Source organism: Hippocampus guttulatus, chromosome 12 (assembly GCF_054856545.1).
Source record: "Hippocampus guttulatus isolate MCC_2025c chromosome 12, RoL_Hgut_1.0, whole genome shotgun sequence".
In the NCBI taxonomy this organism is placed as follows: domain Eukaryota; kingdom Metazoa; phylum Chordata; class Actinopteri; order Syngnathiformes; family Syngnathidae; genus Hippocampus; species Hippocampus guttulatus.
In genome coordinates, this window is record NC_141272.1 from 19,188,833 (window position 1) to 19,311,642 (window position 122,810).

A 122,810-nucleotide genomic window follows, 5' to 3' on the forward strand; every position below is an offset into this window, starting at 1 on the left:
CTCCCGACTTTTGTTGTAGATTACAACATCATCGAGATACGCAGCTGCAAAACTGGAACAGTCCTGGAGAATAATATCCAGGACATGAAGTGGGAAGTCAACACCATCTCCATCCTGAAAAGGGCGCGGCAGAGGATGTACTTCCTGAGGCTGCTGAGGAAGCATGGCCTGCCACAGGAGGTGCTACGACAGTTCTACACGGCAGTCATCGAATCAATCCTGTGTTCTTCCATCACGGTTTGGTTTGGGGCCGCCACAAAAAAGGACAAAATCCGACTTCAACGGACAGTTAGGACGGCGGAAAAAATCGTTGGCACCGCCCTACCCACTCTTGAGGACTTGCACACTGCAAGAATCAAGACAAGGGCACGGAAAATCCTCCTGGATCCCCCGCACCCTGCCCACCACCTTTTCCAGCTACTCCCCTCAGGCAGACGCTACAGATCCATGCGCACCAAATCCAGTAGACACTTAAACAGCTTCTTCCCTCTAGCCATTAACTCCTTAAACAGTCACTGACGTAGTCACTCTTCTTGTACTACAAATACTGCTACTGGTTACTCTAAAATGGTTCAATGATTTGTTGTTTACGATGATACTAATGCAGCGTGTTATACCGGAGACAAATTCCTTGTGTGTTCTACATACTTGGCCAATAAAGATGATTCTGATTCTGATTCTGATTCTGATTAATCTTTGAAAGGTTGCAGGTGCTCCATGCAGACCAAATGGCAGAACTGTAACGTGGAAGAGCCCTAAACCTGGAATCTGATGTCTGATACCATTGACCAATGGGTGGCCTCCTTGGAAGCTGTCTGCAGGTCACGGCTTGCACTGTAAGATGTGACTCCCAAAATATGTGGAAAAAAAAACTTGGGGGCACTTTTAACTGTGACAGGTGCATGCCTTCCGTTTTTTTCATTGAGTTTGAGTTGGACAGGTATTAGATCACATTAAAGCTTTTAAATGATGTACTATATCTTCATCTCATTTTTTTACATCGCAAAACCTGGCAGTTGAATAGCGCAAGGCAGCTTTATTGACAAAATAGTTCATACACAAGATAACTCAATGTGCTTCACAAAATTAAAAGGACAACATTTATAAACAAGAGTGTCAGACATTTCAAACAAGAAATAAAATGTATCTTACTAAATTTATACACGAAAAAAGTTGACTTCACTTCCAATGGTAACTTATTCCATTTGTGTGCAGCATAACAGCTCAATGCTGCTTCACCATGTTGCTTTGAACTCTGGGCCCCACTAATTGGCCGTGTTTGTTAACCCCTGAGCCTAACTGGGTTTACATTCAATTAGTATTTTGAATGTATTCAGGTCCTAAATCATTCATTGATTTTTTTTAGACCATTGGTGTGTAGATTTTTTTTTAAATCCATTTTGCAGTATGGCCTGTCTTCATCTCGTCATGTTAGCTTTGCCATGCTTTTTCTGAGTTGGCGAATCATATCATTTGCTACACTTGTGTACTCCACCACATAATTTCCGAGATTAGTCTGAAGGTTTTGTTGCCCAGTTTTCTGTTCAGTCAATCTGGATCCTTTTAAGTCTTGTCTTGGGTGTGGGTTTTGCATGTGCATCATTGCTGCTTCCTTTCTTTTAAGACATTGCCTTTTGTGCGTGCATATGGTTCCGCTGGGTCCTCCACATGTCTCATTCTGTGTAAACAGCAACTCCTACTCTCTGTCGTGCGAGGTAAAGGTTTTTCCTGGTTTTCCTTTCGGGAACAAAAAGTAAAAAAACTGATCAAGGTTCCAGGAACGTAACACAAGTCAGATATATTCACGCCCGAGTTTTGAGATCACTTTTTGCAAACCGAGTCTAAATCATGCAAATATATGCAAAATAAGGTGACCACCTTTGTACCGTGTGTTTAGATGGACAGGTGCTTCGTTTGTTTTTTTCCTCCAATGTGCAGTTGCAACTGCTGCTCTTTGGATTTCAGAGATATCTTAAGAGCATCAGCAAGTAAAACATCTCCTTTCACATTTTGCTCGGACACCAAAATCATTGTTTTTGTTCCATATCTTGCATATTTCAAACCCCTTAACAGATTTGCATGTGACCTTTCATCATACATTGTTGAATCAAGATGTCGTCAAATGTGCCTGCATGAACAACACACACTTCTGTGGGCCAAAAAATTCACAAAAACTGAAAGTATATGCTCTAACTTGTGTTAGACAAACAAAAAGTATGGGGTTTCTTTTGTCAGACAAGTGAATCATTGTCAAAACAATCAAAAATTCGACTTGGATGGCGAGAGGCATTTTTGACAACATCTTGGGATTTGATTTCATCCCACGCTGATTCATGCGAGTCACTCATAGTACCTGCTGACTCATTGTTACTGGAAAGAAGGGCTTCTCAGAGTGGGCCCGCAGTAGTCTTAGTCTCAGCGCCTCGAGGGATAGAAGCAGTTTCATTTTACAAATAAACTCAAACTCATTTTGATAGCTCAGTGAGTCATGATAGAGTCTCAGCGTGAGTCACAGAAGTGCTTTGCAGGAGTATCAGATCATGTTTACACGACTTTTATATGCTGTATTTTAAACCAAAAAAAAATCATGAAAAGTAAATATTTTTGAATGAATCGATATCTAAGTTATTTCTTTTGAAGGCACATTTCATATGTACGTTGTGAGCCTTAACATCTGACATGCAGCGGGGACTCACATATCACAACAATATGGACAAGGCAGCTAAATCTATCGGGCCTGCAAATTACTCTGCGCTAACACAAGGAGCTTGAGGCAGGGTGATTTGTTGTTGATGCTGTGCTGTGACTGAATAAAATGTCAATAGAATGATGATCGGCAACAAGAATTGTTGTGAAGCACTTTGTATGGTAAATTTGTGGTACAGCGCAATCACATTCAGGCGGAGCTTAGTTATGGTTCATATTCGATCTAAGGCTGGATTTATACTGCAGGTCCAAGTGTGCGATTCCAATGTATTTTTTTCCTATGTCCAACTTCTTACATTTATTGAACATTTGAAGTGAATTTGGCTGTCATGTTGACATGAAACAACCCGTACGAGCAGATGCCCCAATATGCATGAAAGTAGCAGCACAAGCCTCAACACCAGGCAATGTAACACAGACTGTATAATGTCTAAATAATGCAAATATGAAACATTACATACCGTTTAGTTTGACCGGGCTGAATCTTTCCCCCCATTGATTGAAAGAAGGGTAACCTCCACAAAGCTCCACTCCATTGACTGCCTTCTGCAATTTATATCTTCTAATTCCCCATTTTGAAACCATATTATGTTTTTCGCTGTAGCTTACAATTGCAGTGGGTTTTATTTTAATGCCTTTTTTTTCGTTTGTGCAGACCCAGACGTTTATAATCACTGTGTATTTTGTTTCCCGTTAGACTCACATGCTTTGAGCATTTATTTCACTGCACTTGCTTTGCCTAATATCTGACATGTATTGGATTTTTAACCGCATTTGGAAGAAGTGGGATTCTGATAAGAAGATAGCCAAATCCATCTGTTACTTGTGTATTTAGGCTGCCAAGATGCATATCTGAATTGCACGACCTGAGAGTAAACAAAACAAAAAAAACATCTGAATTGTGTAACTTCAACCATACAGAGTAAATCCACCCTCAAGTAAAAAGCATGCTCTATGGGGTTGAGATCACAGGGCCCGTTTAACCATTGAAGAATATAATTTGTTTTCAAAAAGTCTTGAGTTGCTTTTCACAGTAACTTGCTACAGACAGCTACAGCTACAGTGAATGATGGCAAACTGTTTTCCATTTCCGGAGTGGATGTCATTGCAGGGACACATATTGCCGCTCAATACATTTTTCACAATATTGGCAGAGGTGGGCGCTGAGCTTTTTGGACTGTACTGTTCCACCGTTTTTTAATGACGCCATTCCGAGTAAGAGTGTGACCGTTCCTTTGTAAAACTTCAATGACTTTATGGAACAGTATGACACATTGTACTGTATTTCAAGCATGAGACCCGTATATAGAAAAAAAAAAAGAACCCCTGATGCCTGATGAAGCAAATATTTCACGACCTTTGAACTCCTCTGGTTCGTTGCTGTCTGTATCTCAGCCCCCCAGAACCCCCTCCCTGAGGGAGAAAGCGAGAAGTGGGACAATACACTGTATTCCAGTAAATCAGCTTGTCAGGCTCCTTCTTCATCCCAAAGCTCTCTTACTGTTTTCGACATACTCATTTTACTACACACAAACACACCCGCGCATACACATGCATCCCTTCCCCCGCACAAACACACACACTAAGGCTATCTGGTGTGTGGAATGTTTGCTCTGTTGGGGTCCAGTTACAAGGAGGGCGGGTCACTGGCCATCTATCTCATTTTGACATCAAACGTCACTAAAATGGAAAAGAACAGGTCATGAAACAGAAACATGAGGTCCTGTACGTTTAAGCAAAACATAGACATCACATAACCCACCGCGATGCACTCTAAGTGATTTACATTCGTTGCACTGAGAGCTTTTCTCGCTCGACTCCACATGCGCTGTTTATCTGAACAAAACGCTGTCAGGGTGAGTGGATGGAGTGATAATGATGGCAGAATGGCAGACAGAAAACAGACATACAAGCAGCAGGGGCAAGCAGTTTATGCTGACCATTTGACTCAAATAAACTGACAGGGACTGTGGTTTAAATTCGCATAGGAAATTAATGTGGACTCTTTCCTTAACAGTCATACGGACGTCATTTGAAATTGAATTCTTGAAAAATTACAGTACAAAATAGAATGAAAAGTATTTCATTAAGGTTTTTTTTTTCAATAACTCCTTAATAATTACAGTATGAAGTTGAATCTCAAACATGGGTATTCAAAACCACAACACTAATTATAGTATTAAAAATCAAACAAAGGTGATAAACGTACCCGTCAGGCAGACATTTTGTTCATTCTGCATTGATTCTCATTCCTCTCAGCTGCCTAAGGCCCCTTAGCTCTTCTTCTGTATGCTAATGTTATACCATACCATTAAAAAAAATAGAAAAACAGTATATCTACATATGTATTCCAAAACGCTTTGTAGTTCTGAAGCCCAAGCTAACAGGTTAGCACCAGGGTACGGGGATGTGAGCGTGACCGGCACGGAAAATCATTGACGCGTCGTTTGGTTTTGTTCATTTATTTTACAATATGTGTAGTGTTAAGCACTGTACCAACATATTGACATGTATATTTTTAATCCTACAGTGTGGGTTTTTTTTCTACAGGTGTAGCATCAGTAAAGAGCCCAAGACAAGTTTACTTCTTGTGGAACCATTAATCCACAAGAAGTTGTTGCTGTTGTTTTCGTTTTTAAAGTCCAACAAAACCACAACAGGTGTATTTCTTCATGAGAATCAAAAAAAAAAAAATATGACAATTAGAAGAAAACAGAGGCGCTGAGAGGAGGAAAGTCTTTCCAATAGGTTACATAGAACCTATAAAAGAGCACGCCCCCCCACCCGCCAACCGCTCTCCCCTCCCCTAAATTTATGACCCTCCATGCTTCCTCACTCCTCCGCCATCCTCCTCCTCCTCCCTTTTCCCACCCCCTTCTGCTCCCTCCTCCAGACAAAAGCAGAGCTCAGCCCGAGCGTTTAAACAAACCAGAACCAGCAGCGCACACACACCCACACACACAGACACACACACAATGCCATACAGCTGTGATGTGTAACAAAATGAGGCTGAGGTAAGTTCACTGCAGCTGTTAGTGAGGATTACCTCATCGCTGTGTTTTATGGGAGTTATGAAACTTAAAGAGACTTTATGTGACTCCTTAAGAAACACATGTTGTGTTCTCTTTGGTGTTGTTTGGGAATTGCGTTGTAAAAAGTGACGTGAACCTCTGATTGGAAGACCCTAATGCAAACCGCATGTACAGGAACCGTTTGCAACAAAGGTCAAGTTCTCTTCTTGTTTCTGTCTTGTATTCTTACAGAGGACAGATCCGGACCTGAAAAGCAGAGTTCTTTGGAGAAGAGCCGGCTCATGACAGCGCGGAGGGAGACGTTAACCAGATCTGACTTTGGGCCCTCTCCCTCACCTTGCACCTTCTGCCCGTCAGTCCCCTCCCCTGTAGCCATTTCCTCAGAAAAACCAAGCTAGACAGTAAGACTGAAAGTTCCTCTCCAGAAGCGACAGCTGACACATTGGAAACGACAACCTTGGCTGAGATGGGAGACTTGTGTCATCCTCGCGCCTCCAGCCCAGATGGGGAGACGGTGTGTGAGGCTCTGGCTCGTCATGAGTCCACTCTGAGGGAGGCCATCCGGGAGATCCACGTGGATGTCAGTGCCTTTAAGTTAGGCATGGAGCATCGCCTGGAAGACGCGGTCAGCATGAGCGGGACCCTTGGGCGAGCCATGACTCAGCTCCAGCAGGAGAACCGAGAGCTCCGTACTCAGCTGCAAGCTCTAAGCCGACAGGTGGAACTCCTCGGTGGAATGAGCGGTCAATACGGCAAGCACCACTGCAGTGACAGCCAGGAGGGGACCTACGGGAAGGCTGAGTCCCCCTCTCAGAGTGTCATCCAGCCCTGCACTGCGGGGCGTCAGACACAGACCTGCAACGGCCATGGCGGTCACATCGACGCCGCAACCACCAATGCAACGCTCTCCTCGTCCCCCAGCTCCAGCAGTCCCCCGGTCGCTTCACGGGTTTCCGCCATTGTGACAGGTCCTCTTTCGAGTAGCAGCCCGTCCACCGGCCGCTTCTCCAGTCGAGCCACGTTTGCAGTCTCCAGCAAAACCAATGTAAGTGACCGACCATTCATATGATCACCATTTTTATCTGGCAAACACTCCACACATTTTTGTCAAAACCACCAAGTGAGTTGCAATGAGCACACCAATAATTTGAGTGGTGTTATGGCAATTTTGGGGCATATTTATAATCTGCAGTTAATCAGTACATTTCAAAATCGAGTCCAATTTTCATGTCTTTTGTCCATATCTAACTTCAGAGGCTGCTAGTATGTCTAATTTAATTGGAAAACCTTTTCTTTTTTTTCTTTTGTAACTTGCATCTTTATTATTTTAACACCATATAGGACCATAAAAGTCTGAACATTTAATAATAATAATAATACATTACATTTGCAAGCGCCTTTAACAACACTCAAGGACGCTGTACAACCAAGAGCAATAATAAAACCACAGATAAAATAATAAACAAAGAAAGAAAGATTTAAGGTGGATAGGCAAGTCTGAATAGGTGGGTTTTGAATATGGAAAGAGAGTCAATATTACGAATGTTGGGAGGAAGTGAGTTCCAGAGTTTGGGGGCAGAGCGACTGAAGGCTCTGCACCCCATTGTACTGAGACGGGCAGAGGGTAGAAAAAGGTGGAGGGAGGATGAGGACCTGGGTGAGCGAGAGGGAATGGAAATTTGAAGATCTGACAGATAGGGGGGCGCAAGGTTATGGATGGCTTTGAATGTATAGAGAGGTCATTTGAAGTTGATTCTAAATTTGACAGGAAGCCAGTGGAGCTGTCGGAGGATGGGGGTGATATGATGGAAGGAGGGGGTTCTCGTGATGATCCGGGCTGCTGAATTCTGAACAAGTTGAAGTTAATGGAGGAATTTTTGATGGACACCGAAGAGAAGTGAGTTATAGTAGTCGATACGGGAAGTGACGAGACTGTGAACAAGGATAGCAGTGGTGTGAGGAGTGAGTGAGGGACGGAGGCGGTTTATATTGCGAAGGTGGAAATGAGCGGACCGGGTAATGTTATTGATGTGGGAGTGAAAGGATAGTGAACTGTCAAGGATGACACCCAGACTCTTCACCTGGGGGGAAGGAGATATAGTGGCATTATCAATTTTGAGGGAAAAACTGTCGGCTTTGTTTAGAGTAGATTTGGTACCGACGAGTAGGAGTTCTGTTTTATTGCTGTTTAGCTTGAGGAAATTATGGGTGAACCAAGATTTGATTTCTGAGAGACAGTGAGAGAGGGATGAGGGTGGGAGAGAAGAGTCGGGTTTGCTGGAGAGGTAGAGCCGGGTGTCATCCGCAAAGCAGTGAAAGTGTAAGCCAAATTTGCGAAAAATGTTTCCGAGCGGAAGGAGGTAGATAATGAAAAGGAGCGGACCTAGGACAGAACCCTGGGGAACACCAGAAGAGACGGGGAGGGATTGTGAAATAAAAGAATTAAGTTGAATGAACTGAGAGCGGCCAGTGAGAAATGAGTGGAACCAACGTAGAGGGGTGTTGGTGATGCCTATGGTAGAAAGTCTGTTGAGGAGGATGGGGTGAGAGATTGTGTCGAAGGCTGCACTAAGGTCAAGGAGGATGAGGATGGAGATTAGACCAGAGTCTGCTGCCATGAGAAGATCGTTTGTGATTTTTATGAGGGCTGTTTCAGTACTGTGACGGGGACGGAAGCCGGACTGGAATTGTTCATAAAGACATTTGAATACAAAGGGTTTCGTATATTTCCACCCGTAGTTAGTTTCCACAACAACGTCCATGTATGGCTGCGAAGATCCTTTAACATAAGGAAACAACAAAATAACGTGCAAACATATGTGACAGAAAAAAGGGGAAAAAAAACAAATAAAAAATAAAATAATATATTGTGATCAACAGGGACAAGTGTCCCTTATTTTGGATTTATATCCGTAATCAACATTGACTTCCCCTGATTTGTGGTGTCATTCTCTCATTCATTTGTTTGTTTGGTTTTTATATTCCTCCCATTTTTCCCATCTCGTTTTAAACTTCCCTACTTGGACCCTCAATATGTTTTTTCTTTATTTTTGAAGTAACAGCTACTCCACATTGTTCCATATCCATCTCCAGAGAGTATACAGTGTTAGTGCCTGTGTGTGGGAACAAGTGCTTCATTGCTCTTTGCCATATTTGGACTGACGAACAACAATCGGCTGAATGAGTCTGTGTAATACGGATGACAATTTATCAAACAATAGCCCTTTTCTACTTTCATCCAGTAATTCTAATGCAATTTTTCCAAACTGGGAAAGGGCTGCTTGTGGTGAAGGGGCAGATTGTGAGCGGAGCTGGTGCTGTTTGTGTCGTGGTTGCTTGGATGTGCCAGTGGTGCTACTGCTACTATGTCATCAGACAATGCATACTCCTGGGAGGTATGGTTAGGATGGACGTGCGCTGTTTCAGGCTCGAGGCAAATATGTGATTCTAATGTTTATTTAGATTATCTTTGGATTTGTTCTTGGTTTTTCTGTTTGGTGCTTTCTACCGCCTTTATTACCGATTTGTCTTACTGTTTATTGTGCATGTTAAATTGCTCCATGTACAGCACTTTGTATGCAGCGATGGCTGTTTGAAAGTGCTCTATAAATACAGTTGACTTGACTTGACTTGACTTAATGTAAAGGATCCTTGCTATGATCCATGAGGTTAGTCGTAAACGTGACTCCTGTTTTTTTCATTCTTAAATACACGAGATGTCAGATTTCAGTTCAGGAGCACTAAATTGTGGAGTGTCTTTCGTTTTTTTCTGTTTCCTTGTCTGCCTTTTTCCAAGCGGTTTTATCTTCACCTGATAAACAGCTTCCGTCTAAATCTCATGTCATCACGTTGCGCACGCACTCATTCACTAACAGGAAGCCGCATGTGTTTGCAGGTTTGCTTCTCCCCCCCTCTGCTCAGTGACATACAAATGTCAAATTTTTAAAACAGGGTTTCTTTTCTTTGTTTTTTACGTTTGCGAATATGAACTTTTTCTCATTTGCCCCACTTTAATTACAATCTAAAAAAAGTCAGTGAAAGTTTGACTACGTTTTCTTCCGACAAAAGTAACTGCACACTCTTCTATTGCAGGTGTGCTTCATTTGTAGTGAAAGCAAATTAATCTTCCTCCTCGTTATTTTAATTAACATTTGGTAACTTCAGGTTGTTGTTTTTTTTTTACCCCAGGTACAATATTTGTTTTGTATTTGTGTGGAGACTAAACACCTTGCATAGCTTGGCAAATGAACTAGGAAACTTTCAGAGAGAAGAGTATTGAGTTTCAGTTGGAATTTTGCACCGAAAGCGCCCCCAATCCATCCGGAAATCTTGGGTTGTAAAATTGGGATGAGTTCAGTCCAAAGGACAAAAGATTTGCGGATAAGACATATAGAGGTAGTAGGCATTTTCAAAAAAAGGAGAATGATGCTGTTAAATTAACTTGTTTGTAGAAGTCATGTGGTGGCCCGTTGGGCCAGTGGTTAGCGCGTCAACCTCACAGTACAGAGGTTCAATTCCAGCTCCAGCCTTCCTGTGTGGAGTTTGCATGTTCTCCCCTGCATGGGTTTTCTCCGGGTAGTCCGGTTTCCTCCCATATTGCATGGCAGGCTGATTGAACACTCAAAAATTGTCCCGAGGTGTGAGTTTGAGCGCAGATGGTTGTTCGTCTCTGTGTGCCCTGCAATTGACTGGCAACCGGTTCAGGGTGTACTCCGCCGACTGCCCGAAGATGGCTGGGATAGGCTCCAGCACCCCTCGTGACCCTAGTGAGGATTAAGCGGTTCGGAAAATGGATGGATGGATGGAAAATGGATGGATGAATGAATGTAGAAACACCCTGCGAAAGGTGAAAACCATGAGGTAGGAATTGCCCCAGCAGGAATTTTCGTGTATGTGTATGTGGGTGTCTTGTCCAGGGAAACCAAGACAACAAGTATTAGAAAAAATGATGAGATTTATTTCAGAAAGAAAAAAAAAAACATGGAGAGACACCGTTCACAGATCTGTCAAGGGAGCCCCCCCCCCCCCCCCCCCCCGCATTGTGCGCTCTCTTTTTATCTTGTTTTCTTCTCTTTGGGAGTGATTAAGGTCATCACAATCAGCATTTTGAGCAGCTACACACAATTAGTGCATGAGCAGGCAACTTTGCTTATCTGTTAAATAACTGGTCAGCATTCAATTGTACGAACAATTACTTACATTTTCGCACAGTTATATGTCAAATTCCCATTCCATGGGTACCAGCATGTTAAAATATGTAAACAGTATTTATAATTTACATATTTGACACAAAGTCAAGTCAAGTCAAGTCAACAGTATTTATAGAGCACTTTCAAACAGCCATCGCTGCATACAAAGTGCTGTACATGGAGCAATTTAACATGCACAATAAACAGTAAGACAAATCGGTAATAAAGGCGGTAGAAAGCACCAAACAGTAAAACCAAGAACAAATCTAAGTCATGCTGAGTCGAATGCCAAAGAATACAAGTGAGTTTTGAGGAGGGTTTTGAAGATGGGCAGCGAGGAGGCTTGCCGAATGTTTAGTGGGAGGTCATTCCAGAGAGAGGGACCAGCAACAGAAAAGGCTCGATCCCCTCTGAGCCTCAGTTTAGTTCTTGGTACTTCTAATAAAGTCTGGTCCACAGACCTGAGGCGCCGGGCAGGTGTGTAGGGGCGGATGAGCTCAGAGAGGTAAGGTGGCGCGAGATTATTCAGAGATTTGAAAACAAATAAGAGGATCTTGAAAATAACTCTAAAATGAATGGGGAGCCAGTGAAGGGATGCCAGAGTAGGAGTTATGTGCTCCCTCTTACGAGTACCAGTCAAGATTACAACAGTCCACGTATTTACTTAAATTTTTAATTATAAAACCTTGTTTCGGTGGCGTAGAAGGCGGCACTCACTTGACTCAGACAGGCGATAGGTTCACTCAGTGACTCTTCTGCTGGAGGTGCTGACGGTGTAGCTGAGGTTTTGAAATTGGAGAAAAACATGGTGATGGCTATGACATTCATCTTGTCATCTTATCAGTTGAGATAAGTTTAAAGGTTTTTATCAATTTCAAGTCAACTTTATTGTCAAATGTGCTACATGTGCAACATACAGCACAGATGAAATTTCTTTCCTCAGGAGAGAGGAGCCGCTGCGGGTACCCGTGCCGCCATCAAAAGAACAGTTAACATAAAATGACAATTTTTTTTCTTTTTTTGTGAAGACTGTCACTTTAGCCTTGGTCTGAGCTGTCACTGCTTCTTTGTGACGTGTCTCAAACACAGCTGACCGGGTTGGGAAACATTCAAAATAAGGCTCCCCGACCGGGTCAAGGCTTCGAACCAACCTGCCTCCGCCACCATTGAAGCAATATGTCCTTGTTGGACACAACAAAAGGAACGTTTGTAATAAAATGTTGAATTTAGGATCGATAGATTCACTGCCAACGTAGGGTTGGCAAATGAGGTGGCAAGGGATTTGGTAAAAGGTGGTCGCTGCCACCCCTTACCACCCTTAAAATCTGCCAATGCAATTCGCATACTGGATTATTGCCTGGGATAAACTAAGGATGTTTATGAAGACAGGAGTTATAATTAGGGGCCAATATTTGGATTAATGGCTTTGATTCACGATTCCCCTTGCCCTTAATAATCGTCTCTTTGTATGGATTACAACTGTTTTGCCATTGCATTCCTAGTACGTCTAGTGAAGTGTGACAGTTTCAGGTATACCTTCCAAGATGATGCAACAAGACTAAAACAATAACAACTGACAATCTGGATACTTGAGGCACAACACTTCATTGTTGTCACGTGTCATGTTAACAAGGTGCACAAGCAAATGTCATTCATTTCGCCTCTTAAGGTGACTGTTGCCTCACTGTAGCCTTTTGGTGGCCACATCAGAGGAATGTTATCGGCTGTGAAATCACATGGCCGAAGCGAAACAAAACAAGGGCACCTTTGTTTCCGTGACTCTGCAGGAGATCCCCTGCTGTCGGTCAAAAGTTGCACCGGGAGTCTGCTGCCATACTGTCGTTGGAATGGTTCGTTTCATTGGGGGGTTTTCTTAACAAGATTACCACTCTTGCGCTTCCTGTCCGGAAGACACCGACGTGGATGACGTACGTGCAGTGCACTTGGCTGTTCAGACAGGTCTGTTGGCTTAAAAACACTGACAGTTTTACGCACTGACTGCAGCATTCTTTATCATCAATCCAAGGTGAATGTCTTTGTGCCAAAGTGATGTGCACAGGCTTGTTTGTCTCCAGATAACACACAAAAAAAGGTGTAAAAATGAGAAATTCACCAAAAAATAACAAATAATGTATGCCAAAACAAATATGTTGTGGATATTTTGAACAAATCTTAAACTATCCAACAGCTAACCAAATAAAGAATGTTGTTTCTTTGGCATGAGTGTACAGTGACATAAAAATGGAATATATCCCTTTTGTGTGTTATTGAAATCTCTTTGGGGGTTTATTTCATTGAGACACAATCATTTTTATTTTTATCTTATTCTTACTTGACTGTACTAAAAAGCTTAATTGACTGCTTATGTCGACTTTGACACTGTAACAGTTTAATTAAGTGCAAAATTTAAATAAACGTATGAAACTGCTGTCAGGCTATTGAATAGACGGATCTGAAAACCTGGACTCACCCCCACTCACCCATTTTTAATATGCTTATATTTATATTTTATAGTTTATATTTATATTTATTTATATACTTTTTGTTCTTCTACTTTCTCATTTTCATAATTTTGCTTAACTCTTAGATCGTTAGTTAAACTGTATGTGAAATGCTTTTTTTCTCGAAAATGCTATGAATCCATTTCAATGTTTTTTTTTCCCCAAACGATCTCAATTGATTTCAAGTTTACTATTCTTAAGATTATCCTGTGAATACAACTGATTGCCTCAATCCAAGTTTGAAAGTGTTCAGCAGATGTTAATAGCATCTGTAGTCTCAACTCAACTCAACTGTATTTATAGAGCACTTTAAAACAACCATCGCTCTATACAAAGTGTTGTACATGGAGCAAATATCATATATACAACAATAAAACAACAACTTAATAAAAAAGACAGTAGAAAGCACCAAACAGTAAGACTATGATCAAGTCTGAGTCATGCCGTGTCAAATGCCAGAGAATACAAATGAGTTTTGAGATGAGTTTTAAAGATGGGCAGCGAGGGGGCTTGCCAAATGTTCAGTGGGAGGTCTCATTCCAAAGAGAGGGACCAGCAACGGAAAAGGCTCGATCCCCTCTGAGCCTCCGCTTAGTTTTTGGTACTTCTAATAATGTCTGGTCCGCAGACCTGAGACGCCAGGCAGGTGTGTAGGGGCGGATGAGCTCAGAGAGGCAAGGTGGCGGGCGCGAGGCCATTTAAAGATTTGAAAACAAATCATAGGATCTTAACAAGAACTCTAAAATGTATCGCAGTGTACACAGTTGTCACGGTATGATGACTTCTTTTTAAATTTTGCCATCTCCCTTTGAAAAACCTCTCGTTATTCTTTACGACTGTGATTAGATTATGTTGATTACCGTATTTTCCGCACTATAAGGTGCACCTAAAAGCATTCAATGTTCGCAAAAGCCGAGAGTGTGCCCTATAATCCGATGTGCCTTATATAAAGCGGCTGTAAAGCTTAGAGTCCCCATAGAGTTGCTTCCCTGTTAGTGTTCCTATGCCATCTCGTGGTGATTACGAGCAGGAACCAATTGTTACCTAAAAGGGTTCTGCCCGACACGAATTGACATGTGCAGTCGCCAACACACACTCAAACAGAGAACTACTTCGTGAGCTCTGCGCAGCCATTATGAACCAAAAAATTATCTCAAAAGCATAGCTAACTACTGACTAAACGAAGGAAGAAGGAAACAAGCAAGACTTCTAAAGATATTTAGCGCCTTGTGGATGTGAGCCCACGAGGTTGATGTGCCTTTTTGTTAAATCAATTGTCTTCATAACTTTTGTCTTTCATTTATTGATTTGTTATGCCATTTGTATTTATATGCTTCATGTCCGTGTTTGTGACCAGTTCTCAATGTTACACCTGCAGTGGTTGTGAAGGCTCTTTATAAATAAAGCTGTATTGTATTGTATTCCCTTTAGTGCATCATCATCTCGTGGATGCATAGCGTAACCGCAGCCACTATTGTAGCTTCTATTCTACGCGCCATTTATAATGCAGTGCGCCCTATATATGAAGACAGTTTTAAAATAGGCCATTCATTGAAGGTGCGCCTTAAAATCCGAAGATCTTCATAGTGCAGAAAATACGGTATATTGTAAATCCATTGGTTTTATTTGGTACGGTGGTCCAGCACTAAGGTAGTGTCAGTTACTCTGGCTAATTTCCAAAAACATGCTCTACCCCCCTCCCTCCTCACATGAGTTAAGTCAGCTGGGATAGACTGCAGCCCAGCAGTGACCCTGAAAATGAGCAGCTTTACCTAATGGATGGATGTGCGGACTTTCATTTGCAGAACGTCAACCAACCGATCGAAACTCAAGATTAGCTTTCCCAGGTCAGAGGGGAATCTACTGGTCTCAATCAGAATGGAGTTTCGATGCTCTTGATTTATGGTTCAGTACAAGACTTGTATCACATGTTAGATAAGAGCTAATGATTCTGAGAAGGGAAAGTCGAGCTTGGGGGCAGTTATTATCCATCGTTTAACCATTCAGTCCATCTCTCACTAATATTACACAACTCTCAGCCCTGATGCTTATCGACATACACATGCAACATACAACTCGCTTGTCACTAGCTAGTTCAGAAGATGGATTGGTTAAGTTCATGGGGCTTTAATGTGCTGATCTCAGTAGAAAGACAATTATTTACCTGGTCTGGAGAAGATTTGCAGACAGAGTCGCCAGTATGCGGTCTTTGGACTTAATAACAGGGATTTTAAATGTATCTGTAGACTACGCCAACCGCTCACAATATTTTTGCCAATTCAGTTTACTGATTCAGATCAGTAAACATCTGGTCAAACCAAGACCTGGAATATTTTCTATGCTTAAAACAAAACAAACAAGGAAAGCAATTTGGATGTGTGTAACAGTGCTGTATATCTTTTTGAGATAATTAGTTTGCCATGCATTTGATTTATAAATGTAAACTTATTTATATACACAGTAGATATATATAAGAAAAATTCCTCGTCTCACCCCTCGGGTGGTGTCCGTCCCTCATTCAGCTCGGGTCCTCTACCAGAGGCCAGGAAGCTTGAGGGTTCTGCACAGTATCCTTGCTGTTCCCAGCACTGCACATTTCTGGACTGAGATGTCCGATGTTGTTCCCGGGATCTGTTGCAACCACTTATCTAGTTTGGGGGTCACTGCCCCGAGTGCTCCGACCACCACAGGCATGACTGTCACCTTTACCTTCCAGGCTCTCTCCAGCTCCTCTCTGAGCCCTTGGTATTTCTCGAGTTTCTCGTGTTCCTTCTTTCTGATGTTTCCATCACTTGGGACCGCTACATCCACTACAACGGCTTTCCTCTGCCCTTTATCTATGATCACGATATCTGGTTGGTTTGCCATTACCATCTTGTCAGTCTGGATCTGGAAGTCCCACAGGATCTTTGCTCTGTCATTCTCCACCACCTTCGGAAGTGTTTCCCATTTTGACCTTGGGGTTTCCAGTCCATACTCCGCACAGATGTTTCGGTAGACTATGCCAGCCACCTGGTTATGGCGTTCCATGTAGGCTTTCCCTGCCGGCATCTTACACCCTGCAGTTATGTGTTGGATCGTCTCAGGTGCCTCTTTGCACAACCTACACCTTGGGTCTTGTCTGGTGTGGTATATCTGGGCCTCAGGGCCTGCTCTTGAGCAGCCAGGATGAGTGCCTCTGTGCTGTCCTTCAGGCCAGCCCTCTCTAGCCACTGATAGGACTTCTTGAGATCAGCTACTTCAGTTATGGTCCGGTGGTACATCCCGTGTAGGGGCTTGTCCTCCCATGATGGTCCCTCTTCCAGCGCCTCATCCTCTGTTCCCCATATATATATATATATATATATATATATATATATATATATATATATATATATATATATATATATATATATATATATATATATATATATATATATATATATATATATATATATATATATATATATATATATATATATATATATATATATATCAAAACATTCACACGCACGCGCGCGCACACACACACACATACAAAACGTTCACGCTGCCAACACGTGATTGATTTCTATTCAGTGACTCTCAGTAGGAATGTGAATGGTTGTTTCCAGAATATGTGTGTAGTCTGCCTTTTACCCAAAGTTAGCTCCAACTCACCCACGACCCTTAAGAGGATACTGTAAGTGAAAAAGAAAATAAAATGAATGGATGGGTTTTATAGCTTGGCTTAGTTTCGGCAGTTAAAAGAAATACCTTTGCTATTTTCTATAGCGCTTGTCCTCATTTGGGTTAAGAGTGAGCTGCGCTCCGTCCCATTGGATTTTTGGCAACGGGTGATATATGGCGATATATAAACGGGTGCTTTCTCTCAAAATGTCGAGCTGAGTGTCCTGATTTGGGGAAAGACAACTGTAACACTTCAATGGTGTGTGTCATCGACCCAAACTAAATGATAGACAACAACACGTTATGAAGCCTCCAATTAGCAGTTGACACTTTCAAGGGTGACAAAATGAATTTGGATAGGCTCCAGCTCACCTGTGTCCATAATGAAGACGAGACGGGATAAAAAAAATTTAAAAAATGGAGGCATGAATTCTGCGATTCACTGCTTCATGGTTTGTGGATAGTTATTATTTTGTAGGCTTTTTACAACCACAACAAATGTCTCTGGGAGATTCTCATGAGATTGTACTCTAAAGATCTTTTATTTATTTATTTTTTTTTAATGAAAGCACATTGGCTATGTTTTAGTCATGGACAGTTCCACTGCTGAGCAGGGAATAAGCAGTCAAGATATTTATCTCCATAAAAAGCTGAAATCGGACATTTACAAACTGTCTGTAGAGACTCGCCATGTAACTGACAGCTGACCTGGGCCAAAACTCATCACTCCCATGACTGAGGCCTCCCCTACCCCCTTCTCTCTGAGATTGTCCCCTTCCAAACTTTACCCCCTTATGGGACTATGTAGTATACACAAATGTGTAAGACGGAACAGGAAAAAGACACACCTACAGCTAATTTTGAGTGTCGATGGAAAAAAAGAGTTAGATATTGTGAAAAGTTTGCATCAAATTGAAAGAAGTGCACAGCTGAGAGTAGTGTGGATGTGTGCATGTGCATGTGTATACAAAGGGGTGATGGGGGGGGGGGGCAACAGAGGTATGTGGCTACTCCCTGGCTACCCTTGGCTCTCTTAATGACTTCCAGACAATAGGCTGTGTTCCCGTCATTATGGCTGTGGAAAGTTAATAACTGACCTGCCGGTGGGACACCTTGAATGCCCTCTAGCACCACTCATGCGAGACAAAATCAATATATCCAATATCGTGGCGGTGAGCTGCATCAGGAAGTAATATTTCCATTTTATTCACTCACCGGACACAGCATTAGTTTTTAAATATTCTGCATTTACAAAAAGGTATTCATTTAACAACATAGGATATCCCATTTCGGCTGAAGAATGGAAAATTGTGAAAAGCATCTGTGGTAAAGTTAGATGAACCCTTTCATGCACCCTGTAACCTGATAACACGATAAGCTGTCCACTGTAGTAACGGCTGTCCCTGAAAGGGTTAAAGTTAATAACTCAAGCATGACATGAGAGGTTGTTTTTAGTTTGCTTCGTAGTGAGCACAATAATGCCCTCAAAAAAACTGCATGTCATTTCCATAATACATCACAAAGATGTGTCACATGGGCCAAGGAAGGCTACATAAAATTTCCGTGCAAATTAATATAACAGCAATGCTGCATAAAGTACAAAGTAGTTTGCGGGTGCAAGTATGAGCGGAATGAAACAGTGTCTCCTTCTGCACCTTGTGGTTTTCGATCAAGCAAGTCAGACAGGCCTGTTCAGGATTGTTTGATGGAGGTCTGCGCTCTTCTCACTGTGAAGGTAAAGGCAGGATTTTCTTCAGTCTTTTTTTTTTCCGTTGCCCGGGCCGACCTAAGATTGTAGCTGGTGAGTGCCTTTAACACTGTTTCTGTTGAGTGGTGCACTGGTCAATTTGAGATGAGAGCAGTGGCGGTAGGGATGAGGTAAGAGTTGGGATATGACCCCATCAGTAAACGTAGCTGGCAAAGATTGTGAGAAAACTGACCAAACAATGTGTTTATTGACACTATTTAAATACAATAAATGGAACAAGAAAAAAAAAACATCCATCCTTAGGAAGCTTGTCCTAATTGGGTCTCGGGTGATTTGAAGCCCATCCCAGCTGACTTTGGGAAAGAGGCGGGGCAAACCCTGAACTGTTGCACTCAAAAAACATTCTGGATTGTTTTGTACAAAACCAATCCAGAAAATTGCGTAATATTGAGCCATGTGGTGAGTCCGTCCATTTAGACCCGATTTTTTTTTTTTTGACCTAACTGGTTTCAGAGATTGGACACTTTGTCTTGTGTGTTAGTAAAATTGCTAACTTCTGTGCAGATCATAATCATTACATTTGTCTTACAGATCTAAAAAGACATCACTCATTGATTCCAGATGGTAGCCTGCTATAGAATGAACTATAATTCTGATTAGACTTGTGACTGTGCATCTTGTCCGATTTTAATGTGTTTGGCCGAAGGGCTGACGTAATACCGGGTGATGTGATGTCAGCACACACCGTGGCCCTGACAACAATGTCCTCTCCAGCTGAGTGCATGAAAAATAGCTTAATCCGGTCACGTGGCTCCACATCAGGCCCCAGGTTGTGAAGTGGGGGGTACACTTAAAGCGAGCATGAAAACAACTTTGAGAGGCGTTGACAAGTGAGCTCACCTGCTGTGGGTTTTGGCAAGCATGAAGATTTCATAAACGTGTGGTGAGAAAGAGCATCAACTCTGCTGGAAATTAATGAGTGCCTCAGCGAGGTTGTACTCGGGTTGTGTTCGTGACTTTTGGGGCTGGGTGGACTGAATATAACCTGGATTCATTTTGCTGCGGCAAGCTGGAACCTCTTCCATCTGAAAGGCAGACTGCACGATGGACTGGTCACCGGGCAATCACACGGTCAATCATAGAGACAGACAGCCTCCAGCTGAACCCACACTGTGAATTGCCACACCATGACTGATTCACCACATGATTCAAATAACCATATTCAAATTATTTTTCCTCCCATACGTCTCATGGCAAACCCAAAACACAAGAAATTGGATATCCTCATTAGTGCGAGAAATAGTCTGCTTCACAATTGTGAGGTTCTGGTTTTGGCCTGAGCCAAGATGTGTGAATATGCATGTGTATGGTTGTTGGTTTATATACTGTATGCAATATATATGGCATGTCAACCAGCCCAGGGTGTTCCCTGCTTCTCACCAAACCCATCTGTTGCGGCTCATGCCCATCCATCCATTTTAAACACTGCTTGTCCTCATTCAAGTTGCAGGGGAGCCTATCGCTGCCTACTCTAGACTGGTTGCAAGATCATTGCAGTGCGGTCAAGCTAACTCATGACTTATAAGGTAAAGTGGTATAGAAAATGGCGAGATGGCTAGATGGATATGTCGGATGCCAACCAGCCAGGCCAAATGCACAAACGTGGATTCAAATCTCAGTGCAAGTGGGCACATGGATTTGGGGGTGCTGTGGGAGGAAAAACAAAGTCCCTTTAGAGACCCTCTGTGTCAGTGTCGCAAATTGAAAATGCTAGTTTCAAGTTCTACTGTCATTCAAGGGTCCGCATACAGTATTTTCTGCACTTAAGGCGCTTCGGAGTAAAAGGCACACCTTCAATGCTTGGCCTACTTTAAAACTGTATTCATATATAGGGCGCACTGCATTATAAGGCGCATAGAAGAGAAGCTACAATAGTGGCTGCGGTCGTGTTATGCATCCACTAGATGGAGCTACTTTAAAGGGAATATAATACAATACAATACGGCTTTTTGCTTTCTGCAACAAGGCACTTTACAAAACATTTAAGATACTACGTCCAAGAAATTGATCTATATATAAGGCGCATCGGATTATAAGGAGCACCACTGTCGGTTTTTGAGTGGTCGACTGGTTAGCGCGTTGGCCTCACAGTGCAGAGGGGCAGGGATCGATTCTGGCTCCGGCCTTTCTGTGCGGAGTTTGCATGTTTTCCCCATGCCTACTGCCCGAAGACAGCTGGGGCTCCAGCACGCCCCGTGACTCCTATGAGGATAAGCGGATCACTAAATGGATGAATGGATGGATAATCTAAATTAACCGTGTTTTACTATACTTGAAGTCAAGATGGCGCCCGAGTAGGCAGCCGTCAGCAAGTGCTCTCATGAGCCTTGCTTTTTTTTGTTGTTTTTGTGTTTTTTGTTACGTCGTGTGGAAATGATGTGGACTTTTTTCAGCATTTTATGGCCACAACATTCATCAAGGAGGAGACTCTGTGCTTGGTGGTTGCGCCTTCTCGGCAGCATGGGTATACCAGCACTGTTTTTGACTGGGAGGAATGTCGGCGCCATTTGACTGTCGTTGCTGGACAGTCCCGGGGCGCTTGTGTCTTGCGCCTGGAATGGGCAGCATTTTTCACAGGCCCGCTTTGTTCAGCGGAGAGATCGGTGCTGTTGAACGGTCTGCGTCTGGATGGATGTAAGTCTTGAGGAGCCGACGATGAGAAGAAAGGAGCGTTAGCGCGGAGCGCCGATGCGGATTTGGAACTGGGAGTCGCGGCTTGGAGTTTGAAGCGGATTACGTGGGACAGGAGAAGTGAACTCATCTCTTTTCGTCAATGGACGCTACAGCTTCGTGTTTGCTTTCAAAACTTAGCTTGTAGCAGACGTGTGCACATTTTCAGCATGACGTCTCTGATCCACTGGTGAAAGGACACTTTGATCCTCTCCTCTTTCATCTATAACTGCTTCAGACAACAAAATGTATGCAGAAAAGTGGTGAAGATTGCACGACTGTCTGTGTCCTATGTGTTGTGTTATTTTTGTTATTTTGACTTCAAAATGGCGCCGCGAGAGTGGCTGCCTTTCCAGCAGCTCCTATATTTTGTTGTTCTACTTCTTCCTTTCATAACTTTGCTGCTGTGAATTGGGAATTTCTCCATTGCGAGACTAATAAAGGTTTTCTTATCTTATCTTACATTTTAACTTCTCCACAAAATCCACTCAAGTGTGAATAAAAAATTCAAGGGGTATAAAAAAAAATGTTCACCAAGTTTATGCACACTGCTATAGGACTATTGTTCAAAGGTGTGTTTTGAGTGTGTTTTGATTGGATTGAACTAAATCAGGTCCAAGGTTAAATCAGGGTTCAACTTAATGTGTTTGGTAATGCTTCTACAGGTCTTTTCCCGTATTCAGGAGGGTCCACATTTGTCATAGTTTCCTGACCTCTCATCGAGCATGTCAAACTCCCCCTCAGCTTACTGCATCACTGCCAGGAACTGAGAATCACAGAGTGAAGGCTGGAAGGAGGAAGGTGGGCTGCCAAGATAGCCTAGATAGGGGAGTTACGCTCTATTGTTGCCATATGTTGTAGATAATGTGTACTTGTAGGGAGAACTGGAGTGGAAAAATCAACAGAGAACCATTTGTTTTGTACACAACTTGAACTGACTGACAGTACAACATTTGTGAATGAATAGTCAACTATTTCTAGCAATTTCACCACAGAGAAGAGCTGTTTGGAGAACTTCAGTTTTCAGAGTGTTAAATTACACTAAACTGTATTTTTGAAGCCCCAATTTACAAAAGAAAGACTCCTAAAGGATAGAGCTACAACAGATGCAAGCACTTTTGCTGACGGAGGCTTGGACAAACTCGAATGAATAAACCCGGAACAAAACCATTTAGTGTGAAACAGTCTTCTATCAGAAAGAAGAACGGGGCAAGGAAAAAAAAGGCACAGAAAGCAACATTTTAAAAGTTTCAGGATATAATAGTGACACGGTCATTTAATTTACATATCTGTAATGTAATCATAACGATAAAAATAGCAGCGTGATTAGCGATTAGGTAGCAGAGCTAAAAAAAAAAAAAGTCGATATTTCGGAACAGCATATCACCTTCAACTTATAGTTACATTAGCGGGTGAGAAGAATTTGGTACATTATGGGGAATCCCTCATCAGTCTCAGCCTATGCCAACATAGTTTGGAGATGATTCACAACAAGCCTGAGCTGGCCCTAACGATGAGCTCTATCAAAAGAGCAGCTTCAAGTCTCTCATGAAATATGATGGGACATTTTTGAAGCTCTGCAGAGGATCCTCCACAGTTTAAATATACATTCTGTACGAGAGCACATATGAAACACGAGGAATAATAATTTTTGCTACAAGACTGCACAGCAAGAAGGCTTCTCCTTTACCAACATATACATCTAAAGGCAGGAAGCTCTGTGCGCTAAAGTCCAAGTTTATATATCTCGCACATATTTTCCATCTCAATGCAAAGTGTTGCTTCAGTCATTTTCCTACAAGAAGTTCTAGGGAGTGTGAACGTACTTTTAAAAAAATGGTTAAAGAGTGTTGGATTCCTTTTTACATTCTCGGAAGGAGATTAAGAGACCACGTCCTCATTTCCCTTACGTGATAGTTTTACAGGAGTGTGTATATGTGAGTGTGTGGGGGGGGGGGGGGGGGGGGGTAGTGGGTTGCTTGCGTGCGTGCGTACTTTTCTTTTTTTGGGGGCAAAATTCAGCTTTTCTTTAGCTTGTTTTCTTTAAAAAAACAATTATTGATGATGTAGAAAACGATCCCAACTGTGAGTTTTTTGATCCGTTGCACCACTGAGTGGTAGGCACCACAAAACTCAAGCAAGTTCCATGTTAATTTAAATAAGCACAGAGTACATCTGGTTTAATATTGTAAAAGTCATCAACAAGTCGAGTGTGTGGCAGAAAAAGGTTGTAAACAGGTGATGATGACACGTTATTCTTGCAAATGAAGAGCAGCCAGCAAATAGTAATGTTAGAGCTTCTGATTCACTTGCTGCTCGCGACGTCAACGACAGTTGCATGGAACAATAATGGCCGTCCAAACATTTTCTAATCCACTTATCCTCGCGAACAAAAATTCCTACTCAAAATCACATCTAGAGACAAGTTAGAGTGTTCCATTGACCTGAATAATGGCCATGTATTAATTAATTAACTTAATGATCCGCCCTTACAATAAAATCAGAAATACATGAACAGATGCATACAAATACATGTCCTGTCACCTTATTTTTAGCCTGTCCAGGATCATCGTTGCAAACTTCGCAATATGTTTGCAGCCTCCTTGGCCATGTATTTCTAAACACAAATACACACACATACTGTATATTAGAAATGGCTTAAATGTCTCTGTAAAACCGCAATTGGCTGGGTGTACGGCTGGGATAGGTTTCAGCTCACCCAGAACCATAATGAGGAGGATAGGCACTATATATTGATGGATGACACATGTTGGCTGACATGTTGATTACCACTTAAGTAGATGTAGTTGTGATTTCCATCAGCAAGTAGCCTTGATCATTAAATCCCACACCAGCCGCTCCCAGCCCCCATGTTTCCATGGAGATACCTGTGACAGCTAAACAATATCCTCTGACTAAACAGGATGTGGCACTCACCAATGCACACTCATACCGCCTGTTTAAACAGAAGGGCTTCCCAGTGCAAGTGATCCTGTAGCGACAACCACTATTGTGAGTTTTGCAAACAGTCTTCTAACTGTTTGGTCCAAACTGGAGATACACTGAAAGGGATGGCTGACTGATGAATATAGTTGAATGAACACTAACGCTAGGTCTGATGTTTCATACTGGTAATTACTGTTTAGTATGCCCATTGTACTTTCACCGTAGTAGAAAATAGTCAAACCGACAGAGTCTTAATATTTTGGGGGGGAGAGAGAAGTGCTTGGGGTTATTTGCATCCATCTATCCATCCATCCATTTTCTACCGCTTATTAGAGGTGGGGTCGCGCAGGCAATCGCTTCAGCAGGGAAGGCCTCTCAGCCACTTCTTCCAGCTCGTCCCAGGATCCCAAGGTGTTCTCAGGCCAGCAGAAGACATAGTCTCTCCAGCATGTCCTGGGTCATCCCCGGGGCCTCCTGTCAGTGGGACATGCCCGGGAGGCATCCAGAAGACATCCTAATCAGATGCCCAAGCCACCTCACCTGACCCCTCTCGACGTGGAGGAGAAGTGGGTCGACTCTGACAAACCCTATTCAGCACCCTGAATAGATCTTACCAGGGAGGGCACTCCCCCTTCTTAAAAAGAGGCACCACGACACCAGTCTGCCAATCCAGAGGCACTCTACCCGACGCCCACGCAATGTTGCAGAAGCGTGTCAACCAGGACAGCCCCACAATATCCAAAGCCTTGATGAACACCGGGCAGATCTTTGCCACAGAGAAGCTTTTTAAAGACCTTGGTGACTTCAACCCCAGAGATGGGAGAGCCCACCTCAGAGTCCCCAGACTCTGCTTCCTCTAAGGAAGGCGTATTGGCGGAATTCAAGAGGTCTTTGAAATATTCTGCCCACCGACTTACAACGTCCCGAGTCGAGGTCAGTAGAGTGACCACTGAAGCTGCGTTTCACTTACAGGTGATAGTTGAAACTTCTTCTGAAAGTGGATTCTGCCAGACGCTCCCAACAAACCCTCAAAATATGCTTGAGTCTGCCAGGTCGGACCGGCATCTTCTCCCACCATCGGAGCCAACTCACCACCAGGTGGAGACCAATTGACAGCTCCACCCCACTCTTCATCTGAGTTTCCAAAAGACAAGGCCGCAAAACTATGATAAGACCTCAAAGTCAATCATAGAATTAGTGTCCTGGTGCCAAGTCCACTTATGGACATCCTTATGTTTGAACATGTACAATTAACAGAAGTCCAATAACAAAGCACAACTCCAGTTCTGATCAGAGGGCCGTTCATCCCAATCACCCCCTTCCAGGTGTCACTGTGATTGCCCACGTGAGCATTTGGGTACTCTGAACTGCTGCAGAGGCACAAACAACAGTCATGACCCGTCCCCCCATCCGAAGGCCAAGGGAGGCTACCCTCTCGTCCACCGGTGTGTACAAGCACTGAGGTGGGGGGCAATCGGTCTGTCTGCCCACACCTGCTCTGCGCCTCTCACCGTTGGCAACTCCAGAGTGGAAGAGTCCAACACCTCTCAAGAGAACTGGTTCCAGAGCCCAGGTCGTGTGTGGAGGCAAGTCCAACTATGTCAAGTTGGAACTTCTCTGCCTCACACAGCAGCTGCTCCTTCCTTGCAAGAGAGGTGACATTCCATGTCTCGAGAGTTAGCTTCTGCATCTGGGGAATCGGACCGACAAAGGTCCCCGCCTTTGATCAGCGCCTAATTCACTTAGCACCCGACTCCTTTGGCCCCTCGCATCGGTGGTGAGCCCATGGGGAGGAGCACCCACATTGCCTCTTCGGGCAAGCTTCCGAATACTGTATAGAATACCTTCATGGACACACTTCAGTCTAGTTACCGACTACCACAATCATTTCAAATGTTGGGTGAATGGGGTTATTGCTTGTAATGGAGAACGAGGCCAGTCTATTTTGGTGCCATCTTGATGTGACAAGTGCTACTTTTAGCTACTTATCAACAGAAGGCAGACACTCCAAGAGTCTTGCATGTGTCAGTAAAGAGTAACATGACTGGTTCCTAAACAGAAGATTCCAGTGCAAACCAGTTGTTGATTGTTAACAAAACTCAAGAAAGTTCCGCGTTCATTTAAATAAGCACAGAGTACAGCTCAATGCCACCATAATAGGAATGCTGGATTGACCTCAGAGTCATTGTAATTCTTCAAGCTAAACCAATGACAAAACACAAATTCCAGCCAAACATTTGTTTGGGGAAGAGAAAAAAAAGACCTTTTCACATTTGGCATTTAATTACATTTTCGTTCGAATATAACTACTAACCAAATGAACGTTGGATACATCATTTGAATTGAAAGAGATCGCATCATGTCATAATTTAGGAACGTTGTCTGTAGTAGCAATAACAAAAGGTGGGAGGGGTGACGTTGATTTTAAAGTATGATGTCCCTTCAGACAGGTTAAAAAATTATCTTAATGCAAAACAGAAAAGAAATCAAAAGTGATAAAAATTTGCTTTCAGGTTTGGAGGAATCTTTTAAGTACTTACTGACATATTTTTTTGACATGACATGAAATATACAGAGAACAAAGAGTAGGACGAAAGACGGGGTTTTTTTCAACTTCCTACTCCCTTTTGAACATGTAAACTGTGCTTAACGATGACTATAGATGTGATTTCTCTTCTCTTTAATGTTTGTTTTAAATTTCCATTCTAATCTTTTCTCTTACTTGCTTATAAGTTCAATAAACAAACAAACAAAAAAAGATCAAAGATAGATGAATAGTGTTTCCACAGGGGTAGGGAAATTCACAAGCATTGCAAAACATTTCCCTAGCTGAAGACATCCACTCTCTATTATCTTTTCAAAAATAGATTGCTTATACCCACTCTACTGACATCATCATGACAATTCCCACACTCATGAGAGCAGAGTGTTGCTGCGTGATGGGCGTGGCCTGACCTCAGGTAGCCTGTCAGTCGTGTGTGCCGTGTGAAGTATTGCAGAGTGTTCTGCAGGCAAATCACAAGTGCAGATAATGGAGAGAGTTGACAGGAACTGAAGCAGCCTAGCAATTGTGTTTCCCTTCTCTGATTTTAGGCAAGCTCCCCTTCCCACAGAACAGACATTCAACAATTTGTCTCCTTCCTCCTTCTTGATAGTCAGCTGTTTCCACTTTACAACCACGTGCCTCTGTCTCATTTAGAGATATTCATTTGTGTTTCCCATGTCGATGTCGATGATAGCATGTTCAGTAGTTATGCGGCTCTGCATTTCCCCTTCTTACTACTCGCAGACAACCTAAATAGCATGAGCCTGCTTCAATGCTCAGGCTCCGTGACGCTGATGGTTTGATTCTACGCATGGTGACACCGCAAACCAAGTGGTGAAATGGCCCAGTGATTTCCGCCAAACACATTCAGCTCCACTCTGACAATTTGAAACGGCAGCAGCTGTTCACTGACTTGCATCACGGCTACTTGTGATTTTACCCCCTGAAAAGCCTTTTTAGAAGGTCTCTTGTCATTTTTGACATGGTGTAACCTTGCAAAACTGTACACAGCTATCAGTTTCTCCCATTGATCCCTGTCATGCCAAAGCGGTATATAATCATTTGAGTGTTTGACGAAGAGGTCCACGTGACCCACAGCTCCTGCCAGTTGCATATGGCAGTTATTTGAAAGAGAATCACGTTTGACGCATCTGTCTTCTTTAATTAGATACATCTCGGCGGTTTGCATGTTGCATGTTTATGGGAAAGAGTCACAGCGGGAATAAAATATACAGCAGGACCTCTTACACTGAGGAAGGAAGCTGGCCCACGCGCTGAATGATAAATTCATGTTTCGTTACTAACAGCACGTGAATGAAGTAACACACTTTGTATGATCCAAGTATGACGCACAAAAAAAATTCTTTCCGGATTTCATCCATTGATTGGATCGCTGGAAGACTCGAGGACTACACAAATTCTCGTGTCTGCTGATAGTCCAAATTGTAATCAGTCCCCGGTTCTGCAATGAAAGTAATAAATGACGTCACACTCTCTTCAAAACAACATTCTAATTGCGTTATACTGTATGTGTGTTCCAGAGTATTGAGCGAGAGGAGCCAATAGAGGTTGACCAGGCCCCAACACATGCATGCCTGGAGAATGGACACACTGCGTCAACAGGTACCCGCAAGTGTTTCTCATCATGCCAGTACAACATGTTCTCAAACTCAAAGCTCGAGCACAAAACTGACGTCAAGCCAATTGACTGAAAGGCTTTTAAAAGAAAAGGAAAAAAAAGACATTTTACTCCTAAGGCTCACTTTAATGGGGGATGTTGAGTGCTAGCCTGTTAAAATTGTTGAGTAATGTTTTCTGTGGTTCTGGGAGAGATTTGTCAAGTCTGGCAGATTAATTCCAGACTATTTCACAGTGATGCCATCACTGTCAGTGCTCTGCTAGTTCTCTCCTGTGTTTGGTTAGAGAGGTTCAAACAAAAACTGTTACTGGACACTATGAGGGGAAATGTCAGTTCTAAGTGAAGATGCTGTTTACACAAAATCCGAGAGACTATATTAAGTGTTGAGTTTGAGAAATGATTTCATAATGATGATCAGAATTAAAAAGGAAAAAAAATGAAAGAAAGGGCACTTTATTATACAGTAAAGCGTAACGTACTTCCTTAAATGATGAGTGATTTTGTAGGACTTTGGACAGAAGATTTTCAAACCGTATGCCCATCAATCATGGGCAGATGACCTCTTGTATCATTTTATGCAGGAGAGGTGGGGCTGCTGTGGATGCCCTGGGCCCCCACCCTGTCAGCCCCACTCTTTGGACCCCCTTGTCCTTGACACATTTGCGATGAACTAAACGTGACAGTTCCTTTGGATTACATAAGAGTTCCTAAAAGGGCCGTGCAATCAGATCCATATAGTCGGTGTATCTGAGGTCAAAGCATTGGCAACTTGATCAATAGTTGGTCATTCGTCTGAGCTGTGTTTTTTTTTTTTTTTTAATTAAACATTGAGCCATGTTGTCATAATCTCTCGACATGGGTTTTTTTCTTTCTTTTTATGTGATCTCTTTATTTTCCTCCAATAAGAACATCCCTTGCTGGTACATGGAAAGATGTCTCCACCCAGAGATTTCCCACATGAACACACAGCTCCAGTCGCCATGCGGATGGCCCACTTCCCCATCATGGCCACCACTAAGACAGCAGAACTCAAGACTTGTTCAGAGTCTCCCAGTAGCCCCACTTCCTCTAGTTTCCCTCCAGTCTCAGGAGCTTTCCCTCCCTGCCAATCAACTGCCAACACCATCCAGCCTCAATCAAGTGCAGAATCCCCAGTTCAACCAGGTGACTCAGTGACAAACATGACCAAGTACATATCGCCTTTGTAAAACTCCAGACTAAACATTGATTTCTCTTTTAGTGTCTTGTGTGAAGACGTGGAACGCCACACCCATCAGAGCTGTGGGAACTTCGCGCCTCCAAGGTGAGGTTCCCAGGCAAACAGACCCTCACACTGAGACTGAGACCGCAGTTATGATTGACGGTTGTGATTGTCTTTGCAGAAAAGACGGTTTCGCCCTCTGCTAAAACTGTGACTTATGCAGGCGTACCCCAACATGACAGGTTAGACACAATGGGAGTTATATTTGAATTTAAAGGGGAAGTCAACCCCAATTTTTTTTTTACAATAAAATGTTGTATGCAGCCCCACTTGTCTAAACACGGCATTCTGATTAAGATTGCGTTAGTGGAATGAGTTAAGCAGTAACATCGACCAGTTTTTGTCCATCTCAGGCGAGGGCCCAGGTGAGCCATGATTGGTTTCTTACCTGAGCCCCGACCAACAGAGATGTCATATGCAGTCCAGAACAAGTGGCAAAATGGCCACCCCCTGAGATGGATGTTGCTGCTCAACTCAAATTCCACAAACACAATATGAATAAAAATGCCATGTTTAGACTAATGGAGGCGCATAGAACATGTTATTGTAAAGAAAATTTGGGGGTTGACCTTCCCTTTAAGGCCTAAGTTTGTAAGACTGTGCTTCACCTGCAGAGATGACAATGAAGAAAGCAAAGAGCAATCTTTTGGGCATGGAGGAGAAAGGAGGCGAGAGTTGGTGAGGTCACAAACTTTACCAAGAAACATTGGAGCTCAGGCTCGGCGGTCAGTCTTTGAGAGGTTGGACACAGACCTCAGTAACAGGTAAAGATGCTGTTTTTGTATTAGGTTGGATGAAAACGATTGGATGGTACTCAAAAAGGTTGGCTTGTTATCTGTACAGTCGCCCCAAACTAATGGAGTCCAAACCCAAACTGAAGCGCTCCCAAAGTTTTGGAGTTTCCAGCGCCAGCAGCATCAAACAGATCCTACTTGAGTGGTGTCGCTCCAAGACCGTAGGCTACCAGGTAAAAGTCAATAAGTGTCATCATTTTGGACGCGATGAGGGGTCCACCCTGGACTGGTCGCCACCTAATCATAGGGCATATACAGACAAACAACAATTCACACTCACATTCAAACCGAAGAACAACTTATTTCATCCGCAAGTTTATGTTCATGTCTGGACTTAAAGACTGTGTAAAGTGATTTCATTTGTTCCTAAATACATTAAATATGTTTAAGGTCAGCGCTGAAAATGCGCAAACACCGAGAACAATTTAGTACTCAATTGTTGATATAGATCATTTAACGTTTTTCACCATTTCAGTGGTTGGGATTTTTTGGGCTGTGGCTGAAATTAAGTCCAAATACACACTTGGACTCTCTGGCATTAGTCGCCCCATCCCATCAATAAAGGTCATGAGCATCATTGCGGGCAACCCGCGCACCATGGGTTTTGTTAAAAGAGGTTGGACTCAGTCTTATTTAGCTTTAAGCAGATGTAGAAGCCATTCAAACTTACGATACTTCCCACTGCATGGTAATCACAAGACCAGGATGCTTAATGTAAACAAGCTTCACGTCGCTTGATGTCATCACACTGCCATCAGTCTTCAACGGTTATGCGAACATCTTCCGTCTATCCATTTTCTACTCCGCTCATCCTCACAAGGGTCACCAGCGTGCTGGAGCCTTACTTTGGTCAGTAAGCGGGGGACACCCTGAACCGGTTGCCAGCCAATCGCAGGGCACACAGAGACGAACAACCATCCGCGCTGACACTCACACCTAGGGACAATTTAGAGTGTTCCATTAACCTGTCATGCATGTTTTTGGAATGTGGGAGGAAACCGGAGTACCCGGAGAAAACCCACGCAGGCACGGGGAGAACATGCAAACTCCACACAGGAAGGCCCGAACCGAAATCGAACCCTGCATCTCTGCACTGTGAGACGGACGTGCTAACCAGTCGACCACCGTGCCGCTCTGCGAACATATTGACTTATATCAACCTCAACCGCTTCAAATATTAGAATGATCCGTCCCAATAGTATGAAGTTTTATGAGCATGACATCTGTTACTGTACGTAAATTCCAAAACATCGCGGCTAGCCTTCTTATAATTTTAGAGGTCGGCTAATACGAAAGTGCTGTGTCTGTCACACACATGAAAATCATACAGTACCTCTTCTTCTTGTGGGACTTGGCGAACCATCTCCACAATGCAAGCACATTACCACTAATTTCAATGTTCGTGTTGCAGCACCGGGCTCTTTGTCGACAAAATGAGCATACGTTGGTTTCAAACGAAGACTGTCAGACATTTTTGCTGTGATACTCATCTCCGGGAAGGCGCTGGAAACTAGCGTTTATCACAACAACTTTCTCTCCTCCTCGTCGAGGGTGCCAGTTCAAAACGTTGCTCTTGTAGTCACAGATTCAACTTGTTTGACAGTTTTAAAAGAAAACTAAAAGCCTACTTTTTCAGTCTGGTTTTTACTTCAATTTTATTTGATGATCTTTATTACCTTTTATTCTGGCTTTTAGCTGAATTTTATTAAGTCTTACTTTTTTTTTTTTTAGTCTGGCTTTTACTGGAATGCTGTTATTTTATAATTTACTGGAGTCCTCAGCTGTCTTTGGATAATTTTGTTTGAACATCGAAAACCCAATTTTTGGCACTGGAGATGAGGGGCAAATTTGAAGTGTGATCTCTGTCCATCTTTCCGTTGTTTTAAATGTTTAGCAACCCAATAAACTTAGTGTTAATGTGTTAATTTAATCGGCACTGTATGGAAGCGAATGTGGTTGGTGTGTTTTTATAAACGAGTGTTTCTGGGGCAACAGAGTTTGAAGCATTTTAGGTCACGGCTAAGTGTTTTGACACATTGCTGCACTATTACCAGCAGCCTGTGCCAGCAGCTCCATGTGGCTTGAGTTATAGTTAAATTCGACGTAACCCCGACTCTTACTGGCTAAGAGGAAACACTCTATCGTTCATCTGATGACCTGACATGTTCTATTTCACTCAAGCAAAGACATCATGTGCACTTGAGACACGTCTGCAACCAGTTAACATTCACTGTGAAGAATCATGCACACTGAAGTTGAACTTTTACACATGAAAGGGGTTTTCCTTTGCCACTACTGAAATTGTACCCTTTCTTAAAGAACTGGGCCCAATAATTATAATTTATTCATTCATTCATGCATGACCTGAGCCGCTTATTTTTTACGAGGGTCCCAAGTATAGCCCGATCTGAACTGTTTGTCAGCCAATTGAAGGGCACACAACCATCTGCACTCACACTCACACGTAGGGACAATTTATACAATACAATACGATACAGTACATGCTGATTTATATAACGCTTTCACAACAGCGGCAGCTGGAACAAAGATTTAGAGTCTTCCATTCACCTGCCCTGCATGTTTTTGGAACGTGGGAGGAAACCGGTGTCCCGGAATACCTGGACAAAACCCACACAGGCACGGGGAGAACATGCAAACTCCACACAGGAAGGCGGTAAATGTTCAGACACAACAGCCAGTGTCAAGCGTCTTTTCCACACTTTTTCCTCTCTGTCATCACTCGTAAGGTTTTGTGAAGACATGGATCGAAAAGAAAAAAAAATTTTGTACAGCGCAACTGTTACATCCATCATATTTATGTGAAAGTAGGGATAGTTTTATAGCCACACTGTTGTCTTCTTTTATCTTCCACTGACCATTTTTAAGATGTCAGTTCTTAGATTTTTTATTTTTATTTTTAATTTATTTTTATTGTGCACATGCTTGCAACAACCTTATCAAGCTTTCTTTATCTCCCCTTTTCTGCAGAACATAGAAATACAGAACTTCTCATCCAGTTGGAGTGATGGCATGGCTTTCTGCGCTCTGGTCCACTCCTTCTTTCCCACCGAGTTCGACTACGAATCATTATCACCGGCCAACCGCAAGCATAACTTTGAACTGGCTTTTGGGACTGCAGAGTGAGTGGCAGCAAATAAGTGGAGTGTCCTTGAGAAGTACACCACGAAACAAAATGACAATGATTTATTTGATTAATTGTTTTTAATATTATCTTCTTTTTTTGTGTACTTAATCACTGACAACATCAATATAAAGCTACATTGTTTCCAGCTGTGCAGCAAATGCAAACTTAACCGATAACTGAATTAACCCGTAACTTTACCAGGATGCTTGTCTGCTTGCAACAGTCGTTCATGCAGGTTTGTCTATTCTGACATGAGGAAAAATCAACAGTACTGTATTACATTACTGATAAGACCCAAGACTAAAAGCACACTAAAAATAGTGAGTACTATTGTGAGCCGGTTTCACATTGATTTATCCCTGTATCACAGAAGTAACAATTCTCCATTGGACTAACGTGTGTCGAACTTTGTCCTTACATCAACATTTACACAAAAAGGTCACCTCTCAAACGGCCACCTTTGTGAAAATATCCAATTTTACTGAAGCTGACCGAGTCACTTTGTGAAACTCTTCTTCCTACTTTTCTGTATTTGAGCACTCCTAGTGGCCAAGGTGCACACGCCAGAAGCACCATAATACAATACAATACCTGCTGATTCATACAGCGCTTTCACAACAGCGGCAGCCGTAACAAAGCGCTTAACAAAACAGTTAACATAAAGTAAAATAATAAACACAACACACAACATAAAACACGGACAGTCGTGCAGTCCTAACCAATGCCTAGAATGGATTTTTGGCATTCATTTCAATGGGGAAAGATGATTGCAGATAGTATTGTTTCGAGCTACAGATGTAACAGTACAGTGTTGTATTATGTTTCGCCTATTTCAAGGTTTTTGTTGTTGTTTAAAACTAATGGACAGGCTTAACAAAAAGATGTGCCAAATTTCTAGACCACGTGAGATGCATGCATGTGTAAGTTGAGTGGTTTGTAATACATGTGTAAGTTGAGTGGTTTGTACGTTTTGAGTGGATAGCTCTACTTTAAGAATGGGCAAAAGGAGAGATGGAATCCTTTGAACGCACCTTTCATTTTTCAACGTCTCCTCCGCAACTCCAACACGAACACACCCTTTTCCGGTAACGAATACACTTCCTGCTTCTCTTCAGCCAATCAGACGCAAGCAACATAAGAACGTTTCAACAATTATTAAACGGAGTATAATTTAGGTAACTATAAAATAAAGCAATATAATGCTCAAATATAAAATGAAAATAATTAATAATTTAACATACGCTTAGACATGTATCCACTGAACACCATTTCAGTTATATTTAAGGTATTCATAGAAATGTTCATTTACTTTTTACATTGTTCCTTTTCATACATACAACTGATTGTTACTGTAAATCTGAAGAAAACAACCATGACGCTGAATATATTTGATCATTGATCTCTTAAACAAGGTCAGGCTGGTGTATGACGTAAGCTCCAATTCATGCTCTGTCTCTCTGCCTTTGTCTCCAGACTGAAGGCTGGCTGCGACCGGCTCATCGAAGTGGATGACATGATGATCATGGGTCGGAAACCGGATCCAATGTGTGTGTTCACCTACGTTCAGTCGCTCTACAACCACCTGCGCAAATTTGAGTGACAATCCACAACCACCGAAAATAGTGGCGTGACCTTTTCCAAGCCGTCTTTTCCACTGCCACATTGTCAAGGAGCCACGTAAAAGGCAATTTCTCTGTGCCCAGGAGAGAAGTCAAAGACCTCAAGACTGGGCTGCCCTCGTGTGGTTAATTGAAGAACATTCGTTCCAATTTTAGAGGGCTCAACCCAGAATAGAGAATGCGTGTACGTGTGTGTTCGTGTATTGTACAAATCAATGAAGACAACACGTAATTGAGTTGTTCAAATATATTTAGTTTGTATGTTTTTTGTTGCTTCTTACGGAAGAGGATTAGGGCCAATGAAGAAAAAAATAAGGTTGGCAAGATTCTCACTTTAATCTCAGAATTCTGACTTTAAAGTATTTTTTTTTCCCATTGGCCCTAATCCTCTTCCGTAGCTTCTAACCCTTTATTATTCCCACATGTTGAGTATTTTAACCTTTGACACTGCACCAGAAGGGACACAATTTGCAGCATAAGCAAAGAACTGAAATGTCGGCAATCATTTTGTAAAATATTTTTGATTATGAAATGGATTCGTGTTTTGGAGAATAATAAATTGAGTGTTTCTAAAATGAGACCACGGTATGATGGGATGTTGAGTTGAGAACATTTAATAAAATCATCAATTGTCAGCTGACAGAAAAATGCGTTACTTTTGTTTCAGATGCTACTTCTTGAATCCACCCGTCGTTGCAGATTCCATATAAGCTTATACTTGCTGGAGACCTCGCTAGAAAATTATTACAGCAGCATGACAGCAAAAGTAGTGACATGACATGTCTGTTCCACTCCAAGTAGCGGTAAATGAATAAATAAATATTATTTGACATCCGGTCATTGGGGGAACACTGGCCAATAGCAGTGGTGTCTGAACACCAGCCATTTGACTGACGTTTTTTAAATAAATTTATTTTTGCTCAGCACACATTCTAATCGGTAAATTAAACCTGACCTCTATCAAATGGTGACCAAAAGGTTAAAATGTTGAAAGATAACAGTATTTTTTCAACATTAAAATGAAAATTAAATAGTCTAGAACAGTGGTTCTTAACCTGGGTTCGATCGAACCCTAGGGGTTCGGTGAATCGGTCTCAGGGGTTCGACGGAGTCTCTGCCATGGAGGTTAAGACACACGCGACTCAACATGTCAATTAGTTACGACACGCCCGCTTGGCCATCACTGGCTGCAGATGAGCACATGACATTGCTTGTCTAATCAGTGCTGTGGGAAATTTAGTTCGTATAGTAGTCAACGTGTGACTGTCGTGATAGTAGGTCGTACAATTAAAAAAAACAAAAAAGGTATACTTATCTGTTGGAATTTAATTATCTTTTTTCTTTTTAAAAACAATGCGTTTTTTTAAATATCTTGAATTTGTAAAAAAAAAAAAAAAGTTTTTACTTTTCACTAATGAAGGGTTCGGTGAATGTGCATTTTAACTGGTTGGGTTCGGTACCTCTAAGAAGGTTAAGAACCACTGCTCTTGAACATTCATGGAAGAATGAACATTTTAACATTTTATTGAATTTGAACATTAAAAAGTAATATCTTCATGAGGATTTCCCCAACCTTTGTGATGAAAAGGGTTCACCCGCTTTTGCACGATTCACGTGAACTCCTGATTTAAAAAACCCCTGTGGATGGGTAACTTGGATGTATTGGTGAGGAAAGACGACAATATGATAATAATATCTCCAACTAGTCATGGCTTTATGGGCAGTATAATGTTGAAATTATTATTATTTCATAAAATAATCTGTTTCAGTTTGACATCTATCTTCTTAACGGACAAGAACTTTAGGTGTAAACAATAATGCCAGATATCATGTTGTATGGTGGATGATGATAAATTTGATTGAAGTCATTGCTAGAGTATTGTCCATTATGGGACTTGCAAAAACAGCATGATTTGATTCTCAGTAATTTGAGATTAAAGGAAGTGGTGTTTTAATATCTGGATTGCCCGTGTGTGTGTGTGTGTGTGTGTTGAGGGGTGTGTGTGGGTATAAGAGGTGGTCCCCCTGCCGTCCCTGTCAAATCATGCATCAACTGTCAAGGGATCAGAGGGTGACTGCGTTTGTGTGGCGATAATGGCTTTGTTCTTGGATGCAGACTTCTCATTAGTAAAGCAGAATCAACAGGCAGATGCGCTGGCTTTGACGGGGTTATTTGGGGAACAGGAACACAGTAAAGGTAAGCCAAAACAACATCTGGAAATGAATTGTTTGATATGTACAGTCATCTGTGTTTGAGACCATCAGGAAAATATATCATAAAAAATATTCTTCTCAACAAAGTAAATCATACATAACTAAGACAACTATCCTAAATAACTACTAATAATGAACCAGTTGATGATCTTCTTTTCCCTCTTGCCAAAGGTGTGCACAATGAGAGTGCCCCATCTTCCACAGAGCCGGACCGAGGTGCCTGTCTGAGCGAGGGTCCGAGAAAAAGGAAGCGGACCATCTTTAGCCGGGCTCAGCTGTCTGAGCTGGAGCAAGCCTTTGCTGTCACTCCCTACCCGGACATCACCCTCAGGGAGAGACTGGCCGTGCACACGCACTTGCCCGAGAGTAAGATTCAGGTGGGTGGGCGAAACGAGGGTCTTTCTACAGACTGGAGTGATTTAGCCCTTTCATGCACAAATAATGATAATCTGTAACCTGATAACCTGATAAACTGTCCACTGTATTAACCGCTGTCCCTGAAAAGGTTAAACTGACTGGCCACAACACTAGGTACACCTGAGCTGTATGAGAAGAGCACACTATATTCCAAATAACTTTCCGTAAGAACAACACATTGCCACCTTAAAACCTACAATCATGTCATCAAAACCGGGAAGCATCTTCAGAAAATTCTATTGATGAAGGTCTTGAAGTGATGTAACTTGCACATTACACATTTTGTGTAAATTGTGTGAATATATTGCCTTGGTGGAGGTCTGCGCTCTGCTCACTAGTATTACCTGCTTCACTCTCACGACAGAGTGGTTAAAAAAAAAAAACGACGAATCTATTTGTGACCGAGCATAAAGCAGGTTTGTCCAATGTTGGTCTGATCATTTTTCTTGATGGAAGCCCACACGCTTTGTTCGAAAATCAAATTGAAGTCTAATGCCATTGAGACAGAAAATCAAAATCTTGCACAGGTGTGGTTTCAAAACCGAAGAGCCCGAAGTATCAAGACTGGGAGACTGCCCAAGTCCACCAAACACTTTGTGGCAAGTCGGAGGCTCACAGAACCCACCTCTGGACTGGTGACCTCGGCTTTCCCTTCTCCGACCATGGCAGACATACTCAGACCGGAGCAAAATCAAACCTGTGACGACATCCCACAATTCTACTCTGACTGGATTCAACTTTACAACAACCAGTCTACGCCATCCACTTCATCGCAACACACGCAGCCCGCCCTCGGCTCCCCGAGGCGTTCGGAGCCTCGTCTCCGGGAGGAGGAGCGACATCAGCGGCCACAACTGGGATCGACCCTCCCGACTTTCCTACCTGGTGCGTTTTCACATCCCATCACCAGGCAGCAACACCATTCTGCGTCTAACCACTCCTACCAGGCCCTCAGGAACTTCAAAGCCCAGAGCCTGGTTCAGTCTGGGGGTCCTCAGGCTCTATACGGGGGCGGAGCCAGAGGCCACGTTTCTGTCGACCAAGTCGTTCCTTCTCACTCTCAGCCAGCGTACTGGGAGGTAACTCAGGGCCAAGGACATCACCACCACCATCATCATCATCACACACAAATGGGACCGCAGACCTCGATGGGTTACATCTCAGACCTGATCTACAATGCTGCTATTGTCACCAACTTCCTGGAGTTCTGATGACGTGAACAACAAAATATATTTCCCTTTCATGTGTCCAAATACACAAACTCCACTCGTTTCATCAAACTGAAATAATCTCTCACTTGGTGTCTGGTGTTCTTGCTCTGCCCTTGTGTGAATGCTCTAATTGTCTTTTTAGATGTACAGTAGTTTGGTTTGATTTTTACAAGAATAAAATAGGCTAGCAAATGTCAAGTAATGAGTTAACACTGCACTAATGCTCAACTTGATGGACTTTAAAGTGGGCAATAAATGATGGCAAATTCAACTGTAAATACTTCATCAGATTATCGTGCAACCTGCAAAATTCATCATAATTCATTAAGTGTCTTTGGGTGACTTTCAAGTTGTTCCAACACATTTTCCCAAGAAACAGAAGTGAATTAAATCCCATGTAGTGACGTTTGGAGGAGCAGTTTGTCATTGTAAATGATAAGAGTCATATACAGAGGAGTTAAGCACTGCAAATAAAAAGACGAAATACAACAAAAATAAAGGAAAACTACTCTTTTTCTTGAAACTCGCGTCTGTTTGTGCTGTGCATATGTGTGATGTCGTATGTTCTCAACGCCGATTGGCTGTTGCTGCTGCCAACGGATGGACTGGGTCGGTCTGAAATAACGATGACTGACAGACCCTCGAGCCCACCTCTGAGTGTTTGGTACTGCTGGAATTAATTTGTTGTGTGGTATTTAACATGAATATTTAAATCTTGCCTCTGACTCAGAAAATCAATTTGATATCAATATAATTGTGTACAGTATCTCATAGTGTACTAAACAATAATAATAATTAAAAAATGACTACAGTATGCTGCAGTATGTCCCAGTTTGAGTTCGATGGTTGTCATGCATTGCCTGATCGCTCTGGTGGCATCACCAAAAAAATAAATAATAAAAATAAAAATAAAAAGCCAAAGGAAAGGTAAAACATTTAACGTTGCGCAGTTAATCATTCAGATGCCTCCAAAGCAGAAATCTCATGATGACACGTTGACTTCTCATGTGTTGGTTCAAACTCCAAAGGCTCTATTTTAGAGTCGGCAAACATTCAGCATGGCAGGCAGTGTAGATTTGCATGGATGCGAGTTAGACCAGGCATTCTTTTAATTTCACAGACCAGTGTAAGCCGGCGTATTTAAAAGAGTGAAGTCTGCACCGCTATGAGAGTAAACACAGCCAACTTCAGTCATGTCCAACCCCTGACATTCCTTTTAAATGTGGCACACTTGTAGTGCACTGACAGTTTCGACATGGCGGAGCACGGACAGCAACATTTTTCGAAACAAGAAACTGATTTGCTCGTCCAGGAAGTTTGAGCGCACAAAATACATTTAAACGGAACTGCAAGCAGACCTCCACTGGTGGATGAGGTAAAGTTAGCTTTGGAGGAGATTGCAAAGATCCGCTGTGAAGTGCCAGTTGCAGATCACCATCCAAACCCGACTGTTTGTGTGCCCCCATCGCTATGAAGCTGTGCCAGCCAGTGGGATGATTTGAAAACAAAAAACAAAACAAACAAAAAAAAACCCCAGCACAAATACCTACAGAGCTCTGAATCCGTCTGCCTGTGCCCTGATCAATGTCATCTTTCCCTCAACCCTGACTCATCTTCCAGTTCCTGCTGCTGAAAAACATCCCCGCAGCATGATCCCAACACCATGCTTTACTTTTTCTTACAGGCTGTGTTTAGTAAATTAATTAATTATGAATGTTATACTTGGCCAGGTGATGAGCAGTGCTTGGTTGCCTTCAAATATTACATCCGGCATTCACACCAACTAGGCGAATCTTTATCTAATCAGACAGAGAATTTTGTCTGTCATGGTCAGAGTCCTTGCATTTGGACAAACTTCTGGTCGGCTGCCATGTGTCTTTTATTAAGAAATGCCTTCTACTTTAAAATACATACAGTACCTGTTGGTGGACAGCTGCAATGGTGGCTGTCCTGAAAGGTTCTCGTCCTTTCATGAAGGAAACATAAATGATCTGATCCATCACGGATTGGCATCAGTGCCCATCTAACGTGACATGCATGTTTTTGGAATGTGTGCAACTTTTAGAATCTGCAAACTCCACAAAGCAAGGATGCAGTCTGGATTCAAACCCACAACCTTTGCACTGTGAAGCGAATGCACGAACCAGTCTTTCACCATGCTGCCTCATCATGAACAGATCATCTTTAAAATCCATGCTAAAAAGCCCCCCCCCCCCTTTTTTAAAAAAAAAGTGTTTCATCAGTCAGATACAAAAGTGGTCACATCTATCAGATAAACAAGCTTGTTTACCTGCCGGCTGAGTAGAAGCACCAGTGGCCAAAGTCAAACTGCACAAGATTTTTACTTTCTGGACTTGAATTTCCCATCTATGTTGTTATGTGGGAACCCACATACAACCACCATCACAGATGTCAAATCCAGGTCCGGAAAAAAAAAAGCGCCACAGTTTGGCTTTAGTCGCAGATGCTTCTACTCTCGTGGGTAGTTCATTCACTTAACTGTACTTCTATTAATGCCAAACTGGCAAGGTTTTTACTTTCTGGACTGAGAATTGACACTGAACCCAGGTGTTAACATTTCAGACAACCCTGCCGCAGATGAATAAGCTCATTAGCTTGCTAGCTTACATGCTATAGATTCAAGCTCATCCGTGATCTTAATGAGAACAAGTGGTAGAGAAAATGGAAGTACTGCACTGTGATGTTCACTGGAAGATGCCCAAGTTTTGCACATTGTTTGATTTTCATGCCCTTTAATCAAATGGAGGATGAATTGAGAAGGTAGCCCATGAACATAACACAACAGGTTCACAGTAAGCCTGCTTTTCTCCACTCCACTCAAAGGAATCAAGGCCATACATATATTGTCCTCACAGCGGCCAAGTGTTATTATCATGGTCTAAGATGAACTGTGGCGGGTTACTATATACGGTGGCTCTCTGAGAATTATTTTGAAAAACATCCTGATTAAAATCATTCCTTGTGCAGGGATCCCATGAAAGGAATAGTTGTTTTCAAAATCTCTCTACTCTGTAAGTATCATGAGGGTTACATACAGTAGGCTGGCGGAATAAACTAATGAAAATTAAAGCCAAAGCTTTGGGGTCTATCAGCTTACAGGTCCTGTAATTATGCTTGGATTTAAGTTTTGAAATATTACATGAGAAGTTTAATACATACACGAACATGACGGATGGACAAGACAGTTGTGCATTGGACAGTGATCTCTGCATATCACAATCATCTTTAATACCAAATAATCTTTCAATAAACCTTTAATCCGGGTGTCAAATCTCAGAATTCAGGAAAATACTTTTTCCCCTCCAGATGTAGTTGCATCTTTTAATCCTCCCATTTATGCGATAGGACCAAACAAGAGGACACAGGCAAAAAAAATAAGGCAACAAAAATAATAATTTATATCTCAAGAAGGGATCAGAAAAGACTGATCAGCTCAGTCTTGTTTGAATTGTTTTTAAATTGGTGATCATGGACGGTAATCTTTTTGTATGTGTTTTGGTGACATCTGACATGAGACATGCATCGACAGCTTGATGACTAGTTTACATATTTGAGAAGGGTGAAAATAAACATGCAGATTTATGTGAAGAGCGTTCTAGAAGAGCAACTTGGTTACACTGGTAAATATAAATAAACAGCATTTGTTCACAACACACTGCCAATGGCCAGTTTGAAGATTAAAAAAAGGCATTGATCTCTTAAGAGAGATTCCTTGATTGAAATTATTTTCTGGCAGATGTAAGGGCATTGCCAGTCAATGCTACAATCGTTCTCCTTGGTGTTAGACAATGCAAAACGTTTAACGTGATAAATACAAGAGTCCTTAGTGCTCATTCTTTCTTTGACCTATGCACAGACCTAAATGACACGAGCAATTCAATTACTTTTTTATTATCACAGTATTTTCCGGATTATAAATTGCTCCGGAGTAGAAGTCAACCAGCCATAAAATACATAATAAAGAAGAAAAAAAAAACATAAATCGCACTGGAGTATAAATCACATTTTTGGGGGATATTTATTTGCTCAAATCCAACACCAAGAACAGACATGTCATCTTGAAAGGCATTTTAAAATAAAAATAAAATAGACAACACGCTGAATAAGTGTACGATATGCTAACGTTACATAACATATTATGAGTTATTCAGAAAGCTATAGCATAAAGAGCATGCTATGAAGTTTATCAAATCATCAGTGTCACTCCGTCCAATGAAAAATAAATAATGCCACTGAAATTTTCATCCTCGGTGTCATTTTTAAACAACTCCGCAAACTCCGGACGTAGAAGATGTGGCGTTTTCTCTTCTACGGCGCATACGTCCGACTCGTCGATTTATCAACACAGGCCTAGAGCGCCCTCGTGCGGTTTAATGTGAAAATAACGTGAAATTATATAATAATGTGTTTATAATTTCACACATAAATCGCTCCAGAGTATAAATCGCACCCCCAGCCAACCCATGAAAAAAATGCACTCATAGTCTGGAAAATACGGTATTATAATTGGTGGGTCATGAACAGATGTAGCTTGAAAAGTGCTCTCTAAAAGTATTCCCCTGTATCACTTAATACGGCTCTTACCTAATTAAATAATGTTAAAAACAATAAACAAACAAACATGATGTGGAAAACGGTTCTGCATGGGCGGAAGATACATGTACCAAATGAAATGTACAGCAATTGCTCCTTAAATACTTACAAATAAAAATAATTGAATTGATCGAATCTAATTTAACGGCATCTGACCTCATGAGATAGGCTGTTTTGTTTTGCTGATGCAACTCAATCAACTGATATCATCATCATTCAACCTGAGTCAACACATGACCTGTAAATATTAACACTTTCAAGGTAAGCTTTTGAAATAAGGACCCTGTTGAAAACTACAAAAACAGTATAAGTATGTATGGTTTTTTTTTTGTTTTGTTTTTTTACTAAAGATCAAAATCAAAAGGATATCACAGGTAGTCATTTTATTCGGATTTATTCATGAGAATTCATGAGAACTATTTCATTTATAAACATTCTTTTGGGAGAGGCGCTTGATAACTTTTTTTTTTTTTTTTTGCTCTTCGCAGCAGACCTTGATCCCTATACATTGCAAATAGAGGGGGTTTACTGTATTTTAAGATCTGTAAAACACTCGCCCAAAAAGCTATAACCATAAGTACTATTTCTGCACTTTTTAAACCATTCACAATGCCCTCCCCTCAAGAATCCCATCCCAAAAACTTTCCAAGAAAGCGAAATGCTCAGGTGTGAAGGCTCTGTTAGTACAATAATGCGAACACATTATATTGAGTTTTTCTTTCTCGATTTTGGTGTAGTTCCCTTGTTCGTTGCGCTAGGGTTCCCCGAGTTCCCCCTCCATGGTCCGGACCAGGACATACAGCTCAGCGAGCCCCACTACAGATGTTGCAATCACAGCAGATATCACTCGCTAGGAAAAAAAAATTGATCACAATTAACATGTTTTGGGATACTCTAGTCTGAACACAACATCTGAAATTTGAGGTACGGTACACAGGTTATGCAAGTAAGCTATAAAGTTTATCTTATGGCGGAACAAATCATTTCAGTCGTAGCTCAATAGAGAACAAAGACAAATTCTTACCGCTGTTGTTTCTGTGAATAGGTATTGACTGCCCATGTAGGAGCAGGCAAACGTAGCAACTATTGTCACCAGGAAGTTGAAAACAGTCACGGCCACAGCTTTGGCTGATCGGACTTCAGAAAAAGAAAAGATGTACAGTGTAAATAATGTCCTGTGTTATTTATTATATGATACTGATCTAGAAATATTATCTAAAGGGACCATATTCCAATTTTATTTTCACTATTTAAAACAGTTTGCAGGTGCTATAGCATGTTCTGTGACATGCTTTCAATAAAAATAAAAATAAAAAATTCTAATCCATAAATATAAAAGATTCAAATGAAAAACATGAAAAGGACGATTACCCTCAGGGCTCAGGACTACTTTTTTTTTGACTTGGAAAACAGTGGCTCCTAACCTGAAATTTTAGGGTGGCGAGTAGAACATTTAGGGGCACACACTGAATCAACTTACAAAGTTAGGATTCAACTTTCCACTCATTTTCACAATATTACTGATAAATGGCAATTCAATTTTCTCAAAAGCCGACAGTGCGCCTGATAATCCGATGCTCCTTCTATATGAATCAATATTCTGATTTCTTGGACAGAGTATTCTAAATGTAAATGTAAAGCGCTTTGTTCCAGCTGTAGCGGTTGTGAAGGCTTTATAGTAAACAAAGCTGTATTATATTGTATTCCTTTAGCGCGATGGCTATAGAAGTGCAAAGGTCCCTTGTTTTTACCTTGGTGGGCAGTGAATGAGTTAACTCAGGATCCCCCACAGTGGAAGCAATTATGACACAATGAATTGTTACATAATGTGTCCCCTTGGAGGGACATGGAAACCATACAACACACGAACCTTGCTGTCCAAAATCTGCCAGTGTTCCAGTCCGGTTCACTTCCTGCACAGGAGTAGAAATATAATCAATAGGCAAGAGTTTGCAGTGATGAAAAAAACATCATGTAACAGATGAAGGGAGGAGGGTGGGTGCCTCTAGGTGCAAAATAATGGGGGGAAAGAAATCGAAGGGGAAAAAACTATGGACTCAAGACTATACCAGAGTGTCTTACAAACCATATTCTGACTATTTTCATGCTCGTAAAAAAATGCACAATATTATAGTAATGTTGAAAATAGCAAACAGTCTCTATTTTCTTTAATATGTAATTTAACCACATTACTATGGGACTAACCATTATTGCAAAATCTCAACTCATTCAAATGATTCTTTTTAATACTTTAATGTAGCTTTACTGCAGTAATTGCCCTGTCTAGTGGGATTGATACAGTTGTCTGAATCTGAATCTAACCTTGCCCAATCTAAGAATTACAAATATTAAACCTGCGTGGATAAATTATTTTAAATGCTAGTAAGGATAAGCGATTTGGAAACTAAATGGATGGATAATATAAATTATGTTCCTAGAAGCAACGACAAAATTATTTACCTGATTGTTAACATTTCGGGTCATCTTGTTGTATTCCTCGTTTGCTAGTCTGGCTTTAATGATTTCCAAACGTGCGACCAGCTCAGGGTTCTGTCATTAGAGAAAATCATCACATTTGTGTTCCATGCGCATCCAGCTCACTTTGCATATATATCGAGACAGTGTTCACTAAACCAGTGGTGCGGATGCTGAAACAGTTCATTACATTAACTTCTTGGAACAACAAAAATGTTAACACTTAAATGTCTTCAAGAACATTGTCCAACTGTAAAAATTCAAACAGGAAATATGAATTTTTCTAAATATCAACATCCATCCATCCATCCATTTTCCGAACCGCTTGATCCTCACAAGGGTCGCGGGGGGTGCTGGAGCCTATCCCAGCTGTCTTCGGGCAGTAGGCGGGGGACACCCTGAATCGGTTGCCAGCCAATCGCAGGGCACACAGAGACGAACAACCATCCACGCTTACATTCACACCTAGGGACAATTTAGAGTGTTCAATCAGCCTGCCGTGCATGTTTTTGGAATGTGGGAGGAAACCGGAGTACCCAGAGAAAACTCACGCAGGCCCAGGGAGAACATGCAAACTCCACACAGGGAGGCCGGAGCTGGAATCGAACCCGGTACCTCTGCACTGTGAAGTCGACGTCTCTGCACTGTGAAGTCGACGTGCTAACCACTGGACTACCGGGCCGCCCTAAATATCAACATTTCAAATTAAATCAACTGTAATCGACTTACTCTAGGGGGCTTCACAAACTCTGGCAGGTGCAGTGAACTATCCTCCAACAAATCATGCAAATAGAATGGATGGCCTAGAAAAAAAAAGAGCCATTAAAAAGTACGGTCTAAATCCACAATATATTTCATGAATATAAGTACCGGTACCGTAAATCTAGGTGTCACTTCTAAAATTGCATTTGGTTTCATTTATTGAAAACTACGCAAATATTATTTTTCCAAGTACGGCAAATAAATATAGTCAAATAGGTAACTTTGTGTGCATATGTGTGTGTGTGAGATGTGGGGGAGGTGGGGGTCAGAAAATATGCTTGCGGTGACAACACATTACCTTCATCCTGAAGGTACTTCTTCAGTTGTCTCGCTGTATGAAAGGCTAGCGTTATTTGTCCTTTCTTTTCAACAAGAGCCTCCAGTTGCGTTTTCAGCTCTTCAGGAAGAGATGAGTCCGTCCGTTCCAATAGTTCTGTCACCCTGTTTCTGAACTGATCCCCGACCACGAACGCCGAAGCCATAATTACATCTAACGAGGCCAATATAGAGTATATTCGCAGAGAATGTGCAACAAAGGGATATGTATATGACCGCTATGTTAGAAAGCGGTTCATGAGATCAATCCGATTACATGCAGTCGGCCATGTTTTTACCCCGTGACCACATGACGTAAGAATCACATGATCACTTGTGTAAACTGATTTTTAAATTACACATACAAAAAATGAAAAAACGTCAGTTTATAATGTTTTGTTAGATGATATGGGAGGAAATCAACGTTCATATATTGTTTCAAATTAATATGTGCTCCATGTGTAATTCCACGTGATTGTTTTTGGGGCCTTCAAGTTTCCCTGTATTTTTAACATACCACCCGACAACACTTCGTCAAATCATACCTGTCAACTTGTACGTTTTCTCCGTATTTTATACGCTTTTTTATCATTTCAAATCATGTACGGCGTATTACAACTTTTATACGGGAACCCCCCCCCCAATGAAAAAACAAAACAAAAAAAAAACAATTGTGAACCGATCTCACAAAGACCATTTTGGCTCAAATCCAGATCGTCTCACCTGCTGGTCACAGCAAACCAGCAAAAGTAATCCTCAATCGTATATTTTTTTAATCGCTGCGTACAGTCGGATTGATAAAGCATGATGTGCGCATGCGCGGTAAACTGTCGTACGGGTTTTTGTTGCTTTGTAAGGGAAATCGTAATCATTTATCAGGGCAGCTACAGTATTAGCCAAGGTTGACAGGCATGTCAAATGAGGTAAAATACAAAGAATGCAGTTGCTGTTTTTATCATTACTATGACTAGATTTTGATCATTTTAATTGTCAGAAATTATATTACTCGAATAATAATTTTTAAAAACTTTTGAAGTATTCTTCACAAACCTAATGAATGACAAAAAAGTCATCTGAAAAAGCAAGTTAACCACAGACGTCAAGTCGTATACAGTAGGCTGACAAAACAGTCAATGTGAAGAACGTTCGTAATAAACATCGCTCCAGTTCGTACTATTTTCTTTGTCCCTGAAGGCAGCATCGCTACCCTGTATGTACGTACGTAAGTGTGTGCATGCGTAGAAGCGTGCCACCACCAACAAAGATGGCGGCTTGTGCGTTACGTAGAGGTCTGCTGAGTACTTTCAGTAAATACAACAATAAACACACGCATAGATTATTAAGCGTGGCTGACAGTAGGTTCGAATTAAATAGATCACAGTTGGAATGCCGAGCGTGCGGAATGTACGGTGTCGTTCAACAGAAGAGGTTCATGTCGTCACGGTAAGACACATCGCCAGTGTCCTCCTGTCACAGCTAACAAGCTAAAGACCAAGCTATGCGCGTGTTCCTTCCTGAAGATGGTATCCTTTGAGGAAAAAAAGGTCGTGTGTCAACATTTACATGTGGTGCACTGAGTGCACTGCACTCGTTTTAAACTCATTTATAAATATCAACCCGTGTCTCCCAAGGGCTTTAAATCTGTGGCGTAGCTGACTTGTGGCGTTCATTGGCATTTGTCTAGCGTAGATTTGGTAATGCCTGGTCGTTCGTGACTGGAAGCACTTTGACAATGTGTTTTCCGCAAAATCTTGTATCTAGTTGTTCTTCTAATCATACTTTTACAAATCGTGTCCGTCGGTAATGACAGTGAGCAACAATTGCAGTGACGGATCAAAACCCACTTGTCAGTTTTTTGTAAGTTTCCCATCATTTGTCAGCAAGACTGCATTCATCAGTGACGGATAGATGGATCTTGCTGACGGAATGCCCACCTCTGGTTTGATTTACATTGACCACAACATCCTAACTTCATTGGAGTTGGGGGTTGCATATTTAAATATAGCATAGTACTACTTTCTTAATGGTTTAATTTAGTACAAAGAAGCTAATGTAGGGAACAGGGAAGCTCTGTGAGCTAACGCAATGTCATTGTTCCAGTTTGTATTCAATAATAGGTTTTGTGTCTCAGTAACCACAGGCCTTTCACGTGCTATGCTCCTCTCTTTCATTTGGCTTTTTGTCCTGCAAAAGCCAGTTTGATTTTTTTCTCTTTATACGATTAGTGATGTTAAAATAATTTGTGGATGGCCATTTGGCTGAATTGGACTAATTGTATAAGACAGAGCTCCCTCTGTGGTTGGATTGACAGCAGTGATTCGTCACCCCCTCCCCTTTCTTTTTTGACCATATGTGACCATATCCGATTTCTACATGCAGTGTGAAGGGTACAATTCAATGTTTTGTTTTGTATTTTTTCCAAATCTCACTTGGGCTTCTTTCGTATGTGGATCTAAATCAGTTATGTATGCACTGCCTCTGCTGTCGGAATGCTCATCCGCACACATCCAACCTGTACGCGTAATATTGGCTCTGCACGAGCGTGGGAGAACACTTGGGACGGTGACTACTGACAATTGTGAATCTGCAGCCTCTTGAGTAAAAATGTAGTCTTTATATTTGACTTGAATTTACCAGTCATCGCACTTGAAACATGAAGCATAAAGCAGACATTTGTGGTGATAGTAATAATTTAGCCGCGCAGACGTTTCGTGCACACGGCAATGACGTGACATCATCTTTAGTAGACATCTCCATTAAATGAGGACCTCGATGAATGTTGCCTCATTTCCTAAAAATGTTCCTACCTCCTCCCGCCATGCTACTCTGGCGATAGGAGGTGATAAAATGAAGCCCCTACACGTGGGACCACATTTACTTCCGGAAGCACTGCGCTATTTTTTTTACTGCACGTCCCTCAATGTCGCGCTCTAGAAGTTGCATTTATTTTTGTAATGTGAATGATTTACGACGTAAAAAGATCACATTTAACAAAAAAAATCTGAATTGGGCATCACCACTTGCAGTTTGAACATAGCCTGACTTAATCTTATGTAACATGTTTAGCATTTCATTTTCTGTCTTGCCAGTCTTTGTGGGTCAGTTTTTTTGCGAGTAACTCGCTGAGCTTGTCCATATTTATCACTGGCAATATTACAAAGTGGGAAGAGAGAGCTATGGTGTGTGCTTCTTCAAGCTGTTGCATAATATGCTGGATTACAGCACAGCTACAGTGAATCACTACAAAGCAAAGCAACATAAATGAAATCAATAGTGAATGTGAGAGAGGATGTTAAATGTATTAAATCAGCCATTTTTTGCCACTTTGTTTTGAATATAATGAGTTGAGGACGAACATTTACATCCCGATATAGGTAACTGTAATGATAATTATCCTGTTATTTTCCCTTTAAATTACATTAAATTAATGGCCGTTTTTTAAAATGATTTTGTTTTCCTTCATAACATATAACTTATGAACTGTAGACCACGGAATAACAGGGAAAAAAAGAGGAATAAAATTCAATACAAATATCTAGTGGCCAAGCAAATGCCACTGAAAATATCTGGTTGTGCAACCCACTTTTCAAGGAATGCAATGAAGTGTAAATAAATACAACACAGTGCTTCAAGTAAGATTCAAGTATGCCTCTCGATTATTCAGTTGGAAGTGATTATAAATTAACTGTTTTAGAGGTTGAATTTTCATAACACAAGATTATCAGCTTTTTCTGAAGGGATGTGATGATTTTTCGGTCACTGTGTAAAAGGAGTATTGATAAGAGACAAAGAAGAAGGTAGTTGAGTGCGTGGGTGCAGTTATCGACTATTTTGGTATTTGGATATATTGTAAAAAAAAATAAATATTCTATCTATCTGTCTATCTATCCATCTATCCATCTATCCATCCATCCATCCGTGTGTGTATATATATATATATATATATATATATATATATATATACAGGGCGGCCCGGTAGTCCAGTGGTTAGCACGTCGGCTTCACAGTGCAGAGGTACCGGGTTCGATTCCAGCTCCGGCCTCCCTGTGTGGAGTTTGCATGTTCTCCCCGGGCCTGCGTGGGTTTTCTCCGGGTGCTCCGGTTTCCTCCCACATTCCAAAAACATGCGTGGCAGGCTGATTGGATGCTCTAAATTGTCCCTAGGTGTGAGTGTGGGCGTGGATGGTTGTTCGTCTCTGTGTGCCCTGTGATTGGCTGGCAACTGATTCAGGGTGTCCCCCGCCTACTGCCCGGAGACGGCTGGGATAGGCTCCAGCACCCCCCGCGACCCTAGTGAGGATCAAGCGGTTCGGAAAATGGATGGATGGATATATATATACACACACACACACACAGTCATACCTCGGTTTTCGACCATAATCCGTTCCAGAAGGCTGTTCGAAAACCGATTTGTTTGAAACCCGAAACCAAGCTCTTAAAAAAAAAAATCTTTATTGGACACGCTAAATGAGGAAGCGTCACTTCCTCGTCTACCCGAGGAAGCGTCACTACCTCGTGTAAGGAAGACGAGAGGAGTCAAGTGACTCATTCAAGTGCGCTCAGTTTGTTCGAGAACCGAAATTCGGTCGTCAATCGAGGCATAAAAAACTCGACATTTTGATGAGCGCCTAGCAGCACAAATGAACCAGCTGCTGAGGGATGGGACTCACCCAGGATGGCTAACCAAAGGGCGAACGATCCTGATCATGAAGGATCCCTCAAAGGGTGCAGTCCCATGCAACTATCGGCCAATAACCTGTCTCTCCACAACATGGAAGCTCATGTCAGGCATCATTGCGGCTAAGATAAGTGGACACATGGATCAATACATGAGCAATACATGAAGGGCATTGGTAGAGATACCAGAGGAGCCAAACATCAGCTCCTGGTTGACAGAACAGTCGCACAAGACTGCAGGTTCCGACGTACCAACCTGTGCACAGCCTGGATTGATTACAAGAAAGCCTATGACTGGATGCCACATACATGGATCACTGAATGCTTGGAGTTGTATAAGGTGAACAGGACCCTAAGAGCCTTCGTTGCGAACTCGATGAGGATGTGGAAAACCACACTTGAAGCCAATAGCAAGCCACTTACCCAAGTGTCCATCAAATGTGGCATATACCAAGGTGATGCACTCTCCCCACTGCTGTTCTGCATAGGACTGAACAGGAACTAATGGTCACCGAAAAGGGTTCTTGCTTGACACTAATTGACACTCCCAACAGACAAGTAGTTTGTGAGCTCTGCTCAGCCATTATGAAATGAAGATAATACCAAAAGCATAGTTAACTACTGACTAAACGAAGGAAGAAGGAGACAAGCAAGACCTCTAAGGATATTTAGCCCTTTGTGGATTTGCGCCCAGGAGGTTTGTTTGCCTTTTTGTTGAATCAATTGTCTTCGTAACTTTTGTCTTTCATTTTATTGTTTTGTAATGCCATTTGTATTTATGTTTCATGTCCGTTTTTGTGACCAGTTCTCATGGCTTTGTTCCAGCTGCAGCTGTGGTGAAGGCTCTATATAAAGCTATATTGTATTCCCTTTAGCGTAGCACCATCTAGTGGATGCATAGCGCAACCGCAGCCACTATTGTAGCTTCTATTCTCTGCGCCTTATAATGCAGGGACGCATACATATAAAAACAGTTTTGAAATAGGCCATTCATTGAAGGTGCACCTTATCGTCCGAAGTGCCCTATAGTGCAGAAAATACGGTACTCTTGTTATGTGACACAGACACACTGACTGTCGCACAGTTCAAAGTTGGTATTGGTGTTCACTCTTCATTAAAATGCATTACATTATGGCCATGGTTGATAGGTAGGTGTTGGGATGGTTGACTTTTTTTTTAACATCAGTTCGACTTTTTGCATCCATATTTTCCTGAAAATAATACTTTTGTATTATCCGATGGTATATCTGAAACTAACGTGAAACCAACAGACCGTGCGACAACAAATTAATCCCCACTCGATCTCTGTTGTAAAGACGAGCTTTGTAGGGAGCAGAGAAGTATACATGTTTGTGACCAGCTGTTGTCTCTGCACGGCCATACGCTTAAGTATATATCTCTGTGTTTGTGAAGGTGCAGATATTGGACATCTAATGGAATTTCTGACATCTGACAAGTCAAGGTGTTCTACGCAATCTTGTCAAAGTTACAATTGAGATTACGGCTGGAGCAAGCGAAGGCTCAATGAAGAAGTGGGATTTACTCTCCTGTAGGGATCATGTAGATTATTTCTATAAGAGGGAATCTTTTCTATCATAAACAAAGCTGAATCGCACATAAAATCAACATCTCAGTGGAATGTGATGAACACACAATAACCCATTGACACAAAACAGATTGTTTACATGACAACACTGTTTTGGAGTGCAAGTATGGCCATGGGCTTGTGTGTTCAGTTTAGGCATGTGGCAACTATGTCACAACCAAAAAAAATCAACGGTGGACAACAGCACTATTATTGTTGATTTTTTTTCTCTTTTCTCTAGAACTTTATTGAGCAAAGTGTTCATCTACTGCCTCTGGACTGCGTTCAGTTATTTATAGATGTCTGTCAGACATGGACAAGACTCAGGTGAACAGTGAGTGCGCTTGCACTCAGGTTGTATTGACAAAGCAACACCGCCATCTACTGAAGAAACCTTTTTTTGTACAGTATACACAAGGCCTGTGACCATCATATTGAGACGCTAATTAAAAAAATAATCAACTGAGATAATGTGGTTGCACAAGTGTACACACCCTCTCGTTACTTGGGATGTGGTTTTGCACAATTAGTCAATCCCATTCAAACTTGAGTTAAATGGGAGTCAGCACACACTTGCCAGCCACCTTTTACACTTCAAATTAAAGTTCAGAAGTTCTTGTAGAGATTCAATGAGTTGTACAGGTTATAATAGGGGCAGCCCATTGGCCCAGTGGTTATCTCGTGGACCTCGCGGTGCAGAGGTCATGGGTGCAATCCCGGCTCCGGCCTCCCTGTGTGGAGTTTGCATGTTCTCCCGGGGCCCGCGTGGGTTTTCTCCGGGTACTCCGGTTTCCTCCCACATTCCAAAAACATGCATGGCAGACCAATTGAACACTCAAAATTGTCCCTAGGTGTAAGTGTGAGCGCAGATGGTTGTTCGTCTCTGTGTGCCCTGCGATTGGCTGGGCAACCGCTTCAGGGTGTCCCCTGCCTACTGCCTGAAGACAGCTGGGATAGACTCCAGCACCTCCCGAGACTCCAGTGAGGATAAAGCGGATCGCAAATGGATGGATGGATGGTTATAATAGGTCCATTTAATTATCTTGGTCAAAAGCTTGGCATTTGAACAGGGCCGAATTCTGAAAACTTATCATGCAGGCCAAGTTTTATTACACTCAGAGTGCTGGACTACACCTCATTTGCCTACCAGTCAAGCCATTTTGATAACGGATGAAACATCTAGATGACACCCATCACACTGAGTATCTCTGCTCTTTACTTGGCATCTTAAGGTTAAGGGTTAGGCTCACCATTTGCAAGTCATGGCCAACAACACGGAAAGACTATGCTGTTAAAAGTGACAAGCCTCGCAAGCAGAACTACAGTTTTTGAATCACAGATTAGTGGGGGCGAACAGCATTCGCTTGTGACAAGTGACGTATAACTCAATTGTTTGAAATTGTCATCTGTGTAACGCGTAACCCCTCTCTCTACAATTGAGGATTGGTGCCATTCACATTTGAACTTGTTTGTACTGGTGCTAAACGGTACCAATTTTTGGTGGTTGTGGTAGGGCCAGTTATCGATTCAAATTTCTCTCCCGGCTTCAACACACCTCTGATGCAAATGATCAGCTCACCAGCCGGCTGTGAAGCAGCATTACAAGGAACTGATTATTTGAATTCGGGAGAAATGGAAAACGGGGAGGGCAGCGGCCCTCAAGGACCGAGTGTGGACGCCCCTGATCTATTGGCGTTCACTCATGTTGTTTTGACCATGTGGTCTGAAAGTGAACATTTTCTAAAATACTGCACTTACTCTGCGTCGTTCTGTAATGAAGGCTTACATTCCAGAAAGAAAGACCATAGCTTCTTATGTAATGCACAGGCATGCTGTGCATGACGTCCTTCAGATAGAAACATATCATACAGAGAGTACGGTGGTGGGTCTCACCACAAAATTCTCCTTGTGAATGCTAAAAATGTGTTTACCGTTAACCCAAGCCAGTTTTTATTGACGTTGCCTCTATTTGGCAGGAACAGGCCTGAGGGGAAGATTTTGGAGACGGTGGGGGTGTTTGAGGCTCTGAAGCAGCACGGCAAATACGAGACGGGGCAGGTAAAAAATTGCATGCTCATTCGTGTTGAACCGCCATACTTTGGAGGGGTCACAGGTTGGATGCCGGCGAACACATTCTCGGTCCATCCTGACCTATTTTGAGTTTTCCCAATTTCATTTAACCTTGTGTTGTTCCTAGCTTTCAAGCAAATACATTTTTAACATCTGAGTATGATGCCTTGCGTAAGACGTTTGATCTAATTTCATTTTCGCCGGAGTGAACCTGATCTCATATTCAATGCGGCATTGTGAGCGCGCGTCTCTTGTGTTGTTCTCAGCTCTTTCTCCACAGCGTCTTTGGCTATCGAGGTATCGTCTTGTTTCCGTGGCATGCCAGACTGTACGATCGAGACATCACACCGCCCATGCCTGAGAGGTAAAGCCCCTTCCTCATTCAAGATGACACATCTTGAGTCAGTCAAGGCTTTCCAGAGTTTGTGCATTTTTGGACTATGTTGCTCCTGTGCAGGCCCAACCTTCATATCTTTTGATTTGATTTGTTGATTTACTCCCCAGCAAGCCGGAGCCCCCCGGTGCCCATGGCTCAAAGGAAGTGAAGGGGAAGACTCACACTTACTACCAAGTTCTGATTGATACTAGAGATTGCCCTCACATTGTAAGTTTCTGTATTTAGCAATGTTATATTTTCATTCGGAGCCGTAGGGGGATTCTTGTTTTTTCCATTTTTTTCTTGAAAGGCAATTGACTATGTGTGTTTAATGTAATACCTCACACCAATGCTCAGTTTTGAATAGTTAATTTGGAAAGAATCCTAACGTTCTTTATTTATGGGGGTGCATTGTTCATTATTTTGAGCTTTTTGTTCACAAACGCACGATCAAACTCTATTTGAGAGTGGCGCACTACTTGTTTTATGGACTTTGTTTACTTGTCTCTTGCATTACATTTAGTATTGTGTGGGATTTATTGTCGGCGAGCGGTTGCACATCAAGCAAGCAACTCAATGCTATAGTTGTAAGCTTCTGTGTTCTTGCCTGATCATTTCTGTCTGCTTTTGTATCCCGTCACCTCCTTAAAATAAGTGCCAGTCATTTTTTCTAAAAAAAAGAAAACACATTCTGATTATTTTTTTATGTAGTAATAATTGCAAATTTCCCCAGTGTGGGACAAATAAAGGTTATCTTATCTAATTTCATTTCAGGCCTAGAATTGAATGATCTTGTTTTAACGAAGGATGTAGCCGATTTTAGCAGGGGAAGTGTAAAAAAGGCAACAAAAAAAGTCTAATTTTGACTTAGGTTATCATTTTAAGAGGCTGACGAGATGATAGCTACTGTGAATCTCAGGTGCACTTTGCCTTTTGAAAAGGTGAACTTGACCACGTGCAGGCCCCCGATTTACACCTCTTATTGATAAATGTTGGTTCGTGTTGCATTTGACAGTCTCAGAGGTCTCAGACGGAGGCGGTGACGTTTCTGGCGAACCATGATGACAGCAGAGCGCTTTACGCCATCCCAGGTATGCGCCTGTGCCATCTGTCATCGATCTCGCTTCTGAGTAACACCGCCATTATATGAAGAAAATCGTCCGAAAGCTGTCAAAGATGCAGTCATCCACCGCGGCGTCTTGTACCCGCACAATATTTTGAATTTGTCTCTCTCTCCATCAGGCCTAGACTACGTGAGCCACGAAGACATCCTGCCGTACAACTCCGCAGAGCAGATCCCCATTCAACATGAGCTGTTTGAACGCTTCCTCATGCACAACCCTGCCAAATGTAAGCACCCCCCCCAGTCTATTGTCTCCCTAGAGTTGCCAAGAACGTTGCTTTCTTGTGTACTTCCTCCTCCTCACTCTTGTCATTTCTCTTGTCACCTTTGGTGTAAGCTTTGTTCCTCACTGAACTTGTCCTTCTCTGGTCCATCGTAGCTCCTCCGTTCATTGCCAGGGACACCCTCAAAGCATGGCAGGAAAAGAATCACCCCTGGTTGGAGCTCTCGGACGTCCACAGGGAGACCACTGAGAACATCCGGGTCACCGTAATCCCTTTCTACATGGGCATGCGGGTAAATAATGGACATGCGCTACAGCTAAGAAGCCGTCACTAGAGCCTCATGTTGTTGTTAGCGTGGTCATGGTGGTGCTTTGGGTTTCCAATGAGACTCTCAACCTTGAGTATTTAGCAGTTTTGGCAAAGGAAGTCACATAGTTATAAATATTAACTGTGATATTCTCTCTCTCTCTCTCTATTTAGGAAGGCCAGAATTCTCATGTATACTGGGTGAGTAGTGGAACAATGATGCATACTCAGGCCCATAAAATAGATGAATAACCGTAACTACCTTCGAGACAGTTTTATTAATGCACCTACTTGGTCATAAACCCTCCCCCCCCCCTTGTGTTGTCCAAGCCCCCCCCCCCCAAAAAACAACAACAACGTATACCGGTAATTCAATTTAAAAACAAAAAGCAACTAACACACACATTTTTTATATCCTCCATTGTTGATGTTATGCCGGATTTTTATTTTTTTCTAACTTGATTCTGTGTGTTAACTGTGTGTCATCCTGTCAAGTGGCGATACTGCATCCGTTTGGAGAACATGGGCAATGAGGTGGTTCAGCTGAGAGAGAGACACTGGAGGATTTTCAGCCTGTCTGGAACCCTGGAGACTGTCCGAGGTCGTGGCGTGGTTGGCAGGGTCAGTGCGGCTCACTCACACTCTGACTGACACACAATGCTGATTCCTCGCGCTTCGTCATGACTCAGAACAGAACATCAATTCATGCCATGAGAGTGGTGGCGGGGCCAAAGTGATTTCTTTTTCAAAACGGCCCCAAATTACTGCTGGCACAGCTGCAGAAGCTTGTCACTACAGAAGCTACCTGAATTCTGAGCAAGTTAGGTTCCACAAGGCTCTTGGTGTCTTCAATTCATAAGTTGTCTGGATGCACCCAAGTTTTATTAGGGCTGAACACGTTCTGGATGTCGGATAGAAATTGTGATCTTAGACTATGCGATTTTGTGATTGTCAAAGCTGCGCTTTTAAAAAATGTGTTTGTCTCTTTTAAAGCACTCTTATTGCCCCCATACCCCACCTGATCACCCGTCAACAGTGGCATGCTACTCGTGGACAGGTCACACTAACAAATCATCTCCGAGAATTTATGTCACATAGTTACCCATCCTCCCCAAGTCCCTGCTTTCCTGTCTGCTTGCAAACACTAGCTCTGCACCGTGTCTATGGGAAGCAGTTCCAAGTTGCGTGGGGTGGATGCACTCCTCTAGGTCGACGTAACTAAAGTCATTTTAAACTAACATTTTAAAGTAAACCGATTCATGGATTACCAAAGTAATTTTTGATGCGTTTGATAATTGATTTGTTTTCAGTGAATCGATGCATTGTTGCATTTCTACACTGAACCTTGATTTGAAGAAAAATTGAAGTTGCAATATCTGTCAAAAAAAAGAAGTCGCATCTCACTTTTTTTCCTAAAAATCATTCAGCCCGTAATTTTATCACAGAAAACCACAAAAGACGAAGAAAAGTTCTAAACCGCTCGAATACAAATGAATGGGTTTTATTTATAATAATAATAATAATAATGCATTTTATTTAAAAGCGCCTTTCATGCCACCCAAGGACACTGTACAGACAATAAGAAAATACAATGTAAAAATTAGTAAACGAGATATTATATAAAAACAGGACATAAAATCATAAAAACATAGGAAATGGAAGAGCTATGTGTTGTAGGCAATCCTGAACAGGTGTGTTTTTAGACGGGACTTGAAAGTGGAAAGAGGTGTGCAGTTTTGGAGGTCCGGAGGTAGGTTGTTCCAGAGCTTTGGAGCCTTATATGCCTCTGTTTATTCCCCGGCAACAGCTCGAGCTTCCAATCGTTGTTGTTCTCTTGTCACATCACAATCACAGAGCCTGTGGCTTGGCCCAACTCGGCGCTGGCCATAAACTTATGAAGATTTGCTACAGAAAGATTGCACAGGTTTAACGTTTGCAGTTGTTGGCCCAAACGTTTTCAGACCAGTTTGGGGAGAAAAAATCAAAAGCCACATCACAGGATAAGTGGTCAGGATAATCTTTGAAGGCCGTAGCTGACTTTCTGTGAAGGGTGAAAAAAAAATGCTCAATTGAAGCCCCGATTGAATATGCCCCGCTTTAGTCACTCACAAAGAGCCAAGAAAAAGAAATGCTGTGTAATATATTTGCATCACAACCTTTTTTCCTGTCATTCTGGGCTTCTTATTGTGTGATTAAAGGAGCCAGTGTTGTCCAAAGAGCAGCCAGCATTTCAGTACAGCAGCCATGTCTCTCTACAGGCCCCGAGCGGTCACATGTGGTGAGTTTTTCTTCTGTACGTGATGTAAACACCAACCTTGTGTTTCTGCTATTTTTATTCCACACTTCTCTGTGCGATTAACATCATCGCTTTCCTATTTTTTATGTTCAGGGGAACATTTCGCATTGAGAGGACTGATGGCTCCCATTTTGATGTTCGCATTCCTCCTTTCTCCCTGGAGAGCAACAAAGATGATAAAGCCCCCCCGGCAGGCTACACATTCTAACTGCAAGTCGTCAGCGCCCCATATAACTTCTGCCTTCAGTATCGGAAAAATGAGCGAGTTAAGGAAGGAGACTTTATAACATTTTCTAGATCTTCCAATTGCACACCCACGTATCCCATTTTGCTGTTTGAGTGAATACAAATATGCATGGCAAGGTTAACTTGATTTAAAGCAGACGCTGCCTGGATGGATGTGGGGGATGTTGCACTGCAGTGGAGCTCGTGTTTGGCATCAAATGGCTGAAATATTGACCAGGTTGTGAGCTCTTACTGCTGCTGTTGTGTTCCCAAAGAAAGCATCTGCAGTGGAGCATCATCCAATGACTTTCACTCTGGTGTTATTGGAAACATCATGTTCCAATGTGTCGATTCCTCTTTTCATGTTAACATTTCTTCACATGGCTTTTCTGTTTAGCTGTGCAGTTTTTCTTTAATAAGGGGGATATCCAAACAGTTTACAGAATAAAAGCATTCACACTTTACACCCTCATTTAACAGTTAGCACCAACCCCCCCCCCCCCCCCATCATTTTGCAGGTTGTTCTTAATCGAGCAACGCACAAATGTGGAAGACCCCCTTAAAAAGTCGCAATGAAATGAGCTCTGTGTTGTGTGAAGTGGCAACGGTCAACTGATCCAGAGAGTACAAAGCAGGACTTTAATTAAATGTGGACAGATTTGAGATGAGCCACACTTGTATATCCTGTATTTTTTTTTTATTGGAGTCTAAATACCATCCACTAGGAGTCACTCAAGTATAAGAAGATGGAATGTGTCAAAATCTCAACAAAATTTCTACCTGTGGCAGAAAGATGCAATGTCCATGTTTTGCACCACAGATGAAGCCATCAGGGGGCAGTATTACTCCTGCAATGTGTGAGTGAAGAAAGTGGCTGTTTTTAATCCCTGCAAAAAACAGTGATTTCTGCTTATTGTAGACACAGAGGATGCCTCGCATTCATAGGCGAACTGTTTGACACTGAAAGAAGAATTTGAATGATTAGCCAAAATTACCCCTCGTGCACAAGAACGGACTCTTAGGTAATTGTGTTTTGATAAATGATTTGAAACTCTTATGGTTGGAATACTGTAAATAATAATGTAATTAAAGCCAAATAAATATGTTTTGGAAAATACCTAATGAATGCGTTTCTTTATACACGGGTTTACGAATAATTTTGTTACCTTTTAACGCAACACACAAGTTGTGATCTGACCCAGGCTTTTGTGCTCTTGCTATAACTTCAATCCTTTGATCGGACTAAAAAACAATTTTTTGTTTTGTTTTTTTTCCAGTTCAGAATTTTTTTTTAAAACTAGAAGCTGGCCAGAAGAAGAACCTCTTACATTTTAATACTGATCCAATGTGCGGTTTGAGGATTTTATTTTCACTTTTTACTGTTTTTATTTGCGTTGAGCCACTACCGCACTTGCCTCCATCGCTTCCATTTGATGATGTTGCAGTGACATAAACTTACTGTAAAGTGAGCATCGACACCACATTTAACAGGCGGACATGTTTAGGTCTATTTTCGATATGCCATTTCTCCCAATCACTTTCGGGATGAGCGCTCCCATGTGACTTTGGACAAAAAAAAAAGCAGCGTACACCCTCGACCAGTGGTTCTTAACCTGTGTTCGATCGAACCCTCGGGGTTCGGTGAATCCGTTTCAGGGGTTCAGCAGAGCCTCGGCCATGGAGGTTAAGACACACGCGACTCAACATGTCAATAAGTTATGACGTGCCCGCTTGGCCATCACTGGCTGGTTCATTTTGTGCACAATTAAAAAACGTATACTTTATATTTATACTAATTGTGTTTACATTTTTCAGTTTTTAATAAATGCGTTTTTTTTAATGTTTAGAATTTGAAAAAAACATTTTTTTGTCACTATAATGAAGGGTTCGGTGAATTTGCATATATGGTCAAGAACCACTGCCCTAGACTGAAGATGGGCTACGCTTTGACCGCCACAGAACTCACAGAGAGGACTGCGAATTTCGATTTAATTTATACACGAAAATTATCACCAGTACGCACACGGTAATCCTTATGAAAATCACATGATAGATTGTTTTTTTTTAAAGCAGACAGTGCCCTCTGGTGGAGCAACACCTCGTGGTCGTGAAGAAACGCCACGGTTTTGTGTACGATGCTTCTGAAAGGTAATATAGGTTATAATCAGCCTACACCTGGCAGTCTGTGTTCCATGATTTTAATACTGCGTGTACAATACTCAGTAAATATTTTTGGAGTCCTTATATAGCCCCCCTATTGTAAAGAGTAATGGGGTAATAAGACGCTGGAAACTCGTCGGTGCTCTCTGCCTGGAGGCGGTTGGGGGCGTGCTTCGTGCACTCCAAGCGAGAGGTTGTCATCCATAATTCAGTCCCAACCCAAGCAAGGCGAGCAGGCAGGTACTCTTCCGCTCTTCCTTGGACAGACGCTCAGCCTGGTTGTCACACGTATATAGCGCTCTGTGGCAGGCGACTGGTGAATTCCGCGGGTGGAACACTGGTGACAAAGAGACAGTCGTCTTTGAACCGCGGACGTAAACATTGCCATGCCCTGAATGCTTCCTGCACCACCGCCTCGCTCCGTGCTCCGCTCCAGGACGGGGGGGGGGGGGGGGGGGGGGGGGGGGGGGGGGGGGGGGGGGCTCTTATTGGGGTGGCTGAGATGAGAACACGGCAGCAACAACAACACATCGTTCCCGGAGGTAAATCAAGGCGAAGACGCGGTGAAGTTGTGTTTGGGACAGGAGACTGCGGCGGTCTTCAGTTCTTCTGTGTGACTGGTGCGTTTTGAGCGGCCATGCTGCAGGCAGCATCCTCCGACCTCTTCCCCACTTGAGCTGCATGAACTGCTTCCCCCTGCTTCTGCTTTATTGTTATTTTCTACTCCATGTACGGCAGTGCCTTTCTCATGCAGATTAAATCCGAGTTCATTACTGGCAGTGCTTCATAAGCCCCCTCAAGTGTTCAGACTGTAAAGATGTGATCAGCTGCAGGCACTCCGACGGAAACAACCGCCAAGGCTGCCGCTGCATGACCGACTGCCCGGTGGGATCAGGCAGGTTTTTATCACAGCACACAGCACCATGGGGGGCAAACAGACGAAGGGACACGATGCTGGAGGAACCAGCCCTCAGCACAGCTGGAGGCGCACCCCCACCAAGGAGCGAGGGGACCTGTTTGCATCCCTCATGCTGAGGTCAGGGGACAGGCTGAGCCGCGGTGTCACCCCGCCGCCTTACCAGCGGCGAATCGGAATGATCCAGGAGATGATGTTGATGGCCAAGCAGGGCAAACACGACGAGGCTACAGAGATGCTGAGGACACTACGGCAGGTAATGCCACTCCGCTCTTCGCTCAGGTTTTGTCTTTCTAATCCTTACATCAGGGTCGGGTCAAAATTGACCTGCTGACAATGTGAATGGGAAAAATACTCTGTCAATGTCATTCTTCACCCTGAAATATGAGGATTTTTTTCCTAAGGAGACCCAAAAGACACAAAAATTACTTTAGAAACGTCATCCCAAGTTTCTATACACTAAGGTTGTACTGTAAATCGATGCGCAGCCGGTTTTGACCCAATGGTAGTCATTTCGCAAATTTAGCGTAGGCCAGCAGAACTGCGAGAGGGTTTGCACTGCTGTCGAAGTAGTCACAGCCAACTTCAATCGTGGGCAATCAGAGCGCCTCCTTTCATTCCCTTGAAACGCAGCATACAAGTCATGCACAGGGTTTTTTGGGAGGTGGTGGGGGTGGGGGGGTTACTTTTAAAATGTATTCCGGTACAGTTATGAGTAGCCTGTTTATAAACGTAGTTTGTAATATAATCCAAGTACCCTAATATTCAAGTAATTTAACTTGAATACTTTTAATTAATTTTGTATTTCTCTAATATCAAATATGCTCATGAAGACAAAATAAAAATAAATATTTCTGCAATATATATTTGTACGCAGTGGCCGTACAAATATATTGGCCGGCCTGCAAATAGCGCAAATCTATCGATCGGATATTGACAACTAGTATGCCACTGCTGAGGCACAGTAGTACAAGAGCTCATGTTGACCGCTGGAATCGATCAAATTTCAATTAATTGGCCCAAAATTTATTTATTCATCACATATAACATATCTTTGTTTATCCATCTATGCCAGTGACTTATAGAGGCAGACAGAACTATTTAATGATCTTTTATTAGATGGTGGAAAGTATAGAATTGACATGTACTTTGTTATGCCCATGATGTTTTGTGGCTGTTAATTTGTTTGTTAATATGTGTACGAGAGCTCTTCCCCTGCTCCTTCCTGATTGGTGGCCTTTGTCCCCAACTCATTTAACCCAGTGGTCCCCAACCGCCGGTCCGCGGACCGGTACTGGAAATTTCTTCCAGAACCAATTGCGAGAATGTTGTGTTTAAGATTGTTGACCGAGCTATATTGAGCGGTGTATCCTGGATGGGGATGTTTGTACCAATGACCTCATGACTTATTTGCATGAGAAAGCACTGGATCATGCCGTAAGAAAAAAAAAAAAAATCAAGGGCCTTTCCCAGACTGTTCCCACAAAGCAGAAGCATAGGTTTGTCCAAAATGTCTCGGTCGGGTGAAGAGTTCAAATTCACACGAGACCAAGGGATATACTGCTCAAACAACCGATTGACTTAATTGATTCTGACTATGACGTGGTGATGACAATCCCTGTAGATTGATTAAAAAGTGTCTCAATACTTTGGTCCACGAAGTATCCGACCTTCCCGACTCGACACTGACTAAAAGAGTGTGTGGGATGTTGCACTGCCTGATTTTGACGAAGCAGCAGTGTCCCTGCTCAGTTGGTCAGTTGTTTTCAGGCTGACTGCAGTGGAGCTGATTCCCAGGCTCTCCTTATTTTCAGAGCTTCTCATTGCACGGCTGTTCGCTGCTGCTGTTTGTGAAAGAGAAGAGGGAAAGCCCCTGTACAGACTACATGCCATGTCACAAATGTTGGAAAATAAAAGGGCATAATCCGAAGGTGTCAAGTTGCAGAGAAGAAAACCTCAATATCTACGGAAAGTATAAAAATGAGTTTCGTTCACCTGCATGGAGCAAAATTAATTTTTTGTTTGGCTTTTGATTATCAACCTTTTCTTTTATGACCCCCCCCCACCTGAATAATTCAGAATTATTGAAAGGAATGAAGGTTAAACACGAATAATGAAATGTTTACCAATGGATAGTTCTTTAACTTTTTCAGTGACAGCGGTGACTACAGTGGGACAGTTTATCGTGTTTTTAGGTTACAGGGTGCATCGAAGGGTTAAACACTTCTCAGCATGATACACCACAGCAAACTCAAACCACAATATTGTCAATGAATAGTTTACTTTAAACTGAACTATCGTGTCAACGAAGGCAGAATTGTTGGATACGCATTTTCTGGTGTGTGTACCTCATGTTGTGGCCAGTGAGTGTAGGTGTTCAATTTTCAAAACATCAGTCATTACAGGTCCAGTTACGCAAGCAGAGATGAAAGTCCTCCGGATTTTCCCGGAATTCTGGGTTTTTCAAATTTTATGAAAATCTCTCCGGATAATTGAGGAAAATTTGCCCAAAATTAATCCGTATATGAGTTGACAACATTGAACGAAAATGCGTTTGAGTTCGTTGTTTTGCTTTCACGAGCGTAGCCATGTTGAGACACTAACACTAGTAACAGTGAAGAGATTTTTGTCTCTTCATAAACACAGTTGCTGAACCCCAGTGGAACGAATAAAAGACACTGTGGACAAGACAGTTGTCATAAAAAATATATTTGGACGAAAAGGGAAACACACAGATTGGCAGAAAAACATGTCCGTCCGACTTCGAGTGTCGTCTCGGCTAGTTTAGCTTAGCTGTTGTCGTGTGTGACGTCGGGTGTGTGTCGTAGTTGCGTCGGCGCCGATTGGTTGAAATCAACAGACGCGCTTGCGTACATGTTCGCGCTGAAGCACGCACAGCAGGGAGCAGCGGACTATCTACTGCCAGTAGATAATTGCTCGCGTCTTTCCTTATTCTTGGTAGAAAGAAGCACAAGAACATTCGGAAAATGTAGAAATTTAATGAACATATCTTTTACAAAACATTTGACAAAATAACTTGACTCTCTGTTTCAATTGGCTGTCTAAATCTGCTGATAGGTCCGAAATCCTCTCTGGTATAGTATTCCTCGTCAGGCTAATATTGGCAAAAGCTTGTCGCTTCTCGGGACAGACAAGTTCACCCCCCTTCATCATGCATGGTTTAACAAAGTCACCGTCGGAATACGGCTTTGATGCTAATGCTATTTTGCTAGCATTAGGTAGCTGGCTTTTATTGCTGTGTTGGGTCTGTCTCAGTGACAGACTGAGACTGCTGTTGTCTTCCCCCTAGCGGAGGATCCATGGATTGCAGCTTATGAAAAATATTCATTCTGTGTCTTATGTATTTTTTCACTTTTAAATTATCCTGCGGGCCTGATCGAACCTCAGTGGGGGCCGGCTCCGGCCCGCGGGCCGTATGTTTGACACCACCGGTGTAGTTGAAGGGGATGGTGGGGTTGCCCCATTTTCTAAATTAGTTTGCGCTTTCTCTTACACACTTTAACATAGCAGCCATTTAAACAATTCAATTCCTTGTGAATAAGTCATACAATCAAGCTGTCCTTGACATCCTCATCCATCCATCCATTTTCAACACCGCTTATCCTGAAGAGAGTCGTTGGGAGTTGCTGGGGCCTATCCCAGCTGACTTCGGGCGGAAGGCAAACTACACCCTGAACTGGTCGCCAGTCAGTCACATGGCACATATAGAGAGACAAACAACCATTGATACCCACATTCACACCATCACCGAGTGAGACAAGTCAAGTCAGACAAGTGTACAAGCAGATCAGACGGACTGATGTACAGTATGCTGAAAAGAAATGTTGCACAAAAAAAAAGCCTGCACGGTGTAAAAACCTTTTTTTTCCAAACAAGTAATGTAAGTGGAGTTAAAATTGCGATCGATTGATAATGTAGCCAAGTGATTGAAAAATTAATCGGTAACGTGTTAACGTAAGGTCACCTAAACCTCTTTTATCAACATTATGAGCATTTTAGTGCACAATGTGTCAAAAAGTAGAAGGTGTCATTGTCATTTGTCAGTCCTCTACAGCTCACGTTTTTTATTTTATTTTTATTTATTTTTTGCTTGTGAAAAAACAATGATGTGAATCAGAGCACTGATGCTAAGATTTATAGTGTTGTTACCAAGAGTACCGGTACGTTAGCTTGCTTGCAAGTTGCAGTATTTGAATGCTAGAAATGAACTCAATCTTATTTTCTGCTCGGAATTTGGGCTCACTGCTTTCCGCATACAGTATTTAACCCTTTTAGGGTTTGCACCCGTTTCCTATCTAGAAATCACTAAAGCTTAATTGCAATATTTAACATCCATGTTTTGAAAAAGTGCACGTGTAGTACCTCAGCAAATTCCTTTCTTTCACATATTCTGGTTATGAAAAGTATGCATTTGGAAATAATTGATCCTAGTCTCATCTGTTCGTGTTCTGGTGGGATTCTGAGGCCCTCCTACATTTTAAGAATGACTACGGTAGTGTTGGAAGAATATAGGAAAATTGTTGATCAGTTTTCTCAATTGCACGCTGATGTGCATTAATGTTGTGTTTTACTGAAAACATAAGACAGCGTTTCTGCTTCCATGGATGACTAACTAAGGAAATTCGAAAAGTATTTACATTTGAAAAGATGAAATCAGACCATTGAGACTTTTTAAAATCCATCCATTTACCCGTCCCATTCTTTGTACTGTTAACCTCATGAATTGTGAAGCTTGCCCGAGCTGACTTTGGGCGAGAGTCGGAGATCATAGTTCAAAACCTTTTTTACTTCCTTCCTATATATTTTTTTGTCCACTAAGATTGCTGGTAAGAATTATGTTAACAGTTTTAGAGATTTTTGTGTGTGTGTGTGTGTGTGTGTTTAGCTTTTCCATTGACCGTTTTAACCCTTTCAGGGACGGCGGTTACGACAGTGGACAGCTTATTACGGTATGTTATCAGGTTACAGGTTATCATTATTGGTGCAGGAAAGGGTTAATTGTCTGGCTACTTATGCTTTACTGTCATTGTTTTTCACTTCAACCAGAGTTTGAAAGTTTGATTATTTAGTTATTAGCCGCTGTAAAGAGGAGTGGTGGAATGTGAGAGGATGGCTATTTTCTCATGAAAGTTGGCTTACCGCTCAACAATTTGTCACTTCTTAAATGATTATAATGGCTTTGCCCATGCAACAGTACACCGCATGGCCAGTGGAGAATTGAGACAAGAGGCTGAAGTGCTCACTAAATCCAGCGACTCTTTTTTTTCTCTCCATTTTATGGAGTCAGTTGTGAAATTAGCATGTCAATATAAAAACTTGTTTCATAATCCCGATATGCAGCCGAGCATCATCGGCCCATTGTTTGCCATTCAAACATTTAAAAATGAAGTGGGTGTGACAGGTCATGTTTTATCAACCGCTTATGTTTGCAATTCAGGCAGTTGGGATTGAGCCCTGCAAGTTCTGCGCAGCAACGGCATGCTAACATCCAACATGAAAGGATACAAAGCATGCACTGTTGCTGCTTCACTGAATGTCATCAGGTTTAAAAGACTCTCAGTTCCACATTGCTGCAGGAATAGAAACTGACACAGCACATCAGTCATGAACAGAGAGCGCTGTAGTTTTCCTGACATGTTGGTCCTTTGTCCGATGACCCCTGATGGATCGTTCCCAGTTAATGCTGGAGAGGGGGAGGGCGGGGAAATTTCTGTGAACTGGTTCCACTGCAAAGAACAAAGTTTTACAACGAGATGAGATTAGACTTTAATGCCATGTTGCAGCACATGATACACAGGGCTTTGACATCCCATTTGGCCTGAGGTTGTGCACACTTAAGGTAAGGAAACCCACACATGGACAGAAAGAAAATGTGAAGTATCAGTCCTCGCTGGTTACTAGGTTCCCTTGTATGTTGCCCAAGAACAAAGACGATCAGTGCAGACTTGAGCCTAAGTAGACAGTGATTAGAAGCTGGTCTGTTAGCAGCTAATGACAAGGCCACCTTCTTAATCATGACACTGCAGTGAAGCTACAGTTCCCATCCATATGCCATTTCCCTCTGGGATGTCTCAAACATGAACCATAACATCCGTTTCTGTGGGAACCTCCTTCAGTGTTTGCCTCAGAGTTTCTCTTGTTTGCTATAAAACAGCGAAAACACTGCTTGTGTTTTGGTTTTTTAATGCAATAAAGCATAGAAGCTACTTTGATGGTGCCACACAATAAAAAGCTAAAACATGAACTCATTTGGACTATTCTCAGAAAAAAGGAATTGTATTTAACTCAACTTTCTGATTTTACAAAACGTTGATTTTAAATCCGGCAAGAATGCCCTTCCCACAAAATTTCCTTCAACCCGTTTTCCCTCTCCCGCTATAAGAGTTTTCCGACAAGTGGCAAAACGTATGTGCTTCAAACGGATTATTTGACACTCCTAGTTGAAGTATACTGTAGAACTGTCACATAAAACCAAAGGACATTGTGTATTTAAACACAATTTGTTCAACCAAACCATAGCTGTCTCAGGAAAGTCCACTAGCTTCATACTAACATATCATGTGATCTGCCATAAATGGTCTGAGAGCAGCAGCTTTAGCAGGGAAGCCCAGACTACCCTCTCCCCAGCCACTTCATCCACCTCTTTCGGAGGGATCACAATGCGTTCCCAGGCCAGCCAGGAGACGTTGTCACTCCACCGTGTCGTGGGTCGTCCCTAGGAAAATCGCAGAACACTTCACAAAGGAGGCATTCGTCAGGCATCCGAATCAAATGCCCGAGTCACCTCATCTGGCTCCTCTCAATATGGAGGAGCAGCAGCTAGATTCTGAGACAATTGGACGAAGAGAGAGAGAGAGAGAGAGAGAGAGAGAGAGAGAGAGAGAGAGAGAGAGAGAGAGAGAGAGAAGATACACAAAACATTTTATTTTTGACGTTTGACAAACTCAATTCTTGTCTTCTCAAGTCTTTTGTTTGCTCACCTTGACCAGAGTTTTCTAGGAATATTGGTGAATGTGCTTGGTTAACATGATCTTGTTATCAGCATTAAAAAAAGCAAAAAAACATTGAAGTATTTTTTTGGCCGACCTGTCATCTAAGCCAGGTTCGGAATACAGTATACTGTAAGTACAATTAACAAGAATTAAGATGGCCTTTTTTAGGAAGCTATAATTTTTAATGATTAGCCACTTCAGTGTAACCATCAGACTTCAGCATGGAATTGATGGGAGGGTTCAAAGAAAATTCCAAGTACCGGTAATAATTATCTAATATCCTGGATGGTAGATTAGAGGTATGCGAAGTTTGATAAAGGTTATCATGTGCTGCAGTTATGGATTTTTTTTTTTATCCACTCCTCTGTCTCCGTTATTCTATGTTCAGAGCAGCACTCCGATGTTGATCCTCTCGAGTGGGTGGACCTTGCTATTGAAGGGTCAGCTGATACTTTTCATCTCTTAGAATAATTAGATATTTTGCATTTCTATTTGGTTTTTTGCATGTATATTTCATGAGGGTTCAGTTAACAATGGACTGTATACACCACTTGCGCAGTATATGCACATGGCCCGAATTGATTATACTCTCCACAGATTCACGCGCTGATGTAGGAAAGCAGCCCCAAATCATAACCAAGCCTCCACCGTATTTTGCAAGAGCTGGAGTGTTGTTTTTCTCATACGGCAAGCTTTATTTAGAGAATGCTTTTTCATGGGGACAAATAATATAATCTTACAATAATGACTCTGTTTACCATTCAGTCAAAGCCTCTGTCATTATTTTCTGTCCTCCAGAAATCATTAGGCAGCATAGAAATGTGACTCATACCTTTTCTGTAGGAGACTGAGCCGCTCGCCTCTTCTTGCTCGCTCAGTCTTCAGAGTATGGAAAGCTCTGCTCTGTACTAACACCAACACACACACAAGGACACTCTAAGCCTGTACGCATAACCCATAAAGAAAGTGATTTAGTCTGTTTTAAAATTTATATCGTAAATGTCGCCTGCATTTACGTATGATTGTGATGTTTTTATGGGAACAGCTTGGATGAGAGTCAGTAAGGAGATATTTTATCATGTAACAGAGAATTAAACAATCATACATTATATCATTGGGAGCAAATGGCTGGTTGTCTTTAATGGCAAATTACTTAAGCCGTGGGTCGGCAACACGCGGCTCCAGAGCCGCATGCGGCTCTTTAACGACATCTAGTGGCTCCCTGGAGCTTTCTAAAACATATTTGAAAATGGAAAATGATTTTGATAGTAGGCTAATATAGTTCATATGGATATAGATACATGTTGCAGCTTCGAAAAAGGAGAGCTGTGGTGTTGTTGTTTTTTAAAAACGTACACTTTATTTATGCTTTCAACTGTCTCGACAAACACAGACACGTCTGTGTCCAACTCCGTGCCTTCTCCCTTGTCATTCGACTCGAGAGGCATTCAAAGACAGCCTCCGAAAAACGGAAATTCATGATCACTTCACTGACACGAAGAAAAGTGAAAATAATGCACCAAAACAAAAAAAATCAAGCGAGGAAATCACAAAATAAATTCTATGGGGGCGTTTGTGAGCAGACAACAAAGGAATGAATAACATAAACAATTCGGAGACATTCCAGTCTCCTTCATACATACAGCATGTGTTTCCTTCATTGTAAGTTTTATAGAAGGCTATTATTTTTTTGCGGCTCCAGACATATTTGTTTTTTGTTTTTTTTTTGTCCTATATGGCTCTTTCAACATTTTGGGTTGCCGACCCCTGACTTAAGTCATCATGTAGACAATTATAATGACGCATCAGTGTATAATGCTTATTTGGCCAGTCCTTGGTATCAATTGTTCCTCTGTAGTAAATGATGCTTTTAAACCAAACCATTTGCATGATAATTGAGCCTCTCCCTCCACCAATTTAGTTCGTTTACTTTTTGGTAAATCTAATACTTGCAGTAAAGCACAACAACACAAATACTAAATTGAGCATGCACCGTGATTCAGATACAGCCACTTTTTAGATCCACACACACATATATATATATATATATATATATATATAAGACCTCTGCATTTAACACAGCAGGCCCACCGCATTAGGAACACTCCTGGAGTAACAGACAGCTTCCCTACTGAGCGTTTGAGCTGGGAGAACCAATGCTCTCATGTCAATCAAGCCTGCCCTTCAGTTGTGAAGGATTCTTAACCACTCAGCCATGGCTGCCTCAACGACGTGCTCATTATTTGCAGGTGTATTCAATTGCTTTTTTACTTGCAGAGCTGGCTGGCTGACATTTTCTACTTAGCAATCTTGGTCATCGTCATATCTCAAAGCATACAACTCATGGATAAACAGGTTTTGTCACAGGGGTGGGCCAAAATAAGCATATTGTCACAACAAGTTCATTCTTTTCTTGGACAGACATTATTATTATTATTATTGTCATTATGACTAGAATAGAATGCCTTGATTGTCATTGTACATCAGGTATATAACAAAATTCGGAGCACCGCTGCATTTGATAATCCATCTGTGAAAAAAACACCATTTATGCTGAACATGGGTGCTGGAGCCTATCACAGCTCACTATGGGTGAAAGGCGGACTACACCCTGAACTGGTCGTCAATCGGTTGCAGGGCCCATATAGAGACGAACAACCATTCATACCCACATTGACACTGTCACTGAGTGGTAACCGATCACACGCTGCCCGCACACCAGTCAGGCGAGTGTACCACTACACCAGGGGTGCCCAACCAGTCAACCGCGGAATGATCCCACGGCGACCGCGAGGTGTGTAGGAAAAAAAATTATGACATGACAGGAAGTCAGTGTTGCCAATTTACCAACTTTGACGCTATATTTAGCGAGTATTAAGACCCTCTCGAGCAGCTTTTATTTTATTTTTTCCAAAAAAGTGACTTAGTGACAATCTACCGACTTATTTGGTTTTATGGGAGACTTTTGGAGTCTGTGGCATGAAGGCACGTTTTTAAAGCTGTTCCCAATGAGCAGCGGCTGGTGCTGCTGTTGTTGTTGTTAAGCACACAAGTCAGGGGTTTTGTAGGATTATTGTCTGCTCGTGTCCCCAGGTTTCGTCACCTCCGGTAAATCTGGCCTTTGTTTCCACCTCTCCCAGATCCTGAGGGCGAGTCCAGGGTCGGGTTAGGATGTCCGGGGGGGATCATTTCAGCGGTCCTGTGGATACTTGGGCAGTTGAACATGTGCTCCGCTGTTTCATCCCCGATGCTGCATTTCCTGCCGCAGGGCTGGTGCTGCTGTGGCCCCTCCCCCAAATGAAGCCGCTGCTAGCTGATCCCGCCGGGTTTACAGTCAGGGCTGGATGTAAATGCAAACTTTTCCTTGTTTAAAATAAACTTAAAAAAACAAACAACAAAAAATAAAAATTACAAAAGAAAGGGGGGTGTTGCGATGTTGACACAGGACTGGTAGATATCCGGAGGTTGGCTCCTTGAAAAGTAGCCCTTGGGACAAAAAAGGTTGGGCACCCCTGCAGTACACCATTGACGACTTCGTTATAAGATAAGACGGCAAGAACAAGAACTAGGACAAAAATCACGGTAATTGGACAAACAGGTAAAGTGGCTTTACGTATTGCACACCGGAGATGGGTATCGATTCAACATACAGTACTGTCATTTGAATTGCTTTTAAAATGCCAACTTTAGATCTGTACTGAAAACTACGGTAACTGGGAGAGGCTCCAGCATGCACGCAACCCTCGTGAGGAAAAGGCAGTTTGGATAATGGATGGAATGGATGGATCCTGTTCAGGATAAGCGGTGTTGAAAATGAGTGGATGGATGGGTGGATAAAGTGAGAGCATCAGCTTTTGTCAGTACTGTACTGATATCTCCTCTTTGTGTATACTTTGTGATGGAGTTGCCTTTTAGGCTGACTGTTCAAGAAATGAATTTTGTTTTCTACAAACCGCCTGAATTACAATGCTTTCACGCCAGATGTTTGTCGTAAAATCACAACAAAGAATGCACTATGGCAAGCAAGGCAAGAAACCCCCCCCCCCCCCCCCCCAACAGAACTCACTTTAGGGCATTCCCACTAGTCCACATCAACAGCGCCCTCCACGAAATTTTCCCCCAGCATCTGAAGTTCGCTGCCCTCTGACATTGAATGCGGAAGTGCTGCATGCATACAGTCTTCAAAAATTCAAGTGTAGAGTTTGAAATGACCATAACTACAATAATTCAACAAGGCGAAGTGAGTTTTTTAGTGTTTTATAATTCATTTCGGCATAGTTTCCTTTGTGGAGTTTGATTGTTCTCCATGTGTCTGTGTGGGGTTTCTCCAGCTTCTCTAGTTTGCTCCCACATTCCAAAAGAATTCATGATAGGTTAATTGAACATTTCAGATCATCCCTAGGTGTGACTGTGAGCGTGGACGGTTATTCGTCTGTGTGTGCCCTGCGATTGGCTGTTCAGGGTGTACCCCGCCTACTGCCCAATAACAGCTGGGATTGGCTCCAACACACTTGCAGTCTTCGTGAAGATAAGCGGTTCGGATAATGTATGGATGGACGTTTCCCCTTCGTTCTTTAATGACTGTTGATAAGCAATGGTAATTTTACGGTATATGGAGTTTGCATATTTTTCAAGCAGGGGCGAACCGGATTGTGGTGTCAGATTGTGTGAGTGTATTTGCATAATTACATTTATTTTGTACCATTTACCCAGTAGCCAAGCAACTCATAAGCCACAGCTGCACAAATTAGATCCAAAACAGGTCATCAGAACATTTGTTTGTCTTTGCAAGAATAATACAGCATATCCTGGTTTTGATTGACAGTGGAAATTCAACAGGTTATAAAAAAAGTCTGATCAATGTCCACATAGGTTATGTGCCTTATGTGCTTATATTTGTGTATGATGTGACAGTGTGTTTTCTTTCCATGTTCAGTGAGCCATGAGGTTTGTTTATATGTGCGAAATGTGTTACGTAACGATAATGTCTTCGTTCCTATAAGAGGGCTGATAGTGCATAAAGTGTATAAAAAGCCAATCTATGTGGTGTGTGTATGTGTGTGTAGGACCTGGGCATGGAATCGACATCTCTGGACGATGTATTATACCGCTACGCCAGCTTTAGAAACCTTGTCGACCCCATCACACATGACCTGATCATCAGCCTGGCACGATATGTACACTGCCCAAAGACGGTAAGTCACACGTACACACACACACGTACCAGTGTACTTCCCAAATATTGCAAATTGCAGTAAAATCTCTTTTGCACACCCACATGGGCCGAAGTGATTCATTGCTATCAGCGGATCTCTTGATTTATTTCGTCTGACTTTATTAGATTTGAGAATTGCTCTAAGTGGTTGTGTAGAAGTGTGTGCGTTCATAAGGGAACTGCTTTTTTTGTGTTTGTTCATTCATCTAGTTTGAGATGTCATTGAGTCAGAGTGAGCGAAAGTGTGACAGCTACCCTACTAGATGAAAAATGCAGGCAGTAACATGGAGCGGTGAAGATAAAAAGGCATTTCATGCTGACTGGCTCGTGTGTTATGGTCTGACACAAATGCCCCGAAGCTGACATGATGTGTTCAGCACGAGTGCATTTGGTCATCATGACCTAAGAACAACAAATCACTAAGGGCCTCATGTACTGTACAAAAACGTATGTGGCTTTCATACTAAAATACGGCCAAATCCCCAAACATGGCATGCACAAATGAGCAGTGCAGTGAAAAGTATTCGATATTAGCAAACTCGCTTGGGATGGATGGTGGCAGAGCTGGATATTGAAGGGAGCGGGGATCATTGGATCTTTTCAGATGAATTGATATCAGTTTTATCCAGAATGTAAGTGGCCAAGTAAATGATAGCATACGGAGGAAAAGAGGCCTAAAGACACAGAGGAGATGTGTCTGGTTCTGGATCGACCCGAATAATATTTTTGGATTCCGGAAATACAGGCTCAGACAAAGTACGATAACAAAAAAAAGCGCACCGACAAAGTACAAACCGAAATCGCTGGTCACAAGGAGCCAGACGAAACAATGCACTAACAAAAAAAAAAAAAGCGCTTGCAAAAGGCAAGGTACAATGGAAATGCAGAGAATAAACAAACAAAATGTCAAGAAGCTAATAGCGTGAAGTCACAGATCAAGAGCAATAATTCGTTCATTCATTCATTTTCCGATCAGCTTATCCTCACAAGAGTCGTGGGGGGTGCTGGAGCCTATCCCAGCTGTCTTCGGGCAGTAGGCGGGGGACACGCTGAACCGGTTGCCAGCCAATCGCAGGGCACACAGAGACGAACAACCGTCTGCGCTCACACTCACACTTTGGGAGACAGGGAGGCCGGAGTTGGAATTGAACCTGGTACCTCTACACTGTGAGGTTGACGCGCTAACCGCTGGACCACCGGGCTGCCTCAATAGCAATAAGAAAACAAACAAAAAAACTTACAAACTAGAATCTATGAATAATGAGAGCGACTATGGAGGGTATCAAGAGGTCTGGAAAACAACAGTTGAAGCACAACAGCGAGCAAGGTCAATAATCCGACAAGAGACGAGGCAGCTTGGCAGTCTATAAATACTTGGCAAGACTTGATGGGGAAACGCCTGCAGGAGGGAAACACCCTTCACTCCAGCTGCACCTGAAACACAACCAAAACAGACAGAACATGACAAGATGTGGGAGAAAATTAAATAAAAGTCCAAGTGAAATGTAGAAAAGCACATGGTCCAGTCAGATACCACTACTGCTGCTTTTAACAACCCAGGATCTTTCTCAGTTATTCTGTTACAATCCACTTGATGCAGCTTTAATAACTCAAGGGTGTTTACATTGAACGGTTGGTAGAAATAATGTCTCAACCAGTCGGACACACAATACAAGAACGTGTTGAAAGGTTGAGAATTGAAACGGCAAACGACACCACAAAGCTGATGTTGAACAAACACACGCAGAGTTCTTGATTTTTGGACCAATGAAGTGAAAATGGAACATTTCTGGCAGCACGCCTGACAATCTGTCGTGACACTCAAAATGAAGTTCTGTCATCCTGCATTCTTTTCTCTTCATCGTCTTTGCACTCTTCTGTCTTGTGTAAATTGCCTCTGCTTCGATGTCTCACAGGTATGAGCCATAGTCATCGGTGTGTGAAGTACTGCCGTCATGCACGGTTCACAAAAGATAGACCGTGTGAGATCAGGCTTTTCAGGCTCTGTGTGCCACTGACGCATAAATCGTTCTCCCACACTGACCCTCAAAAGTATTGGAACGGTGGATCCAATTCGGTTACTTTTATGGTCGACTGAACACATTTGGGAACATTGCGGATTTTATTCCGCTTTCATTTCTAGGGACTCGCGTGTGACCAACTTGCAAACCAGAAAGCTGTCCATAGGTGAACAATCAGCAATTGAGAAGCTGGCAAGATGGAAACTCACTCACTGCCATTGCACCAACATCTGTTTAGCCACTAAGCCCTTTTGAATTTCCTGAAAATGCAAACCACAGGGGTACTAAAATATGTCAAACAGTTACACCAAGGTATTTGAGCATATACAGTATGCGAAATCATCGTTGGATTCATGACATGTGTGCACCAGCCCATTTTCTTTGCACCATTCTGCGTATGTTGACGAATCAGAATTCATTCTAAATGACAGCCAGTGCCGTAAGCCCCTCTTCTATCACTCAATAAAAGGGGCATCGGCAAATGCGCGGCGGTTTCAAGTTGCGGCAGATGGCCCCAAAACGTTCCCAGAAACTCAGAGCACAGAATAATAATGTCAATGATTTTGAAAGTATTTGGTGGTGTTGTAACAGTGAATATTGAAAAGGTTTGGTGTAGTCAGTGGGCCACGGGCTTGATGCAAGTCATTGCAAGCACAGGATTTGCAGCAAAATATTACGTCTTAAACGATTCTAAATGATCTGTTCCAATACCTCATCGCACCGAAAAATTCACGATTCATTCCGAATAATTCTGTCTTTGAAATTGTGTTAAGTCGCCATTTTAAGTTGATGAAATGGCAGCCTAAATCGTAAATAATATATTTCGTCTCGCAAAGCCTGAAACCAGTGGGCTGGAGCGAAACATCAATCAACGCTCTGTGAAGCATTGAAATCCCCAACTTTGCTTCATATCAGACACACACACACACGCTTGGTTGACAGATGCATTTGCCAATTAGTTGCTCCAATGGTGCATAAATCAGGCTTTTCTTACTCTCATCTCTCTGCAGTAATGTCTTGCCCATAATGCCTCCCTTTGTTAGTCCTGCGTGAATCAGACGACTCACAGACTAGACTTTGACTGATAGCATCACTCTGTTTTATGAACAGTGATGAATGCCTCCAACTCTGTTGTTCAAGGCCAGAAGTCATTTAGGACAATTTTGAACCATAAGTGTCTTTTTTTTTTTTTTTAATCCAATTTTTTTGCTCTAATGGTGCCAAATTTAATGGCACCCTCTAGGCTCATGTCACATTTCTGCTAACAAACTTCGATCTGGCAAGGTCTGAAGAAAGACCGGGTGGAAAGTGGATCCCAAAAAGGAAGACTCAGATTCATGATGTTGACAAAAATATCTTTATTTATAGAAAAGCGAGAAACCAAGAAAGTATGAACAGAAACCATGGGTGATAAAAAAAGCCAGATAAGGCAAATGAGAACAAAAAGCGCTTGCAACCGGCATGGAACAATTGAAAACCCGAAGTCCACAAAACGAAATGACACGAGTCCAAACACACGAACATAAAATAAGTCACAAATAACTTGACAAAGAAAATACTTAAAAAACCGAAATCTATCGAGGCGAAAGCGCCTATGAGCGAGAGCATGAGGTCAAAAAATGGCACTTGGGCATGAACAGTGAATAAGGTCAATAATCCGAAGCTTGATTGCATGACGAGACAGGTACACCGCTGAAGGGTCACACCCAACACTCCAGCTGGTGCTGAAACAAAAACAAGGCAGAGCAGAACATGACATGATCAGCACTTGTTAAACTTCTTAAAAAAACAACAACAAACAACAATCTTGTGACCTTAACCTTGATGACTACCACATTTGGTGTGAAGTCCATTTTGTCGTTCTTGTCACGATCGCTAGCAGTGTACTGTAGTTTACAACTTTTCACAGATTTCCCATGACTCTGTTCGTAAGACTTTCTTTCACCTGTTCTTCATGGCTTCATTCCGTTGTTTGTGCCTCTCTGCGTCCAATAGGAGGGTGACTCTCTGGGGGCCATGGAAAAGGTTTGTCGTCAGCTGACCTACCACCTCAGCCCTCACTCTCAGTGGAGGAGACAAGGGCTGCTCAAGCGGAAACCCCAAGCATGGTCAGAACTGCAAGTGGTATTATTTTCATGACAAATTCCTTTTGTCATCTTCTTTTGTTTTTAACACTGTCCTTTATTTTTCATACTCAATTGATTGCCAACAATTGTCACCTAACTTTAATGTAATACAATGGTACCTCTACTTACGAACGTCACTTCATACAGAATTTTCAAGTTACAAAACGCCTCAATAGGAAAATATTGCCTCTTGTTACAAAAGAAATTTCAAATTACGAAAGTTAAAATTACAGTATGGGCTGCTACTCGCAGCTCCGAGTTTCTTGACGTAACATACTTATAGCTGCTCTGCCATTGGCTATTACCGAGCAACTTCCTGGCATTCCATTGGCGAAGCGGGACCTCTACGGTATGAGTCTATGTGTGTAGATAGATAGATATACGTCGTCGTCATTCGCCCCTGGGGCCATGAGGCGTTCCGATAGTTTTACGTAAATGTGAATCACCCAGAAAAGTCGCTCACTATGCTAATGTTTGCCTTGGACATTTTCAAAGGATTGTGAAAAGCCGACATAAGCAACCGTGCTTGGATCAGTTCTGTACAAAAAGCCAGGCAAAAAACACTTCTGAGAGAGAACATGAACTAAAGAGGGCAAAAAACGATGAGGATGCGGTTAAAAGTTAAACAACCATCATTTTTATTCGTTACTCTATTCTTTGTTTTTTTTTACATTATGGACAACTCTCATTTATTGTGCAATAATCTAATTGTGACATGTATTTGTTACAAAATGTGATGCATTTGTATGCTTTAGAAAACATTGATGTCTGAATTTGGGGGGTCTTGGAACACATTAGGCCACTTAAATGCAAAATGCGTCTCTACTTAAATTTTTCATTAAGACATTTCTTCCATAACCAATTAATTTTAGAAGTAGAGGTACCACTGTAGTTTACTCCCCCAGGAATTGGTCAAATGTGTATCTTTGTAGAGGCCACAACTTTTCACCATGCGTCTTCCAACTTAAAGCATTCCTTGAAACTTCAAAGCACTTCACATCCAACATGGCCAAATTAGCTCAAATTAAAAGACAGATTCCGAAGTACTGCTTTAACTGATCTTTCAGGGAATTATCCTTCTTTTTTTAGAGTAAGAGCCTTACTAACTCTAACTGATGCATAACAATTTGAACAAGCCGCTTTTCAGCCATGAAATTTTGGGGCAGGTTTTAAAACAAATGGAAATGTACATGCATGTGGCTTTGAAAGAGCTTGGGGTAAAATGTCCTAAGACATGCAAAGACATCAGAGAATGTTGATTTGTGTCCCACCGCCAGGCTCCTATCATCATAATGATTACGTTTTTAGACAAGCACATGGCTGAACACTGTGGGCTTTACATTCTTGACCAATGCGTGTCAGTTGCGATGCTCCGTTTTAGGCTGTGCATGCGAAATTGTGCTCTAGAAAATGGATGCATATTCAGATGAGATCTTACTTTTCTTATACAGTGTAACACAAAAAATGAATTTGAATACTACACCAAAACCTGAGACCAGCAACTATTTTTAACGTGCAAACATGCAGTCTTCCTGACAAATGCATCCTGGTGTGAGCAGATAGCAGTGGTGACAGTAATCACAATATCAGATTTAAAAAAAAAAGGGTGCAAAGATTATGTGAAATTATTCTGCACTGATGAGCAGCCTTTAATTAATTCCACGTCGCAGGTGTAAGCGAGAGGCAAGACTGGGCTCCTTTCACTCTCAAGGCATCATGAGACTGTGTCTTTTTTATGGGAGACGCAAATATAAATGTCGTCCTTGCACACTGTGGAACATGTATGAACATAATAATGACTTACATCCCACCACAGCATCCTGACGGGCAAGTGTGTGCGATTTCTATTGTAAAACTTTGTGATGAAAAGCGTCGGCATTCTCGTTTCGCACGGGTTGCACATGTTGTTATGGCAACATTTTGTAAATGAGAAAATGCGTTTGAAAGCAGTGTGTTGAAATAAATAAGGTCTTCAAATAGAATGCCGATGAACTTGAGTATTTGTAGGCTAGCGATGTTAATCACTTTGAAAATGTACATTTTTTTTAGGAGAGCTGCAGTTTGCGTAGAGTCATCTCAGTAATTTATATTTCTTGACTGATGAGTGACTGTAAAGGCCTCTGATGTAAAATTGTAACGCAACACCTCATTAGATTAGATTAGATCACAAATTCCCCCATTGTGGGACTAATGAGGGTGAGCAAATCCAATCTAGATGAAGTTGTAATTTGCCATGGGTAGAGCTGCACTGTTGTTTATTTGCTTGGTTGACAAAAACAAATTGTATCTGGTGGATCTGTTTACTGCAGCTCTCAGGCTCCTAAATAGAGTTGTTCACGTGTTGAAAGGTGCCGAAAGTTTTCATCTTGGTCTGAGCACTTGAATTTCTTTCACAAAAGACTCAACGGAGTTCAGGCATGATGCTATGCGTCAACGAGCCTGGGGAGCAGCTCCACCAGTTTGTCCTCATTATGTGACCCGATCTTGTCAGTCTCATATGAGCATTATTGCCATTTCGGGGGGAGCTGCTTCACAACAGTCCTCTCAGTAGTGTGCAGCTGGAAGGTACAAAGGTGCGATGAAGGATCTTAAGCGGTCTCTGTGCGCAGGGGCATGCAGGGGTAGCTACGTTTGCTTAAAGGGGAAGTCAAGTTAAACATGTTCTTGAGGAACCGGAGTTCCCTACCGCTGCCTAAACTTCTTGGTCTTTACTTCTTTCTTTCTTCTTCTTTCTTTGGTCCTCTTGCACTTCATGCCGCGTAGAGCCAACCATTGCAACCAGGTCTCTCCATCTGGATCTGTTGTGGGCAAGGTGTTGACTTTGTTCCAGGGTCACATTGCAGGCCCCAAGGTCCAGGGCTATTGTGTCCATCCAGCGAGTGCGGGGGGCACTTCTGGGTCGTCTCCAGCCAGCTTGCTGGGGGTTGAAGGCCAAGAGTGTGCGGGTTGGGTGTTCCTGGGTCAGGCGGATGACATGGCCATACCATCGCACTCGCCGCATTGCTGCAAGACGGGGGCTGGTGGCTGTTTGGTTTTGTCTCTTAGAGCCTGATTTGTGATGTGCTCGGTCCACAAGATGCCTTCGATCCTCCTGAGGGCCCTGGAGTCAAAGCCATCAAGCCTGGCCGCAAGAGTGTTATTCAGTGGCCAGGTTTCGGAGCCGTACAGGAGGACGGAGGTGACTGAGGCATTGTAGACTCTGAGCTTTGTTGCCCGGCATATGTGCCGGTGGCGCCGCAAGGACTGCATGACAGAGGCTGCAAGGGCGCGGCGAGGGTCGACCTCTGTTTTCAGGTCTCCATTGTTCGTCATTGTCGAGCCAAGATATTTAAAGGTGGAGACAAAGTGGACGGGGTGCCATCAAATACAAAAGATGGTGGGTCAGGTCCATCGCCAACATGCATCAGTTTCGTCTTGGCTCAACTGTCACTGTCCTGGCTGTCACTTCTTGGTCACCTCGTCTATTTTTCTGGACTTGAATATGGTCAAATGGCACCTTCATACAGTATATAGAAGGTACAATTTCAGACCAAATGTGGTAACACCATGTGTTCCTTGGGGGGAGTTTGTTAGGTTTAGTTTAAGATGAGCACAGGACCCACAGGCAGACACAATGAACTGAGTACTGGTTTATTGTCAGGAAAAGGCATGGGTCAGAGAAACCAAACCAAAGCGTACAAGAAGGCTGAGCGTAGCAGCGAGTATGGCAGGGAAGCTGGCTGACGAACTGGCAATGGGTGCCTCTTCAGACTGGCCTTTACGCTGCAAGGGGTGAGTGTGGCAGACGAGCTGAAGACTGGCAGTTGTGTCGGTGAGACGCCCAGCCCACACTGAATTAAGGGAAAGGGAACAAAACACAACAGAGGGAGGAGCCACACAGTGGACTACTGAGGACAGACAATGTATCAATAGGGGTGTTCACACGGCAAGATTTGGTCCGGTGTTATGCCGGGGCTGCCCCAGTAGAGCGTTCACACGTGCAAATTAGCTCCGGCGTAGCCCCGGAAAACAGCTTACACCGGACCAAATTTGATCCACCTCAGGGAGGTGGTTTAAAAATTTGCTCCGGAGCAAATGCTCGTTTGCGAAGCAGCACCAATGTAAATTTGCACGTGTGAACGCAACTGGGTTAAATTTGCTCCAGAGCAAATGTTTGTGAAGAGTACGTAAGGCGAGAATGCGTTGCTTTCATGCTCTGTCGGACTTCCGTCATGTGTTTGTTTAATAACGACACAAGACTTGGCTGGTAACATCTTTCCTTTTGTAGGAGACTGGACTGTCTCGGAGTTGTTTGTGTAGTTTGTTCCTTTGTTGTGTGTTCACAACCCCCCGCCCCCCATATAATTTATTTTGTGATTTCCTCTCTTGATTTTCTGTTTGGCGCATTACGTGTTTGCTTTTCTGAGTGTCATTGAAGTCATCGTTGATTAACGTTTTCGGGGGCGGTCACTCTCGAGCAGAAGGCACGGACCGAGAAGGAGAAGGACGTGCCTGTCCAGTAGTCACTTGAGTTGTGTATACGTTTTAAAAAGAACCAACGCGACAGCTCATTTGTTTTCTGTCGTTTTGCTCCGCTGCAGAAACTGCCGTGTGAACGCAAGTGGGGCTGCACCGCTGTGCTGACACGCTCAGCGGCTTTGTACGTGTGAACGCTCCACACAATTTGCTGCGGTGCAAAATATATCGCAACAAAATACATCGGTGCAGCGCCGGAGCAAATGTGTGCCGTGTGAACACCCCTAATCAGTTTCATGTGACATATGCATACATTACCGTATTGGTCCGAATATAAGACGGTGTTTTTTGCATTGAAATAAGCCGTCTTATATTCGGGGTCTAGACATGATACCCATTCACGACGCTAGATGGCGCCAGATTTCATTGAAGCGAATGCTGAACTTGACTCCCCAGGCCAAAGCCAACCCCTGTCACGAAGAATAAAAACTAAAATAGCAGTAGCACGAAGAAGAAAAATAAAAATAGCGGTAAGAAAGAAAAGAGAAGAAAATAATAGGAGATATCAGAAAATGGAGAAACGTAACGACAATCTGGGGAAATGTGGGTTGAAGATCGGCCAGGTTAACCGGCAGCTGAGGAGAAGTTATGGCGTAATTTACATTTCAAAAACCAGAAGCCATTCATTTACGAATGTGATTGCACTTTAGTTTACATATTTAAATGTTCAGATATTAAGATTTGAATGAGGCAAAATAACATGTTTTTCTCTCAAATATATTGTTATAATCATTTGTTTCAGATGTACTATCATTATTTTCTGTATGAAAATGTATTTGGTGTTCAAAAAGTCTTTTTTCAAACTTGAGTCTTGAAAAAGAGGGGGTCATCTTATAATCAGGGCCGTCTTATATTCGGGCCAATACGGTAAGTCTGGCTGTGCGCGCATCTTGGAGGCAGAAAACACATGCTTGTGTCGTAATAGTCTCGTGCCGCAGGTTGTCAGAATGGAAAGAGCATACATAGAGATCTAGTCCTGCTGGTAAACACCCCTTTCAGAAAACCCGGCAAAAGTTATGGTTACAAGCTTGACGACGTGAGAATTGGACTGAGGAGGCAATTAAGAATGCTTGTCTTTGCAAACAACAGTGACGTCATTAAGATGCACGCGCATCCTGGAGGCAATGTTTGCAAACATTGAAACTCATCTATTCTAACATTGTTAGCACATATCGTAGAGTGCTCACTTTTTATGTAAGAGTTCGTGGGATTTATTTTCTAATTGCCCGTACTGTTTTGTTGTCATGTTTGACACTCCAAGGTTTATATTCATCGCATATCATGAAGAATATAGGTGTTGGACTAGTGTTGTGTTGAGAATAGAGTTGTCATGTTTGGTTATTGATGGCGTTTATTGTCATATGGTACAAAGACTTGTTGTCATGACCTTTTTTTTCTGTCTGCCACTGTGATTGTCTGTTGGCATGTACTGTTGGACACTTGCAGACCGGCTGGCCCCTGCTGCCTTACGAACAAAGTGTATTGATTGCCTCCCACCAACTGTAAGTGCAGAATGACTCAGGATGTTTGCAACACTCTTCACCCGCAGTGGACTAAATATAATTTAACAAAAAGAATGTCTCGTATTTAACCATGCCCCAGAAGGTGTGGCAATGTATTTGGCAGTTGAATTTTTGCTATTTAGTGGTAGCATACAGTCAATATGGGCACACGTGTCAACAGTTGGTAATAAAAGAATAGAATGTAGTTAATCTATCTTCATTTAATCTTTCAATAAAACCACAAACCACCCCCCACCCAACTAACACACCTTTGTTGGTCACTGTGTCAGTTACATGTATGTTTAGAAAAACAATTGTCTGTCTGATAGAAATTCAAATGTAACATTTCATGTCCACATTCATGATGCAAAGGTCACAGCAGTATGCTGACACTGTTGTTACCTTCCTGTGACTGGCTAGGAATACATTTACTGGAGTTAAATGACACTGAAAGGATTCTTCAACCGCATCCAAGGTGCAACACCTTCTTTTCATCTCACTGTGACTCATATTTATTCCTTGGGGAAAGCTGACCTCCTTGTAGTGATATCAACCATGTTACCCACCTGTGCCTCCTGCTGCTTACCCAAGTAACAATCTTTTATTTTGTGTTTTTATTTTGTTTTTGTATTTTTTACAGTTCCATTCTAGAAAAAATAATTATGATTCTTGTAATCCTTCTGGGGACTCAATAAATCTCTTTCATTTCTTGTTGTTAATAAACACTATTACTGGCGGCTTTAGTGCTAGTTTACTAATGACACACTCTAGCTCACTCATTTGTGCTGAACCAAACAGGAAACTGTAAGCTACATCATTCTGTATGTTGAGAATAATTAAGAATCTGATCATTTTTGCTCCATGTGATGAAACTGCTTTAGCAGTGGGTGCCATTGGTTACGAAGGCGCAGTGTTTCTATTAGCACACCTAGACCATGACCACAGTTGTGTGACATCAATTTATGGCTTGTTTGTCGAAAGGCCAGGAGCCACATCAGTTTTTGCGCATCAGTGTAATGGAATTGGCTATTCTGTGTTGTCATATGGGAATGTTTTTTTCAGTATAATTTCGACACTGCACAGGGTAGCTGTCAGCAACTGTACATCCTTCTCAGGAGAGAGCATATTTGATTTTATATTTTTGATTATTCTCTTACTATTGCAAAGTGTATTTCCTGTCCTCCACACAATTCAAATAAGCTCCTGCAATAAAAGCATGTATGTCTTATACTTTTCATCAATCAGGGTTTTCCCCAGTGCTTTATATGCCTGGTGGGTCGCTTCACATTCGCCACCTTGCCAGTGACGAAAAGGAAGTGTCGATGTAAATATTTCAGACACTTCAAAATTGCTTTTGGGGATCCTGGCTATCACACATGCACATTGCATACAGTAATCCCGCAATCCTGTGGCAAGTGATGCACAGGAATCATTACAATATAATCACAACGTCACTTGTAAAGCCAGTCATGCATTATTTACATCTGCCAGTGGCAGCACGCTAGCAAGCGTTATCTGTTGCGATCCAAAAATGGATGAAAACATGAATATTGTTGGGTCCTGCACCAAAAATCAGCTATATTGACCCGAGTCGTATAAAATAAGATTGCATTCCTGCCACTAGCATTGGTGAGCTGAGCCGCAAATCATCATATGATGGCAGTTGACGGGCGTTTGCTATTCGAATAAGTTAAAAGCTTGCCTATCATTGACATGATAGACCACAGGTGTCAAACTCAGGTCCTGGAGGGCCGCTGTCCTGCATGTTTTCCAAGTCTCCCTGTTGCAACACACCTGATTCAAATGAACAGGTTCAATGTCAGGCTTGCGCAGAGCTTGCTGATGATCTGATCATTTGAATCAGATGTGTTGCAGCAGGGAGACTTGGAAAACATGCAGTACAGCGGCCCTCCAGGACCTGAGTTTGACACCCCTGTGATAGACAGTGGTCGTATATGGCATTATGTATGTAGTGTATCCAACATCCAGACTCAGACTGTGCTCAACCACAAACTGTTGCGGTTTTGGAGCGTCTCTGCAAGATGGTCAAGAACTTGGAGAAACTGGAATCCGTGCTCAAATATTGACAGAAATCACGGATTCGGCTGATCGACGCCACTAAAAAGACATAAGCCACGGACTCAAGGCTGTCTTAAATTCTTGGGCAGCCTGCTACCAAAACAACATCTGCTATCTCGACCTTCCCCTGATGAAAGTATGCACGGAAGCTAGTCCCCCACCATCCTTCATACACTCCCTTGTATCACCGTCTTCATTGTTTATGTCTTGTGACCTGTTGTAACTGTCATATGCTTGTGCAGGAGTTTTTTTTTTGCTTAACTCAAATTATCCTCAAAATGAGGATAGTTCGAGCGTGGGTTTTTTTCTCCTCCTCTCCCTCCCTTGTGGTTTCTTTCTGACTTCCGGGTTGAGTGAACGCTGGCGCGTTTGGCTGCCGCTGCTCAACCCGTAGTGTTTTTTGTTATTGTAAAGTGTCCTTGGATGTCTTGAAAGGCGCTTATAAATCAAATGTATTATTATTATTATTATTGTGTGTGTGGTATTGGGCAGGGAATCACTGTCTGGGCCTCTGTCATGTTTGGACCATGTTGTAAATCTCAACAATCAGTCTTGTTTTTCTTTTCTTTTATATTTTTTTTTTTGTAAATGAAGTTATTTCCAGCTCAGAGAAGTGCCATGACATGATGACAAATGTCTTCTTTTAAGTCAGGTACATCTATTTACGCGGGATGCCACTGACTGTTCAGACTGAGATATCCATCCAATCATCCATTTTCCGATCCGCTTTATCCTCACAAGGGCCGGGGGGGGGGGGGGGGGGGGGCTGAAGCCTATCCCAGCTGTCTTCAGGCAGTAGGCGGGGGACGCTATGAACTGGTTGCCAGCCAATCGCAGCAGAATGAGACAACCCAGTTAAATTAAATGGTGACAAACTTGTGTCACCAAAACTGGTTAAATAGGCTCCATCGCGCCTATGACCCTTGTGACTGTAAACTGATTAGAACATGGATGGATGGATGTTAAATTCAGTATTCGCATTTGTGTCTGATAGATGCATGAGATAATGAGGAAAATATGGGACAAACATCGTCTCTTATTGGTTCAATCCGGGGCACAACATTTAATTCCCAAAGGATGATTCCGTACTTTACTTTACGGGTGGCAACCTTAGGCGGCGGCTTCACTTCTCGTGACATCGAGTAAGCGGCATTGGCCCGCATACATTCTGAATGTGAATCAGATTCATTGTCCAAGTATGTAAAACACACAAGGAATTTACTTTCCCAAATACAACCCATCCAGAGGAAAATAAACAAAATAATGAGCAGAGGGAGACAGAATGAGAAGCCTGTCAGTTCGCTGTTTAGCGCCCCAATACCTTAGAGGTGAAAGGAAAACATTAAGCAAGAGGAGGGCAGACTCCAACCCTTCTCCTTGAATGGGAACATAGTTTGAGCCTGAGAAAAAAACCTCAGAACATGTACAAGACATGGACAACAAATTTCAAGAGTTTACATCTCGTGAACGGGTAGGATGGAAGGAGGGGAGGGGGCTCAATGCACCCACTCTGACGAGAAACTCAGACCGTTCAAGCGCTCTGTTAGTCAAGTTACGTCACGAGCGCAGAGCGAATAAAACCTAACGAAGGCGGTGACATCAGGGAGGTGATTTGAGCGTTGTTATCATGTGGGGTGTATGCATGTCGAGCATCCGCAGCTTCATCGTTAAACTTATCGTCTCCGTGTAGAGTCTCGGGCTCCAAGGAATGTAATCTACAAAAATAAAATCCCTACATCCCTACAGCGCCTGTGCTGATTAGGGTCAAGCTTAAACTAGAACCTAAGATGATTTGCATGAATAATATATATGGTTTAAAATATGGTTTTGCAAGCCATGCAAAGTAAAGTGTTCGGCGCTGACCTCTTCATTGAGCAAAACAGTAGATCAGCCCTTTGTGCCCAGCTCACTTAATTCTTTGCCAGATCTATTTGTTCCAGTGGGTTTATTTATAGGCCAAACCATGCACTCGGAGACTACAGCTTTAAGTGCTACTCAAAAGCAATTTTTCATCTGCAAACTTCAGTGTCTTAAGCTCTAAATCCCCTTAGTGTCAAACTGTCTGCATTCCCCTCAGCTTCCATATTTCTGATTTACAAGTGTACTGTTTCCGTGAGCAACTGAGGATCAAAGCTTGCCCTAAGTACGGTTTATCTCATCAGGAGTTGTCCACAGTTTGTGTGCACTGATCGGCGATTGTTTTGCACTCGTTGGACACTTCATTATGGACACCTCTACACTCAGCTGAAGTAAAGTCCAAAGATAATAGTGGTTAGGTTTTGAATAACGATGCCAGAGAGATTTTACTTCAACATCTTGCATGATTATGTTTTTAGTTGGCAGTGGTGTATGACACCGAGTAATATTTTGGTTATCTTGTTTAACTGATAAAACATTAATGTGGAAGTCGTAGCATATGGAGTTGCAGTCATGTAATTCTTTGAGATCCACAAAGTGTTAATTTTGACTTCTGTTCAGGATTACATCATGAGAGAAGAGTGTAATTCGTCACTGTGATGTCATATCATTTGTCTGTTTGAAGTTTGAAGGCGGTGCTGTCCACACCTCCATCCAGCGGGGCGCTGGATCTGTCCGGTATCCCTCTGGTAGCTCGCGACATGGAACGTCTGTGTGCACACCTCCAGCACCACGCTTCCGCAGTAGCAAGCTTGGAGCTGGGCTTCACTGAGCTGACCGATGAAGCCTTCCTCCTGCTCCTGCCCACCCTGGCTGCCCTACCTCACCTGGAGACGCTGGCAATGAACGGAAACCGCCTGACCAGGACTATTCTGAAGGAGCTGACAGATGCCTTAAAGGTTTCTTCCGTGTTATCATTTTGTCTCTTAACTCATTCAGTACCAGCCAATTCTGGACCAAGTCTGAAAAGACGTTTAAAAACGTCTTTGGGAGTGAATGAGTTAAAAGAGTATTAACATGAAATTCCTGTGAGTGTTTGTACCAGAATTACATTAACAATCTGTCTTGGAAGATGATGATAAAACTGGTCGCCAGCCAATGGCAGGGCACACATAGACGAACAACCATCTGCACTTTCACCTATGGACAAATTAGTGTTCCATGAACCTGTCACGCATGTTTTTGAAATGTGGGAAGAATCCGAAAGTACCTGGAGAAAACCCACGCAGGCACAGGGAGAACATGCAAACTCCACACAGGAAGGCCGGAGTTGGAATTGAACCCTGCACCTCCGCACTGTGAGGTCGACGTGCTAACTAGTCCACTACCGGGCTCTCTCAAAATACAATATATATGGGCAGCCCGGTGGTCGACTGGTTAGCACGTCAGCCTCACAGTGGAGAAAGAGAGAGAGAGAGGGGGAGAGAGGGGGCGAGAGAGAGAGGGGGAGAGAGAGAGAGGGAGGGGGGGAGAGAGGGGGGGACAGAGAGAGAGAGAGAGAGAGAGATTAAATCCTAACTCCTAACTGCTTTGGTGTCTAACCTGTTGCTGTTGCACATGGTAACAATTTCACAGTATACATTTTATTTTGTATGTATATGCTTATTTGAGAAGCATGCCAACATTTCTACTCAACCGTGTTAGCCTTGGCACTTGCAGTGGGTGGTGTTCTGCCCTAACTTTGCTCAGCCACTGTTTTTCAAAACATGAAGTGGCGTTGCACGATGAGGCAATGTCACAAAGTAGTCACTGTAGTCATTGCATTTTAAACTGAGAGGAACTGTGACAAGCAGATGTTTTTCTTCCCTAGGATCCCAATAGTTTCCCAAGTGTGACATGGATCGACCTGGGAAACAATGTGGACATCTTCTCCCTGCCTCAGCCTTTCCTGGTCAGCCTAAGGAAGCGCTGTCCAAAGCAGGGCAACCTGCCCACCATCCTGGAGTTCGGCGAGAGTCAGGCCAGCGAGCCCCCTGAAAGGCTGAAAGTCATCGGTGAAGATGAGGAGACCGACGACACCAACAGGACTGAAAGCATGGGAGAGTTGCGGTCCGAGGTGGAGGAGGAACTGGGCGGTGAGCTGGAGATAGAGGAGATGATGGAGGAGCTACTGGACTTCGATAGGGAGGTGCAAGGGAAGGAGGATGAAGACGAGAGCATGTGGACCGTCGAGGAGCAGAGGAAAGCCAGGAGGATGATGACACGTGAAGAAGAGTTAGACAGGAAAGGGAGGCCGGGCCGATTGGCAGTGATGGCGCAGGATGAGGATGACACACAGAGCCGCTCCTCCCCATTGTCTTGCTCCAGCCCGTCACAGCACTCCTCCGCAGCTGCCGAGCCAACGAGAGCAGAGGAGGATGATTTTGACAACGTGACTGACCAATCAGAGCATTTGACCTGATTGCTGCTCCTTTCTCATCTCTGCTGAAAATATTTCTCCTGCCGTGTCAAGGTACACTCGTGGCAGGAAGCAAGAGAAGACTTGCTCCCAGTTTGAACAAGTCAGATTTAACCAGATAAACCAAGGTGGCAAACTATTAGTTGACAAGTGTGCGGACAGGATTTGTCAGTTACAAATTACCTTGGCAGGCTAATGCATAAAACCACTCAGTAATTAATAAGCTATTTATTGCAACTCATCCTGTTTGCAGTTTGAGTCAGGACCTTCTCGTAACGTCATTGTACCTTCATGTGCCTGGAATATGCCCTGTTAATGGGTGTCTGTCGTGAGAGGTTAAAAAAATTAATGTCAGTCAGGCTCTTTAAAAAACTGTTGAAAGGGCCACCCACATGAAATCAACAGAAAACCAGATAGATGAGGAAGAGTAAGAGACTCAAACGTTAAAGTTAGTCTCAATAGGGGGGACGTTAGCAGATAAATAAATAGAAAGACGTAAAAAGCTGATTTGCTTAGTGTCCTCCGCTGACAGTTTATATTGACTTGCGCTATGATCACATCCATGCATGCTATCTTCTGTAAACAAATTGATTTTTGCACCTATTTTACCTGATTGCAGTTCTCGAGGCAATTAACTCATTCACTCCCAACGTCTTTTCAGACTTGGTCTAGAATTGGCTGGTACTGAATGAGTTAATAGCTTACAAAAAAACTAACACAAGTACATGTGGGCTAATGTTAGGTTTGTATAGTCATTTTGTAGTCTTCTTTGGAATACTAGTGACTATGGACGTAAACAGGGATGAGATGCCATCTGGACTCTTAGATAGGAAAATAACACTGACAGTTGTTGTGCCGATTGTAATACTTCCCAATATTAATCATTCTAATACAAGCTGCTCCCCGCTCTGGTACAATTAAATTGAGTCAGATGCTCATTTTCAAACATATAAAATAACAAGCATTTTGTATTTGGTAGATTATTTCTATTGTAGCAAGACTGCTTGTCCATACATTTCCATTGAGCATTCTGTGCCCCATTTTTAAGGAAAATGGATGGGATGACCAGCGCAACAGAGAATGTGCATTGCAATGTAAAAGGTGCCAAGTTTTTACTCTCTGCTGATTTTAAGGAAAATAAACCAGCTTTCATACAGTATGAAACAGTGGTTCTTAACCTTCTTAGAGGTACCGAACCCAACCAGTTAGTATGCACATTCACCGAACGAACCCTTCATCAGTGAAAAAGAAAGAAATATTTTTTTTACAAATTCAAGATATTTAAAAAAAAACACATTTGTTAAAAACAGAAAAAAGGAAATACAATTTCAAGAGATAAGTATACCTTTTTTTTTTAAATTGTACGACGTACTATCACGGCAGTCACACGTTGACTACTATGCGAACAGAATTTCCCACAGCACTGATTGGGCAACCAATGTCATGTGATCAGCTGCAGCAAGTGATGGCCAAGCGGGTGTGTCATAACTAATTGACATGTTGAGTTGGGTGTGTCTTACCCTACATGGCAGAGGCTCCGTCAAACCCCTGAGACCTATTCATCGAACCCCGAGGGTTCGATCGAACACAGGTTAAGAACCACTGGTGTGAAGGATAGTGAGAAGAAGTAAGTAAGATATCCTTTCTTGTCCCACACTGGGGAAATTTACATTACATTACAAGTGTTGTTACAACAGAGGAATACATACCAAAAACACCTCCCTGAACTTTTTACTCACATGTTTATGTTGTTTTGGACTGAGTACACTCTGCTTTTGTTATTTCTTTTCTGTAATCATGTTCTAAAACAGTTATTGTATGTCAGATGCACACATTTTAAATGGACAATCTCATCATCTGTTGGTTTCAGCTTTGTTCACAAGAATCTGTCGGCTCGTGAGGTTGATCTACCAGGAAAATCAATGCTCCAAAAATGAACACAAGACGAAAACTGTTCATCTTGGCATTGTAACAATGTTAGGCTATATTTTAATTCCTGCTCATGCATGCGGACGACGACTATTGTCAGTAGCAGATGTTAATATGACACCAGCAAAGGTTCTCGATCCTAACTGACATCGTAAGGTCATGTTCAGAGAAATGAGAATCATGAATCCAACACAAAAATAATAATAAATCAGAGTTAGTCCATTTGAAATCTGAGGGGTAACCCATTATTTTAATCATTCAAGATATTTCATGTTTTGGAGTAAGTAGAGTAGAGGAATATTCGCTGTAACATGGAGACACCTCAAAAATCAAAAATCTATCAAGTTCCATATACGAGCCCATCCGCACTTTGTTGAAAGCTTTATGATACGGTGGATTGTGCGTTTCCTCTTTTTTGGTGGTTCTTACGCAAATGGTGTCAAATAAGTATTTCCATGCAATTTACTTTTCCATGGGGCTGGAAAAAAAGCCGTACAAGTGCAGTGCTGTACTTGAATCTAAGTGCAAAGATTCTTCCCTTTAACGTAAGCCATGCAACCATTTTGTGCCCAAATGTTCTCACACTTAATCATCCCAGTGAGCCCTTTAAAACATAATTAGAAACATTTGTGACAATGTGCAAATATCAATACTGGTCATTACATTGCAAATTTCAGAAGTCATACCGAACCATTCATTGCATGCATCCTCTGAATAAGTGACACGAGAGACGCTATGCTCAGGTTTATTATTGTTTGTGGAGATGTGGATGAGACAGTTGAGAAGTGTTCCCCCTTTATGCTGCTGTTAATCAAATATCAACCCCTTCTGTTTGCCAGCCTGTCAGTCAAAAAACAGATAGGTTAAAATGAGAGGGCTGCACAAGTGTCCTGAGAAATTTGGGGCCCGGTGCCCTGTGCAAGGACTCCAGCAGTGCTCAGGAAGTGGCATGGCCTCTCTGTAGCAAACGGTTCCTACTTGTCATTTATTTTTTTTAATGGGCCTAATCCACAAGTAAAATACTGCCACCCAAAATGGTTTAAAGATTAGAATAGGGTTTCTATGTTTATCAGCACTTACATGTCAGTCTACTGTTGTAGCCACGAAAGTAATTGCTTGGTGATTTCCTCTCCCATGCTGCACTTGGTTCACTCATTTCACCAAAGTGGCTCAAGGCACAGCAATTAAAACCACATTCATCACCACGGGTAAAATGACTAGACTACTTTATTTGAAGTCGTGAAATGACTGATATTTTCCTCAAATGTAGAGGATATATAAATGATTTAAGGAATGGGGGGGGGGCACAATGCACTTTAGGTGCACCTGCGCAATCTAACGAGATCCTACGTGAGAGCTTTATTACAATCTCTTCAATAGTAATCTTGCTGACTTTTGACTGACACTGTCATGAATGAACAATTTTTTAGGTTCTGGTTTTGAAGTGGTATGGACCTTGGTGTAGTGCTGAAACCCCATTAGATTGCACAAGAACCTAATAAATTGTGTAAAAGTACCATGTATTTCCTTTGCACTTATGTTAGTGTATTTTCACAATCATCCATACACTTCTGCCCGATAATCCACAGAACATATACCGTTCTTCTTACCACTGCTCAAACTAAGCGTTGATTTTTGTGCTGCATTAGACAGTTTGTGGAAATGATGCTATGTACAGTACTATTATTAGTAGATTAAATTATTACTAAGTGGATCTTAACAATAAATAATATGAGAGAAAAACAGACAATGTCTTGCCAGTCATTCACAAGGCATATCGCATTCACACCTTTGGACGATTTGGAGTCTTTAATTTTCCGGACATGCCGTTGTTGGAATGGACACAGGCACAAGGAAAATATGCAAACTCCATATTCTCCCAACTTCATAAGAGATTTGGACCCAGAACGTCAGATCTGCTAGGTTGACATGCTAAGCACTAGTCAAGTCAAGTCAATTCAACAGTATTTATAGAGCACTTTCAAACAGCCATCGCTGCATACAAAGTGCTGTGCATGGAGCAATTTAACATGCACAATAAACAGTAAGACAAATCGGTAATAAAGGCGGTAGAAAGCACCAAACAGTAAAACCAAGAACAAATCCAAGTCATGCTGAGTCGAATGCCAAAGAATACAAGTGAGTTTTGAGGAGGGTTTTGAAGATGGGCAGCGAGGAGGCTTGCCGAATGTTCAGTGGGAGGTCATTCCAGAGAGAGGGACCAGCAACAGAAAAGGCTCGATCCCCTCTGAGCATCAGTTTAGTTCTTGGTACTTCTAATAATGTCTGGTCCGCAGACCTGAGGCGCCGGGCAGGTGTGTAGGGGCGGATGAGCTCAGAGAGGTAAGGTGGCACGAGATTATTCAGAGATTTGAAAACAAATAAGAGGATCTTGAAAATAACTCTAAAATGAATGGGGAGCCAGTGAAGGGATGCCAGAGTAGGAGTTATGTGCTCCCTCTTACGAGTTATACACTAGGTTATACCCTGCTTATAGTCAATATTTATACACCACCACACACAAAAATTCAGCCATTCATTCAACCATTAATCAACATTTCAGGGTTATGCCTTTTGGTTTTGTCTTGGTTGACATCTCGTGGTTAAATGTACAAACTGCACTGGGCACTTAACGTTTCCCAGGAAAACGGTAAATTAACATTCTTTGTCTAACCGATACTTTAATATTAAATTCGACGATGACCTCGAGGCTACGTTGCTTATTCCAATTAAAACCTTTTGAATGTCAACTAAAGATATATAATATACATATTTGGGAATAGTTTCATATTGTGGTCAGATGCAAACAACCATAAATAAATTATGTGCCATGAAAAAAATGCTATAGGCTACATTTTCATCTCTTAGACATACAACACTTTTTTTAAACATATAAACACAAGGGAAATGTTATGTTGTTCTCAGGCGATTTATTTAACGTTAGCTTGCCGGTTGCCACCGATGCGGCACATCGAAATGTCAACGTCACATCCGGTAAGTGGGTCCTTTTTTTTTGCTTTCCCGTATCCGCCATTTCAGTTTTTGAACTTAGTTGTCATCGTCTGCTATAGTGTATATGGAATTCTGACCCTTCACCTTGTGCTATTTCTAACAGTTGGACAAGACTGCTGTCGTTAAGGCACCCAATATATTTTTGTTTTCACGGCTGAGGTTTTGTGGCAGTGAATTGATGCGCAAACGGCCAGCTGCGGATTGTCGTCTGTTTACTAAGCGTGCTCGAGGCGCTAAAGTTTTGTATGAGTTGAAGGCTTTGCGTGTGGATCGCGGGAGGGAGAGCAGCGAAGGCCCGACGTCACCTCGGCTTCGGAGTGCTTATCATGGCCGGCAATTTTGACGCGGAGGACCGCACCAGTTGGTACTGGGGTCGCCTAAGCAGGCAGGAGGCTGTGTCGCTATTGCAGGGGCAGAGGCATGGTGTGTTTCTGGTGCGGGACTCCATCACCAGCCCGGGCGACTACGTGCTCTCGGTTTCGGAGAACTCCAAGGTCTCGCATTATATCATCAATAGCATCAGCAACAACCGACAATCCGGTCCAGGTAAGATAATATGGTGCCCCCCTCCCCCGTTTCTTATAATGAAGAAAGCACGCTTGCATGACTTGCAACAGTGGGATGCACATTAGTGTCGTTACATCTTTTTCAATATACGCCTAGCTAATATATTAATTCAAAACGAAAAATTTTTAAATTAGGGGTGTCCAAACTTTTTTTTAACCAGGGCTGCATTCAGAACAAATGAAAGAACACAAGGGCCACTATAAATTCTTCACTTTTTATTCGCTTGTACACACAAAAACCAATTAATAAGTCAAGTTAAAGTTATATAAGTGCATAAACATGTTGCAAATGGCCCCCATGCTGTAGTTTGGACACCTTTGTGTCAGTCAAAAGAAACATACGAACATTTGATTAGGTTTTGAGCTAAATGCACGTAATGTGGACTCACTGTAATCTGTTGCCTCAAATGAGCCTATCACAGGCTACGATTCCACTGACTGGATGATGTTTTATTGTTTACTTTATAAAGTTGTATAGTAAAAACTGTACCATCTTTCCTATCCTCCATTCCAGCAAGTTTGTCACATCCAAGGTTTCGAATTGGTGACCAGGAGTTTGACGCGCTCGCTGCTTTGCTAGAGTTCTACAAAATCCACTACTTGGACACAACCACCCTAATTGAACCCATCAACAAGTCTAAACACACGTCCTTTATCAGTGTCGGCCCAGGTGGTGCCCCTCCACCTCGCCTTGAGGATGAGTATGTCAGAGCGCTTTTTGATTTCCCTGGCAACGATGACGAGGATCTCCCATTTCGTAAGGGTGATATCCTCCGCGTTCTTGAGAAACCCGAAGAGCAGTGGTGGAACGCTCAGAACTCTGAAGGCCGAGCAGGGATGATCCCGGTGCCGTATGTGGAGAAGTACCGTCCAACGTCTCCGAATTCAGCAGTTGCTTCCAGTGCACCTGCTGGTTGTCCACCAGGAGGCCTGGGGATGTTAGGGAACTCTGACGGATCTGCAGCCCAGCCCGGAGCACCACTAATGGGAGATCCCAGCCAGTATGCGCAACCTACCCCACTCCCAAATCTCCAGAATGGACCTGTCTTTGCCAGGGCCATACAGAAGAGGGTGCCCAATGCATATGACAAGACCGCCTTGGCTTTGGAGGTAACATGAATGTGCAATTATTTACATACTTTGTATACAGTGGACCCCCGCTATTCACAGGGGATAAGAACCAACTAAATCGCACATTTCCACAAATAAATGACGCTCCCCTAAAAGTCATTAGAATTGTGTAACCATATATACAGTATATACCACAAACGATCATCCCAAAACTCTTTAAAGGCATTATCGTATCCTTAAAAACACAGAATAGCAAATAGCTTAAAGCTACACACGTACAGTTCCTGTACCTGATAACAAATTACTGTAACTATGCCGTCCAGTGTAAAACAATGAACATTTGACTGCACGGCAACATTACGTAGCAGTTGGTGCTACAGTGACGAGCGCTTTAGTGTGTAACAACCCAAAACTGCTGAATATATGCAGTACGAACACAAACTGGCGGTTGTAGATAGCTTTAGCCACGTTCCGCTAAGCTGCTGAAACAATTTCCACTGGCTTTGATGCTGTGTTTAATGCTAGTTTAACCAAAACTAGTGTTAGCCAAACCAGCTGAAGCATGCAAAAAACGATTTAGCTCAAATAATTTGGGGATAAAGAAATCTCAACCCTCTTGCTTGTCTCTAAAAATGCATTGGTTTGGTCATACTGACTTTTGAACAATACTAGGTTTAAAAAAAAAATCCATCAATGCAGGTGTATTTTTCAAAAATGCATAATGATGATCAGTGGCAATGAGCAGGTTTTTTTTTTTTTTTTTTTTTTTTTTTTTTTAAGCAACACTCAAAAAATTACTCTCATCTCCCTGGAGAACTATTTTTAAAAACAGGCCCGTGAGCTACTCATGTGGTCCATGGGGGCTACCTGCTGGTGTAATGTTTCACTTACCGGACTTGAGTGCAGGCAGGATGCATTCAGTATCCCCCCTACTCAGTGATGATGCGAATATGAGTGTCAATGCTTGTCATTATGTAACCTGTGATTGACTGCCAACTAGTCCAGGGTGAAGTCTGCCTTTTTCACAAAGTCAGCTGCGATTAGGGTCCTGCTCTCTGCAACCCTAAACAGGATACATATGCTGTTGTAGAAAATGGATGGATGGTATAGCCGTACTTACTGTATCTAAGTTAATATGTTAGTTTACATAAATGTTAATTCCGTTTCTTGTTCACGGAAAATGCATATGACGGCACAAAGAATGTGGACCCAATTTATTGGGGATTATTGCAAACTTGTGTTAATTTTTAGTCTTCAGCATAGTTTGACCTCTTGTGTTACACTATGCTCTGATCTTGTCCAATAAGATATAATACAGTGAAACATCTGATTTGTTTTGATTTTTAGAGAAAAAAAATCCTCATGTCGGAAATAATACAAAATAATACAAAAAATATATACAGGTATACGTTTAGGGCAATTTTGACATACAGGTCACGTGCGTTAGTATGGACTAATTTGTGCACAGGCATAAGAATACATCACACCACACAAGATGACACCCAATTAGCACCGGACACAGTGTTTTTCATTTGATAGTTTTATATTTATGGCCTACAATTTTTGTTATAACTTTTTTTAATTTTTTTTTTTTTTTTTTTAACCACTGCAAAGAAAATGCAGTGCACTGATGGAGTTAAATTAGCTTCTCACTGAGCTGCAATGTCATGCATGTCATACTCGGGGCTCTGCAAAGTTGGAGCAGGACACGAAGACAGACACCAGCACCCAGCCATTATATTTCTTAATTGAATGTTTCGAAAGTATGTGTGCTTGATACCGTTTATGTCTTTATTGTTTACTTATTTTGACAGAGGTTCTAGTTTGCGTTGGGCTGTAGTGGCATTACAAGGAGCAACTTCATCATTTCTCCATAGCGTGGTAACATTGCTGTTAACCTACATCAAAGAAGCTACCTTTCCCCAGGCAGTTGTATACGTAAAATGCATCTCTTCCGTTTTATGTCACCGACCTGTCTTACTGCTGTTGCCCAACCTGAACGATATAGAATCTTATTTCAGCCAATTGTCTGAAACATGGCCAAGATAGTCAGCTCAGGCATCAAACATCAAAAGCAGTACGGTATGTTTGATATGAAAATTAGTTACGACACGCCCACAGCAGTGTAATGATCACATTACATCGCTTGTCCAATCAGTGCTGCGGGAAATATAGTTCGCTCGGTCATCAACGAGTGACTGTCGTGATAGTACGTCGTGTGATTTTTTTTCTTCTTGTTGTTGAATTTTATTTCATACATGCTAACTATGTCGAGCAAAACAAAATAGCGGTCAGACGAATTTTACAACATGGATTTACATACATCACGGAAAGTGATGGGAGTCAGTGTCCTATCTGCATGATTTGTCATGCCAAGTTGAGTAACTCAAAACTGAAGGAACACTTCTTGAATCATATTTTTATTTTTCACTAATGAAGGGTTCGATGAATGCATATGAACTTGGTACCTCTAACAAGGTTAAGAGCCACTGCTATAGTCATTTGCTGCAGTTTACCGAAGCCTCATTTACAGTAGAATAACTCCATTTTCCAAGGAGGTTGCCCAAAACTGGTCCTGCTGTACAAGCTAGTGGTACCGCTCCCTCTTTTGTTCACTTCTTCTGGCTTCAACCTGGGCAAGTTTACTTGTTGTGCTTTTCCGCACTAGGTCAGAGAAGTGACTCAGCACGGGAGGCACAGGACGGGATTGTTAATGATTAGCTCACATTTCCTTGTCTTGGTGTCATGGATACCTTTGGCTTCAGACGTTAGGTCTCCTAGCCACTATTTTTATGCAATTTGTGTGAATATTGTGCAGTTTCTAGTAATGCTCTGTTGAACCAAATAATGTATCTATTGTGGTGTGGTGGTTTGCAGCAATTTCATCTCCACTTGATGCATTTTGTGTCCTACGAGTAGTTGAGGCATTAATCCACCTGCGCCTTCAACACAAAAGTGTGCAAAGAGAGAGACACTGCAGGAATTGTTTGCACTCTGCAGCATTCAAAAGCTGTGTTCACAAAATATTTTACGAAAGGTGATTTGAATAAGATTAACGTCCAGGACAGTGAGGTTCATTGGGTAAAACGGTCACACCCTGGTAGCAGAAGCAGTGTGCGCTGCAGGATATCCTCCTGGGGCAAGCAAGCACAGGAAACACCTAACTTTAATTTCACTCTCACTTTGAGTGTGGGCTGCAGTGCCGGACAAATTATTGAAATTACACACAAACATTTACGACATCAAAACAGAGACCTTGATCAGTCTGTTATCAGGGATTGGAGTTTAAAATGTGTTTATACATATGTTTTGATGTTTTATACATTTTTATAAATGTAGTCATGCTCCTCAGTTTGTGCTTGATGCAGATAAAATGTCATGACCAATGGGTGCATGTTTTGTGCAATTTTGTGCAGTCTTGATTTATTAATAATGTGCTCACTTCGCACAAAGCTGACATGTATGATTAAAACTTTAAAGGCTCGGGGTCAGCGGGTTTATCAGTCACACTCCTTTCATGTCAGATTGGACAGTAACAGCAGAAACTTGAAGAAATTGACTGTTGTTGGGTGAATTTGGCTTTGAGTATGCTTTGAATTGCTGGTTTAGGGCAGGGGTGGCCAACGACCCTAGGCTACATGTGGCCCTGATGACCATTTGATTTGGCCCCTCCTGGGATTATCAAACGAATAAAATCTCACAGGAGCTGAACCCACAAAAGTTTGTATTGGTATCCAGGCAGTTCCCAGTTTACGACGGTTGGAGTGGCAACGTAGCCCAAATGTCTGGAGGAATGTACCATGGCTTATTACTAACCTACGCTAATGCAGGAGTAGTCATTTATTTACTGTAGATATTTGTATGACAAGCACTTCTCGACCATAAATACAAAATCAAATGGAAAAACGCGAATTGTATCCTATTCTGATGCCACTGTGTTTATTGCGCGCTGTTCGTGGCCTTCAAACATCATGTCGGGAATGTTGGAAACAGATGAACCCCTGTAATAATTCAAATACTTTTTCCTGAGAAAGGCCCTCTGAGGGCGATCACAGCTCCTCTCCACCCCTGTTTTATTTCACCCAGTTCACACTTGTTACTTCTAGTTCAGTTCGTCTTTCCTTGTCTTGTTGATGTTCACAATTTGTCTCCTTCTCCAGGTGGGCGACATGGTGAAAGTGACTAAAATAAACGTGAACGGCCAGTGGGAGGGTGAATGTAAAGGCAAACGTGGCCATTTTCCCTTCACACACGTCAAACTGCTGGACCAGCACAACGCCGAGGATGAACTCAGCTGAGAGTGGACTGGCGGGTGCAAACTGGACATTAGTGTTAGACCCCGTTGCCTCCTTGCGGCTCCTGGTCACCACCTCACGCCTACCCTACCTGCACTAAGTAAAGTTTCTCACAATCACTCTGAAAAACAACCACCTGACCCCACTGCATATTTCCGACAGACCCTCACCACTACTTCCTGCTGAGACTGAGTCGGTGCAAAATGAAAGACGGTCTGGGAAGGCTTGTTCAAGGATTTTGTAACATTTTATCCCCACCATAGCCACACATAATTATCACCTCTCACTCCTCAGGACATTACTCACCACACAACCTGGTGACTTGGTTGAGTGTTTATGAAGGTGAAGTTATGTGATAAAAAATGTGCATTGGTCAGCCCTGGCAGAGGTCTGCGCTTGCACTGACTGATTTTCTAACGACTATTAAATCTACAGTATTAAGGGAGCAGCATGAACATAGCACAGCTCGGTTTTCTTATTGGCAGGTTAGCCATTAATCATCACAAGAACCTTGTGAATCTTTCTGTCGAATACTCTGGCCGTGACTTACTGAGCTAACTTTAGCTGCCTGTTGTCGACATAGGCTCAGGTAAACTCTGGCCGAATTATCTAACAATTAAATCCGTCATTAACAGACTTGAGTCTGACAAAATGTAAGCCAAGTTAACAATGTGAAGGATTTTTTTAAGTTTGGTTGCTGCTCAGTAAAAATCTGAGCAAAATCCAAAATATGTAACTCAAGTTACCCAGTCAACTTGAATTTTAGCACTGCAATGGACAGGCAACCAGTCTGGTATGTACCCCACCTCTCGCCCAAAGTCAGCTTGGTTAGTACGTCTGTGACCCCAATGAGGAAGTCATTTGGAAAAAGCAGTGATCAAATTTTGACAATTTCCTAATTTGATTACTTCATGCTACAGTGTCACAATACATTGATCCCCTTTTCCCAAATGAGTCCTGCTTACAGTTTCTGCGTACTTTTTTTATATTGCTCAGCCACATGAAAGTCAATTGGTTAATGTTTGTCATGTTCTTAAGACCGCATTGTGTTGAGACTGAATCAGCTTCACCCATGATCCAATTTCCACCTCCCTTCAGGTCCACACCACACAATCTACTGGACTCTTGATGATCGATGAACTGATGAACATGACAAAGATGAGATGAGCAACAACTGTTCTGTATTGTCAACCGGAAAATGACACGGTAAACTCTTGGAGGCATGTGCCACTACCACTACCATCTATCCTATCATGCCAAATAATTGCCAAAAACCGGTGTTGACAACCAGAATCCAGGATCGGTGTACTGTAAAGTGACTCCAGTCATGACCCTTTTTGGAAGAGAGATGAAAACACAACTCCTCTTAACTGTCATTCCCATCCACCCATCACCATTCTCCAAGTTGTTTTGTGCGAGAAAAAACAATATATGATGGATTGTGTGATTTTCATGACATGCTAAACTCTCATTTATTTGTCTCAGTAGTCTGCACAACAGATTTTTGTTGTCCACCTTGTTAGTTCATACCAGACCGTAGCAAAATTGTCAGAATTATGTCAAATCGGAGAAAGGAAATGCTGTGTCCCTTTTTTTTTTAATTATGATTTTTTGCCATCTTGCACCAATTTTCTTATTGTATTCTTTAGATATATCCGCTTGTTTTTTCCCCCTCTGTGACTACTTATCTAATGCTCATTCCTTACATTTTTTTTCTTTAGTGACATAACCTTTTCATGTCTAGCCACCAACATTTGTGATATTAACATTTCACTCAAGAGCCATTTCATTTAAAGTCCCTTTCTCAATTCACCCCCCACCAACACCCCACCCCTGTCTGACAATAATTACCATGCTCACCCACATTAGATTAGCGAGGATTGGATTGAAGATGTCTGCCATGGCAGACGCAATATATGGAAGCTTCACATATCACGGTCCACATTCTGTCTCACACACACCAAGTCACTTTCTGGGGGCACACAAAACAATATTCACACAGGTTACTATCATGTACTTGTTCTTTAGACATTAAAGGAGATGACTGAACCGACAACACTTGATTGCTTTCACGCTAAGTTTGCAATGATACACTTGCTCATTCTCAAAAGACAAAAAATATGACCATTCCCTGACCTCATTTCTAATATTGTATGTGATGTCCAATTGTGACATTCAAAACACATTTTTTGAAATATCAAAACTGATTTTACTGGCTGATTTTCGACATGTGGTCTGGGTACTGCAGGCAGCAGTTGCTTAGTTACTGAAATGAATCCAAAAAATCAAGTATTTCAAATACAAATCATACAAAATAATACAAAAAGCCAGTTTTCCTTTCATGCAAACTGAGGGGTGGCAAACTGCCAGTGGGAATTGGTGATAGCGGTTGTGTAATTTGGTTATAACACTATATTCCTTTGAGACAATTGTAATTAACTTTTTTTCTGTAGCATGTGATGTGTTAATTAAAATGGTAAATAAAGTAAAATTCATGACAGACAAATCCCCCTCGTTTTTGCTAGATCAGTGATTCTCCGTATGCAACTAGTACACTAGTGGTCCGTGGGCTCTTCTAGTGGTATGCGGACGACTCACTGAATTAATTGTTCAAATTGCATATTGTTCCAGTCGATTAAATATTTTATTTTTCCATCAGAGTACATTTGTGTGCATAAGATTACGCTGTTAGAGAAATACTGTACTTAATATGATTTGAACTACATCCTCGTTTTTAACACTTAGGCCTTCTTTGTAACTGTATTTTAATGTTGATCACTATGGCGGTACTTTAACTAAGAAGCTTGAGAGCCACGGCCTTTACGGGGGTCCTCGTTGGAGTTCCATTCCTACAGCAGCAAAGAATAATGTTCACGTAGTTAAAACACAAAGTAGTTTAGGACCTATTCCAACGTGGCAGGAAAGGAATGTTCTACGCATCTTTATATGAAAAACACTTCTGTTTGTTGTTTGTTAACGTATTCTTAAACTGCTGGCAAACTACCGGTAGTTCTTTGGGTGCTGCTCGTAAATTCAAAATGTCATATGTCTGAACCATCGTAACCAAGGACCCGCTGTACACTAGAATGGAAGTTAAAGTACAGTATAACAAAGCCGGCGCCAGGCAACGTTGGTTCTCGCTGCGGGCGCTATCATCTTTTGTCTGGGGAGAGAGAGAGTGGCTGTTAGGACAGAAGTTGCACGTGTTGGTGCACAGTGGACAGGGATGGTGCAACACTGGGCTGGGAGGGCCTAAATCTCTGTCAGAAATCTGTGTAGCCTCACTTAAGCCTCTCGAGCATTGCAATTGAGATTCTAAAATATATTTACAAATGATTTTCTCAGCCCCCATATTTATCATTCGAGAACGCCCCACCTAAGCCCCTGGAAAGAAAAAAAATCCTGGAGCCCTCCCACACGGTGTCTGCATTGTACCATTCACAATTAAAACCGTTTAACATTTTCATTAACATCCGGTTACTATCCACCTCAAATGTTATTCTACTGTAAAATAATATATTGGATAACTTGGGCAATTCTTGAGGTAAGATACATTAAAAGTATACAATGTAGGGGAAATTACAGATCACTCTTGCAACAGAAAGGGTAACTCTCAAGGAGTTTTGTAACCTGATTAAAACAAAGGTCAACAAACAAACTTAAAACGAAAAGGAGGTCCCACCAGAAAATAGCCAAAGATTCATGGGTGTCTCCAAGAGTAGTATCTCCACTAAAGAAATGATCAGGGGGCTCTGCAGTTACATGAAATCCCCTTGGACATTGTCAGCGTGAGATAAACTCGCGTGGTTTCCCGGTTAGCATATTTCTAAAAATATATTTGGGGGAAGACACGCAACATAATTACACACTATCTCCGTTTAAAGTCAAAGGCTACGTATATCGACGTAACAGAGCAGACGAATCGGGTGCGCGTGCGATTGCCCGGATGAGACTGGCCGCCATTTTTACCTCATCCTCTCTGCTGCCGGTTGGGCGGAACACCGTTCGAATCGACCCAGTTGGTTTCTAGGAACCGCTGACAGACCAGCCAGGCAGGCATATTATCGTGCTCTCCCATCCCGACAAACCCATTTGTCATTTTAGACGGATCCCCACGAGCGGTTCTATTCGCAATGGCTGAGCGAGATGAATGTGTTTACCGGGCAAAACTCGCTGAGCAGGCCGAGCGATATGACGGTAAGCACACTTTGAGTGGGACATGCTCACCGCTGGCGCACCCCCCGCCCCGCCGCTAGATAACTAATGCTAACAGTGGAGCTTTGTTTGGCGTTTTTGCTACTATTACATGTTGCCAGGCTACTTGGCGAGAGGTAAGCTGCTGTGATTGGAACAAATTGCTCGCGCCTACTGCCGTTGGAAGGTATTGCTCGCAATTCTCAAACGTGAAAGGGTAACATTAAATAAGTGGCGTCCAGTGGCTCGCGTTAGCGAAAGGGCTCCAACAAAATGGCGGATCAGTAGAGCGTGAGCTGTCAGGAGTTACCTCCCTGCCCCATCGCGCCTCAGATCCCAACCGTCTTTCTTGTAAACGCACACAGTGGCTTTGTGAGAGTGTTCTTTATCGCTCCTACGAAGGGGATTGAGGTTTCGAAGCAAGTTGGTCTAGCGTGTGGTGAGTGGGAGGACAACTGTTGACTAGATGGGCCGCTCCTCTGCAGTTCTCATGGCCGAGCAGTTGAGCTCGATTGACGAAAATGACCCCCTCTTCCTCCCTTTTCTGATCTTCTGCACTCCCGTTAGACCGTCATACCATTAGTGGTCTCGCAGGGGCTGTTTTTAGACGCCCGCCTGTGCGGCAGTTATAGGTTGCTTAGTAACGTTGAATGAATGTGCCATGACTCACTCACGGGATTTGGAGCTGTGCGAGCGATTGATTGATGGGCTACTGACTACATGGAGACCTGCCTGGAATGTGGTTAACTTAATGCAGTTGTTCTGCAACTGGTCTCAGGTTCATCTTTTTATACGTGAAACACGTTCACAAATTCTGAACCGACGGGTGTCGCCGCCATACTTTAGCGTAGCGTGGTCATTCAGGTAATGCAGGTTTTTTGCTTGGTACATTGTGGATATTCTGAACCGTTTTGTAAGCCCATGCAGGTTGTCCTCATGCTGCCATGTTTAGTGAGTCAGGGTCTTGTGAACCAAAAAGTAAAATACCAACAATATGTTTATGGGTAGTCGTGATATACCTTGCTTTATTCATTTTGTTTTATTTTTTACGACGGTGAGGTTGCAATATTGCAAGACTGACTGTCTTTTACTTGTAAGGCCCGTAAATTGTTAAAATTATTTGTTTTGGCTAGTGTAAAATGTCATTTAAGTACATTCTAGAGGTGCAAAGACTAATCGACAACTGTTTGATTGTCAAATTCATTGGTAATGCTTTTTATAATCGATTATTCATTTGGATGGTTTTTTGTTTGTTTTTTAGGTAACATTGTCCGAATCCTCGGGAGTTTCAGCTTCTCAACAGAAAATAATTGTCCGATTTCTGTCGTCCTCCATCAAAGCACACATATCAGCTTTGTGTTGAATCAAAATAAAGCATTTTGCTTTTACTTTGGAAAACAATGATCAAGAATTTGGCCCCATTTTCGGACATGTTACGAACCAAACCAGTAACTGGATCATAACTCTTTTCTGTGTGTGCATTTTCTAAACAGTCATTTTGCAATCATGTCCTGTTTTTGATTAAAGGGGTGGAAATTAAAACTTACTTTTATTTGATTAATCCATTAATCAACAAACTCAATGGATTGATCGACTATAACAATCATTTAGTTTGTTTATTTTGGCCCATCAGTAGGAGCAGTTGAATATGACTCCACTAACTTTTGGCTCACTTAGAATATAACTCTTGTACTTGAATCACATTTTTGGTTTGGATTGTTTGATAATACAGGCCTGAGGATTTCGGAAATCTACGGTAACCGTTTTTCGGTTCCGTAGGATTACCCAATGGGTAACCACGGTAACTAATTTTGGGTTCCGTAAACGTTCATCATGGGTACCCATTTTTCTATTTTGACTGATATTCATAATCAAGAATTCTGATACTCAAAAGTAGAATGTCTAAAGGGTAAATGTTTGAACACTATGCATTAACAATGAACATTACATCAGCAGCCGTGTACTCCAGGTTTATTAAAACAAATAAATGAATCAAAATATGTTGTACTCATATGGCATCATGAATACAGCATACCACAAAATCATAGTATTTTTCCAGTCTCACACTGCAAAGATTAACTTACTGGTAATCGTTAATACAGGTAAGTATTGATGTGGCTTGACGTCCTCTTCCCAAGACGATGCATGTGTATTGTAACCTACTATCAATTTGATGAATCTACCACACGTCATTGTTAGCATGTTAACATTAGCATTACTACACCTTGTGACGAATGTTTTATTCATAAAGTTATCATGCTACAACCAGTAAATATATATTATAGAATAACTAAGACTGTTTCAGAATATTTTTCATAGGGATTAGCCTGTAGATCTCGTGCCTCCCGTCGTATCTCTCTCTCGTGTTCTGTGCATACATCACAGGTGAGTTTAGTGATACGCCCTTCGGACGATTTATACGAAAAATCAGACTGGCACTCCCATTTCTTAAATGTCGTAATTTGTAGACATTTGTGTGTTTTCTTTCGCCGCCATCTCAAACTTTCTCCCGCGCGATTTCTCAGTTTGCGGACTAAAATAGCAACCCGCATGTGCACATAACGTTATCTGTTCCGCCCCCCACCCCCAAACACTGAAAACAAAACGAAAGTAAATTAGAAGAAACACACACACCACACCACAAACAAACATACAGGCACAGTGAAATTGCTTTGATCATATATAGGAGAGATTCGATCGCATACAGTCAACTCGTGTGCGGTGACTTTTACGGGAAACTATTTTTCGGTACCGTCCAAATGACGCCATGGAAATATCACGCTACCAGTAACGATTGTTACCGTGAAATCCTCAAGCCTGTAATGTAAGCACAAGTGTTTTCAACCAGTAGTGTAATGTGTTATCGAGATCTGTTGCTCTCGTGGTCCCAAATTATTTTGTTCTTGTTTGTGAATTTGTATCATCACGCTTGTAACATTCTGACTTTGCTCTCATACTTTCTTTTTTTTCCTCCATAATTTTACAGTGTTTCTTTTCGGTATGGAAACAACAATCCTGCATAGTCCTGAATATAATGTAAAATTATGCATCTAGTACTTTGAGCAGCAACATAATTACATACATTTCTATGGTAGCAAGAGCATCCATCCATGCATTATCTAATCCACTTATCCTCACGAGGGTCGCGGGCTGGAGCATCCCAGCTGTCTTCGGGCACTAGACAAGGTACACCCTGAACTGGTTTCCAGCCGATCGCAGGACACACATAGACAAAACAACCGTTCGTGCTCACGGTCACAGTATCTATTTTGCCGAATTATTGACTCACATGATTGGAAACCTCTGTGTGCGGCTATAAAAAGAGTAATACATAATATTTTTTACTGTTGTATCTTGCTGCAAGGTGGCATCAATTTTGAATGTTGATCAAATAAAATTTGGCGTTTGGAGCAGATGGCAGACAGCTGGTGGCTCATGCATCAGAACATGGAAACGATGCACAGGGGATTCTCAAAAATTGAACCAATGTGTTGAAATGAGTGTTGCGTGTGTCTCGTCAACAGAGATGGTGTTGTTTATGAAGAATGTGGCGGGCATGGATGTGGAGCTCACAGTGGAGGAGAGGAACCTACTATCAGTGGCTTACAAGAATGTGATTGGCGCTAGGAGAGCTTCCTGGAGGATAATCAGCAGCATTGAACAGCGAGATGAGAGCAAGGGTGAAGAAGAGAAATTGAAGATGGTCCGGGAGTACAGGAAAACGGTAAAACATTTCACAGACAAAACGTAACGGCCCCTAAACATGTAATATAACTTCTCCCATTGTTGCGAATGTGCTTCACAATTCAAAGTGTCTTATTATGTACTGATGTGAGCTCACCAGCACCTATCACTAATACACACTACGATCTGCTTCAGAACAGACTGCATCTGAGTCATAGCTGGCAACTTGTGCACTCGCTTGCCTTTATGAAAGGAAATAAGAGCTGGGCTATTACTCAGGGAGAGGCCTGAGTGTGTCACGGAGAAGGCCAGGGGAGGGGAGCTGTTGAATTGCAGTCAATAGTTTACTGGGTAATCCTGCTGGAACAGTTTCACTTTAACCAATTAGACATCTACCGGTACATTTTTAGAGTTAAAAATTAGAGCCCGAAAAAAAACATAGGCGAATTACCGTTTATAATATTTGGTTGGCACTAACATTTGTCCGATTGTGTGTGTGTGTGCGTGTGTGTGTGCGTGTGTGTGTGCGTGTGTGTGTGTGTGTGTGTGTGTGTGTGTGTGTGTGTGTGTCAGGTTGAAGATGAGCTGAAGTCAATCTGTGGTGACATTCTGGAGGCGTTGGAAAGACACCTACTCCCCTCCGCTGTTGCTGGAGAGTCCAAAGTCTTCTACAACAAAATGTGTGTGTGTGTGGTCTCACTGTTGGAAAGAAGAAAAAAGCGTTGAGGGTCCCCAGCATCATTATACGTGTGACTACAAGACATGACTTCATGACAAGCCACGTTTCTTTTTCTTTTTGTACAATTTCAGGAAGGGCGACTACCACCGGTACTTGGCAGAGTTTGCCACAGGCAATGGCAGAAAAGAAGCAGCCGAGCAGAGCCTGGTGGCCTACAAAACCGCTACTGATCTTGCCACAACAGAGCTGCCACCCACTCACCCCATTCGCCTTGGCCTCGCGCTCAACTTCTCCGTCTTCTACTATGAGATCCTCAACTCACCGGATCGCGCTTGCAGGTTCTTGTTGTGGCTGTCCAATATTTTAATACTGCCGTGTTAACTCAACTCAACCTGTTGGTCTTTTCATTTAGCTGTATGAGCAACCAAGTCCGTTTTGACCAGAATGAGAAACTGCTTCGTATTTGTTGGCAAAGATCATAACTTGAGTCGACCAAGTAACTGCTTTTCTGCTCAGGTTGGCAAAGGCTGCGTTTGATGACGCAATTGCAGAACTGGACACGCTGAGTGAAGATAGCTACAAAGACTCCACACTCATCATGCAGTTGTTACGCGACAACCTGACACTATGGACTTCAGATATGCAGGGAGAAGGTGAGATGCATGTTGTCGCTTTGATTTGTCTCCCTCTCTTTCCACAAACTGATGCTGATGCTGATACACTGAAAAGACACGATGCCTGCTCGCTTGTTGGCTCCTACTTATAGTTGCTGTCTTGTGAAAAACAAATGGATCAAAATATGGTGTACTCATATGGCATCATACCATACAGCATACCACAAAATGAGAGTATTTTTTCCAGTCTCATACTGCAACGATTAACTTACTGGTAATCATTAATACATTATTAAGTATTAATGTGGCTTGACATCCTCTTGCCAAGACAATGCATGTGTAATCTGCTATCAATTTGACAAAATAATCTACCACACGTCATCGTTAGTTCTACCGACAGTTAACATTAGCATTACTGCACCTTGTGACGAATGTTTTATTCTTAAAGTTACCATGCTACAACCAGTAAATTATAGAATAACCAAGACTGTTTCATAATATTTTTCATAGCAATTACCCTATAGATCTAATGACCAACTTCAATACTTGCCTCGGAATCGTGCCTGCCGTCGTATCTCACTCTCGTGTTCTGTGCTTACATCACAGGTGAGTTTAGTGATAGGCCTTTGGACGATTCATACGGCTGATTGACTGGCATTCCCATTTCTTAAATGTCGTAATTCCCAGACCTTTGTGGGTTTTTTTTTTTTTCGCTGCCATCTCAAACTGTCATCTGCGCGCTTTCTCAGTTTCCGGACGAAAATAGCAACCCGCATGCGCACATAACGTTATCTGTTCCGCGCCAACACTGAAAACAAAACGAAAGTAAATTCGAAGAAACACACTCGCACGCCACACCACAAACACACATACGGGCACAGTGAAATCGCATTGATCACACAGGAGAGATTCGATCGCGTACAGTCGACTCGTGTGCTTTGACTTTTCCGCGAAACTATTTTTCGTTACTGTCAAAATGACACCACAGAAACGACACGCGACCGGTAACGATCGTTACCGTGAAATCCTCAGGCCTGATGTTTTTAACATCATGAAAAGAGCGCATGTTAAAACATTGACATTAAAGTACTGTACTGTACTGAAAAGGAGCACCACTGAGCACTAAGTCAGACTTTAATCACTTGCAGTTTTTGCCAAAAACATGAATACACTTAATTGGAACACAAGCATGTGTTGACAAATCTTACATTCTAATTTCGTGATCTTTTCCATTTTGCTTGAATAAATGATAATATAAATTAAAGGTCAAGTGAGAAGTGAACTTGGCCAGCCATCGTATGAGTAATACTTGGATCAAAAACTATTTAAAGCATTCTTTCGTTCATATTTTAAACGCCACACACCCAGGTTCATAAAAATCTTTTATGCATTTCTGTGGTATTAGACCATGAGTCACTCTCGGCAGAGCCTAAAAAATGAAGACTCGAACTCAGATGCCAAAAAAAGTGCACACAAACCTTGACTAAGTGATAGTATCTCTGCAAATGCCATTCTGCTTGCTTTCCTGTTTTTTAATAGTCGTGGTTACTACTAATATAATACTGGTAGAGTTACTAAAGTTTTTTTTGAAGGTAGTTAAGCCTGGAACAAATTCATTCACTTTACGTCATGTCCATTGGAGAATTAAAAGAAAAAGTCACAAGTCAACCAGTATAACAGAATGATTTGTGCTGGACTCCGGATGTTCTTCTGTATACTAATACCATGAGCCATAAAATGCATGTTGATGCTGCTAAACTTTTGGCAAGTAAAATTCACTGAGGAAGAGGGGTCGTATTTCAACTGACATATCTACTATGTCTGCTTCACAACTCGGTGCCCTTTATCGGCGGTGTTGTGTGCTACAGTCAGTCCAATGAATTTATGGTGTGCAAAGTGAAATACAGTTTCATTGTATGTCTGCGCATCAGTTCATGTGACGTACAAGAGCAATGAATGCCTGCTTCACCTCACACTTGGGATCACGACATCCACCGCTATCCCCATTTTTGTAATTCAGAGCAATATAAAGACAAACCAGATGTCTCACAACTCCTGGCATGAACTATCCCAAACATTACAGAAAACACAAGAGCTCCGTTTCTTTTCACTTATGCGTGGACGACATATTCAAGTCAATCTGCGGTCCGCACATGCATCTGCGGTCTGCAAGTGTAGAAACCATGGAAGAACCTTAAGGCCATTTCACGGCCACTACTTTCCTTGCATTTGTAGTGTGTTCATTGACAAAGATTCCACAAATCAGCCGTAACCGGAGGAGACCCATACGTTTTCAGCCTCAACGTACTGTGATTTTTTTTCGTTTGTTGTTTGACTATAAACAGTGAGTTTTGGAGGCAATGTAATATGCAATTGGAGGTTACGCTTGACTTGTTGACTGGTCGATGGAAGTAATTTGAGAACACAAACAGTGGAGAAGTTCTGCAGGCTACACTCAAATGCTGAACACATGCACCGAGTTTTCAGTGTTTGCGGCTGGTCAAATGGACAACCAAAATGGCTGCTTGTTTTGACAGCTGTTTGTGTCAATGTACAGGAGGTCCTCGGTTTGCGACAGTTCCTTTCTGTTCCTGCGGCTCTGATGTAAACCTGGATTTGTATGGTCTGTCACTAACGTATGCTAACATAGTTACATTGTTGTTGCGGTAAATAGTAGTACAATAACCACTTTAAGGCGATCAAAATGAAATATTGAACAATGGAAATCATCATGTCTGGCAGTACCTGAGCATGCACCGTTCTTTCTTCTGCCACATGAAAACATACTCTTGCACGGCTGCATCAACTAGTTTATTTCATGCCGTTCAATATCCTCAGACAGTCGTAAACTCAGGGACCACCTCTAATCATACTCGATAGTAGGTCAACTCGTAATAGTTATTTTATACTTCAGGGTTCTACACTAACTTTTACACTAGCAGCCCGTGTGCGACGTACAGGATGTGGTTGTACCCTTTTTGGGGAGGTACAGCATGACCATATTTGCTGACATATAATAGTCAGTTTCATCGGATGTAAAGATTGACAGTGAATCAATATATCTGCAAAACATTTTGCTGTAACAAACTTTGTTTGCAACAAGCAGTGACTGACAAATGTTCAAACATATTTCAAATAACTTGAAATGAAGATTTAAAATTTTGAAAAAGCGAGGAAACAACCTCACAATGCAGAGTTTGTGGGTTCGATCCCAGCTCCGGCCTCCCTGTTTGAAGTTTGCATGTTCTCCCCGGGCCTGTGTGGGTTTTCTCCGGGTACTCCAGTTTCCTCCCACATTCCAAAAACATGCATGGCAGGCTGATTGAACACTCTAAATCAGGCATGTTCAGCTCCGGTCCTGGAGGGCCACTGTCCTGCCTGTTTTCCATCTCTCCGGGCTGCAACACACCTGATTCAGATGATCAGCTCATCAGCCGGCTCTGAAGCAGCATTAGAACGATCCTGATTATTTGAATCAGGTGTGTTGCTCCTGGGAAAGCTGGAAAACAGGCAGGACAGCGGCCCTTGACGACCGACTTTGGACACCCCTGCTCTAAATTTTCCCTCTAGGTGTGAGTGTGAGCGCGGATGGTTGTTCGTCTCTGTGTCATGCGATTGGCTGGCAACCGGTTCAGGGTGCCCCCCCCCCCCCCCGCCTACTGCCTGGGATAGGCTCCAGCAACCCCCGCGACCCTTGTGAGGATGAAGCGGATCGGAATGGATGGATGGATGGACAACACGATTTACAGTTGTGGGAGGAGCTGGCTGGCTGGCTGGCTGGCTGGCTGAGAGAGCGAGCGAGAGCCACAAATGCGGAAAGAAACCTGTGTGCTTAGCGGTGCGTGGCTCTGTCAAGGCAAAATTGACAATCATAATAAGCAGATTTGACTTTAATAAGAAAAAGGGAACGAGTGCAATCAACACAGCCATCTCTGCAGTGCCTCCCCGGTCTAATAATCATCTGCGGATTTGCCTCGTGGCGCTCAATGCAACATGTGTGTTGGTTGTGGTGTGAAAGTGCCACCCGTTTGCGTTTCTCACTGACACAACTTTGGTGTCTGATGTTGCAGGAGAAGAACAGACCACAGAAGCACTGCAGGATGTGGAGGACGAAGCACAGACTTAGAGAAGACTTGGGCACTATCAGCCAACAACTTGTGACCCCCAAAACTCAACCAACTGACGCCCCTTGACCTCCTTGGTTTTCCACCCTCTTGCCTCGCCCCCTTTCCCATCCCGCTCTTGTCTTCAGCCTCTGCTACTCCAGGACCCAACAGGGCCCCAGAGGTTGATCAGTTTGTTTTTCCTCGGTTTTTTTTCCGTTTTTTGTTTTACATTTTACATAAGCCCTTACACCACTACCACTTCATTCAGTCAGGAAATACAATGTTAGAGAGACAAAGAGAAGCCCCTGGGTTTTATTTTATTTTGTTCCTGGTACACGTTTTCTTTATTGTTTGTTTCTTTTTGCTTTTCCTCAATATTTTTATCAGTTGCTGGATGTATTGAGAATCTTTCTTAATGTAATTACAGAAATTAACTTTTATTACTGAAAATGTTGACTATTAATTAATGGGAGCTATTTTATCTTTGTTTTTAGTGATTCAATGTTAACTTTTTCATGGGCACTTTGGAGAGCTGCATGTGTCTTTGTTTTTTTATGTTTGTATTTCGGAGGACGTTGGCAACATTTGTGATATCCACGTGGGGCAAAGAAGTGCTATTACACGGCAGTCTTTTTTTCTCTTCTGTTTGATGTAGGTGTCTTTGGACTGTACTTTGTGCTCGGTACTGTAACAGTGCACATACACCTGAAGGTTGCATTATCATTTGCTGTTTGAATCAGGGGTAGGGAAAAAAAAAAGACAAGTAACAGTTTGGCCCTACTTCATAGAGAGCCTAAAAATACAGTTGTTTGCGCTCGCTAGTATTCTTTTCTGCAGCTTTCCCCAACTTTGTACTAAACTTCCTTTTGGTTGAGTGCGTGTTTCACTGCAGGGTCTTTTGCTTCTCTTGTTTTGCTGCATCTTGTGTAACTTGGAGCTAATTTGTACTACTGGATATCTGACTGGAGCCACAGACAGGGAATCTGTATTGTTCTTACTGAAACACAGCATGGAATTAACATTAAACAATCTAAATTAAAAGAGAAGAAACATTCTGTCTTGTTTTTGTCATGGAATGCCATTTTGGAAAATGTTTTCTTTGTGTATGGGATGGTGGTACATCAGTCTTTCCCAAGTGAGTATTGGTGGTGGCGTGGCTCAGCCTCAGTGATTGGTTGTCTCCCAACGAGGTTGTGGATTCGATCCTCAGCCCATGTGACCATGTCAAAGTCTCCGTGAGCAAGATTTGAACCCCCTTTGCGACTGATGCTCCGTCGTCAGTAGGCGAATGAGGAGTTGGTGCGAAGTAATTTGAATGCCTTCTCGGTGGAAAAGTGCTATACAGTGATACCTCGCTACTTCGCGATTCACTTATTGCGGATTCAGTGCATCACAGATTTTTCCAAAGTACTGTATTCAGAAAAAAAAGGCTGAATGACTCGGAGGTTTTGTACATGCCTGTACTGTATACAGTACTGTATGCAGCGGGCACTCATTCAAGGCGCATGATTGGTTCCTGGTGCGACATTGACCAATGACAGCACCAATTGGATTTATCCCATGAGATGCACCGAGTGGATTTATCCCGTGATCTGATTGGCTACGCATCTTCGCAGCCCCGCCCAGCACCTTGAGTCTCATCACGCTGGTGACTCTGCCGGCATACTGTCTCTTCTGTTGTTTCTACGTACGCAGTGGAGAGAGAGAACGAGAGAGGGCAGCTGTGGGCCTGTCCGAAAGCAGCAGCACGTCTCTCTTTGCCTCTTTATCAATATCGATTAACTATCTTATCAAACCCTACGCGATTTTTCACTTGGCGGCAGGGTCTCGGTCCCCATTAACCACGATAAGTGAGAGATCACTGTACTGTATGAGTGAAAGTCAGTTTACAAGAATGTGTTCTATTGTATCTCCACTAGTCTAACCACGGTATTTTGATGAATATTGTGTTGGTGGAATCTGAATTGAGTAGCAAATGCCACCCGTTTTTATACATCAACGGGCAGACGTTTTGACACTTGCTGGCGACTAAATGATATCACAGTAGCTCAGCTCGGGTACTAACAACCAATCACGGCTCCGCTTGTTAATGTCACATGACCAAACTCAGAAAACGGACCCCTCCCTTTTTGTGACCGAAAAAAATCAATAGTATCTGCCACAACTATCAATTTTCAGGTAGATTTGCACATTCTGCAAATCTGCCGGGTAAGCGATTTTAAACAATAGAAACCAAATCAATTACAACAACACAGAAGACTAGTATTTGATTTTTTTAGATCAGTATAAATAATGTGTTGGACATGATCATGACTATATTGTGCAAGAGGCACTTGTGGCTGATCAATGCCTCGATAGGAAGGGGTGTTGGTTACAAGGTGGGTAGGTACAGTGGATTTAGAAAGACAACACACCCCTTTTCAAATTCAAGGGTTTTGTGCTGTTTTGTATTAAAGTAACACCAAGATAAATGATTTCAAAACTTCCCACCATTAATGCGACCTCTAATCTGTACAAATCATTGAAGCAAGTTAAATCTTTTCGCGAGTGGAAGGAAAAATAGAAAATGTGATTGTACAAGTGCGCACACCCCTTTGGGGAGGCGGGGCGGTCCACAGCTTGTGGTCACATGAATCCTGAAGAGGGCAGCAAGGTTCACCTAATCTTGACTGGACAGTCACACTCGCACCATCCCCACGACTGTACAGTGTACTGTATGCCAGCTGGTGGTGAGTGGGCTTTATGAGGTCATAACATAAGCACCACAACTTTGATTTCAATTTCCCCCGTAGGGTGGCTTGAGGCTCGAAGTAATCTAATCGACATCCTCATTGACTTCCTGTGGGAATTCTTGCGGCATGCTTCACAAGGGTTGTCAAGTGTCCGACTGAAGAAAGAAAACGTCAGTGAAATATTATGAACTTCCTCTGCTGCAGATACACTCAATATAAATAGCCATGGTTATTTTCGGGTGCGATTTGTGAGATTTTCTCCACCCAGCTCTGACTAGAGAGCTGAGTGTGCATGTGGCATCTGATTGCAAGGACTCCACTGCAAACCTACAGAACAGAATTCACTGTTCTACATTTTTCGGCATATTTTCTCAATGTAAATGTATAAGATCATAAAACATGGAAGTATGAGTTAACATAGCATTTTATGTTAACATAAAATGCAGTTTTTAAATGGTTTTATTTATTTAGGAAGGAAAAAGATCTTTGTGAAAAAGTACTCATTTGGGCCACCATCAGCAGTCAGAACTGAAAACAAGCGTTTTCAATAACCAGCAATGACTTTAACACATCACTAGAGAAGTTTTGGTGCATTCTTCAATTCAGCATCCCTGTAGTATTTTCGAGCATGAAGACCGGTCTTTTTATGATTATGTCACAGCATTTCAATCAGACTATGCCACTCCAAAACCTTAATTACCGGTATGTATTTTTCTTGAATTGCTGGTATGTTTCCAATCATTGTCCTACTTTCAGGACCAAATCCCCATTTTCCATTTTACTGGTTCTACCCCGAAACAACCTGTTTCTACCCGTAGTGATCGCTTTTCCATTACACTTTTTGAAGGCGGGCTGATTACGCTGGAACTGTTCTCAGAACCTCTTCCAACCTGGCTCAAGAACAGAGGCTGAGGAGGGCTGTGAGGTCTCTGTCATCTGATTGGCTGACAGATTTAGGCGATATCTACTGTATTTCTTATAGGGTGAAATGGATTGGATGATCGATAAATAAATGAATAGCATTCTTACCTAGAACTTAAAAATAGCAAAAATAAACAAACAAAAAAGTTCCCATTTATGTTCTATTTAGACCACCACCAAAATGGTGGCGCCAGGTTGCCCACAAGAACCACTTTAACATTCAAAAACATTGCTCAGCAGTGACACATGTCCATTTTTTGTTGTTCCTATTCTATATATTAAAAAAAAACGAAATTAAAAACTCCACTTGCAGAAAGTTGCATTAGATCTTTTTCTTTGTTGCTATTCTTTCTAAGTCACACTTGCATAAATAATACAAAATTTTATACTGATAATGCAAGCAGAAAAAAAATTTAACAAGAAAAAATTGGATCATTCAAAAGGTAGTCATTGTAGCATTTGACCAAATCAAAGCGTTAATGGAGAAAAGCTTTCAGCCAAAACAACATTGAAAAGATGATTCCTTCCCAAATAATTTGGGCACATTTGTTACTTAAGAAGTGTGTATCAAACTGATAGGCCAACACATTAATCAGTATCCAAAAAGTACAGTATTTCTCAGTTTCAAAAAGTTTGGTGACGCCTGATTGACTGCTTCTGCCATGATTATGATTTAGCTGTTCATTGACGTTTTTTAACATGGGACAACCGGCATGTATGCAACATGTACTTTTCGTTTGATTTTGCGGAAAATCACTTGAACTTACTCGCACTCTCTCTTTTGCAACGAGTGTGTTTTTCTTGGAAGTCAATCACCTGAGACTAGTTGTTATATTTAAAAATAGACCTGGGCAGTGACACACAACTGTTTCAAGGCAGCACAAGTGCGCGCCTACGTGTGTGTGTGTGTGTGTGTGTGTGTGTGTGTGTGTGTGTGTGTGTGTGTGTGTGTGTGTGTGTGTGCGTGTGTGTCAAGGCCACAGGTTTCCTGTTGATGGCAGGTTGTCAGGAATGCCTCCAGTCGGGGTCAGAGGTCGAAGGATGTGTCTAAGTGTTATTTCCCCTCACCAGCCGCATGAAGCGTCGTGCAGTTTGCAGTTGCGTAACACATTTCCACATCTGGAAATAGACGTCGTGCACTGGAAGCTTCACAAGGTCTCAGTTGAAAATAGCAGGTAAGTTGGGTTACATTGTATCTGAGTCTCGTGATGAGAAAACCAGGGACGGAAAAGATTCACTTTCATTTTCTCCCCATACAAACTGCGACACAAGAGACTTTCTTACAGATCCCACATGGCTCCCTCTTCTATTGTCAGTCATTATCATTAGGGGCGCTCGCAATAGAAGCTCATGTCACTTCATGAGGAAAAAGCTTCATTCATAAAATACAAAAAAAAAATTGCATGCCCTCATTTGGCCCGCCTCTGGGGAAGGGTCTGCTTGGAGGTGTCCTCACAGGAACCACGTTATCATTTCATTGAACATACATTTGTCAATAGAGATGTAAACATGTGCCGGAGATTTCTGTATTTGTTTTTCCTGCATGGATTACAATTTACACATTCAGCTTGGTGTCTAACTCCTAGCTACCTTCAAGTGATTCTCCTGAATGTCACGGTCAACTTCAGCTTTACAGTATATAAACACAAAAGAAATTAGACTGCTCTCTTAGCTTGCTCTTGTTTGAACAGTGAAGTGAGCAGCCATCTGGAAAATAAGTCATAAGTGAAATAAAGGTATGTATTCATCTGGAAAAAAATGGTGGTGTGCATTTATAAGTGTTGATGCAGTATACTGTGTGTGTATATATATATATATATATATATATATATATATATAAAAATATATATATATATATTTTTTTTTTGCATGTTCTCCCTGGGCCTGCGTGGGTTTTCTCTGGGTACTCCGGTTTCCTCCCACATTCCAAAAACATGCATGGCAGGCTGATTGAACACTAAAAAAAATTGTCCTTAGGTGTGAGTGTGGGCGCGGATGGTTGTTCGTCTCAATGTGCCCTGTGATTGGCTGGCAACCGGTTCAGGGTGCCCCCCCCCCCACTCCCCGAAGATGGCTGGGATAGGCTCCAGCACCCCCCGTGACCCTTGTGAGGATAAGCGGATCGGAAAATGAATGAATGAATGAATGTTTCTTATTGCATGAGGAAAATGGAAGTCAAGACAAGAAGATATAAGACGATTAAGCTACTAAGCTGCTATTTTACCTAGCTGCTGGAAAATTAGGTGGAAAGCCATCTGGGAGAGTAAACTACTACCTTTATTTATTTATTGGGAAGAAATTTGGGTATGTGGGGTGTGTATGGATATAAATGTATGCAGAAGGGTGTATATGTGGTGTCAGGTTATTTTCATTCAAAATGCATTCCAAAACAGTTAGTTACAAGTTGCCTGTTGAAAACCTGACAGGTGGTAATTGGTGCGGTAAGTGATTTTGACAGGACAAAAACTCTGCACCATACTGTCATGATTTGGTTTGGGACCAACAGGTGGCACTGTAGGGCTCTTCCTGCAGCTGCACACCTGTTGGTCGTTATGTAATTGTTTAAAAGGACTCCCGGCACAACCACTCGGTGTCAGGTCACTGTTTGTTGCTGTTTGTGTCATGGTTGTTCTCAGTCATGTTTCGGTCATGGTTTTGTTTTAGCTTCAGTCATGATTTTAGTTTGATACTTTGGACTTTGTTTGTTTTGGATTTAGTTTTCTCTGTTATGTCCACCCCGCTCCTCTCTCCTGCCTGCTTTTTTAGGGTCCACCACCACCTCGCAACATGAC

At 42.2% G+C, this 122,810-nt stretch overlaps 7 protein-coding genes across 10 annotated transcripts; 6 read left to right on the forward strand and 1 right to left on the reverse strand.

The window, feature by feature from the left end:
• Positions 1–5,640: 5,640 nt before the first annotated feature.
• On the forward strand, positions 5,641–36,043 carry smtnl2 (smoothelin like 2). The gene is made up of 11 exons (XM_086126162.1): positions 5,641–5,720; positions 5,970–6,090; positions 6,164–6,783; positions 28,547–28,628; positions 29,551–29,808; positions 29,885–29,947; positions 30,027–30,087; positions 30,520–30,669; positions 30,749–30,872; positions 33,688–33,839; positions 35,318–36,043. Exons 3-11 carry the CDS (start codon positions 6,205–6,207, stop codon positions 35,442–35,444), a joined length of 1,596 nt encoding a protein of 531 aa, XP_085982288.1. The 5' UTR covers positions 5,641–5,720; positions 5,970–6,090; positions 6,164–6,204; the 3' UTR covers positions 35,445–36,043.
• A 1,480-nt stretch (positions 36,044–37,523) lies between these two features.
• On the forward strand, positions 37,524–39,655 carry sebox (SEBOX homeobox). Its single transcript, XM_086125863.1, has 3 exons — positions 37,524–37,660; positions 37,849–38,054; positions 38,598–39,655. The coding sequence occupies exons 1-3, from the start codon at positions 37,558–37,560 to the stop codon at positions 39,303–39,305; spliced, it is 1,017 nt and encodes a 338-aa protein (XP_085981989.1). The 5' UTR covers positions 37,524–37,557; the 3' UTR covers positions 39,306–39,655.
• Positions 39,656–43,325: 3,670 nt separating this feature from the next.
• Positions 43,326–47,787, reverse strand: vma12 (vacuolar ATPase assembly factor VMA12). Its single transcript, XM_086126253.1, has 6 exons — positions 47,455–47,787; positions 47,124–47,197; positions 46,380–46,469; positions 45,790–45,832; positions 44,944–45,056; positions 43,326–44,769 (listed from the first exon to the last, which is right to left on the reverse strand). Exons 1-6 carry the CDS (start codon positions 47,636–47,638, stop codon positions 44,674–44,676), a joined length of 600 nt encoding a protein of 199 aa, XP_085982379.1. The 5' UTR covers positions 47,639–47,787; the 3' UTR covers positions 43,326–44,673.
• Positions 47,788–48,698: 911 nt separating this feature from the next.
• Positions 48,699–61,470, forward strand: poldip2 (polymerase (DNA-directed), delta interacting protein 2). Of its 2 annotated transcripts, none has more exons than XM_086126068.1 (11): positions 48,699–48,914; positions 55,710–55,791; positions 56,070–56,167; positions 56,308–56,407; positions 57,195–57,270; positions 57,422–57,529; positions 57,682–57,818; positions 58,007–58,033; positions 58,328–58,453; positions 60,031–60,110; positions 60,222–61,470. In XM_086126068.1, the coding sequence occupies exons 1-11, from the start codon at positions 48,706–48,708 to the stop codon at positions 60,334–60,336; spliced, it is 1,158 nt and encodes a 385-aa protein (XP_085982194.1). In that variant the 5' UTR covers positions 48,699–48,705; the 3' UTR covers positions 60,337–61,470. The 2 variants fall into 2 exon arrangements, with proteins under 2 accessions (XP_085982194.1, XP_085982195.1); XM_086126069.1 differs by having other exon boundaries at positions 55,716–55,791.
• A 1,545-nt stretch (positions 61,471–63,015) lies between these two features.
• On the forward strand, positions 63,016–95,883 carry lrrc75a (leucine rich repeat containing 75A). The gene is made up of 5 exons (XM_086126242.1): positions 63,016–63,685; positions 75,509–75,637; positions 79,674–79,786; positions 90,443–90,716; positions 91,628–95,883. Exons 1-5 carry the CDS (start codon positions 63,437–63,439, stop codon positions 92,216–92,218), a joined length of 1,356 nt encoding a protein of 451 aa, XP_085982368.1. The 5' UTR covers positions 63,016–63,436; the 3' UTR covers positions 92,219–95,883.
• A 1,272-nt stretch (positions 95,884–97,155) lies between these two features.
• crk (CRK proto-oncogene, adaptor protein) lies at positions 97,156–105,144 on the forward strand. Of its 2 annotated transcripts, XR_015102515.1 has the most exons (4): positions 97,156–97,702; positions 98,237–98,832; positions 102,954–103,188; positions 104,187–105,144. XR_015102515.1 is itself a non-coding variant. In XM_086125986.1 (3 exons), the coding sequence occupies exons 1-3, from the start codon at positions 97,483–97,485 to the stop codon at positions 103,089–103,091; spliced, it is 954 nt and encodes a 317-aa protein (XP_085982112.1). In that variant the 5' UTR covers positions 97,156–97,482; the 3' UTR covers positions 103,092–105,144. The 2 variants fall into 2 exon arrangements, 1 of the variants encoding a protein (XP_085982112.1); XM_086125986.1 differs by having other exon boundaries at positions 102,954–105,144.
• Positions 105,145–107,048: 1,904 nt separating this feature from the next.
• ywhae1 (tyrosine 3-monooxygenase/tryptophan 5-monooxygenase activation protein, epsilon polypeptide 1) lies at positions 107,049–117,417 on the forward strand. Of its 2 annotated transcripts, none has more exons than XM_086125005.1 (6): positions 107,049–107,285; positions 110,807–111,006; positions 111,540–111,646; positions 111,777–111,983; positions 112,162–112,298; positions 116,330–117,417. In XM_086125005.1, exons 1-6 carry the CDS (start codon positions 107,222–107,224, stop codon positions 116,383–116,385), a joined length of 771 nt encoding a protein of 256 aa, XP_085981131.1. In that variant the 5' UTR covers positions 107,049–107,221; the 3' UTR covers positions 116,386–117,417. The 2 variants fall into 2 exon arrangements, with proteins under 2 accessions (XP_085981131.1, XP_085981133.1); XM_086125007.1 differs by lacking the exon at positions 107,049–107,285 and adding an exon at positions 107,312–107,419.
• The last annotated feature ends 5,393 nt before the right edge of the window (positions 117,418–122,810 follow it).

What these genes read in the sequence shown, in the direction of transcription:
- smtnl2 (XM_086126162.1), top strand. Translation starts at nt 6,205, where the DNA reads ATGGGAGACTTGTGTCATCCTCGCGCCTCCAGCCCAGATGGGGAGACG. An exon ending in TGGACACACTGCGTCAACAG is followed by an intron (nt 28,629 to 29,550) that starts GTACCCGCAAGT and finishes TCCTCCAATAAG; the next exon opens with AACATCCCTTGCTGGTACAT. An exon ending in AGAATCCCCAGTTCAACCAG is followed by an intron (nt 29,809 to 29,884) that starts GTGACTCAGTGA and finishes TTTCTCTTTTAG; the next exon opens with TGTCTTGTGTGAAGACGTGG.
- sebox (XM_086125863.1), top strand. Translation starts at nt 37,558, where the DNA reads ATGGCTTTGTTCTTGGATGCAGACTTCTCATTAGTAAAGCAGAATCAA. An exon ending in GGAACAGGAACACAGTAAAG is followed by an intron (nt 37,661 to 37,848) that starts GTAAGCCAAAAC and finishes CTCTTGCCAAAG; the next exon opens with GTGTGCACAATGAGAGTGCC. An exon ending in TGCCCGAGAGTAAGATTCAG is followed by an intron (nt 38,055 to 38,597) that starts GTGGGTGGGCGA and finishes AATGCCATTGAG; the next exon opens with ACAGAAAATCAAAATCTTGC.
- vma12 (XM_086126253.1), bottom strand. Translation starts at nt 47,638, where the DNA reads ATGGCTTCGGCGTTCGTGGTCGGGGATCAGTTCAGAAACAGGGTGACA. An exon ending in AGTTTGTGAAGCCCCCTAGA is followed by an intron (nt 46,470 to 47,123) that starts GTAAGTCGATTA and finishes CTCTAATGACAG; the next exon opens with AACCCTGAGCTGGTCGCACG. An exon ending in TATTCACAGAAACAACAGCG is followed by an intron (nt 44,770 to 44,943) that starts GTAAGAATTTGT and finishes TTTTTTTCCTAG; the next exon opens with CGAGTGATATCTGCTGTGAT.
- poldip2 (XM_086126068.1), top strand. Translation starts at nt 48,706, where the DNA reads ATGCGTAGAAGCGTGCCACCACCAACAAAGATGGCGGCTTGTGCGTTA. An exon ending in GCAAATACGAGACGGGGCAG is followed by an intron (nt 55,792 to 56,069) that starts GTAAAAAATTGC and finishes TGTTGTTCTCAG; the next exon opens with CTCTTTCTCCACAGCGTCTT. An exon ending in CTAGAGATTGCCCTCACATT is followed by an intron (nt 56,408 to 57,194) that starts GTAAGTTTCTGT and finishes TGCATTTGACAG; the next exon opens with TCTCAGAGGTCTCAGACGGA.
- lrrc75a (XM_086126242.1), top strand. Translation starts at nt 63,437, where the DNA reads ATGGGGGGCAAACAGACGAAGGGACACGATGCTGGAGGAACCAGCCCT. An exon ending in TGCTGAGGACACTACGGCAG is followed by an intron (nt 63,686 to 75,508) that starts GTAATGCCACTC and finishes ATGTGTGTGTAG; the next exon opens with GACCTGGGCATGGAATCGAC. An exon ending in ATGTACACTGCCCAAAGACG is followed by an intron (nt 75,638 to 79,673) that starts GTAAGTCACACG and finishes TGCGTCCAATAG; the next exon opens with GAGGGTGACTCTCTGGGGGC.
- crk (XM_086125986.1), top strand. Translation starts at nt 97,483, where the DNA reads ATGGCCGGCAATTTTGACGCGGAGGACCGCACCAGTTGGTACTGGGGT. An exon ending in CAACCGACAATCCGGTCCAG is followed by an intron (nt 97,703 to 98,236) that starts GTAAGATAATAT and finishes CCTCCATTCCAG; the next exon opens with CAAGTTTGTCACATCCAAGG. An exon ending in AGACCGCCTTGGCTTTGGAG is followed by an intron (nt 98,833 to 102,953) that starts GTAACATGAATG and finishes CTCCTTCTCCAG; the next exon opens with GTGGGCGACATGGTGAAAGT.
- ywhae1 (XM_086125005.1), top strand. Translation starts at nt 107,222, where the DNA reads ATGGCTGAGCGAGATGAATGTGTTTACCGGGCAAAACTCGCTGAGCAG. An exon ending in AAAGTCTTCTACAACAAAAT is followed by an intron (nt 111,647 to 111,776) that starts GTGTGTGTGTGT and finishes GTACAATTTCAG; the next exon opens with GAAGGGCGACTACCACCGGT. An exon ending in TCACCGGATCGCGCTTGCAG is followed by an intron (nt 111,984 to 112,161) that starts GTTCTTGTTGTG and finishes TTTTCTGCTCAG; the next exon opens with GTTGGCAAAGGCTGCGTTTG.